General features: G+C 43.5%; 1 protein-coding gene across 3 annotated transcripts; it reads right to left on the bottom strand.

Annotated features, from left to right (window-relative positions):
• Nucleotides 1-3,140: 3,140 nt before the first annotated feature.
• LOC122563481 (sestrin-1-like) lies at nt 3,141-82,201 on the bottom strand. Of its 3 annotated transcripts, none has more exons than XM_043717248.2 (10): nt 81,600-82,201; nt 18,555-18,620; nt 11,192-11,389; nt 10,321-10,503; nt 8,719-8,943; nt 8,185-8,332; nt 7,984-8,102; nt 6,802-6,992; nt 6,571-6,715; nt 3,141-6,006 (listed from the first exon to the last, which is right to left on the bottom strand). In XM_043717248.2, exons 1-10 carry the CDS (start codon nt 81,906-81,908, stop codon nt 5,920-5,922), a joined length of 1,671 nt encoding a protein of 556 aa, XP_043573183.2. In that variant the 5' UTR covers nt 81,909-82,201; the 3' UTR covers nt 3,141-5,919. The 3 variants fall into 3 exon arrangements, with proteins under 3 accessions (XP_043573183.2, XP_043573184.2, XP_043573185.1); XM_043717249.2 differs by having other exon boundaries at nt 7,984-8,099; nt 81,600-82,197; XM_043717250.2 differs by lacking the exon at nt 81,600-82,201 and adding an exon at nt 28,709-28,924.
• Between the last annotated feature and the right edge of the window lie 38,244 nt (nt 82,202-120,445).

Here is a 120,445-nt window from a genome sequence, read left to right as displayed (position 1 = left end):
GGATCTGAGCTACAGGGAGTGGCTGAACAGGCTGGGGCTGTTTTCCCTGGAGCATTGAAGGCTGAGGGGTGACCTAATAGAGGTTTACAAAATTATGAGGGGCATGGATAGGATAAATAGACAGTCTTTTCCCTGGGGTCGGGGATTCCAGAACTAGAGGGCATAGATTTAGGGTGAGAGGGGAAAGATTGAGACCTAAGGGGCAACCTTTTCAAAGCAAAGGGTGGTACGTGTATGGAATGAGCTGCCAGAGAAGTGGTGGAGGCTGGTACAATTGCAACATTTCAGAGGCATTTGATGGGTATATGAATAGGAAGGGTTTGGAGGGATATGGGCTCAGTGCTGGCAGGTGGGACTAGATTGGGTTGGGATATCTGGTCGGCATGGACGGGTTGGACCGAAGGGTCTGTTTCCATGCTGTACATCTCTATGACTCTAACTTCAGTAGTCCAAACATCAACTATCCGAATTTCAGATTATCCAACCAAGTTCAAGGCCTGTAAAGATATTCAGTTATCCGAACAAAATACTCCCTGGCTGTCTTGTTCAAATAATCGAGGTTGTTCTGTACTTGGTAAACTGGGAGATGGTGTCCATTCATCAATGGTGTGGAATGCAGTTTAAATCCAGGCTTTGAAGGACTGTCTTGATTAGAAAGTAGGAATGAGGAAAATAGGAGTCAGGTAGAGTTCAGGTCATGCACAAAATGTCTACTTCTCCACCTCTTGATGCTGCCTGGCTTGCTGTGCTCTTCCAGCCTCCTGCCTGTCTACTTTGGATTCTAGCTTCTGCAGTTTTTTTTTTACCCATACAAACGCAGACAGAGTGCTGAAATATTGATGTGTGTGTTCAGATGACACATCTATAGGTCCCTGACTTGGTCCTTCCCTCTGGGTGCCCGCCGAATGGCAAGAATCCAGCACACCACTTCCGGTTTGCAAACTGGTCACAATCTCCATTTAGAGACACCCACAAATACCCGCAGTAGCTTTGAGTGACACCGATTATCTCATGCATGGAGTGAAATGGCTTTCACAATTTTGAACAGTACAAAGACTAACATCGAAGGCCAAGACCAGGCTGTCACGCACATGTGCAGATAAAGCAGCAGCATCCTGGAATACTGAGACAACAATGAAAAGGAGGGAAATGCCAATATAAACAAACACCCACATCCTGAGCTCATTGACCTACAAAGGTTCCTACTTAGTAAACACCTAGATTTTAAAATTCTCACCTTAGTTTTCAAGTCCTTCGTGACTTTGTCCCTCCCTATCTCATGCAAGGACATGGAAACAGGCCCTTTAGCTCAACTCGTCCATACCAACCCAGTTTCCTAAACTAAACTAGTCCCATTTGCTTGAGTTTGGCCTATATCCCTTTAAACCTTTCCTATCTAGGTATCGGTCCAAATGAGTGTTTAAATGTTGTAACTATACCCTCCTCTATTTCCTCTGGCAGCTCATTCCAAAAATCACACCTGAAAAGAAATCAGAGTATATGAGGAAAAGTTGCGTGTTAGATCCTTTTTAACTCTTTCTCCTCTCACTTTAAAAATATGCCCCCACCCTGGGGAAAATCTCTTAACTATTCACCTTATCCATACCCCTTATGATTTCATAAACCTGCAAGGTCACCCCTCAGTCTCCTATATTCCAGGGCAAAAGGTACCAGCCTATCCAGCCTCTCCTTACGACTCAAACATTCCAGTCTCAGTAACATCCTTGTAAATCTTTTTTGCACCCTTTCCAGTTTAACAACATCCTTCCTACAGCAGAATGAACAGAATGGTAGGCAGCACTCCAAATAGGTCTTGGAGCATTGTGTTATGGCTGGACAACTCCTTTCTCAATGCTCTGACCCATGAAGGCAAACATGCCAAATGCTTTCTTCACCACCTTGTCCACCACCTCAAAAGAACCATGTACCTCTATTTTAGATCTCTCTGCTCGACAACACGCCCCACGGCCCTACCATTAACTGTTTCATATACAAATTCAACTTCACTCCTTTCTCACATGCTCTATGCCTATTTGTTAATAAAGCTGAGGACAATCTTAGAAACTTACAAAATTTCTACAGGCTTGACAGTAAATGCAAGAATGTTTCACTAGACTGTCCAGGAGCAGGGGTATGGTCTCAACATATTGTTCAGCCTGTTTCAGAGTGAGATGAGGGATTTCCTTACACAGGGTAGTGAATCACCAGAATTCTACCCCAGATGGATTGGAGGCTCAGCTTTCAAGTACATTCAAGACAAAGATAGATTTAAAGATTTGAAAACATCAAGGAATCTTTGGACAAATGTGAAAAAATGGCATTTTTGGGAGCATAAGAGAAAATGGCATTGTGGCAAGTCAGTCTTGACCTTACAGAATGGGAAAGAGTGCATGGCTGAGGAGGGGAACACTAACACTTGGAAATGACTAGTAGTAGTAGTAGTTCAAACCAGAGTTCATCTTAAAATAACCAAGACCAGTAAATATTCCTCACACGCCCTTAATCTAACTCTCACACACCAACTCTTGTTATCAGATAATCTGCTACTAAACACCACCCATTGTTAGCCACCAGTGGTCCTCATTAGTAGCCATTCATTATCCTCGGCTGCTTGTAATCCACTCCTTTGTCTATCCAACTGTTCTTCTGTCTCTTTTGGCTCTAACTCCACCCTATCAACTTTTTCATAGCTACCATCAATTCTGAGGAAGAATCACTGGACCTGAAACATTAGCTCTGATTTCTCTCCACAGCTGCTGTCAGACCTGCAGAGCTTTTCCAGTAATTTGTGTTTCTGGTTTCCAGCATCCAGTCCTTTTGGTTTTTATAGATATTTCCAGATTTTACTGGCTTTTCTCTCTTCTACTATGCAATCAGTAGCAAGCCTATATTAAATCAAACCCTCATTGTCCAGTTCAACACACTTCTTGAAACAAAGACAGAGCATTTTGACAGGACACGTGATGCTGAGGGATCGAACTGAGATGTGGGGGTTTTGTAGCAAATGGCTACGCATGTTGGTCAACATAAAAATGACAGCTCTTGGCTACAAAACAATCTGACACATCCTGAAGATGCACAAATATAAATTTCTTTCTATAAATCAATAATCCAAAAACTATTCACAAGTGCAAAGAAAACACATTTTTAAAAAGTATCTTTATTAAGGAATCAAGTCAAAAGTGGTTTACAACTTCTAAAACTCCCACAAAACTCCCAAGATGAAATTAAGTCAGTCAATAAACAGCTTAGTAGGTTCACAGATTTCTGAAGACTCAATTACACTTTCTCTTAAGCCCTGCTTGTATGCTAGATGCATGCAGAAAAATAGAACGCAGGTCAGTCACCTGTGGACAAAATCAAGCTATGTTTAGCTTCCACAAATGCAATATTCTTGTTGACAAAAATCTAAGAGAATCAGCTGTAAAATTTGTTACAAGTTTCCAGCTGTTTGTAAATTGCTCACAAATTTAAATGTTGTACCACAAGGTCAAAACCAGCACAAAACTGAAAGAGGGGAAATGAGAGAGTTAAGTACATTGTCGAGTGTCCAAGGGACAGCAAAGTAATGGAGATCAGCACTGCATCAAGAGTTAACTGTTATGTCCATTATGAAATAAAAATAGTTCAGTGCATCAGTAATGTTACCGGGTAATAAACTTAGAAGGGGTTCTCATATCTGAGGAATACGGGAGTGTATTAAAGCTCAGGGCATTCTCAGACACCATCTACAAATGATATTCAAAGCTAGGTCATAAATAGATGTCAATTTGTGTTGACTTTAAAAAGGATTTTTAAAAAAAAGTAGCATATGACTTTCATGCAACTAGGAGCATCTAAATGGTAAATAGATACTTGCTCATTTGACCTTGTGATTGCAAAAAATGTTTACAGAAATTGTGCAGATGGTTCATTTGACATTGAACATACTGGCTTTACTTTTATCTTTTTGACAGTGCTGTGAATTTTTTTTAAAGCCTAACCCTACAGCTACGGAAATGAGTGCATGACCATTCCATCTCAGAATTCTGGCACATGGTTTGACTAACAGGTCACAACATGTCCCAGCCAGGCATTTATATTCATTCTACCCTCTCCTCTCCTCCCAAAATGCTGAAACTGACCCAGGTTTCACAGGAAATCCACACAACAGCGATGGGTTACTGGGTGAACTAGTAACTTTAGTGTTCAATCACTAGTGTATAAATAAATCAACAAAATATATATTTGAAACATGGCTCAATATTTGAAACCACCCAGTTTGTCGGGCATCATTTTCCCCACTATTTAAACAACTTTCCGCCAACTAAAATAAAGCAGAGTGTCAATGATGCAGAATAGTTCGATGGAAACTAGGTGTCTTCACACTTAATGACATCAGGTGTTAAGTTCACCGCACATGTTGGATGCCTGCATCAATCACTTCCCACTGCACTCTGCAGACTTTTAATGCTATGGATAATGTAAGCATTTAAAAATGATTACTAGTTTCATTTCAAAAGATCAAGAAAAAATTCACTGAGCAAACGAAACAAATTCAGTTGAGTCCTGGATCTTTCTGCTCTGCAAAGAAACCAGCATACTTCAGGGGCAGAACAACAAAAAAAAGAAACTTTGCTCAGATGTGATACTGAATAAAGATTCTCTCCCACTACCGTACAGGCCTTCGTTACTAGAAAAAAATATACATATCTTACATCGGTGTTGGCTCACAAAGGGATAAATCCTACTCATTACAAAAAATGGTAATTCTAGTTTATCAATGTGTAAAAAATATTAACAGTGGAAAAACTGTTTAGTGCAGTAACAAAATGCATCCAGATGCTTAGAAAATGCTATGTGCAAAAATCAGAAACAAAAAAAAAGTTTCACAGAGGAAGGCACGTGCAAATCAAGGCAACAACAATTCTTTACAAGGATGTGTATTTTCCAAAATTTTAACATTTTCTTTAACTTTTTGGACCAATAATAATCATTGATTAAAATGAAATCTATTATACTGACTCCAAAAAATGCATTTCAATACACAGGTTTATCATGGGTGACTGCGTAGATAACATCACATGAACAACATTAAAAAAAGCAATGAGATAAGGTAACAGCATCATATTTATCCACTCTTATTGATGCATTTAACAGCAGCACCACTGGTGACACTTTCTACACTGTCATAACAGTAGCAGGGTAATGAAAAGATTTAAATGCTGCAAGAACTCTACTCTTTTGCAAATTTGTTCTGGTTTAATGCATTTCCTGGGCTATACAACAGCTTAGTTTCAGTAATCCTACAAAACAGTCATCCAATTTAAGTGTTTAGAAAAAAAAGACTTAAAACTGGGCTAGTGGTTCCTAAAAGACAATTTCAAACTTGGCATATTTTTCCAAAAGGAAACTGCCCATTCCAAATGGAGACATGCTGAAAGTGAACATTCTAGTCTAAAGTCACCTTTGGTACTGCAAAACCAGTGTACAGATGATACCATGCCAAAAATAACTCAAGAAAATCGATCTGTGACAACATAAATAGGTACGAGATCAGTGAGAAGTGTCAACACACACACAAAATGGTCTGTGCTGTGACAGCACAGCCAGGTTCACAGCTTAAATTCAAATTCAATACATTCAATCTTTTACTTCTCTAGCATTAACACCCATGAGGTGCAAATAGAACATTTATATGCAACTGGTTTGAACTCAAAGTTTCAAACCTTTTTCTATAATTCACCATGTACTGAACACAGTAAACGGAATACTGAAATTGCTCCCCCAAAAACAAATCTGGAAATGTTACTCTTTTTTAAAAAAAAAGACAAATGTCAAATATTAGAAATCTGCTGAATTGCACACGGCTGCTCACTTCAGGTGAAGCAAGTCAATAGATGCTTTCCAATGGGGCCAGTCCTGAAAGCTTCGACAGGATCATGTCATGTAGCGTGTAATAGCCCTCAACGCATACAGGAGCGCAGCTTGCATTCTGGCTTCGAGAAGGAGAAGGTTTATATGCACCTAAAATTAGGCAAAGAAATGGATTTAAGAAAGTGGCTTCTATTGTGACATTTGCACAGAAATAGTGGAATGAAACACAGGCGAAACATTCCAGATTTTAAAAAAAATCATTTAAGCCTTTTCGTAAAACAGGACTCAATCAAAATCTTGAAATGGCAAGAAGGGGAGTTTTTGGGTGGGGTGGTTTAGAAAGAGGTGAAGAGGAGAGCACAAAAGAGAATGAAAAAACAAAAAGAGAAAAGGGAAGAGGTAGAAATAGAGAGAAAAAAAAGAAAATAAAAATGAGGACGACAATCAAAAGCATCAAGTCCAGCTCTCAATTTTAAAGAGTCCAGTTGCTAGGGTCAGAATAAGGTCTAATCTGATCTCTTTTCTGTAACGCACTGGGGTAGCTTCAAGATGCTTGACAACAGGTTTTGTGAAACCCAAGTCACATTTCATCAGGTCTTTTAAATTTACCATTAGATGATAGGACAGTTTTGCATAACCATTGATGCTCTAACCTTGCAATTAGAGTTCAAGTTAAAAATGAAAAGATAGCGTTGTTTATGGGGAGAAACAAACCTTTTCTGAATGTCGGAAGTGTCTCCAGAAACCTACATACATTCTCTTGGTCGTTTTCTCAGGATAGCAGGCAACAGTTTTTATATAAATCTTCAAGCTGCGCTCCAGAAGCTGGTTGACCTCTCCATAATCATAGTCATCATATCTTACCCAAAAAGAAAACCAAAATGTATGAAAATTGAATGTAGCGTTTGAGTTAGAACATCCCTCTCAAATTGCACAGCAATATACCTTATGCCAAATACACAGTGAATGTAATTCCAAATGGCTCGTCTCAACATGGAGGTGTCGACATCGCAGTGCATGGCCATAGTGTTATAGGTTAAATTGTACACAACTTGAAACTTCTCATCCAAGAGCTGCCCAACTTCAGGGTACAGTCGGTTAATCAGAGAGTAGCCATGATCTTCCCAGGAGTAATCCTGTGAGGACATACATACGTGCGAACACAAATCAGAAACCAAATAAAATAATTAAGAGTCTCAGCGACCCAGAGGTTTTTTTTATATCCAACGTAATATTTTATAACTGACCCCAATCCCACACATCTCCTGAGGATATAGCTTCTGATAGAGGGAGCGTGGACACAAGACAGAACTTCATCTAGACATAGAACAGGAACTAAAACACTGTTCAATTTATTTGGGTCTAGAGGAGGAGAAGTTAATTCTGCTCTTTATTAAAAAAAAAGTAATTTACAGGATGTGGCCAGCCTTTATTGCCCAACCAGAATTTCCCTGGAGGTGGTGGCGATGATATGCTGCAGTCCATGGGGTGTTTGACCAAGCAGTGGTGAAGGAACAGGGATCTGTTTCCAAGTTGAGATTGCTTTCAAGTCTGGATGGTGTATAGCTTGGAGGGGAACTTAGAGGTTGGTGCTCCCATGTAGGGGCTGCCTTGCCCTTCTAGGTAGAAGGCAGCACAGGTTTGGGTAGTGCCATCAAGAGAGCTTTGGCAAGTTACTGCAATGCATTTGGCAGATAATGCAACACTGCTGCTACTGAATGTTGGTGGTGGAGGGAGTGAATGGTGAAGGTAGTGGAAGTGGAGCCAATCAAGTGTCTGCTTTGTCCTAGATGATGTCAAGCTTTAAGCTATGTTGGAGCTGTACCCATCCAGACTGGTGGGAGTGTTCCATTACACTTCTGATTTGTATCTTGTTAATGGTGGACAAGAGTTGCTCTGCGCAGAATTCCTTGTCCAATTAGTATCAAACTGAAATTTGACTTGCACACAAGTCATTTCAGATCCTAGAACCATTTTCTTTACATGGTTTTATCATGCTAGCTTTAGCCAATTCAACAACTGGAGAAAATGCCACCTTTAGTATGCACTAACCAACATTTAGGATCTTTCATCTCTCCAGTTGGAACCCTCTCAGAGTTCATCGTTTCTGAGTAAACATTGAATTACCTGGGCCCGGAATGTTGGAGGAGTCTGCTCCCCACGCCTGCTAAAATCCTTGTACCCAAAATCTGCATCTTCAACAAAGCATGATAAATTGGTTGGTGAGAGTGATTCATTGTCATCTGCTGGGAAAGGAGAAGTATCTTCAGGAAAAAATAAATCAAAGAAAATTCTCTCACGGAATCAGAACAGCAAACCGTCATTAACCTGCAGGTGCAACCAGCAAACTTTCCCTCTTCTCCCTTTCAAATCGTGTTGCCATCTCCTCCTGGCTCGCTTCCTCATCCTGTCTGCCTTCCTGCAGCAGTTTCATTTTCTCTATTAGAACCTCCAGCTCCTGTAAACCATCTCTGCTCTGTAATGTCCAGAAAAGTGTTTGTGTCAGATAGGAGCCAGTTACAAAAATAAGTTCAGGTGCTATTTACTGGAAACTCACTCCCTAATTCCGAAAGAAATGCTAACACAGAAGCAAGATTGCTTCAATTAGCCCACACACAACAGCTCAAAGTAACCATTCCTACATAGATAAATATTGAGAAATAAAACTTCTCAAACAAGATTAATTTTAAAAAATCAAAATTGCTACAGAATGCACCCAACGCTTACATGCAACAGACTGAAGCTCAGTGGAATAATTCACATAGTGCTGAAGAGCCTGCTATTAGGAAATCATTCAGATATGAATAGCTACAGAGCTATTCATGAGCTGCACATTAAAAAGGAGAAGACCTTTGGACTTACTGCATTGCCATTAACAGCCTCCTCTGACCCACTGTTACTAGCACTGTCAGAGTCACAGCTTTGTGGAGAAGGAGGTCCGAAGGTGTAGCCACCATCCTGGTCCAGCTCTGGCCTGATGCCACAGCCTAGAACGAATGATGCCAGGGAATGGTAATGTGAGAGAAGAACGACAGCATGGATGAGTTCAGCGAGTGACCAGCTACTCTCACCAGTCTTCAGCAGATTCTTCAATAAACCAAAAAAAACACCAAAGTAAACAAACCAAACGTCCAGGAATTATCAAGTTGCAAAGTTGCCGTAGTCCCAGAGGACCATAAGGCTGCGCCCTCATTAGAGGCACACAACTGGTGTTAGTTTAACCTGAAGGTTACCATGTCTCGGGCAAAGGGAGAGGTTGAAAAGGAGAATCCTTCATAGTAACCTAGCCAATGTGGGAATTGAATGCTGTTGACATCACTCTGCATCATATACCAGCTGTCCAAGCAACTGAGCTAATTGCCATCCCCAAATGACAAAAACAAATTCCGTAGTATAAATGTAGAGGGAGAATCAAAATGAAAAGTGTACGCTTCAGTGCAGTGAAGCATAAAATAATGCTCACGTAGTTAATGCTGACAAACGTACAAAGGAGAACAAGTAGGTTATTCAGCCCCTTCAAGCCTGCTGCACCATTCTATAACATTCCTCACCAACCCTCTGCAGATTATCCCACCCAAGCCCATTCCCCTACATTTACCCCTGATTAATGCACCTAACATACACATCCCTGAACACTATGGGCAATTTAGTATGGCCAATTCACTGAACCTGCACATCTTTGGATTGTGGGATGAAACTGGAGCACCCGGAGGAAGCACCCGCAGACATGGGGAGCATGTGCAAACTCCACACAGACTGCTATTAAGAGGCTGAGGCTGGAATGAACCTTGGTCCCTGGCACTGTGAGGCAGCAGTGCTAACAACTGAGCCATTGTGCTGCCCTCTCCAGTGGTGTGTTCAAACATTTCTGAATAGGGCAATTAGAAAATATCTAGAATGGAGGAATGAAGGTCCTTGTGGCACAGTCCCCACCTCTGAGCCAGAAGCTTCTGGTTCAAGGCCGATCTGCCCTAAATATATTTCATTGTATGTCAATTGTTGTTTTAAAAATAAACACATCTGGTTCATTAATGCCCTTTAGGGAAGGAAACTGCCATCCTTACCTGGTCAGGTCAATATGGGAACCCAGACCCACAGCGACATGGCTGACTCTTAAATGTCCTCTTCGCAATTAGGGATGAGCAATAAATGCTGGCCTAGCCAGCAATGCCCACCTCCCAAATACATTTTTAAAAGATAACAGGTTGATTAAAATAACTACAATGTTATGGTTGGATTGCAGGCTGAACTTCCTTTCTGTTTGGGCCCTAGCTGTTTAACTAATAATGTCCCCATTTCTGAGCCAGAGGCCCAGGTTCAAGTCCCACTTGCTCCAGAGGTGTGTAATAACATCTGAGCAGTAGGATTAGAAAACCTTTATAAACATTTCCTTTTCATCAAAGAATTTATGACACTTTACTTAGTTTTAAATCAATCATGAGCGAATTCTCTCTCCCAATTTACCTCAATATGTTCTTTGGTGATCAGCCATGGTCGATGTGCGAGGATTTTGTTGATTTCATTGAGAGTCCTCATTTTCTGAGGTACAAAGTTGAGGCCATTTAACCACTCGGGATTTCCACCGACCTGAAGAAACTCATTGATATGGAGGCTGACAAGGTATGAACACTGATGTCGTGCAGCAGCCTGAAAGACAGATATACCATCAAAACAGACTTTATTCTGATTTTACTCATTCACATAAGAGATCAGGAAAATCCTGTTCTACAAACAATTGTGAAATGTTTCTCGAAATCTTGCTTTAAACCGTAGCAAACAGGCAGCCTGAAAGCTCAAAATATCTTTGAAAACAAATGTTAAAATGTTAGTGTTGTGCATGTTGTCTACGTAAACATGAATACTTTCAAACTATGATTCCATGTAATGGACCTTGCAATACACTCAACTTCTGTCATGCTGCTCTTGATAACCCAGATGAATCTTTATTACACCCAAATACTACATACAATTGCTTGAAACAGCTAGCCCGAGTGCTGAAGAGTCTTACTGAATTCAAAATGTTAACTGCTTCTCTCACCACAGATGCTGCCACTTCTGCGGAGTTTCTCCACCATTTTTTTTAAAAATACAGATTTCCAGCATCTGCAGCATTTTGTTGTAAACCTTATTGCTTCATACTTTGAACAGTCAACTGCTGAACCACTGAGTGACAAAGAAACAGGAAACTTTATAAAATCCTCAAGAATTGGATTAGCTTGATCTTCAATACTACCTGAAACTTGCTATTGCGAATCCAGTGCTGTTCCAGCAATTTCATTCAGTTTCCTTTAAGGAATTAGATCAAAGACACCAAAGGACTACGACAGGAACTTACCATCACTGCAATGTAATGTCTATAATGATATGGTAAAGGACCATCCATCTGTAAAAGATAGTATTGTGTTTTCCAAAAACTTTCAAGGTACTGTGAGTGCATGCCCATCACCATGGTAACATTATCTACACGACCAGTGGAGACGAAGGCTTCAATAAAGATCTGTCTTTCGGCATCTTCTAGGTCTTTCTGCAGAATCTGTAACCAGAAAGAAAATTACTTTAGATGAACTGTCAAATACTCATCCTTACCAATCCTGAACACCCATTTTAATTGACAATGTTAAGGCTCCTCAATTTTAAAGGTAGTTGAAATTCTGAGAGATTCAGGTAAAGTCACCATTGTCCCAGAGGACCATAGAGCCATTCTCTCAGGAAACGACTGGTGGTGGTTTAACCAGAGGGTCGACACACCTCAGGCAATGGGACAGGTTGACAGGGAAAGTCCTTCATGTCTTCCTCAGCCAGAGTAGGAATTGAACCCACACTCTTGGACTTACTCTATGTGGAATGCAGAGGACAGGCAAAGGACTATTTATTTGCACTTCCAACTACCTCAGTTTAGGAGAAGCAATTCCATGATAATGGTGGTGGTGGTGGGGGGGGGTGGAGGAACAAGTGTCAAAGCAAAAGCTGTTCCTGAAACTATGAATCCAATTTCAGATTTTTCAGATAGATTTGCTGCAGCTAATTGTAAAACTCATCCACATTCCAGCCAAATAAGGTACCCAGTTAAATGACTGTAGAAATTGTACTGGTTTTAGTGTAGTCAGATATTTTGTTCAACATCAGAGATGCAGCAGCCTCTGACCTTGAGAAGCTGACCTCAATCTCGCTGGCTTGACAATGGAGAGCTTTCAGGATTTTGCGCTTTGAAATTTGATGATGTCAGCAACTGGATATTTGAAACTTATCTTGAAAACACATGTGGGTATTTTTAAAACTATTCATTCACGGGATGAGGGCAACACTGGCGAGGCCAGCATTTGTTGCTCATTCCTAATTGCCTTAAAGGCAGATAAGAGTCAACAACATTGCTGAGAATCTGGAGTCACACATTGACCAGACCAGTTAAGGACGGCAGATACCATTTAAAACATTTAGTGAACCAGATGGGCTTTTCCCTGACAACGGTCATCATTAAAATTCTTAATTGCAGATATTTTCTACTATAGCAGAATTTGAACCCAGGTCCTCTGGTTTCTGGATGAATAGTATAGCGATAATACCAGCCAGCCATTGCCTGGTAAGTGTTGCCGGCAAAGCACACGTTTGTAATTTCTGATTAGAGTTCAAATTGTGCCAGGTTATTTCTGGATGAACCACAAACCTGGTGGCATATTAGTAAAAAGCCAACTGTAAAACTTGGATAATTACAAACAGCTTTTAAATTTCAAACTACAAAATCGTACTACCCCTGTCTTAAGCCATACCACATCCTATCCTTGTGCTCACTGACCTAGAATGCCTCTGGTTTAAGCAAAACCTCAATTTAAAATCTCTTATTCTGGTTTCAAGTTTCTTCACAGCCTTGTCCCTCCCTTTATCTGAACTTTTAAATTGATCTTCACAATTGTGTTCGAGCATCCCTGATTTTAACATCCTCCCACTATAAGTGATGGTGTTCAGACGACTGGATCCTAAGCCCTGGAATTCCCTCCTTAAACCACTCTGGTGACAGTATGAGTGTCGAGCATGCTGCATCAGCAAAATCCCAGCAACAAACCTAAAACATAACACTTCAGAACTGTAAACAGATTTTAAAATTTGTGAGGAAACATGCTGTCAGTCATCCCTTCAGTTCAACTCATGTCCACAGGATTTAAGTGTTAGTGTCAATATCCCAGGCAATTAATTTCTAAGTAACACTATGCTCCAACAGACCTCGTCTTTAAAGACTCCATTGAGGAAAATAAATTAATACAGATAGACTGCACTTCCTGCAGTTCAGAGTTTATACAGCTACTTAAAAAGAGATAGACAAGGTAGATGCAGAAAAGCTGTTCCCTCAGGCTGGGGATTCTAGAGCCAGTGGGCACCATTTAAAAATAAGGGAATGCCATTTCAGATTGGAAGGAGTAAAATTTTTTGTTTTACTCAGAAGGTGGTGAATCTTGTAAGTTATCAATTGTGAGAGGCTGTGGGAGCCCTGCCTTTAAATAGAGGTCAGTAGATTTCAGATTCCCAACGTGTAAAGAGTCATGAGGTAAAAGGCACTGAAGTGTTCAATCAACCATGACCACGCTGAATGACAGGTCAGATTTGATGGGCTGAATGGCCTAATCCTGTTCTAGTGGGAACAGATCCAGGATCATGGGGGGGTGGGGGGGGGGGGGTGGAAACAGTACAGAAATGAAAGCAAATAGCATGGAACTAAAGTTAAGATTTCTGACCATATTTATCTTCTTTAAAACTAGGTACAACTGAACTCCATGTGTCCACATGATATGCAAATATGAAAATAAGGAACCACTAGCTGCCAGTAAACAACTTCTCAGCTGATGTAACGCAAGGTTCTGATTAGATCACTTGTTTACTCAAATTGCTGTACCGCCTTACACAATGTTGGATCAAGGATTTTCTAAATGAGTTAAGAAAAAGGAACAAAATCCCCCCATGTCAGTTCTGATTCTGCACAGCAGGACTCAGAGTTATAACAAGAAACTCAGGAGGCAGAGTACAAAGTACAGTTTAAAACATTTCAGACACAGCTGAGCTGCTTCGGCTCAGCATCCAGCTTTGGCAATTTTTGCAACCTCCAAACAAGAGTTCTCCACCATTGATATCTTAATGTAAAACTGGCAGTTCAATGTTTTGAAATAAGGGGCTGCCCATTTAAGAACAGAGGAGCAGAAATTTTCTCTCTCCAAGGTTGGAGAGCTTTTGGAACTCTCTTCCTCAAAAAAGGTGGCAGAAGCAGGGTCTTTGAATGTTTTTAAGGTGAACATCAATAGAGTCTTGATAAAGATGGGGGGGGGGGGGCGTGAAAGGTTATGGGGAGCAGACAGGAAAATGGAATAAATGACATCAGCCAAGATCTCTCTGAATACTACAGGCTTGAGGGGCTGAGGGACCTACTCCTGCTCCTAATGCAGATTTGAGTATGTTTGCTGTATCCACTTGATTAATAGTCGATCTCATGAAAACGTCAACCCCCAAATTTTTGGCCAATTTTCCATATATCTCATGTAAAAGTCGACCCTAGTTCTTCACAGACAACAGATCAGAGTCTGTCAGTCAGTGTGCTGACTGTCACGTCCCGCTCCAGTTTTCCAGTCTGCTGGTTGCACGCTAGTCTTCCAGTCCACTGGCTGTTGCGTTCCACTCCGGGTTTTCATAATTAGTTTTTTTTTCTTACTTGTTTAGCGATCAATTGGGCTTCTGCTAATATGAAATGAATTCTTACGGGCATCAATTTCAGCCCCTCAAAAGTAGTATCCACGTAATAGACAACCCCATAAATTTAACCTTAAAAAGTAGTTGACAAAAATTCCACAATTACTCGAGTATATGCATGCACCATGGCAATGATTTCACTGGAACCCCTCCATCTGAACCAGCTAGGTTTCAATTCTTAAACCGGTGGTGTCGTGTGGACTTGTTGGGCCGAAGGGCCTGTTTCCACACTGTAGGGAATCTAATCTAATCAAACTGTTCCCTAACCTGCTCACCATTCTCCAACCAAAATTTTGTCACCTTTAAATACATAGCTACGCTCATACACAGCTGTGTAAACGCTGCTGTAATGTGAAAATCAGACTTTTTGATGGATTATTCCTCACTTTGAACAGGTTGTACTGATTTAGGAAAGTGAGGTAGGTGTGAAAGTTCACACTAAGAAGTTAATTAATATCTGCAGCAACAGGTCCAATAACCTAAAATGGGCAGAGGAGATGACCTGGGGGGGCACAGTGAGAGAGGGACTCACTAAGGTCCTTTTGAGAGAACTTCTTCAAGGTAGGCATCCTTGGAAGAGGCTTCGCAGTAGGATTGAAATCAACTTGGAGAAAGTGAGGATTGCAGATGCTGGAGATCAGAGTCGAAAGTGTGAAGCTGGAAAAGCACAGAAGGTCAGGCAGCGTCCGAGGAGCAGGAGAATCGACATTTTGGGCAAAGCCCTTCATCAGGAATGGGCTGATGATTCCTGATGAAGGGTTTATGCCCAAAACATCAATTTTCCTGCTTTTCTGATCTGCTGTGCTTTTCCAGCACCACACTCTTGACATTGCAAAACACTTTAGGTTCAATGAGACTCAGGGATTGGTCTGCAGAACGGACTGTCCTATCATGGGATTAGCCTATATAGCCCACAAGTGGTGGCTCTATTTTGGTGTTCAGTAATAAACAATGTTTCTTTCTAGTCAGGCTTCCTGAGTTATAACATACATCATTTACTTTACCTGCATGTCAATTTGAATTAATGCATTCCTGGGAAAACTGGGAGTTTCTGATATCCAACATGGGCTCAGTCCTGAGACTGCTGGAACTATGCACAGTCATGTGTTTCACAATCCACTCCAAACAGATCCTAATCCATCACCCACCATAGAGACACTATCACACAAAAGCTCTTAAAATGCAGTAGCTTAATATCTTCAATTATAAGGTGTCTCACAGAAGGCTGCCAAAAAACACAGGAGCTCAGTGTTAGTGGCACGCCTCTGGCATTGCTAGAGGATTGGCTGACTGGCAGAAGGCAGAGAGTAGGGATAAAGGGATCTTTTTCAGGATGGCAGCCGTTGTCAACTAGAGTTCCACAGGGGTCTGTATTGGGACTACAACTATTCATGTTGTACATTAACTACCTGAACAAAAGAACGGAGGGCACTGCTTCTATATGATACAAAGAGAGGTGGAGGGACAGATAGTGTTGAGGAAGTGGGGAGGCTGCAGAAACACTTGGACAGGCTAGGAGTGGGCAAGGAAGTGGCAGATGGAATATAATGTGGGAAAATGAAAAGTTATGCGTTTTGGTAGGAAAATAGAGGAGAGTGGACTACATTTTCTAAATGGGAAAAGGTTTCAAAAATCTAAAGTACAAGGGACTGAAGAGAATCCTGAACCAGGACTCCCAAGGTTAACATGCAGGTTCAGTTGGTAGTCAGTAAGGCAAATGCAATGTTGGCATTCATTTCAAGAGGGCAAGAATATAAGAGCCTGCTTGTATGTCTGCTTAGGCTGTATAAGGCTCTGGTCAGACCACATTTGAAATATTGTGAGCAGCTTTGGACTCTGCATCTGAGGAAGGTTGTGCTGGCACTACAGAAACAGCATCAAGAACATCAATGCCAGATACAAGACTCCACTAAGTGAGAGAGACAGCTTAATTCAGGGGACAAAGTTTGGCGCAAGAACCACAGGAATGGCCCTGCATGGGTAAGAGGCATTGGTGACACGAGGTCAGGTCCAGTGACACAAAGTTTGGGTATGACAAACACATGGACAATACAAAAGCTGCAAACACGCAAACAGTACAGGAGCAAAATGTGCCTGGTTCCTCGACAGCCTTTCTGACTGTTTTGGAACATGTGGGTTCTCCCTCTCCGCTAAGTGTTGAAGATACCTCAGCATCTGAGATGGATACATCGAACGTCACTGCCTGGACACCTTTACCACCTGAAGACGGCGATGAATTTCTTATGAGACACTCTAGTGCAAGAGACAAGCTACTGTGCATTATATGCCACCCACAGAGACAGAGTTGGAGGATTCGGTGCTAAAATGCCCCAGGAAGAACTATATAAAAAAAAACCAACCCATATCCTAGGACTGAGAGGGCAGGGATGTAATGATTGTAATGAGGTCAGCCAGATGGACCACAGAATAGGAGTGTCCTGATTGGGGGTGTTAATGTGGTCTAACTTGGGAGTCCTGGCTGACAGATAGGAACAGGGAGTGTTAGAGGCTCTGTTCACTCTAGGAGCTGGCTCTGAGGTAGCTGAGTCAGTGTCTTGTACTACACATGCGTAAATAAAAGGGTTATTTGGTAACAGGATAATGGCCGTCACGGAATTATTTTCTATTAGCAGGAGAGACTAAGACCTGAGGGCACAGTATCAGCGTGAAGGAACAACATTTTAGAACCAAGTTGAGGAGGAATTTCTTCAGCCAGACAGTGGTGAATCTAAGAAACTCACTGCTGCAGAAACCTGTGGAGGCCAAGTCATCGGATGTATTTAAGACAGAGATAGATAAATTCTTAATTGATAAGGGGGCCAAGGGTAATGGGGAGAAGTGAGGAGAATGGAATTGAGAAACATATCAGCCATGATCAAAAGGTGGAGTAGACTCAATGAGCCAAATAGCCTCATTCCGCTCCTATATCTTATGAGGTGAAACAGGCCTGAAAGTGGACAGCACGAAGCAGCTATGTGCTTGCAAACCAGACATTTAGTGAGTGCAGTCAGGACCTTTGCTTGATTCTATGTAGAGTTGGTGAAGGCTCAACACTGTTGGAACCATGTTCCTGGACTAGGTGACAGCCTTACTGTTCAGCCTATCCAACAGTCAGGTTTCAAAACCTGCCAGTGAACTCCAGCACAAAGATGTGCAGGTTAGGATGGACTGGCTATGCTAAATTGCCCATAGTGTCCAGGGATGTGCAGGCTAGGTGGATTACCCATGGGAAATGCAGGGTTACATGAATAGAAAGAGGGAGTTGTTCTGGGTGGAATTACCTTTGGCGGGCTAGTGTGGGGTCAATAGGCTCAGCAGCCTGCTATCACACTGTAGGGGTTCTATGAACTGGCTCGAGATGGCATCACTGCAGTTTTTTTTGGCAGGGATATGTAGTCACATAGGTGACAAGATTGCATCATACAGGAACACCTAAAATGTTGTAAACAATTCAGGGCTGGAACCATTTACACCTGAACACAAGATTTGACAGTGATACGGAATGAGGGAGCACTCAGGCGAAGGGTTATGGGGGTTAAATGATAAAATCAAGGGTCATGTCAACATTTTAAAAAAAAAAATCGATTAGTTAAGTGTCTGTGGGAAAGAGGAATCATACATGGGGAAGATAAAAAACACAAGGGATTAGAGCCAGAGTTCAGAAGAGGTTAAACATCAACATGAAATGGGTTGGACAAACACTTGCATGATGCAATTTCTGTGCAACAGATGAATCTTGATGAACTCAGAATGGAGGTGAAATAAATTTCATTTGGAAACAAAGCTCTAGAGTTAAACCTCACTTAAATCTGGAGTCTTCCTCACTGCTGTGCAACCAATTCCCATAAAACAAGTCTTATTTAGAAAAACAAAAATCAAAGAATTATAGTATTGATACAGAAAAGGAACATTACAGCAGTAAGCACACACAATTAACCTGACAACAACTAAAATTCAAGAGATGGTACCTCTTTGACTGGAATGAAGGCACTTGGACCTTGTCCTAACGGGCGAGGTATTTTTACTCTGCGATCCTAAGAAAAGCACAAGAAAGGCACAGAGTTTGCATGACATCATTCATTTTAAAATTAATCTCAAAAACCTTTACATTTCAATTATTTAAAATGTTCTGTATTTTATCAGAAGCTGGGTTTCAACCACATGCTTTCAATTGGAAAAGAGAGTAAGAGATTAGAGTACAGACTCATTGCAACAACTTATTCACTTATCCTGTGTTGCGTTTACATTGTAAAACATTTGGTCAAACACAACAACTAAGCTCACCATCAGCACGTGCCAGTCATAGCTCAGGAAGACGGGCACAGACTAAAACACACTATATTCAATTAGATCCTGCCAGCCTTTCAGAGATGTGGAATTCTATCGTGCCAAACAGTTTACTGCCTATTCCAAATAAGTCTTCCGGTTTATGAATCACTCAGAATTCCTCACCAATGTCACACCCATGCTAATTGTAAAACTAATTAAAACATGACTGTATGATCTATCAGTTACACATCCCACAGAAATTGAGGAGTTGAATACCATTATAAAATTCAGTGTTTACAGATATTCAAACGGATTTTGCTCCCATTTGGTCAGACTATAAAATAATTTGAACACAATAGTTTCTCAGTTAGGGAAATAGAATATACGATACTAATTAGGAAGGACCTAAACATGTGTGAACTTAACTTCACAATGAGAGAGAGTTGACAAACAGAAGTTGCTGCTCAAGTTGAGAATTCAACAAATCATTGCTCCTTGGGAAAATAGAAGCCCCGATCACTTCTGACGTCACCGTGCGCTGCTGGGAAAGGCAGGTAGAGCTTGACTGGGGAGATCATACAGTTGGTCAGAGCTTCCAGTGGGAAATTAACGCCCACCATAATGAGGACAAACTGTCCAGCTGCAGGGACCAACCTCTATCCTGGTTACCAGTTGTTAAACACTGTTTTATAATCACAGCCACTTGCAACTACGCCAGAATGTTGAAGACTCATCATCTGGTGCTTATGTGGCTCTTCAGAGTGGGTCAGAAAAGGAGAATGCAGAAATGCTTGACAGCCCACTCCAAACCCAAAGTCAATGAGTTGAGATTTGATACTGGAGCTCTCATTCACTTCTCAACATCGCTGACAACATGTCAAAAAGACTTAAGCAGGGCTGAACTAACTACACACAAGGCAACAGAAGAATACAAAATAAGAAAAGGAGAACTTGTAGGAATAAACATTGAGATGGAGAATTTGCCATTCGACAAACAATTACATCCATGAAAGCACAAAACAAGGACAAATCACAACATAAAGAAAGCTCGACAGGAGGGGCTCTCTCTAATTTGACTGGAGTACTCACATTGGCAAAACCATTCCAGAGGCTTCTTTGCTGTAAATACTTCAAGTAGGAGCCCAGAGGGCAGTTGCAGCAGGAATTCTAGAGACTCAAAAGTACTTTTCTAATTCACCAGTCATTCATCCCACTCCCCGAAACAAGGGAACCGCCCTAAGATTTGAATTTTGAGTCTATTCATTCTAAATACTGAGTTATAGTTTTGTTTTAATGTGATTAGAGAATAATGTTTTCCATCAAAGCTGTTGTGAATTAACATTTCTACTTGACAAACCACAGTGGCTTTTCAATTTGGTGTCAGAGTTAGGACACCTCAGAATCATTCATCTTGCACACTGGTGATCTTCCCTTAGTAACAGGCAAATGAAAGCAACTTTTTTTTAAAAAATACAGGAAACATTTCTTCTATCAGGAAGGCAAAAGCGAAGGCACACAAATAGATTTAGATTAAACAAATTAAAAACCAAACCTCACTTTGTTTCCATCTTCCTGGGGTGGCCGGGGCGTGGGGTGGTGGACAGTGCCAGTGAAACAAAGTGTAGATATAAATATAGCTTTTTCGGGAGGTAGAGTCAAGGCAATGTATACAATGGGGACTCTGTTCTCTCTCTCTCTCTCTCTCGGTAATCACAATTGATTTTGCAACTAAAGCAATAACTGACCAAACACAGAGATGATTCTGAATGTGACAGTGAGTAGCAACCATACCGAAGTACATAAGGACCCATTTTAAATGGGAATTGGCCCCATAGGAATGCAGGTGACATCAAAGAAGGGTCAGGCAGTATTCAGCTAGGCCTCAGTAAATTGCCAACTACTTTCACCTGGGAATTAGAGCACAGGAAGAGGCTATTTGGCTTGTCAGGTCTATTCTGGCTCTGGAGGTGCAGTTTAGCCTGGTCTCACTCCACCCCTTTTGACACAGCGCTGCAAGAAGTTTCCTTTCAGATCAGATCCAGTGGTAAGATGCTGCTTTCAGTATCATCAGTACCCAGAGTCAGTCCAACATTACTGCTCCAGTGCCGAGCCTTGATCAAAACAAATTAGTTTTTCTATAACTCATTCACAATAGGAGGGATTTGCTGTCATTTATTGCTCACCCCTAATTGCCCAGATGGCAGTTAAGAGTCAACCACATGACTGTTGATCTGGCGTCACATGTTGGCCAGACCAGGTCAGGATGGCAGATTTACTTCCCTAAAAAGGACATTACTGAGCCAGATGGCTTTTTATGACAATCAACATGGTCGCCTTTAGACTTCCTTTTTATTCCACACTTTTATTAAATTCAAAGTTCACTATCTGCTATAGGGGGATTCAAACCCATGTCCCAAGAACATTAGCCTGGGGTTTTGGACTACAAACCCAGTGACATTACCATCATGTCACAGCCAACTTAGGTTGAAAATCATAAATTTGCGGTGGCTCAGTCGTTAGCACTGCTGCCTCACAGCACAGGGGCCTGGGTTCGATTCCAGCCTTGGGTGAAGGTGTGTGTGAAGTTTGCACATTCTCCCTGTGTCTGCGTAGGTTTCCTCCGGATGCTCCAGTTTCCTCGCACAATCCAAAGATGTGCAGGTGAGGTGAACTGGCCATGCCTAAATTTCCCATAATGTTCAGAGATGTGTATGTTAGGTGCATTAGTCAGAGATAAGTATAGAGTAATAAGCCAGGGCTACCGTTCGGAGGGTTGGTTTGACTTGTTGGGCCGAAGGGCTTGTTTCCACACTGTAGGGATTCTAAAAAAAATTCAAAGACTGGTGACTTTTTTGGGAATATAGTAGACCCACAGAACAGTCATAGCACACAAAGTGGCTCGCTGAGTCAACGGTGTCCATGCTGGCTCTCTACAACAGCAATTCACCTTGAGCTGCTCCACAACCCTGCAAAATCTTCTGTCTTCAGATCCAATTTCCTTTCAAAAGCCTAGACCAAACTTGTTGCAACCATACACTCAGGCTGCACATTCTGGATCCTAACTCCTTGCTGCATGATGTTTTTCATGTCACCATTGCTGCTTTTGTTGCTTAAACCGGCACCTTCTGTTTCTCAATCCTGCCACCAGTTTCTCCTTCTCTACTCTGTCTGGACTCTGCATGAATACTTCTATTCAATCCCATCTCCTGATTATGGGCAGCCATTATTCAGTCTCAATATTGTTGCCAATTTCTTGGGATTTTCATAGATTCATCGAATCCCTACAGTGTGGGAGCAAGGCATTTGGTCCATCCAGTCCTCCAAAAAGTATCCCATACAGACCCACCTACCGCATTCCCCATAATCCTGCATTTCCCACGGCTAACCCACTAAGCCTGCAAATCCCTGGGCACTATGGGCAACTTCACATGACCAGTCCACCTAACCATTATATCCACTCTTACCCTATTGAAGTTTTCTTCCTCTGCATTGATTCTGGTCTTTTATGTCCCACACATTATATTTCTCAGTAAACTTGCAGTGATACAAATAAAGCTCTCACCTGCAGGCTTGTTAAAACATAACTACAATCATCCAATTAAATCAGAGATGAGGCAAAACATTCTCTTTCAGGTGGGTTGTTAAAGCTTTCTTCCTAAATTTTTGTTGGGAGCAGAATCCTTGAATAATTTGAAGGTAGAGATGGATAGTCATGGACTGTTAATCAAGGAGATTAAAGGTTAGCAGGGATAAGCAGGAATGCAGATTTGAGATCACAATCTGGTTAGCTCATGATCTTATTGAATGGCAGGGCAGGTTTGAGGGACTGAATGGCATATTTCCTGCTCTGAATTCCTACATTTGTATGTTCCTGGGCCCCAGGCCCTTGAAACATTTTTGTTCTAAATGGTGGACCTGTGCTATCAGCCCTAAATTGTTTTTAAAATTTTTTTCATGGAACGGAGAAGTCACTGGCTAGGCCAGTATTTATTGCCTCTAATTGTCCAGAGGACGGTAAAGAGTTGAACATATTTCTGTGGATCTGGAGTCACATGTAGGCTAGTCCAACCAAGGACAGATTGTCTAGGACTCTTGTGGTACAATGATAGTGTTCTTAGCTTTGAGCTAGGAGACCTGGGTTCAAGTCCCACCTACTCCTGAGGTGGGTCATAACATGTCTGAACAGGTTAATAAAGCAAGGACAGATTTTCTTCCTTACTATTTCAGCATTTAACAACTGAATTCATATTCTACCACCTGCCAAGGTGGGATTTAAATCCACTTCCCCAGAAGATTACTCTGGGGTTCTGGATTAGTACTCCAGTGACATGGTGGCATTTTCACTACACCACTGTCTTCCCAAGCAGCTGATTCTCTCCCTCCCTGAAACCCAACATAAAGCCACAGTTGCTGGGAGCAGAGCACTGAGTAAGGAACTCAATTACTTCAAAAAGTCCAAGCCACAAGCCAGGGAGCAAACAAAAATCTCGCCTGATATTCTAGTGCAGCACTGAGGGAGTGCTGCAGTGTCTCACGTGCCACATTAAACAGAGGTCCTAGCTGCTCTTTGACAGATGTGAACATTTCCATGCTACCATTTTGATATCCCCAGCATCTTGGTCAATATTTATCTTACAATCATTAAATCACATGACTTAATCAATTGCCATTTATGGATGCTTTCTGTGTACAGATTAGCTGCCATGTTCCTTACATTTTGTAGACTACACTTTGGAAGTACTTCATTAATTTGAAAAAAAACTTTGAGATGTCTGGAGGTTGTGACAGGTGCTATATAAATACAAGTCTCTTCTTTATTCTTCACTAATCTATCAGGGGAGTGAGATCCTGGGAGATAAAGGTAAAGATAGCCCCAAACACACAATAAGACTATTGTATTACATCTGCAATTTAAATGGGTTTGAAAACACCAGAACCCAATCACAGTGGAGCTGTTAAGTCTTTATACCGTGGACAGAGACAAACGAAACCTTTCTGTGCAGCCTCAGGTCTGTTACCTTTCACATTTCAAAGTGGTCTTAACAGGATATTCATTCGAAAAATGTTTGGTATTATTTTACAGTCACTGGTGGTTACAGGAAGAAGGTTTAAGACTAATGCTGAGGCTCTAGAAACATTATATTGCAGACATTGTATCTGGCAAGTAATCTTATACAGAAACAGACTAGGGCAAACTGGAGGCTAGAGTTAATGCTCCCGCTGCATGTGTGCTGATTCAGCAAAAGCTACAAAGAGGATTCACAAGGAGCTTGACAGGGTAAATACTGAGGATGCTTCCCCTCATGGGACAGTCTAAGACCCTCAGGACGACTGTCTATATGGAGTTAGCATATTCTCCCCATGTATCTGCGTGGATTTCCTCCAGGTACCTCAGTTTCCTCCCACAATCCAAAGATGTGCAAGTTAGAGCAAATTGGCCATGCTAAATTGGCCCATAGTGTTCAGGGATGTGTAGGAGTGGTACATTCATCAGAGGTAAACATAGAGTAATAGAGTTGGAGAATTGGTCTGGGTGGGCCGGTGTGGACTTGTTGGGCCGAAGGGCCTGTTTCCACACTGTAGGGATTCTATGATTCTACGACCCAAGAATATAGTCTCAGAATAAAAGGGGCGTCATTTTAAGACTGAGATGAGGAGGAATTTCTGAGGTTGAGTGTCTTTGGAACCCCTCGTCACAGAGATGAGTGGGGGCAGAGTCCTTGTGTATATTTAAGGCTGAGACAGATAGATTTTTGATCAGCCTGGGAATCAAGGATTATGAGAAAGAGCAGGAAAGTGGATGAGAGGAATGTCGGATCAGTCATGATCCTATTAAATGGTAGAACAAGCTTGAGGGGCCGAATAGTTACTCCTGATCCTATTTCTTATGCTCCTGTAACTAAGATGCTGTTTTAAAATGCATTAACATGCCAATGGCCAGCACAGGTGCTTCAGATACAGTTAGCAAACAATCTGAATGACAGATTGTTGAAATGGACTTCAGAAAGCAGCTTGGATGACTTCAATACTATTTTCAACAGCCCATTCCCCAAGTGAAACTTATTTGGAATGGAACATTTATATTCCCATTTCTGTTCCTACTCTCACCCTGATCCACTTCCAAAAAATATCTAATTCAAACAAAAGTTCAAAATGTGTTTTTTTTAAATTGCCCCATTTATTTCTATGTGCACACAGTGATTAAAGCGTACGCATCTTTTTAACAGCACAACTTCTCACACAGCCGCACACTCAAATATCCACCTAAGATCGGAGCAGGAGTTATACCGATGCCTGTACTCAGCTTGAAAAGGGTGACAGCCAGTTCTGAGTTCTGAAGACCATGATCAGGTTGCTTCATCACTTTTAGTGCTGATATCTGTCTGAAGCTCCCTGACTGATGCTAAAATAGTCTTTGAATATGCTTGCTTCAGTTTTTATTTTAGTTAAAAGTTGAAATGTGACAATCAGTGTGGCTCTGTTCAAACTGTGGCATATGACTCAGGAGATTAAACAAAAGCGTACTGCAGGACTACATCAAATAATCTAGACCAACAAAGTCAGTCCATTTCCAAGAGAACATTGCTTGAGTATAGGTTGCTATGCTGCAGATGTTAATAGGCAGCAGTTCTGATAAGTTTAGTGCAGGCTAATGATACCAAGCCACAAATCAAAGTGCAAGGAGCTCTCTCAGCCTATCCAATCCTACCTTCGATACTGACTCACGTCATTTTTTTCTTATTTGCATCAAGATACCACAAAGTCCACCCCCACACTTAGCTAAACGAGTGCCAGCATCTCCTTCAAAGCAAAGACTTCCATTGACATAGCACCTTTCACAGCCACAGCAAGATCCCACAAACAGACATGAGATAACAATCAGATCATTTGATTTTTCAGATGTCGCTGAGCAAATAAATACCTACCAAGGTTAACTCCTGGTTTGTCTTGGTCATGGGATCTTTTAGATTCACCCGAGATGCAGATAGAGACTGTTTAGCACATCACCTGAAAGCTGGAGAGTGCTGCACTCCATCAGTGTAGCACAGTGAGTGCCCGCTTTGATTTTTGTTCAAGTTTTGAAGTGCAGCGTACTTCAGCCTCTGATTTGAGGGATAAGAAACACCCACTGAACTATGGCACTAACAGTACATAATGTCATCTTCAGGTCTCTCCAAAGCCTGACATTTACAATGAGTTTTTTTCTTATCTCGAGCAATCTTTCATCAAAATAGAAAAATAAGCAAATTTACAATACAATCTGTTTCCCATTGCATACTTATAACCAGGTCAGGCTGTAAATAATTGCTATATTAGCTTTGAAAGCACAACCAAACAACAAAACAGAATCCTGCCACCAGGAAGATGGCAGTTGCAGCTGCACGCCTGATTTGGACACATATCCAGATAGATCCTCATCAATGCGGGGTTATGCAACATGCAAACATCTGAAGTTGTTTCCCTTAATTTAAAAAAAAAAGCAAGTAAAACAGTGCTTCTGATCTAGAAAGCAGCATTTTCATGATTTCAACTCTACTTCAGAGGCAAAGCAGAGTGTACAAGGTGCTCCCGGGTTTGATCACTGGCTTGTGTTGGAGGCAACTGTTTTCAGGTGGAAAGGGGAAGAAGACTGCAGTTAGCATTTTAAAATCATCTTAGTCTCTCAATTCTATTAATTGGGAAGACAATACTGTTGGTCCTAACCAAGTGAGAAGCAGCACAAACATTCAGCTAACTAACTTCTCAAGGCCCTTAAACAAACACAAACATCTTGGAGTTACTGGTGAAAAATCAAGACACACAACCAAAAACTTACTCAAAGGTGTAGATTTGAAGAAAACTGCCATTCTGAAATATTAGATGATGATAGAGATTACAAATTCAATACATTTAGCATAGTTGGAAGCTGGGTGTCACTGAGAATGATGCACATGTTCCCTGTGTCATTATATCTCACAATTATGGACTCAGCCTTAACATTCCCCCAAACTCAACCACAGACTCAGAATGGATAATGGAAAAATATTTAAATCAACACCCTCAAGCAACGAAAACATACAGTTTGCCAAGAAAGGGTTAACAGCAGGAGAGAGATTGGCTTGCAGATTTCAATAAGTACTTTAACAATTCTTCAGATTCTATTGCGCACTGAACAAGTCATGCAGGCTCCTTACAGTAGTTAAAAATTTACTCCCCACATTAAAAACAATCCTTGCTTTATTAACCTCCAAAGTTAGGAGTTGCAAATGTAATTGCTGAGTTGACAAATTCAATACAGGGCCTAAAGCTCAAAGTTACAATTTTTAATTTTAAAAAAAAGGAGTATTGCAGCTTCCAGTGTTTGGAACAACAGATTCAACTGTAGTGCAGCTGCAAAACAAGCTCCACCTCTGCTCAGAAGGGATGACTTTGGAATCTAAAAGAAAAACGAAGTACAGTAGTTTCTTCTCAAACACAGAAGCCCAAGAAATTGTGGGTAGGTTTAAGATTTGAAGAACACATTTCTAACTAACAAAACAGCATGAAGTAATGGATCTGGCTTTTGATGGTGGTCAAAGTTATTGTTTTACTGAGCTCGCCATGACCCAGTATCATCTTGGGTACATTAAAATGACGAACAGTTTCCAAAATAAGAAAATTGTGACAATTGTGGGGGTAGGTTGTTGACTTGTAATTAAGACCACACGGTAATGATATTTCATAACCTTAGCATTCATTTACATGCATTTCTCTCACACGGGCATGCACATCACACACATATACAAAGTTAAGAATCCAGAAAAAAACTCTCGCTTGAGCCAACGTTGAAGGACAGGGTTGTGAGGGGAGGTGGTTGATGGTGACTTTTTCAGTTGCACAGTATGATGCAGGGACTCACTAATAAACCCAAACAATGAAAAACCACATGCAAAAAGGAAAACTTTTCCTGTAGTGCATCATGTTCTAAAGGGAATGGATGACAATTGACATGCAGACTACAAAATAATGACTTCTAAACGAACGGAGAACGTAGATGAATTGAGCGCAGCATTAAAAGCAGAGCACCAGCCACTAAAATAAGTCCACACATTTCAAAATGTCAGGGATTATCCTCTCACTAAGAAAGCTTATGGCGGTAAGCACCCCCTTTTCAGTCCTTTAAGCAAAATCCAGCTGATAAGGCATTCTCACAAAACACTCTCTCCAACTGACTTGATAGATTCACCATTACAGGACCCAACAAAATAAAAGAGAGAAATAACAGCAATCTGCAGACTTACTGAATTGGCCAGGAATGGGCAGGAGGTGGCTAGAGTGACAGAAACAATACTGTTTGAAACTAAGACCACGAGAGAAATGGAACTAGGATGATGCAGGACAAAAAAAACCCAGCTAAGTTATAAACAGTATTTAATGAAGATGTAAAGAAAAAGTATATAATAGAGACTTAGGGAGATGGCATATAATAGAAATGTATAGATAATATATAATGGTTAAAAATACAGACAGATGGTATATGATACATATGGCCAGTTTCTGGGAGATATCACAGATGGTGTAAGTTAGAGACAGTATATAATAGATACAGGCAAACAGTATATAATAGAAATATAGATAACATAACACGTATAGATGATATACAATAGCTATAGGCTAACAGTATATATGTCACAGACGGACAGTATACGAGAGACGCAGACAAATGGTACACAATACTTATGGACTATATAGAGAACCTATAGAGACGGTATATAGGAGTCCCGGCCGGTGTCAGTGTGACTGTGAGGATGGTTCTCTCTCACACACACACACGGAGTGAGGGTCAGGCCCTCTCTGTGATGAGGTGATTACCCCCTCCCTGTCCCCCCTGTACCTTGCTGCGGAGCCTGTCGCATTGCTGGCAGCTCGGACAGTCCGTCACCACAGGCTCCAGGCGGCCGGAGGGAGCGGGAGCGGGAGCGGGGGCAGCGGCGGACACTCGCATCCCGCACGGAGCCGGGGAAGGGGGTGGGGTCCGAGGGTGGACGGAGTGGGGGAGAGAAGAGCCGGAGACCGGGAGTTCGGGGGGAAAGGGCTGCTCCGTTGGCGGTTGGAGACACAGCAACAGCGCGAGGCCCCCGCCCCCCCCAGAGGCTTATATAGACAGGGACCCGCCCACTGCCCTCAGCCCCGCCCACTGCCCTCAGCCCCGCCCACTGAGCCTTACGTAGATAGAGGCCCGCCCATTGCACCAAGACCCACCCCTCCACGATACCCAGCGCACTGGGCAAAGCCCCACCCCCAGCCTAATGCCCCCGCCCATTAACCCTGAGCGTCCTAATGTCCCCGCCCACCGATCATTGTGTGGACGGGGACCCCGCCTATAGCCTCCAGTCCCGCCCCTTCACGCCCGAGGCTCCGCCCATAGCTCCCAGAGTCCCACCCCCGCCAATCGCCCCACCATGATGCCCCGCCCACTCCACTGGGGCCCCGCCTCCTGTGCCTAATATAGTCAGAGGCCCGCCCATTGCACTGTGCCCCGCCCCCTCCTTTTGTATCATTTACTGTGCAGCCTCTCTCTGTGAGAAACAGTTACCTCCGTTTCAGGTTCATTCCCCTCTCACCTGAAATACCCTTCCCCCAGGTTTGGACTCCCCTACCCTGGAGAACAGCACAACATTGGTGAAGAATATAGAATTCAATTCCACTTTGCATTTATTCCCCTTTCCAGAAATTGTTGCAAAATTAACAAAATGAACCTAAACCTCGCACAAAAGTTTGCAGAAATCCGGGTCACGTTCAAACCGATAAAAACTCTAGAGATGAATCATTTGGAGATGCCGGTGTTGGACTGGGTGTACAAAGTTAAAAATCACACAACACCAGGTTATAGTCCAACAGGTTTAATTGGAAGCACTAGCTTTCGGAGGAGCGTCGCTCCTGTTGGACTATAACCTGGTGTTGTGTGATTTTTTAAACTTTCTAGAGATGAAGAGTGTCCCAGCCCTTTCAGTTCATCATTGCTTCCTGAAGGAAACCTTTTCCCCCCAGCTTCATGGGAAACTGCCTCAGCTGAAGCCAAGTTTTCGTTTTAAATCCTGTTTTCAAGTTGTTTATGGACGCAGTTCCCACAGCCCACTTTTTTAAAAATCCCTTTGTGTCAGCTTCAGTCTGCAAACTACCCGCACACCTCCACCGTGCTGCTGTGCAGCACCACCAACTTTAAATACAACTCTATTTCAGCCCAGAAACACATTAAGTAAAATTGTAAAAGCAAACTTTTGTTCCAATCCTAGTTACACAATATTTGAAACACAATGTGCTTTCACATCAACAATTTGAGGAAGAAGAAATTATTAACGTTTGCAAAATGAGGACAAAAAAGGGGAGGAAAGTGTTAAACTTTCATCTAAGCAACAGCCGAGCTCTTGGAACGAATTGGATCCGAGCATTTCTCGTTATACCAATCGGAGTTTGCTGCACATTCAGCCAGAGCTGCATTGATGTAGCAACAAGCTAGATGTAGATACAAGATATCAGATCAAAGATGCTGTACTTTGTATCCAACCATGACCAATCAAGATCCCCAGGGCCAACCTGAGGCTTTCTATTGGTGGTAAAACTAGCCAATAAGGTCCTGCTAGCAACAACTAGTTCTTTAAATAATGACGTATTGTGTAAACAGGAAAAGGAACTGCTCTTACTTCCATCGGCTTAAAGCTCTCTTGTTCAACAAGCATAGAAACGAGCAGAAATTGGCCAATCTGCCCCTCAATAAGGAGAAAGTGAGGACTGCAAATCCTGATGAAGGGCTTATGCCTGAAACCTCTATTTTCCTGCTCCTCGGATGCTGCCTGACCTGCTGTGCTTTTCCAGCACCACACTCTCCACTCTGCCCTTCAAGCCTTCTCCACTTTTCAATATGATCATGGCTGATCATTTCAGTCCCCGTTTCCCACTTTCTCCCTTTACCCTTTGATCCCTTTAGCTTGAAGGGCTGAATGGCCTACATCAGATTTTACTTTCTACGTTTCTATTGACCAGGTTAATTAAAACAAAATCAAATAAATAAACTTCTTCATTACCTTCCACAAACACACTTTAAACATATTCGTTGAATGATTATCACATTACACTTTGCCAGAACTTTCTGTGTACAAATTGGCTGCTGTATTTAGAGTCAGGGAGATGTACAGCATGGAAACAGACCCGTCAGTCCAACCCCGTCCATGCCGACCAGATATCCCAACCCAATCTAGTCCCACCTGCCAGCACCCGGCCCATATCCCTCCAAACCCTTCCTATTCATATACCCCCAAACCCTTCCTATTCATATACCCATCCAAATGCATCTTAAATATTGCCATTGTACCAGCCTTCACCACTTCCTCTGGCAGTTCATTCCATACACATACCACCCTCTGCGTGAAAAGGTTGCCCCTTAGGTCTCTTTTATATCTTTCCCCTCTCACCCCAAACCTACGCTCTGTAGTTCTGAATTCCCCGAGCCCAGGGAAAAGACTTTGTCTATTTAACCTATCCATGCCCCTCATAATTTTGTAAACCTCTATAAGGTCACCCCTCAGCCTCTGAGACTCCATGGAAAACAGCCCCACCCTGTTCAGTCTCTCCCTATAGCTCAAATCCCCCAACCCTGGCAACATCCTTGTAAATCATTTCTGAGCCCTTTCAAGTTTCACAACACCTTTCAAATAGGAAGGAGACCAGAATTGCACGCAATATTCCAACAGTGGGCTAATCAATGTTCTGTACAGTCGCAACATGACCTCCCAACTCCTATACTCAATGCTCTGACCAATAAAGGAATGCATACCAAATGCCTTCTTCACTATCCTATCTACCTATTACTCCAGGATTACACTTCAAAAGTGCTTTGGAAAGTTCTGGTTGTGAAAGGGGCAATTAAAATGAAGTTTCCTTTACCATCATTCAGTTATAGAGTCAGAATTATACAGCATAGGAACAGACCTTTCAGTCCAACTCATTTATACAAACCAGGCATGATAAATAAATCTAATCCCGTTTGTCAGCACTTGGCCCATATTCCTCTAAAGATAAACCCATCCAAGCCCTTTTAAATGTTGTAATTGTACCGACCTCCACTTCTTCCTGTGGTAGCTCATTCCACACACACACCACCCTCTGCGTGAAAAAGTCAACCCTCAGGTCTTTTTTAAAATCTTTCCCCTCTCATCTTAAACCAATGCCCTCTAGTTTTGGACTCCTCTCCAACAGGGAAAAGACCTTAGCTACTCACCCTACCCATGCCCCTAATGATTTTATAAACCTCTATAAGTTCACTCCTCAGCCTCTGACACTCCAGGGATAAAATCCCCACTTTAATCCCAGCAACCTCCTTTGTTTTTGTGCAATTTTAACCCTGAAAATTAACATGGCTTCCATGTAAGACTCTGTTAACTCAGTTTTTAGATTAGAATCAGTCTAAACAGTTTGGCACAGACAACAGCACACGGGGGGCTAACACCTTCAACACATTATCTGGGCTGACACCAATTGTTAACCTGAGAATGTAACTTTTAAAAACAGTTTTGTGATTTACATATGAAAGAAGTGAAACTAATACGAATACTCTAATAGATGAGAGACTTAACAAACAATCCAGGTCTTTTTCAATGTATAATTTCAGTTACATCACACGAAAAACCTTTGCTATAAATTCTGTATCTTACAATTGTGTACACCACAACCACCTGATGAAGGAGCAGCGCTCCGAAAGCTAGTGCTTCCAATTAAACCTGTTGGACTATAACCTGGTGTTGTGTGATTTTTAACTCCACTTAATTGGTAATTGTCTGAATAGCATTTGAATCCATAAGGCCATAATACGTTGAAGAAGAAATAGACGACTTAGCCCATTGAATCTGCTTCACCATTCAATGAGATCACAGCTAATCTGATAATTCTCAACTCCACTTTCCTGCCTTTTTTCCTTAACCCTGGATTCCCGCGTGGAATTTTTAAAAAGTCTCGCTCACCCTTGAATATACTTAATGGCCCATCCTCAACAACCATCTGCGATTAAGAATTCTGCAAGGCGATCAGGGTGTATGGTCACTCAGAGGGAGCACTGTGTGACAGTGATACCCACATTCCGTGAAAGAATATAGATACAAAACCTTCCTGAAGTGTGTTTGTTTCATTGAAATCCTCCTCATCTTGGTCTTAAATGTGTGGCCCCAATTTGGAGATTATGCTCTCTGGTCCAACTTTCCCACAATGGGAAACAACGTGTCTCCATTTAACCTGCTAAACACCCTCAGAATCTTGTATGTTTCAATAAGGTCACCTCCCATTCCTTTACATTTCAGTGGGTACAGATCCAGCCTATTCAGCTTCCCTCACAGAATAATCCCTCCGTATCTGCTTGCCAATATTTCTCTCAAATCCAAAACATTGATTTAGGAGGCGTGATTTTAGTGATCAAGTTAAATTTCATATTTCTCCTTCTTTGGATCTACATTTGAGTTTTTTTAAAAACAAATATTACCAAGAAAAGAATTGGTGCTGCACAGTGGCTCAGTGGTTAGCACTGCCGCTTCAGCACGGAGGGATCCAAGTTCGAATCCACTCTCGGGTGACTGAGCAGCGTTTGCACATTCTCCCCATGACTGCATGGGTTTCCTCCGGGTGCTCTGGTTTCCTCCTACAGTCCAAACATATGCAGGTTAGGTGGGTTGGCCATGCTAAACTACCCCATAGTGTCCAGGGATGTGCAGGCTAGGTGGGTTAGCCATGAGAAATGTGGGGTTATGGGGAAAGGAGAGGGTGCTGTGTCTGGATGGAATGCGCTTTGGAGGGTCAATGCAGACTCAGTAGGCTGAATGGTCTCTACAGAATCATGAAATCCCTGCAAGGCCTATGAAAATTACTTCCCACCCAGCCCCCAGTGGTATATGGTAGCTTAGCTCAGTCATCAGGCTGCCAGTACCTTTGTTACATCAACACAAAGAGCATAGGGCTCACCCCTGGTTACTGGCTGGATAGGCCTGAAGCCTGTTTCCTTCGCCACTCTGTTGGTAAAAGTTGACAGCACTTGGCCATAAACATTCACTAAGGACATGCTATCAGACAAATAACTGAAGATAAATTTCTATTCAGCAGGCCGTGATGGAAAGGAAGAGAGAATGCAGGATTGGGCCCATGTGGAAAACGTAACTATTACTGACTCTGCTACAATCATCCAGATGATGAGGAGGCCATTCAGCCCATTGCTTTGTGTGGTTTAATTGAAGAAAATATCCAAACGGCCTCTTTTCCCACAGTTCTGGAAGGAGATAATATTGTCTAATTCCATCTAAAAAGTCACCACTGATTCCAATGTCAGGATACAGGCCAATTCATAAGTCAGTGTTTAAAAAGAAAATCTCCTAAACTCACTTGTATAAGTGGACTTGCCTGCTGGACAAACTTTCCTCATTCCTGAAGAAGGGCTTATGCCCGAAACGTCGATTCTCCTGTTCCCTGGATGCTGCCTGACCTGCTGCGCTTTTCCAGCAACACATTTTCAGCTCACTTGTATAAGACTTTGGCTGATATTTTTCCATAATGGCCAGTGACCACAGCACATGGGTGAAAACATGAAGCGTTTACTATAGTGGTATCCTTTAAGTATGAAATAATTAAAATATGTTAAAAGTTTTATTTTAAAATGTATATGCTTTAAGACACACTGTGTGAAAAGAGAGAAAGCCCCATTGTTGAATAGCTGATTACAGCTGAGCAAGATAATGCAAGTGCACTTAATATTGTGGAAAAGAACAATGTGTACTTTAATATAACACATCCGGTGAGACAAAGATACGGATGTCTCACATACAGGGGCTGAGCAGCTGCCGAATGTTGCAGCAAAAACAAGGGTATGCAGGAAAGTGGGAGTTGTGAATCTGCAGAGACAGAAGATGATATGCAAGGAAGGAGCAATAGACAGCAGCTGCAAATGTTGCAAGCAGAAAGATAGGCAGCAAAAGCAAACCACAATGCCGAATTCCAGAGAAAGAAAAACAGGAATAACAGAGTGGCAGATTCAGTGAAATAAATAGGGAGATTTAAGGAAAGATTCAATTTTGCATCCAGTATTTCTCATCTATTTTGTTCACTCCAACTTCTAGCTGGTGAAGGAGGGCAATGGGGCCTTCACAGAGAGAGGGTTTGAGTACAGAAGCAGAGATGCCTTGCTGCGAGTGCACAGGACTTTAATGAGACCATAGATTCAGACAGTGCAGAGAAGGCTTTTCAGCCAACTGAGTCTGTACCAATATAACTACCACTAAAAGTGTGGACAAAGTTAAAAATCACATGACACCAGGTTATAATCCAACAGTTTATTTGGTAGCACCTGACAAAGCAGCAGCGCTCTGAAAGCTTGCATTTCCAAATAAACCTGGTGTTGTGTGATTTTTAACTTTGCCCACCCTGGTCCAACACCAGCCCCTCCACATCATGGCTAAAAGTGTGGTGCTTCCAATTTCCTGCACTTATCCCATTTCTGTAAATGTTATTCCACACCTGGAATATTGTGTGCAGTTTTGGAACTCCTCATGTGAGGAAAGATGTTCCAGCTATAAAGGGGGTGCAGCTATTGTTTACCAGACTGAATCCTGGGCTGGTAGGACTGACACATCAAGTGAGCCTGGATGGATTACCTCTATATTCACTGCAATTAAGAAGAATGGGGCAGGGGTAGGAATCTCGAGAACAATAAAATTTTAACTGGACAAGACAGGGTAAATGCAGGGTTAATGTTTCCAATGACCAGGAAGTCCAGAGTTAGGTCTCACAATCAAAGGGGCATAGGTTTAGGGTGAGAAAGGAAAGATATAAAAGGGACCTAAGAGGCAACTTTTTCACGCAGAGGGCGTTGCGTGTAAGGAATGAGCTGCCAGAAGTAGTAGAGGAGACTGGTACAATTGCAAGATTTAAAAGACATCTGGATGGATATATGGATAGAAAGGGTTTGGAGGGATATGGGCCAAGTGCTGGCAAATGGGGCTAGATTAGGTTGAATATCTGGTTGGCATGGACGAGTTGGACCAAAGGGTCTGTTTCTGAAGGGCTGTACATCTCTGACTCTATGATACTGAGTGGGTGATTTAGGAATGAGATTAGGAGAGAGAGCTCTTCACCTAGAGAGTAGTGAGTCTGTGAAATTCTCTGCCACAGAAACTAGTTGAGGCCAAAACACAATGTTTTTTAAAGAGTTAGATACAGTTCTTAGAGCTAAAGGGATCAAATTGTATGCAGAGAAAATAAGAACTAGGAACAGAGTTGGATGATCAGCCATAATCAGACTTAATGGTAGAGCTGGCTTGAAGGGCCTGCTCCTATCTAATTTTCTGTGTTTCCTCCTCTCCTGGATTTGTTTATCCTGCCACAATATGGCTGCACTCCAATAGCATACCCAAGAAGGGGTTACCTTGTTGTCCCCATCCCAGTGCAGGATACATCTGAGGCTCAATGGCAAAGGCTAGTATCCTGTCCAGAGGCGAAGCTCAATTCCAAAAGGCACAAAGAGAGGGCCCCATCAGAGCAGACAGCAGTGTCAAACCCGGACTGAATATGAAATTCAATTGTGTGGATTTAACTAGACTGGGTCCTGGGATTGTCTTAAGAAAGAGTAAGCAGGCCAGTCCTACGTACCCTGGGCTTTACAAAAACCAAAGAGGATTTCAGTGAAACAAACACACTTCAGGAAGGTTTTGTATCTATATTCTTTCACGGAATGTGGGTATCACTGGCACACAGTGCTCCCTCTGAGTGACCATACACGCTGATCACCTTGCCAACGCTTTCACTTTTGGTTTCTGTAGGTGCTGTCAAGCACATACCCTAGAGATCCACACAGCAGCTGGAGAAATTAGAATGTAGCTGGTGAGGCTAGAATTTGTGTCATTGATTACTCAGTGCATAAGGGGTTGACCAGGCAGATGAGTGTGTCCCCTGGTGCATTGACATTCGAGTCTAACTAAAATTAATGGCTGCAATGTCCAGGATGCAGGGTAGCCCTATGATGGATCCATCCCCAATGTTATTGGAGACTTGTGCCCACCCAACTGATGTGGAATTGTAGACCGATATGTTTAAAACCAGCCTCGCTGGGTACACTGGATGGAAATGGATGAGAGTGACTTGCTCAGCTATTTCAAAGGAGCAGTCAAAAATCAATGGTGCTGCAGTGGGTGGGCCTGGAGTCACATGTAGACCAGACTGAGTTACAGTGACAGATTTCCTTCCTTACCGAGCACCCAGGGTGGATGTTGAGAGATGTACTGCCCCAGCTGGGGAATCAGGAGCATGGCTATCACAGTCTTAAACTAAGGGGTCAGCCACTGTGGACTGAAGGGCAAAAGTTCGGCCCATTGTATCTGTGTTGAATCTTTAAAAGAACCATATCCAATTGGGAGACTTAAAAAAAATGCTTTTGTGTGACAGGGGCATTGTTGGCCAGGCCAGCAATTGTGAACTATCCTTAACTGCCCCTTCAACTGACGGCTTGGCTGGGCCATTTTGTAGAATCATAGAACACCTACAGTTTGAGAAGAGGCCATTCGGCCCATCAAATCTACGTTGACTCACAAAGAGCATCCCACCTTTATAACCCCACATTTCCCATAGCCAATCCACCTGGCCTGCACATCTCTGGACTGTGAGGTGAAACTGGAGCACCTGGAGGAAAGTCACACAGACCCAGGAAGAATGTGTAAACTCCACACAGACAGTCCCCAGAGGGTGGAATCGAACTGGAGTTTCCTGTCACTACGAGGCTAACTACTGATTTATTAACTGCCTTGAAATTCCAACAGCTGTGGTGGATTTTGAAACAAAAGTGCATTCGGCAGGGCCTTTGGATTGCTGGTCTAGTGGTATATGCAATACATCACTCCCTCATCCCCTCTTCCCACTCTCAAATAATTAGGAATTTTGGAATTCTCTATACCAGAGAGCTGTCGACATTGAGTGTGTTCAACATTGAAGTTAATAGTTTGTTAGAAACTAAACAAAAAGGAGCAAGTAAATGGAGGTGGGTGAAGTAACCTGCTGTGATCAATGATGGGCCAAGTGGCCTCCACCTGCTCCTTTTCTTAAATTCTCATATTCTCATCCATTTCCATCCAGTGTACCCAGCATGGCTGGTTTCAAACATATCAGTCTACAATTCCACATCAGTTAGGTGGGCACAAGTTTCCAACAACATTGGGGATGGATTCACCATAGGGCTACCCTGCATCCTGCACATTGCAGCCGTTAATTTTAGTTAGACACGAATGTCAATGCACCAGGGGACACACTCATCTGCCTGGTCAACCCCTTATGCACTGAGTAATCAATGACACTATATTTGACTAAACAGCAACCACTGACTCTAGACACACAGTTGGAGTTTATGCCAAACAATGAAGTACAAAAAACCCCTCAGAACAGTCTCCCCAGTTTCATGCAACATCTGTAAAATTTAAACAGGTGCCTTCTGGTCTTAAAGTTTAGCCCTATGCAAAATTTGGAAACAACATTAATCTTGAAGATGACGACACTGAGCTTTTATTCTCACTCGTCACATTTCACTGGATTGAATGATTTAACTTCCCAAGTTTCTCTTATTCATTCACAGGCTGTGGGCATCTCCGGCTAGGCCATTATTGCCCATCCCTAATGGGTGGCACACTGGCTCAGTGGTTAGCACTGCTGCCTCACAGTGCCAGGAACCCAGGTTCAATTCCAATCTCGGGCAACAGTCGGTGTGTAGTTTGCACATTCTCCCCATTTCCTCATCAGCCATGCTAAATTGTTAGGTACATTAGTCAGAGGGAAATGGGCCTGGGCGGGTTACTCTTCGGAGGGTCGACGTGGACTTGTTGGGCTGAAAGGCCTGTTTCCACACTGTAGGCAATCTAATCTAATTGCCCAGAGGGCAATTAAGAGTCCCCCACATTGCTGTGGGTCTGAAGTCACATGTAGGCCAGACCAATTAAGGATCACACCTCCTTTTCCTGAAGGACATTAGATGTGCAGCTGTTGCAGATTGCATTCAGAAATGGATCTTTTTGTAAAAGCAAACAAATGATTATTTTCTCAAAAAAAAAAGTCATTTTGTTTATGATGATTAGACTGCACCTTAGATTTGTCCTGCAGCTCCACTCATTTGAGGGAGACAACTCTGATGCCTGGGCAATGACACCCGGTTTCCTGCCCCTCACTCTGTATTTCACTGTGCCTCGGTGCACATGACAATAAATTCACCTCAATGTAGTAGGATCCGACACAGCATGAACTGGTACCAACTTGTCAGGAGAAATCGCCAACTGGTCAGCAGACGCTGAAGCGACTTGAGAACATTGGCCATGGAGAGCAGAGAGTGCTTTGTCTGTCTCGTGTACCTATAGATGTGGGAGCTACTGAGTCTCAGTCACCTACTGTGTTTTTAAAGTACATTACATGGAAATCTCTTTAAATGTTTGCAGTACAGTAAGACAAGTTATTCATACAGGTCCTTCAGCTATAATGCCCAATTCATCAGCGCAAAGTGACTGTAACATGATTGACAAATTGTGGATGCTGTTTGGATAACGCAAACTTTCTACTGAATAGGCAAAGCGATTCTCTATTAACGATCTTCGACAGCGCAATTTTCTATAGCACAGGGTTGCAGAGGAACACAACCGTCACGTTAAAGCAGGATGACCTTAAACCAAACTATCACTTGCTCTTCAGATTGTGAAATTATCTCATGGTGGCTCAGTGGTTAGCACTGCAGCCTCACGGCACCAGGGACCTGGGTTCAATTCCAACACTGGGCGACTGTCTGTGTGAAGTTTGCACATTCTCCTTGTGTCTGATGTGGGTTTCCTCCGGGTGCTCTGGTTTGCACAGGATGTAGGGCATCCTGTGGTTAAATGACATCACCAACTCAAAGAAACCCAAATATATAAACAGAAAGCAGGACTTATCAGCAGTGCTTCACCTGAGACCCACTGAAGATGTTATCTAGTAGAATGACAAAACATTTGGAAATGAACCTTCCAGCTCAGCGAGCAAACCTACATCCATGGGATTAAGGGATATGGGGAGGGGACTGAGTTGGATGATCAGCCATGACCATATTGAAGGGCCGAATGGCCTATTCATGCCCCTATTTTCTATGTCTCAGTTGTACCTGGAAAAAGCATACATGATGTGTTGATCTAAACATTCAATGGATCTAACGAAAGAAATGAAGCATTTCTCTGGACAGGGGAGAGAGCAAGTTGCAGATGAAATACTTGATTAATTTCGTCCTGATGTACATGGAAGAGGCAGCTGGGAATCAGATTATTTGAAACTAACACATGCACACAGGCTCTGCAGGAGCCTGGTCGACCAATTTTGGTTTACCCGACCCCGAGAGTTGCTGTTCTTGGCTACAAGTGCTCTGCAGGGCTTGGGAAAAGAAACTGCTGGGGTTTGCTAATCTCACTGAGAAGAAAATTACAATTCTTCAAAAGATTAACATTTAGAAACAAACATTTTATCAGCATTGAAACCAAAGCACACAGAATTAATGCTGATTCATCATGCTGTGGGTGATGTAACGTTTCGGTGATGGAGTTATTGTAAATGAGGAGAGTGTCAGTTCAGGTCAATAACTGGGAGTCAGCTGCTCAGAACACAATCACAGGGAACCACTTCTTACTACTCAGCCTGATCCTCTGGTACATTTCAGTTTGGAGTTACAGGTCAGCTTATTATACCAAGCTCAGAATTGGTTCTGTGCGAAAGACCAGCAATTGCAGTCTTGAAGCTTGGCTGTTTCACAGCTCAGTTATAGATTTGGTATTTAAACATCAAGCTGAGATTAGCCTCAGAGTAATTACTGCATCATCTTCATGTGCCCTGGTCTAGTCAAACAAACATCATAAATTTACAGATGGGAGGGACATCACAGTTGCCCTATTACCCTCACCCCTCTGACAACAAAGATTGCAGGGAGTTCAGAAGATAACGGACGTCCGGATACAGCTGTACTGTCACCTGAAGTATCTCAGTCTTTATTCATATTGTGTGGCACCCAATTCTGAACCTCAGGCACGTAGAAATTGGACTGGGATTACTGCTCCTGATAATTACCTCATATCTGGCTTCCCCAAAGCAGGCGCACAGACCCCGGGTGAGGTTGCTCGATAGAATTTTGAGGTGGACAGCTCTGAAGCAGCAAAGGCCACTGGAGAACTTCTGCCAAAGTACTGAGAGATACCTGTTCCAGCCCCAAACCTCTCAGCCCTACCTGCACTTCCAGTTCTCACTGAAGGCTCGCAACAATTTTCAAATCTCAATTGGTGGTTATATTGGGAACATCGGTGTCTCGTGACAGAATCTCATCTGGATTAACACTGCAATAGTGAGTATTCAACAGTTGGATCAACACTACTACACACAGAAAGAATAGGACTGAATAAAAACTGAAGGAACGGTGGATGCTGTAAATCAGAAATAAAAATGATCCAGCTTACAGATTTCTCCCTTAGCGTACTGTGCAAGTCCTATTCTTTCACAAAATAAAACAGAAATTGCTGGAAAAGCTCAGCAGGTCTGGTAGCACCTGTGCTACGAAGCTAGAGTTAACATTTCAGGTTGGGTTCAGTGACCCTTTCTCAGAACATTCTGAGGAAGAGTCACTCAACCCAAAAATGTTAACTCTAATTTCTCTGGAAGCTGCCAGACCTGCTGTGCTTTTCCACCACCACACTCTTGGTCTGGAACAAACTGCGTTATTCCAGTGGTACATCCTGATGGATGTGTGGGGGGGTAGGATCACGTTAGGTCTTTCAGAATAGTCCTTGTGCAATGTCACTTTTCTGGTTTAGGTGTATGTAAAAGCTCTATGGAAGAGGAATTGACTACATGGTTTATTAGTCAGTGTATCCCCAACATTCACATTTCTTATCTTGAAGTACTTTGAGAGGTGGTAATCGGATGGTAGCCAAAACACAATACCCTCACAGCTGTATGCACCAACTTCACAAATAGAAACTCCTGTTTGTTGGTACCCAACATTTTGTGATACAAGAATGTTTATTGAAAGGCTGAACACTGGCACACTGCCCTCTGCTCAGCTCAAACACTGAAAGGACCAATACTTGGAATACGCCTTATGCAAGTTGAAATCTGTTCACTCAGCACAGATCAAAGACCAAGGATGTAACCTGGCTACAATGGTGCACTGAGTGTTGTAATTGATGCTGGTTCTCTGCAGTCCTTGCTTATCTATTCACTTTAACTTGTGATATTTTTTTAAAAAAAGTCTGGAATGAATGCAATACAATGATGAAAGTGAATAGAAAACAGGGTCTTTCCTGAGATAATTTTGAAGTCTGCAGCACTCATATTTCCAATGGACCAAGCCGTCCAGAATTACATCAGCTAAAGACTCTAAGTTAAACACAGATTTGGCAGTCAAACAAAAATGATATCAATTTTTGACTTAGCAAATATTAATCTTTACATTGTGAACTTAGTCCTGAACAAAATTTATAAAGATACAAAGAAAAACTCCAGAAACATGCAATACAATTTAAAAAGAGAAGATAATAGCTGGCTTGTCAGCAATACTGAATATATCACATTGTAAATGTTACCGTCCTTGACTCACTAAGTAGCTTCTCATTGAAGTTACTCAACAAATCCATTTAAAAGGAACAGGATTAAACTTTCAACTTTTTTTCTAGTTCATTAGGGAAAAACACTCATTTTACAACGTCAAACAGATTAGTTAAAAGCCATTGCTTATTCCTTGGCTGAAATTATACACACAAGTGTGGGCGGCACGGTGGCACAGTGGTTTGCACTGCTGCCTCACAGCGCCAGAGACCGGGTTCAATTCCTGACTCAGGCGACTGACCGTGTGGAGTTTGCACATTCTCCCTGTGTCTGCGTGGGTTTCCTCCGGGTGCTCCGGTTTCCTCCCACAGTCACAAAGATGTGCGGGTCAGGTGAATTGGCCATGCTAAATTGCCCGTTGTGTTAGGTTAAAGGGGTAAATGCAGGGGTATGGGTGGGTTGCGCTTCGGCGGGTCGGTGTGGACTTGTTGGGCCGAAGGGCCTGTTTCCACACTGTAAATAATCTAATCTAAAAGTCACTAAGTTACTACATATGGAGGCTGTTTTTGTTTGTTAAATTCACTCATGGGACATGGGTGTCACTGGCTGGTCCAAAATTTATTGCCCGTCCCCAGTTGCCCTTGACAAGGTGGTGGTGAGCTGCTTTCTTGAACAACTGCAGCCCATGTTCTGTAAACATAGCCACAATGCTGGAAGGGAATGAGATCCAGGATTTTGATCCAGTGACACTGAAGGAATGGCGATACATTTCCAAGTCAGGATGGTGGCGTCCCTGTGTAAGCGCTGCCCTTGAATTTCGAGATGGAAGTGATCAAGTGTTTGGAAGGTGCTGTCTAAGCAGCACTGGCGAAGGATAGGTGCATGGGATTGGGGGGGGGGGGAGGTTGTGTTAGTTCCTCTGTCAACCAGAGCTAGCTAGAGAGAAGCTGTACCTATTTGTAAAGGAACGAGAATGAGAGGGCATAGATTTAAACTGATGTGCAGAAGCAACTGTGATATAGGGAGTTTGGTGGAAGCAGCTTCAACTGAGGCACTCAAAAGGACATGGGATGTGTATTTGGATAGAAATGGTGTGCAGGGAAATGGGGAAAAGGCAGGAGACTGGCACTGGTGATATAGCCAGACTAGGTAACAGGAGCTGGGAGAAAGTGAGGACTGCATATGCAGGAGACCAGAGTTGAAAAATGTGGTGCTGGAAAAGCACAGCAGGCCAGGCAGCATCCGAGGAGCAGGAGAATCGACGTTTTGGGCATAAGCCCTTCTTCAGGAATAGGTAACAAGAGCTGGTTCAGGCAAGATGAGCCAAATGGCCTCCTACATCATGGTAATAATTCTGTGATTATTTTGCCTGTCAACGGTGATTGCTTTTTCCATCTGCTATCTAATAAAGTTTCACAATTGCTTCTCATCTTTGAAATAATTGGTGGAATAAAGTAAGAATCATATATTCTTCAGCAACTTTTCTAGTTTCTTGGCTATCTTCCTCTGGTTTCTATTTTTGAGAAACATTAAACTCACGTGACTGTAATCATGTCTTCCCAGCAAACACTACACCTTGCAAACTCATTATTCTTTCTCGAAGGCCTCTTGATGGTACATCAAAATTTGGGGGGTATTTATACAATTGGCTGAATACATCTGGTCATAACGAGTAATTAAATCTGTGATTTTAATGTTGCTAACAATTCCTGTCATTTTCAGGATTGTACTTTGGTTCTCAAATTTTAGCGCATTGGATCCTGAGAGAATACGGTCACCTTTTTAATGAGTTATATGAAAAATTAACCCATCCAGATGCCTTTTAAATGTTGTAATTGTACTAGCCTCCATCACTTCCTCCAGCAGCTCATTTCATACATGCACCAGCCTCTGCATGAAAAAGTTGCCCCTTAGGTCCCTTTTATATCTTTCCCTTCTCACCCTAAATCTATGGCCTCTAGTTCTGGACTCCCCCACCCCAGGGAAAAAGACCTTGTCTATTTATTCTATCCATGCCCCTCATGATTTATAAACTTCTACAAAGGTCAACCTCAGGGTATTCTGAGCAAACTCCACCAGCGAACGTCCTCTGAATCAAAGATGGGCTTACCGAGACCAGAATGGTCTTTGCCAAACAGGTTCAGGGCAGGATAAGGCCTCTGGGCAGAATGCCCTCAGTACAAACTCTTTACAAAAAAATGCATATGACAGGGAAGTCTTGGTATGGAGATAAAACAGGAATATGGCATTGAGATAGAGAATCAGCCATTATCATATTGAATGGTGGAGCAGACTGGAGTAGGCCACTTAGCCCTTTCACCTCAGTTTCTATGCTTCACTTGCTGAGTGGTGGACTGATCACCTAAAATGAAGAGGCTATCATTTGACTCTGGGAATTTGTATTTGATAAACAAACAAATAAAAGTGATTCTGAAGTTCAACCAAGACAGCTGGAAAGTTTGGATCAAAAACAGAAATTGCTGGAAAAGTTCAACAGGTCTGGCAGCATCTGTGAAAGGAAATCAGAGTTAACATTTTGGATATGGTGACCCTTCCAGTTCTGAGAAAGGGTCACCAGACCCAAAACATTAACTTTGATTTCTCTTCACAGATGTGCCAGACCAGCTGAGCTTTTCCAGCAACTTCTGTTTTTGTTTCCGATTTACAGTATTTTTTTAGAAAGTATGGATACCATTTCGTCTACTGTTCCTTGAAAGTGGAGTTGCAGATAGGCTAATGAAGAAGGCATTTGGTATCCTTTCATTTATTGGTCAGAGTATTGAGTACTGGAGTTGGGAGGTCATGTTGCAGCTGTACAGACCACTGGTTAGGCCACTTTTGGAATACTGTGTTCTATTCTGGTCTCCCTGCTGTAGGAAAGATGTTGTGAAACTTGAAAGGGTTCAGAAAAGATTTACAAGGATGGATGTAGGTTTGCTCGCTGAGTTGGAAGGTTCATTTCCAGATATTTTGTCACCTCTTTTTCTCAGAGGGTGGTAGATGGGATCCAAGTCAATGCATTTGTTGATAGAGTTCTGGTTGGAATGCCATGCTACTAGGAATTCTCTTGCGTCTCTCTGTTTGACTTGTCCTAGGATGGATGTGTTGTCTCAGTTGAAGTGATGTCCTTTCTTATCTGTATGTAAGGATACTAGTGAGAAATCGGCGGACTGTGTTCATTGGGTACCCATTCTTTTTGAATACACAGTATAGGTGATTTTCCTCTGCTCCGCATAGTTCCTCTGTGCTGCAGTGTTCTGGTGCAGCTTCTTTTGTGGATGTTGGGATGATTGCTACTGTAGTTCAATATTTGGTCTGTATGTGTTGTTTTCCTGTAGACGCTGGTTTAACATTGGCTGTTCGCTCTACTGTGACATCTAGGAATGGCAGTTTGTTGTTGTTTTCCTCCTCTTTAGTGAATTTAGTAACAAAACACTACATTGGACAAACAGGCAGAAAACTAGCCACCAGGATACATGAACATCAACTTGCCACAAAATGACATGACCCTCTCTTACATACGGACAACACATCCATCCTCAGACAAGCCAAACAGAGACACCACAGGAAATGACATCACCAACCCAAAGAAACCCAAACATATAAATAGAAAGCAGGAATCAACAGAGCTTCGCCCAGAGGCCCACTGAAGATGTTACCTAGTATGGTGATGAAATGTCTGGAAATGAACCTTCCAGCTCAGTGAGCAAACCTACATCCAGAACCTCAAGCTGAGCTACAAATCTTCTCAAAGCTCGCTATTTACAAGGATGTTGCCAGGGTTGGAGAGTTTGAGCTACAGGGAGGGGCTGAATAGGCTGGAGCTATTTTCCCTGGAGTGTCAGAGGCTGAGGGGTGACATTATAGAGGTTTATAAAATCATGAGGGGCATGGATTATGATAAATAGGCAAGGTCTTTTCCCTGGGGTGGGGGAGTCCAGAACTAGAGGGCATAGGTTTAGGGTGAGAGGGAAAAGATTTAAAAGTTACCTGATGGGCAACTTTTCACAGAGTGTGGTGCATGTGTGGAATGAGCTGCTAGACAAAGTGGTGGAGGCTGGTACAATTACAACATTTAAAAGGCATCTGGATGGAGACATGATTAGAAAAGGTTTAGAGGGATATGGGCCAAATGCTGGCAAATGGGACTAGGTAAATTTAGAAAATCTGGTCGGCATAGATGAGTTGGACCGAAGGTTTCCAAACATTACATGTCTATGACTCCCTGAATCTAAGTCCCGCAATCACAATGAAATAAATGATGGTTAATTAATGTTTCAAGTTAACCTGGGAAAAATACTGTTGACACCAAGAGAATTAGGGAACGTTCAGTAATTAGATCGGAATTCGTGGCAGAGATTGATTAAAATGCACCTTCAGTCTTTAAATACAAGATTTCCAGCATTGTTCACCAACAATAATGAGAAAAATCAACATATGAGCATTGACCAAAACAAATCAAACCAAAAGATTCTTATTTATGAACCACTTCTTCAGAGAGCATGGTGGGAGTTTGGAAGCACTGCCACACATGATTGGTCAACTGTCAATCTTTTTTTGTGTTAACCAAATTTATCAAGGGAAATGCAGCAAAAGGGCAGATACGTGGAATTAGATCACAGATCAACCATGACCTCACTGAAATGGGGAATAGGTTCAATGACCTCTTGTTGTTCTTGCACTCAATTCGCCAAGGGTGTTATTGCTGGAGGAGTCACCAGTTATTACACACTTCAGGAGCAGCTGGGCCTTGAACCCAGGACCTCTGGCCTACTGCAGGGACACAAGAGCTCCCCAGGTTGGTATTAATCAGTTTCAATTGGGGCAGTAATCAGGGTCTCCCAAATGATCTCAGGAAGCAAGGATCATGGGTAACAATTCTCTATTCATCCCAAGAATATAGAATTGCCAATACCTTCAGTCCTGTCAATGGAGAGTTGGGAATAAGCAATGTTATTGTAACCAAATATCCATCCCAATTTGGGTCAAAAATTTGACTTGAAAGTAAATCTTGAAGCTAACAAAAATCAACCAGATTTTCCCCTTGATGGAGAGATCAACGAACAAGAGGCATCGATTTAATGTCAAGGGCAGGATATTTTGAGGAGATGTGAAGCAAAGATTGTTCCAGCTGGAGGGTGGTGTGAATCTGGAACTCACTGCCTGTGAGGGTGGGAGAGGCAGAAACTCTCATCATATTGAAGTAGTATTGAGATGTGCACTTACATTGCCAAAAAAGGTATACAAAGGTATGGGCTACATGCTGGGAAATAGGATTAGGATAGTAAAGTGTTTTGATTTTCACCAGTGGAGCCTTGATGGACTGAAAGGCCTTTTTCTGAGCTGCAGACCTCTCATACTGTTCAACTCACAAACTAAGAAATGAGTATAATATTTCACATTCTCTGGTTATCCCAGTGAGTGTTACAGCATGTATAGTTACTATTATTAAGGCAAATTGAATAGTGTGCATACACAATAAGGTCCTGCAAACAGTCATGATATCAGTGACCAATTAAATCTACGTCAGTATTTGCTGATGGATAAATATTGGCCAGGGCACACAGAGTTCCCCAAGACTTAATCAAATGGGGTCATTGGATTGTTTACAGGCACCTGAGCGTGCACATGGGAGTCTTTACTTAACACCTCATCTGAAATCTGAAAGCTCAAACAATGCAATGTTCACTTTGTACCTGTACTGGACTGAAAACATCAGCTTCGATTACATGCTCAGGTGCCTGTAGTAGGATATGAACATGATCTTCTGACTAGAGGGGTTTGGACTCACATAAACCACGTTAGGACTTCAGTAAAACATAGACACACCCAAATGTAAACAGCCAACAGAAATTCCAAAGCAATGCATAGGTCCTGCTCATATGTCTCATAATTGCTGAGAACAGTGTCAGTCACTCACTAATATCCTCACTGGGATTCATGGCTTTCAACTAAAGAGCTTTATAGAAGGACAGTATAACGTCAAGATTTACCCATCTCCCAGTGAATCCACCTCACATTACTGAGGTAATTGTTTTGAATACTAAACTTATCATCAACGTGGTAAGTGATTTCCTGAAAGTTTTTCAGGTTGTATTTTTATATCCTAAAGTGTTACATAGAACATAGAACAGTACAGCACAGAACAGACCCTTCAGCCCACGATGTTGTGCCAACCACTGATCCTCATGTATGCACCCTCAAATTTCTGTGACCATATGAATGTCCAGGAGTCTCTTAAATATCCCCAATGACCCTGCCTCCACAACTGCTGCTGGCAATACATTCCATGTTCTCACAACTCTCGGTGTAAAGAACCTGCCTCTGACATCCCCTCTATACTTTCCTCCAACCAGCTTAAAACTATGACCCCTCGTGTTAGTCATTTCTGCCCTGGGAAATAGAGGCGATAGCCAGAGACTATCTATGCCTCTCATTATCTTGTATATCTCAGGTAGGTCCCCTCTTCTCCTCCTTTTCTCCAATGATAAAAGTCTGAGCTCAGTCAACCTCTCCTCATAAAATAAGCCCTCCAGTCCAGGCAGCATTCTGGTAAACCTCCTCTGAACCCTCTCCAAAGCATCCACATTTTTTCTATAATAGGGCGACCAGAACTGGACGCAGTATTCCAAGTGCGGTCTAACCAAAGTTTTATAGAGCTGCAACAAGATCTCACGACTCTTAAACTCAATCCCCTGTTAATGAAAGCCAAAACACCATATGCTTTCTTAACAACCCTGTCCACTTGGGTGGCCATTTTAAGGGATCTATGTACCTGCACCCCAAGATCCCTCTGTTCCTCCACACTGCCAAGAATCCTATCCTTAATCTTGTACTCAGCTTTCAAATTCGACCTTCCAAAATGCATCACCTCGCATTTATCCAGGTTGAACTCCATCTGCCACCTCTCAGCCCATCTTTGCATCCTGTCAATGTCCCGCTGCAGCCTACAACAGCCCTCTATACTGTCAACGGCACCTCCAACCTTTATGTGGTTGCAAACTTGCTGACCCATCCTTCAATCCCCTCATCCAAGTCATTAATAAAAATTACAAACAATAGGAGGTCCAAGGACAGAGCCCTGTGGAACACCACTCACCACAGACTTCCAGGCAGAATATTTTCCTTCTACTACCACTCGCTGTCTTCTGTTGGCCAGCCAATTCTGTATCCAGACAGCTATGTTCCCCTGAATCCCATTCCTCCTGACTTTATGAATGAGCCTACCATGGGGAACCTTATCAAATGCCTTGCTGAAGTCCATATACACCACATCCACAGCTCGACCCTCATCAACTTTTCTAGTCACATCCTCAAAGAACCCGATAAGATTTGTGAGGCATGACCTGCCCCTCACAAAGCCGTGTTGACTGCATTTAATCAAGCCATGATCTTCCAGATGGTCATAAATCCTAACTTGAAACTTTATTGCTGGAACAGCACAGCAGGTCAGGCAGCATCCAGGGAACAGGAGATTCGACGTTTCGGGCACAGGCCCTTCTTCAGGAATGAGCCTGTGCCCGAAACGTCGAATCTCCTGTTCCCTGGATGCTGCCTGACCTGCTGTGCTGTTCCAGCAATAAAGTTTCAACTTTGATCTCCAGCATCTGCAGACCTCACTTTCTCCTCATAAATCCTAACACCTTGCAGACGACAGACGTGAGACTTACTGGTCTGTAATTGCCGGGGATTTCCCTATTTCCTTCCTTGGAGGAATTACATTTGCCTCTCTCCAGTCCTCAGGTACGACTCCAGTGGAGAGCGAGGATGAAAAGATCTTCGCAAGTGGTGAAGCAATTACATTTCTCATTTCCCAAAGCAGCCGAGGACAAATCTGGTCCGGGCCTGACGACTTGTCAATTTTAATGTTTGACAAAATGTTCAGCACATCAGCCTCTTCTATCTCTATCCATTTCAGCATGCACACCTGCTCTTCAAAGGTTTCATTCACTACAAAAGTTCATTTCTTTCATAAAGACAGAAGCAAAAAACTCATTTAGGGCTTCCCCTACCACCTCAGACTCCACACACAAATTCCCTATGCTATCCCTGATCGGCCCTACTCTTTCTTTGATCATTCTCTTATTCCTCACATAAGTGTTCTTACATACAACTGAGCCTTCTTCTCCCCCCACCCACCATCACCAAATCACCCATGGTATGTATTTTTTTCATTCATTAACCACCACCAGTAAGTCAGTGTTTCTAGTTTGTATCAAAGGTGAGGCGGGGGCGGGGGCGGGGGGGGGGGGGGGGGGGAAGAAATAAGGAAAGGGGATGAGGAAGGTAGCTTGATCAAAATGGAGTTGGAAGGGATCTGCAAGGTTTAAATACAGTTAATTTTTATATCTGGAAATGCTCTTAGACATATCTGAACATTTTCTTTTCCCCAGCACCCATGGTCATTTTTTCATCTATGTCCAGTAAACGATCCGTGTTTCCAACTGAATAATTCATGTACAAAGTCTGTCAAGGTCAAAGCAAACCATAAAAGTTGGGGGAGAAGTAGGGAGCTGGGGAAGGGGACTAAATCAGATTGGAGTTGGAAGGGGCCTACAAATGTTTCAAACTGTTTGAAGCAACCCATTCAGATATGTAATGATGCCCCTCTGAGCTAAGTAGGAAATGAACCCTGACCTCTGGCCTAGAGGTAAGCATACTACCAGTGCACCACGAAAGATCTTTCCTGAAAAGTTTTAATTTTTTTTAAACCTGTTTTTGTAATCAACCTGTTCAGAGATGTTATTACACATCTCTGGAGCAGGTGGGACTTGAAATTGGTCCTCGCAGCCCAGAGTAGGGACACTACCTCTACATCACTAGGAGGCCCAAGTTTAGTTTCACTTTACTTTCCTTTTTTTAATATCATCGACCTGCTCAAAACAGACACTACCACTGCACCACAAGAGATGTATCCGGTAAAGTTTTAATTTGTTTTTAAACTAGTTTGTCTAACCAACTTGTTCAGAGGTGTCAAGACACCTCTAAAGCAGCTGGGACTTGAACATGGATGCCTTGGGCCAGGGATGGGGACACTATCACGTTAGCGCAAGGACCCTCTCTTTTTTCTCCTTTTATAAGGACCACTTTCCTCAATCGTCCCGTGGTTATAGAGTCAGAGATGTACAGCATGGAAACAGACCCTTTGGTCCAACCCGTCCATGCCGACCAGATATCCCAACCCAATCTAGTCCCACCTGCCAGCACCCGGCCCATATCCCTCCAAACCCTTCCTATTCATATACCCATCTAAATGCATCTTAAATATTGCAATTGTACCAGCCTCCACCACTTCCTCTGGTAGCTCATTCCATACACGTACCACCTTTTGCTTGAAAAGGTTGCCCCTTCGGTCTCTTTTATATCTTTCCCCTCTCACCCTAAACCTATGCCCTCTAGTTCTGGACTCCCCGACCCCAGGGAAAAGACTTTGTCTATTTATCCTATCCATGCCCCTCATAATTTTGTAAACCTCTATAAGGTCACCCCTCAGCCTCCGACGCTCCAGGGAAAAAGGCCCCAGCCTGTTCAGCCTCTCCCTGTAGCTCAGATCCTCCAACACTGGCAACATCCTTGTAAATCTTTTCTGAACCCTTTCAAATTTCACAACATCTTTCCGATAGGAAAGAAACCAGAATTGCAAGCAATATTCCAACAGTGGCCTAACCAATGTTCTGTACAGCCGCAACATGACCTCCCAACTCCTGTATTCAATAATCTGACCAATAAAGGAAAGCATACCAAACGCTGCCTTCACTATCCTATCTACCTGTGACTCCACTTTCAAGGAGCTATGAACCTGCACTCCAAGGTCTCTTTGTTCAGCAACACTCCCTAGGACCTTACTATTAAGTGTATAAGTCCTGCTAAGATTTGCTTTCCCAAAATGCAGCACCTCGCATTTATATGAATTAAACTCCATCTGTCACTTCTCAGCCCATTGGCCCATCTGGTCCAGATCCTCTTGTAATCGGAGGTAACTTTCTTCGCTGTCCACTACACCTCCAATTTGGTGTCATCTGCAAACTTACTAACTGCACCTCTTATGCTCGCATCCAAATCATTTATGTAAACGACAAAAAGTAGAGGGCCCAGCACCGATCCTTGTGGCACTCCACTGGTCACAGGCCTCCAGTCTGAGAAACAACCCTCCACCACCACCCTCTGTCTTCTACCTTTGAGCCAGTTCTGTATCCAAATGGCTAGTTCTTCCTGTATTCCATGAGATCTAACCTTGCTAATCAGTCTCCTACGGGGAACCTTGTCGAACGCCTTAATGAAGTCCATATAGATCCATATATTTAATTTATTTTATTATATAGAGTGAGACAGGAAGAAAAGACACTATGGTGAATATCCTTTATTAAATTTTTCCACCACCAGCAAAAATGAGAACCCTCTTTGGACTCTCATTGATCAATTTCTACTGGATCAATTAATAGTTTAACTACATGCTCAATTCAGCATCTTCTGGACCACTGCAGTCTCTGGTTTTATTGTGGTTTGCCAAGTAAATATTGTACAAGCATATGTAAGGGATAATGAGTGTAATTTTGGGGTAGAAATGCAGTGTTGCAAGTCTTGAAGTATTCTCTAAGTATTTCACCGTCTCGCCATTTGACATGTACTGTGTCTATATACGCACAAGCTGGGTATGTGAATTCAACATCATGTGAGCTACCAAATTAGCAAAGGCGAGAAATTTTAATTCCTACTCTGCTAAATTAACGGATTCCAGTGGTCAAAAGGAGGAAGTGCTGACATGTCACTGGCATTTTTGTTTTGGGAAACAAAAACATTTAGCTTTGGGACATACTGGAAACTACATTGGCTAAGGATGGTTCAAAGATGTGTTCATGTGGACCCTGAAAAAACAAGGAAGTGATATCGGATTGCCCTGTAAATACACCTTCACATTACAACAATAATCAAAAACAGATTCAGGAAAGAGTACGATAGGGAGAGGTCTGGGTCCCATATCTAAGGAAGGGTGCGCTGATGTTGGAGGGGGCTCAAAGGAGGTTTATAAGAACAATGCTGGGAATGAAGGGCTTGTCATATGAGGAGCTGTTGAGGACTCTGGGTCTGTACTCGATGGAGTTCAGAAGGATGGGGTGGTGGTGGTGGGGGAAGAGGGGTTCTTACTGAATCTTGCAGAATACTGAGAGGCCTGGATAGAGTGTACCACAAAGTACCACAAATTTCCAGCAGTAGGAGAGACCAAGACCTGAGGAGGAATTTCTTCAGGCAGAGGGTGGTTAAATCGGTGGAACTAACAGTTGGAAAAAGCTATGGAGGTCACCTCACTGAGTGTGTGTGAGATAGATAGTTTCTTCATTAGTAAAAAGGATCAAGCGTTACTGGGAGAAAGCAGGAGAATGGGATTGAGAAACATATCAGCCAAGATCAAATAGCAGAGAAGACTCAATGGCCAAATGGTCCTACATCTCATGGGATACACACCAGAAATTCAAATTCTGAACATTTACTGAAAACAGCCAGTCTCACCTCGGTATATTTTTTCATAGAATTTTCATAGAATCCATACATCATGGTAGCAGGCCACTTAGCCCATCAAGTCCACATGTCCCTCCGAAGAGCTCCCACCCAAATCCACTCCCTTAACCTTTCCTTGTATCCCTGCATTTCTCATGGCTAATTATCTAGCCTGCACATCCCTGAACACTAAGGGCAATTTAACATCTAACCTGCACATCTTTGGACTGTTGGCGGAACCTGGAACATTGGAAGAAACCCACGCAGACACGGGGAGAATGTGCAAACTCCACACAGCCAGTTGCCCGAGGCTGGAATTGAACGTGAGTCCCTGGTGCTGTGAGGCAGCAGTGCTAATCACCAAGCCACCGTGCTGTCCCTGGTTTAGTCATACACACTCATTCCATAAGCAAAAGGCAGATTAGAATGGCTCAGAAGTAGATTAAAAATGATCCTGAAAAAAAAAAAGGAGGATTGAATAATTGTCTCCCCAGCTGGAAATCTATGTACTCATTGCCCTTGTTCACTCGGTGACAATGCCCAGCTACTTCACTCCTTGCTAGTGGATAAGCTGCCTGCAAGAATAAACAAGTTCACCAACTTATCTAATGATTGACTTAAAAAAAAAAAAATTTAAACATGGCCAATTTGCTTGTCATAAGTATTTATGATTTAATCTGCTAGATCAGTCCAGGCATTAGGTAATAGCTGGCTTATGAAGTGGTTAATGAAGCAACTCCAGTATTTTGAAATGAGAAGGCACAGTAAATGTTCAGCTCTTATACTTTTATGTCCCCTGACCTTTCCCTCCCCAGAAGGTACATGGAGGGTAATGGATGGCAGGAGTTTACTTTGGGAGTTAAATGGGACAGAAATGCAAGACTCTACATATAAAAATGATTCAGCCAAATGGGTCCTGCTTCCATGATGTAGGGATTCTTTGAAAATTCTATATAAAAAAAAAAGAATCAAGGTGAGACTGGCTGTTTTCAGGAAATGTTCAAAATTTGAATTTCTGGTGTGTATCCCGTTTATAATCCCATAAGATGTGGAACTAGAATCTTGTAGCAAAACATAAGGATGGAAAGGAGGATAGAAACATGTTTGAATTTAGATGGTATCTTTCACAACCTCTGGCCATCATAAAACAAACCAAATAATAATTTAGTTTAAAGTCAGAGCAATATCGTTAGGTAGTTACATGATTAATTTACATCGATTAAATTCCTGTGAACGGCAAAGTCAGTCAAATTGGCAGCTCATGTGGATTTTGCAGGAGTGCTTAAGCCAAGTCAGCACACAACACTCCATTTATATGAAATGTTTTCATCCTAAACAGAGAAATGAAGTTTCCTGAAGAAGGGCCTGTGCCCGAAACGTCGAATCTCCTGTTCCCTGGATGCTGCCTGACCTGCTGCGCTGTTCCAGCAATAAAGTTTCAACTTTGATCTCCAGCATCTGCAGACCTCACTTTCTCCTTTAAATCCATCCAAACAATTACACTCCCCACTGCTGAAATGGCAGATGAGACTATGTCCTTTACATTCCAGATTGAGGCCTGAATTCCGGAGTTTACTGCTTTATTGAGTTTTAGAATTTGTTCTTGGAATTTGGGTGCCACTGACAAGATTACCATCCTATCCCATCCCAAACTGCACTGGTGCTCAGTCACCTTCTGGAATTGCTGCACTCCATGAGTCGTAGGTACATTGCAATCCAGGCCACACCAACAGCTAAACAGCAACATCAGGATTGTACTTTGTAAAAATAAAATTAAACCTGAATGGATCTTGCAAATTAAGTACAATCACTTCACTTCTTCTTGCTTTCAATTTTCCTTTGTTGACCTAATCCTACGTCTACACTTAAAAATACACAATATTCCGATCAAACCCAACATCCTGTAAACATCAACAGTGTCTCAGTGGTTAGCACTGCTGCCTCACAGTACCAGAGACCCAGGTTTGATTCCACCCTTGGGTGACTGTGTGTGGAGTCTGCACATTCTCAGTGTGTGTGGTTTTCCTCCGGGTGCTTTAGTTTTCTCCCACAGTCCAAAGATGTGCATTTTAGGCGGATACTAACACCATGTTAAATTGCCTATTGTGCCCAGGGATGTGTAGGTTTGGTGGGTTAACTATGAGAAATGCAGGGTTACGGGAAGTGGTGGTTGGGAGCGGTTGGGGGGCTCGGTTTGGGTGAATGTTCTTTGGAGTGTCGATGTGGACTCAATGGGCTGAATGGCCTGCCTTTCAACAAGCTTGGCAATTAAGTATCAGTCATCATTAGCCTGGTGCATTCCCCATGGCGATGCCAGTTCGAGTCTGATAAAGACAACCAATCAGCACTTTTTTTGCAAACAATATAAAATGCTGTTTTTCCTTACATTGCTTTTCTTGTGAATGTCTTGAGGTCTCTACGATACAAATTTTTTGAGAAAATGGGTCTTTGTCCAGCAGCACGAGTTCAGTAATACCAAAAACTATTCATATGGAACCTCTCTGACTGATTATGACTTTCTAACCGGGTTGTGCACCTTTCAACCAATACCTGCTCCTTAGCACAATGTGGCTGTTTGAAAGCAGTAAATTGATGCCCAATACCTTAGTGGTTCACAACAATGGCCTAAAGTTTCCAGAAAAAGGAATGATTGGTGATGTTTCCTAAGTTTAATCATCCATAAACTTCTCCATAATTTCCCGCAGCAAGTTCACTGGTGAGACAGCAGCACCACAACCTATCACAATATTATTAACTCTTAAGCATGAAAGGGCCCAGTCTACAAGCAGACTTCTCACTTCCATTTTCCTAATAAACTATCAGCAAGTGGCAATAAATGCTGGCATTACCAAAGATGCCTGTATCCTGTAGATGGATTGAGGGAAAAGAAATTGTCACATCCTCTGACAACATACCTTCCTGGTTAACGTGTTAGAAGCTTCACTTTTGGAGCTTTCCCAAATATCATGTCAAAAATTCTAATCACAGAATCCCTAGAGAGTGTGGAAGCAGGCCTCATGGTCCATCAAATCCACATCAACCCTCTGAACAGCTTCCCACCCAGACCCACCACCCTACCCTATCCCTGTAACCTGGCATTTCCCATGGCCAATTCACCCTAACCTGCACATCTTTGGACTGTGGGAGGAAACCAGAGCACCCGCAGGAAGCCCACACAGACGTGGGGAGAATGTGCAAACTCCACACAGACAGTCACCCAAGGCTGGAATCAAACCCAGGTCCCTAGCGCTGAGGAAGCAGTGCTAACCACTGAGCTACCATACCACTCCGTAAAGGCAAATTACGGATGAAGTATGAACTGCTCCAAAAACGACTCAAACTGGTCTTGAAACGTTAACTCTGATTTCTCTCTCCACAGATGCTGCCAGACCTGTTGAGTTTCTGCAGGATTTCCTGGTTTGTACCATCTCAAACATGCAACGCATGTCACTCAAGCTCTGCAGGAGCAGACAAGATGTCAGAAATTTGCGGAGATCATTGAGCGAGAAAGCTTTGGCCTGTGTCAGCAAATGTGTCGTCAGGAAGTGGTCAGGCAGAGTGTCTATAGACGCAAACCCACTAAACAATCCATCTCGGTCTATAGTGCATGTTCAAGCTCTTCAAAAGGGGTGAATGCAGTTTTGAAAAAAATACAAAGCGAGCTTTGCAATGGATTTAGTTACTAACATCTTACAAAATTCTGCAGTATCATGTCCAGCTTCAAAAGCAAGATTATTAACACATAAGGAAATTCAGGCAACAGTAAATATATATAATACAGTAAAGAGGACCTTCAGCCCATCAAGTGTAAACCACCAAAACTAGCCCCACTTGCATTAAAGTCCACAGCCTTGAAGGTTATGACATTTCAAGTTCTCATACAAGTACTTTCTAAAGTTTGTGAGGTTTCCCACCTCATCTCCTCTCCCAGGCAGTGCATTCCAGACCCCTACCAGCCCCTGGGTGAACAATATTTTTCTCAAATTCCCTCTAACCCTTCTGCCTTTCACTTTAAAACAATGCCTCCTTATTACTGACCTTTCAGCTCAGGGGAACAGCTATTTTCTATCCACCCTGTCCAGCCCCACAATCTTACACATCTCAAAATGCAAGAAATGAAAGTCAAAAGTGATATCATTTTACACAGCATGAGGAGGGGGTGCCAATTGCCTGGACCATGGTTGACAAGGAGATCTAGAAGGAACTCTTAAAGTCTCAATCTTAGCTGATTAATCTCAAGCCAGGCAGGTAGACAATCGCTGCCTACACTGTCAATCGCTGCTGCATTCCTAATGGCAATCTCCCTAACTCCAATGGGAAAGATGCAACACATGGACACATTTCTTTTGCCTACAGAGGACACGATTCTGTGTGACAATATCTAGAAAGCACAGCCTAGAATCCCATTGCAAACCCAAATAATGACCTTAGCAGAATCTGGGCTATTCAGTGAAAGTTGTGCAATTGCAGAACATCAAAATGTTGCACGGTGTTCCAAAGTTGGTAAGTGCAGGATGTACCCACAAATGGCATGCTGCCAACAGTCAAAGGAGTCATGTTGTTTGATGGCCCCTCTGTTGATAGGACCTATATATAAACCTGGCAATCACATACCACTTTTCCAAACCAAAAGTTCCCTCTCTCTCTTTCACAGCTATAATGTATTGCTGAAATAGTTCCTGCTGGCAGTCAAAATACAGATTCCTTCACAGAAAGATGGGGAAGAGAGTGCCACAACAGCACAGCTTGTTAATTCAACATAAAAGCATCGTTCTGAGAATCATTCGTGGCTAATGCTTCAAAGTACAACTGTTTTGTCGGTGAGGGCAGCAAGTCTTTTTACTTCCTGTTCTTTCTTCCCAGCAAAATGACCTGGAGTCAAAGGGATTAGTCTTTACATTTGACTGTACTCATTAAGAAAATAACCAGGCCAAAGGTTCAGAACAGAAAAGATTTTAGTCAGCTCAGCATGACCTTCCAATAGGATAATATCAGCTCACTGGAAATTCTAGGAATTGCATCAAATGCTTTTCTCCTCCCGCTCCCCCCACATTTTAATTCATTTCTCTACAATATCCTGGTATCCAGCTGTTACCCATAACATGAACAACAGCATTTCATGAAATACTGTTGCATCTCTCGAGTTATACTACTAAATCAATCCATACAGGACTTTTCACAATGTCCTGGTTTAGATCAAATGTCATCGCAAGATTAGACCTGGGTTCCCCGACCTTACCGCTGTACTCAACTATAGCAAAAGCCAACATGTTGGAAGAAACTATTTATTTCTTGTATTGACCTTGCAACAGTAAGTTAAAGAATATCACGTTCCTTTAACTGTTTCCTCCTCCAAACATGCTATCCTTTGGTAGTGTTCGGGGAGGTTATCTCTGACATACAGTAAGCTTTTATTTAGTTACACAATGTAACAAATATTGACATTCTAGCCTTTTTCATTCTTTACTGTTTGGTGTAAGTTAAAATTGTTCAACTATCTTGAAAATTTTGTTTTAAGTTAAGACACTCACGCTAACAGTATTGCTCTTTCTGTTCCGTTCTAGCCATCAGGATGTTCTTGCAATGGGTCCATCACTTTGGGAATTAAAATCAGACTGAGTCACTGTTCCTCAGCAGCCAGAGATTCCCATTGGACATCTGTGTCAATATCAGTTAGCTGGGTGGCTAGTTCACAATGCAGAGTGACACCAACAAGTGGGGGTTCAATTGTCGCACCAACTGGGGCCACTATGAAGGGCTTTCTTTCTCAAATGCCTCCCTCTCCTTAGGCATGGTGATTCTGAGGTGAAACCACCACCAGTTAGGCCTCTCGGATGAGATCACATTATGGACCTCTGGGACTGCAGTGACTTTCCCTTTCCAATGGAACATGGTTCAATTCTGATGCTCTTGGACAAATAGTCCAGTTAGTTCAAAACATGCAAAAAAAGTTCCAGCTGCAGCAGAGTTATTAAATACCAGGGTCAGTTAGGAGGTTAAGGTAACTTTACCAGAGGCTAACTAAATAGGTTACAATAGCGTACTCTCTTGGAATGAGCAGAGTTTACAGAAAACAACAATCATTGTTTTGAGAACTCTGCTTCCCTTTCATTCCTATCTAGCATTCAGCGGAGTTTGAACAATGACCTGCTGAGGCACATCGCCATGCCCTAGTTACACTCAACAGGAATGGACTGGTTCCAATCAGCTGTAACCCAACCTTTGCTCCTCGGTATTTGCAAATGCATAAAAGACAGTAACAAAAGGCACCAATAAACTAAGTCAGTCACATGTTACTGAAACATTCAAATTGCTTGATCAAACACAACACACTTAAAGTTCTAATTATAAAAATTCAGTTTCCAGCTCAATCCTCCTGCATTCTGCTTAATGAGCAGTAAATTAATTCAATTGAGTCAGAGTCATACAGTACAGAAACAGACCCTCTGGTCCAACTCATCCATGCCAACCAGATATCCTAAATTGATCCAGGCCTGTTTGCCAGCATTTGGCCCATATCCCTTCAAACCTTTCCTATTCATATACCCATCCAGACGTCTTTTAAATGTAATTTTTTCAGCCTCCACCACATCTTCTGGCAGCTCATTCCATACACACACCACCCTCTGGTGAAAAAGGTTGTCCCTCAGGTCCCTTGGAAAAAGACCTTGGCTATTCACCCTAGCTTAAACCTGCAATCCCGACAAACACCTTGTTAGTCTTTTCTGAACCCCTTCAAGCTTAACAACACCTTTCCTAAAGCAGAATTGCACGTAATATTCCAAGAGTGGCCCGAACCAATGTCCTGTACAGCCACAACGTGACCTCCCAACTCCTATACTCCATGCACTGACCAACAAACACCTCCTTCACTACCCAGTCTACCTGCAACTCTTTCAGAAACCATGAAGCTGCACCCAGAGGTCTCGTGGCTCGGCATCACTCCCCAGGGGCCTACCACTAAGCGTATAACTCCTGCCCTGATTTTCCTTTCCAAAATACAACACCTCACACTTATCTAAATTATACTCTATCTGCCACTCCTTGGCCCATTGGCTCAGTTGGTAAAGGTCCCACTGTACTTGGAGATAACCTTCACTGTTCACTACACTACTAACTTTGATGTCATCTGCAAACTAACTAACTAAACCTCCTATATTCAGATCCAAATGACAAAAAGCAACTGACCCACCACCAATCTTAGCAACACACCACTGGTCACAGGCCTCCAGTCTGAAAAACAACCCCTCACCACCACCACCCTCTATGTCCTACCCTCAAACCAATTTTGTATCCAATTGGCTAGTTCCCCCATATTCCATGTGATCTAACCTCTGAGCTCTGGCATCCAGATCACAATATTTTTACATTGAATTATTTTCTCAACCTGTTCAGAGATGTTATGACACATCTCTGGAGCAGGTAGGACTTGTACCTGGACCTCCGGGTCCAGAGGTAAGGACATTATCACCGCGCCACAAAGAGTCCTTACTGTAACATTTATGAGGTCGGATTAATTCACACCTATCAAAGTGCCATCAGTAGAGTGACACAAAGCTGCACTGGACAGTCACATTTTGCAATGGAACTACATTTGTGCAGCATTGCTGCAGACCTAGGCACAGACGACATCAGAGAGTCTTATATGCAATTCTCCACTTGCATCAACTGTCCTTCCTGCAGGTTCAAATCTCAACATGGCAGATTGAATTCAATAAAATGAATCTGGAATGCAGACTCTAATAATTTATTCTGAATCCATTTCAGATTGTCTGGAAAACCAATCTGTTTCATTAGCGTCCTTTACAGAAGGAAGCTGCCATCATTACATGGTCTGGACTATGTGACTCCAGGAGATTAAAATGCATTTCGTTTCTGTTGCTGGTGTTCTGATTCTAATTCACAGTGAGCAGGTCATTCCTTTTCAGCATGCAGGTACTCTCATTTTAAAAGCTTAAATGCCCAGAGTTCAAGAAAGAAAGAAAAAACATTCCTTTACGTAGAAACTTTCAGGAATTTTGGACATCCCAAAAGTGAAGACACTGCTTTCACGTAGGAAACACATCAGTCAGCAGTACAGAGCAAGATCCAAATAACAAGGGGGTAAACAACCAGATAATGATTCAAAACATCTCCATGAATGTGAATTTGGGCTTTCCCAGGTCAGGATTATCAGATATTCCAAGTCTTGTCAATAGACACTAGCAACTATTTAATGTATTGGGGATAACTAGAATCATTTGTTTTGCAAACAGTGTACACTGATTGAAAGGATTATCCTCGCTTCGTGATAAAAATTTGCCTTTGGAAAATTATAGTCTGAGATGATGATATTATTCCACTTATCAGCTTTGCTAATTAATAAAACACTTATCCCAGTCAGTCAGAACATCTGGCTTTTAAACCCCACTGAAGAAATAATAACTTTGGCTTGGCCTTGTTATTCAGGCGAGAAAGTGAGAGCCCATCTCATTCTCCATACTGGGTCCTTGTGGTGCAGTGGTAGTGTCCCACATTCAGAGCCAGAAGGTTTGAATTCAAGTGCCTGCCACTTCAACACACCACCACGTTCCCTGGCAATGGAGGCCCAGTCTCTGGATTCATTTAAGAAAGAGTTGGATAGAGCTCTCAAGGATAGTGGAATCAAGGTTATGGAGATAAGGCAGGAACAGGATACTAATTAAGGATGATCAGCCATGATCATATTGAATGGTGGTGCAGGCTCGAAGGGCAGAATGGCCTACTCCTGCACCTATTGTCTATTGTCTCAGGCTTGCTGCAGTGCTCCAACAAAGCTCAGTGTAACCTGGAAGGACAGCACTTCATTTTCCTCTCGGGAACCCTGCAGCCTTCTGGAGTCAATATTAACTTCAATAATTTTAGGGCTGGAACATCTTCCATGTCCTTTACGTATTCCAGGCCCATCATGACATGGACTGCTTTCAGCACAACCAACTCTTTTTCATCTACTTATCGTCTCTGTGATCAGTTTTTCTTCCTCTCTGGCTTACTATCAAAAATTCCTTTGTCTGGCAGTCGTTCTCTCTCTTTCTCTCCCCATCTATCCGCTCATTCCTTTTCCTCACCACTTCCCTTTCTTTAGTACATATACAATCTTTTCCAAACTACTATCAGTTTTGAAAACTTTGCTTTCTCTCCAGACCTGCTAAACGTCTCCACCAATTTCTGCTTCAAGTCCCACATGCCTTCAAAGTGTGTAATTTTGATTTATGAGTCATTGGAATTCTGTACTGTTATGCACCTATGTTTTAGCTGTAATGTTAACCAAGAATCTGCTTCTTTAGGTGAAGACGACATAAAAACTAGGATCAGGAGCAGGCCATTCAGCCCCTTGACCCTGCTCTGCCATTCAATACGATCATAGCCGATCTCATCTTGGCCCCACTTTCCTACCTGGTCTCGTAATGCTTTAACCAATTCATTAAAAATCTGTCTGGCTCCTCCTAAAATTTATTCTGTGTCCTGGTGTCCACCGCACTCCCAGATTCACAACCCTTTGGGAGAAGTAATTACTCCTCATTTCTGCCTCCCCTTATCCTAAAACCGTGAGCTCTCGTTCTACACTGTCCCACAAGGTGAAGCATCTGCTTTTTGTCTTCTTATCCCGATACCAGCCCGTGGCCCACTTTAAAGAACTTTTTGCTAATATCCAGGTCAGAGGTTACCCTCAACAAATCAAAACAGATTATTGATCTCACCACTTTTCACAGGGACTAGTAAGAAAGTTAGCAGCAGCACCACTCCAGATAATAGTGACTATATTGTTAAAAAAGAAACAAACAATTAGGAGTGTTCTCTTTGGAGAGAAGAAAACGAAAGAAAGAGAAATCTGATGGAGGTTTGCAAAACGACGAATAGGTTGAAGAGAGAGAGATCCTGCTTGTAAAAGGAACAAGAGCACAGATTTAAAACCACACGCAAAAGGTGCATAACTATAATAAGAAAAAACATTTTTACTCAGTAAGTGGTTACGGTATGGAATGTACTGTCTGGAAGTGTGGTGAAGGCAGGTTCAATTGGGCCATTATTTTTATTTAAATGATTACAGTGGGAAAAGCAGGACCGCCTAGTGCCAATGAAGATTGTTTGAAGAGACACTGCAGACACAAAGGGCCAAATGGCCTCTGTGACTCTATGAATAACTGTGAAGTGGCTTGGGGCAGAGAACTCAATAAAACATCCCAAATGCTACACAAAAGTGAAATTATCCTAATCAAATCCTTGTTAATAGCATGCAGGTAGTAGGTGTATAAAATTACCTGAAGACAATAATCCATCTTTATTCTTCATCACCAGGCTTCATACTGAAGGACTTTTCCCTATTGATTAACTTATGTCACATGCTATTGTCATAGCAATGTACAACATGGAAACAGTCCCATTTGTCAGCACTTGGCCCACATCCTTCTAAACCCTTCCTATTCATATATGCATCCAGATGCCTTTTAAATGCTGTCATTGTATCATAGGAGAAGATCATCAACATGGTGACAGCTCATTAATACTTTTAAACTTCATCTTTGCCACTAACATTTTCAGTTTCCTGGTCATCTTCCTCGTTGTGTTAAAATGATCAGGGGTCAAGAAACCGGTGCAGTTTGTTAGTGCTGCTCAGACATGGTGCTCCAGCTGGTGGTGCTGTTGGAATCACCAACTCCAGCCAGCTCAACACCGCCACCTGCAGATACCAGGGAATAAACCAACGACAGGCAAGACAGATTGACAACAAGAATGATCCTCAACATTGAAAACTAAAGCTTGTGGAACTCAGCCAAGGTGAAAGATGATTTCAAATCAGTGCAAGATAGAAAAGGAGAAGCAGAAAGCCACCAGTCCGGACTCCAATCTGTTGGAACATGTGCACATCTAGCATGGACAGGGTCTAGCTCCCTTACAAACAACTCATCAACATGTCACCTTTAGTAGAAAAGGGAACAAAAGTGGAGGGATACAACAGGGAAAATGTGTTAGTTAAGCAATATGAATTCTGCAGAGTGTCACTTTTCAATGTGTTATTCTATTCATGATTGGGTAAGAAACTTGCACAATGTTTGTCTTTAAAAAATATGGTTGAGAACCCTGGGAGATTTAAATATGGTATTGTACAATGCATCTAATTCAATTGTACAAATCATAATACTGGGATTATGCCTCCCTCACTTGAAAAACCTGTTTGTGCTAATCCAGCACCTCAACATTCTATACAGCTGCAACTATTCAACAATAATGTCCTTCTCAGCCCAAGAGAGACATTTGTGGCAATAATCAAGATTATATCAAACCTGCTGGGAGGATTGGTGCTGGAATGGGCCGAGTGGTCTCCTACTGCACTGTAGGGATTCTGTGATTCTATTGTGTCAGACTAGGAGAAAATATTTCTGTTTTTACACCACTGTGGTGAAGCTCACATACGGAGTTAAATATTTAAGTCCTAAAAATGGATCATTGCTGAAGGGAATATTAAGCTGTAGGCCTGGGTGAGAAAAAGCACGACATTGACACCAACTGAGCTCTTAGAGAGCCGGCACAGGTACTTTGGGCTGAATGCCCTACTCCTGTGCTGTAATTGGTCATGGAGCCTCTGTTGCTGTGGCAGTACAATGACCCTGTTATTATTAATACTCTTTATTCTGTCGTGGGTCATTGGCATTGCTAATTATTGCCCATCCATAGTTGCCCTTAAGAAGATGGTGGTGAGCTGCCTTCTTCAACCACCTGCAGTCCATGTGCTGTAGCTAGACCCACAATGCTGTCAGGGAGGGAATTCCAAGATTTTGACCTAGCAACACTGAATGAACAGCGATATATTTCCAAGGCAGGATGGTGAGTGACTTGGAGGGAACTTGTAGGGGGTAGTGTTCCCAAGTATCTGAGGCCCTTGTCTTGGGTTTAGAAGGTGTTGCCTAAGGAGCCTCAGTGAATTTCTACAGTGCATCTTATGGATGGGTACACACTGCTGTGACTGAACGTTGGTGGAGGGTGTGGACATTGTGCTTGTGCTGGTCGCTTTATCCTGGACATGCAGAAGCCTACATGGCATGAAGTGGTTCGAGAAGGCACCAGCATTTTCTCAAGAGAAACTGGGAATAGGCAATAAATTTGCAATTTTAGTGAAGATTTGGAGCTCTTGATGAGAGTTTGCTCGCTGAGCTAGTAGATTTGTTCTCAGACATTTCATCATCATGCTAGGTAACATCAGTGAGCCTCCAGTATTCTGGCCCACTTTCCATTTAAGTGTCTTGGTTTGTTGTGGTGGACGATATCACTTCCGGTTCTTTTTCCGAGAGGTTGGTAAATGGGGTCCAAATCGATACGTTTGTTAAGGGAGCTCCGGTTTGAATGCTAGGCCTCTAGGAATTCCCGTGCATGTCTTTGTTTAGCCTGTCCCAGGATGGATGTATTATCCCAATCAAACTGGTGTCCCTCTTCGTCTGTGCGTCTGGATTCTAGTGATGGTTGCTCACGTCTTTTGGTGGCTAGTTGGTGCTCATATGTCCTGGTGGATAGTTTCCTGCCCGTCTGTCCAAGGTAATGTTTGTTGCAGTCCTTGCATTGTATTTTGTATATGATGGTCATTCTGCTGGTGGTTGATATGGAGTCCTTTAAATTCATCAGGAGCTATTTCAGTGTGGTGGTAAGTTTGTGGACTACCGTGATGCCTAGGAGCTGGAGTAGTCTGGATGTAATCTTCGAGATGTCTTTGATGTATGGCAGGGTGACTACAGTCTCTGGGCATGTTGTGCCTTCTTATTTAGGTCTGTTGTGTAGGAACCAGCAGACTGCGCTTATTGGGTACCTGTTGTTGCTGAATATATTGTACAGGTGTTTTCCTCGGCTTCTCATAGTTCCTGGGTGCTGCTGCAGTGTGTTGTGGCTCGTTTAAATAATGTCCTGATGCAGCTCAGTTTGTGGGTGTTAGGATCACTGCTACTGTAGTTGAGTAGCTGGTCAGTGTATGTGACTTTCCTATAGACGCTGATCTGCAGCTGTCCGCTGGCTCTTCGTTCTACTGTGATGTCTAGAGGTGTAAAACCTGCACCCACACCCCCTCCCACCCTCCATCCAAGGTCCCAAAGGATCCTTCCACATCCAGAGATTTTCCTGCACCTCCAAACACCTCATCTACTGTGTCCGTTGCTCTCGATGTGATCTCCTCTACATTGGGGAGGCAGGACAGCAAGTTGCAGAGAACATCCCCAGGACACATGCACTAAACAACCCCCCGTTGCTGACCAGTTCAACTCCCCCTCCCACTCCCATTCCACCAAAGACATGCAAGTCCTGGGCCACCTCCACCGCCAAATCCTAGTCACCTGATGACTGGAGGCAGAATGCCTCATCTTCCGCTTTGGGACCCTCTAACCACATGGAATCAATGTCAATTTCACCAGTTTTCTCATCCCACTCCTCCCACTGTATCCCAGATCCAACTCTCCAACTCGGCACCACCTTCTTGAACTGTTTTACCTGTCCATCTTCCTTCCCACCTATCCGCAACATCCTCCTCTCTGACCTATCACCTTCACCCCCACTTTCATCCACCTATTGCATTCCGAGCTACCTTCCCTCCAGCCCCACTCCCTCCCATTTATCTCTCAGCCCCATTGCCCCCCCCCCCTCCCACATTCCTGAAGAAGGACTGATGCCAAAATGTCAACTCTCCTGCTCCTCAGATGCTGCCTGACCGGCTGTGCTTTTCCAACACCACACTTTTTGACTCCGATCTTCAGCATCTGCAGTCCTCACTTTCTCCATGTTTTAATTACTATTAAACTAACTCTCTGGTGCTCAGACCTAAATGCCTACAAGTGCGGACCGTTATTCCTTCAGTTTGAGTTACTGTTAGAAATAATTATTTTCAGTGTTTCAATTGCTGGGCATGATTTGGAATTGGTTCATTTCCTCATTCGGATGCTGGGTGTTCTGTTTGCAGGTTCCAGATCCCCTCTCAAGGGCACTTTACTGTCTGGGCAGAAAGCAGACAGTAGAAAGCTCATAAGTGTCCAGGCAACTGCCATGAGTAGTTGCTGCCGGGTGTTTACTGCTGACTACCAGATCCAGCCCATTGCTTGCAGTTTGTCAGCCAGGTAAGTTGGCAGACTCACCAACAAATCTCCTCCTCACCCCAAAGACAAGTCTCAGCATGTCCCAATTCTTTACTGACTTATACTTTGTTCAGCTTTGCCTGTAAAAAGAATTCAATTCACCAGTGCCTTCACAAAGCTTAACACCTGGCTTGGTATGGAACCACCCAGAATAGGAGATCATTTCCACACTTAAGATAGTCATTTTGAAGAAATCTACCCAAGTGACCCACCTAGCTCAGGCAGACTGACGGCCATCTCAAAGTGCCTGGATGAGGAACGACATAGGAGAAGTAGACCATTCAGCCCATCAAATCTATTCCACCATGGCGGATATGATAATCGTCATTTCCTACCTTTTCCCCATAACCTTGATTCCCCTACTCTGTGTTGTGGTTCTGTTCGCCGAGCTGGAAGTTTTTGTTGCAAACGTTTTGTCCCCTGGCTAGGCGACATCATCAGTGCTTGGGAGCCTCCTGCAAAGCGCTTCTTTGACATTTCCTCCGGTGTTTATAGTGGTCTGTCCCTGCCGCTTCCGGTTGTCAGTTTCATCTGTCCGCTGTAGTGGTTGGTATATTGGGTCCAGGTCAACGTGTTTGTTGATGGAGTTTGTGGATGAATGCCATGCCTCGAGGAATTCCCTGGCTGTTCTCTGTCTGGCTTGCCCTATGATAGTAGTGTTGTCCCAGTCGAATTCATGTTGCTTGTTGTCTGCGTGTGTGGCTACTAAGGATAGCTGGTCGTGTCGTTTCGTGGCTAGTTGATGTTCATGTATGCGGATTGTTAGCTGTCTTCCTGTTTGTCCTATATAGTGTTTAGTGCAGTCCTTGCATGGTATTTTGTACACTACATTAGTTTTGATCATGTTGGGTATCGGGTCCTTCGTTCTGGTGAGTTGTTGTCTGAGCGTGGCTGTTGGTTTGTGTGCCGTTATGAGTCCTAGGGGTCGCAGTAGTCTGGCTGTCAGTTCCGAGATGTTCCTGATGTATGGTAGTGTGGCTAGTCCTTTTGGTTGTGGTATGTCCTCGTTCTGTGGTCTTTCTCTTAGGCATCTGTTGATGAAGTTGCACGGGTATCCGTTTTTGGCGAATACCTTGTGTAGGTGTTCCTCTTCCTCTTTTTGCAGTTCTGGTGTACTGCAGTGTGTTGTGGCCCTTTTGAATAGTGTCCTGATGCAGCTTCGTTTGTGTGTATTGGGGTGGTTACTTTCATAGTTTAGGACTTGGTCTGTGTGTGTGGCTTTCCTGTATACCTTTGTAGTGAATTCTCCGTTCGGTGTTTTCTGTACCATCACGTCTAGGAATGGGAGTTGGTTATCCTTTTCTTCTACTCTCGTGAATCGGATTCCTGTGAGTGTGGTGTTGATGATCCGGTGTGTTTTTTCTATTTCTGTGTTTTTAATGATTACAAACATGTCATCGACATATCTGACCCAGAGTTTGGGTTGAATTTGTGGTAGGACGGTTTGTTCTAACTTTTGCATAACTGCCTCTGCTATGAGTCCCGAGATTGGTGATCCCATGGGTGTTCCGTTGATTTGTTCGTATATCTGGTTGTTGAATGTGAAGTGTGTTGTGAGGCACAAGTCCAGTAGTTTAAGTATGCCGTCTTTGTTGATAGGTTCAGCGTCCTGTTTTCTGTTCTGTATGTCCAGTAGGTTGGCTATTGTTTCTCTGACTAGGGTTTTGTCAATCGAAGTGAACAGTGCCGTCACGTCGAATGATATCATGGTTTCTTCTTTGTCTATGTGTATATTTCTGATGATGTCCAAGAATTCCTTTGTTGATTGTATAGAGTGTTTGGATCCGCTGACCAGGTGTTTCAGTTTCTGTTGTAGTTCTTTGGCCAGTTTGTATGATGGTGTCCCTGGCAGTGATACTATGGGTCTGAGTGGGATGCCTGGTTTGTGTACTTTAGGTACTAAACTATGAAAGTAACCACCCCAACACAGACAAACGAAGCTGCATCAGGACACTATTCAAAAGGGCCACAACACACTGCAGTACACCAGAACTGCAAAAAGAGGAAGAGGAACACCTACACAAGATATTCGCCAAAAACGGATACCCGCGCAACTTCATCAATTGATGCCTAAGAGAAAGACCACGGAACGAAGACATACCACAACCAAAAGGACTAGCCACATTACCATCCATCAGGAGCATCTCGGAACTGACAGCCAGACTACTGCGACCCCTAGGACTCATAACGGCACACAAACCAACAGGCACACTCAGACAACAACTCACCAGAACGAAGGACCCGATACCCAACATGAGCAAAACTAATGTAGTGTACAAAATACCATGCAAGGACTGCACTAAACACTATATAGGACAAACAGGAAGACAGCTAACAATCCGCATACATGAACATCAACTAGCCACGAAACGACACGACCAGCTATCCTTAGTAGCCACACACGCAGACAACAAGCAACATGAATTCGACTGGGACAACACTACTATCATAGGGCAAGCCAGACAGGGAACAGCCAGGGAATCCCTAGAGGCATGGCATTCATCCACAAACTCCATCAACAAACACATCGACCTGGACCCAATATACCAACCACTACAGCGGACAGCTGGAACTGACAACCGGAAGCGGCAGGGACAGACCACTATAAACACCGGAGGAAACGTCAAAGAAGCGCTTTGCAGGAGGCTCCCAAGCACTGATGATGTCGCCTAGCCAGGGGACAAAACGTTTGCAACAAAAGCTTCCAGCTCGGTGAACAGAACCACAACAACGAGCACCCGAGCTACAAATCTTCGCACAAACTTTGATCCCCTACTCTTTAAAATCTGTCCATCTCAACCTTGAATCTCCTTGATGACCCAGTCTCTACAGCTCTTTGCAGAAAAGAATTCCACAGCTTTACTACCTTCAGTGAAGAAATTCTTCTTCATCTCGGTCTTTAATATTCAGCCCATTATTCTGAGGTAATGCCCTCAGGCGCTAGGCTCTCCCACAAGGGAAAACTGGGATTTAGATGTTTCAGGTGGGATAGAGAGGGATGTAAAAGAGGTGGGGGAGTTGTGTTACTGATTAGGGAGAATATCACAGCTTTACTGAGGTAGGACACCCTGGAGGGCTCACCCAGCAAGGCCACATGGTTAGAGCTCAGGAATGGGAAAGGTATAATCGCTTTGATGGAATTGTGGTAGAGGCCAGTCAGTGAGAGAGGAACAGATATGTGGACAGATTAGAGAAAAAAAAGTGTGAAAACTTCAACGTTGTTGTGGTTGGTGATCGTAACTCCTCCAGTATTGGCTGGGAATAGCTTAGTGTCGAGAGCGTGGTGCTGGAAAAGCACAGCGGGTCAAGCAGCATCTGAGGAGCAGGCAAGAGCCCTTCATCAGGAAATAGCTTAGTGCCAGGGGTTTCTTGAGGGGAGGAACGGTTTAGGGAGAAGGTGTGTGAAGGATGGTTTTTTTTTAAAACAATATATAAACGAGGAAGGGAGCCATACTAGACCTGGTACTGCAGAATGGGCCCGGTCAGGTGATCAAAGTTTCAGTGGGAGAGCATTTCAGGAACAAAAACAAAAATTGCTGTAAAATCTCAGGAGATCTGGCAGCATCTGTGGAGAAAACTCACGAGTTAACGTTTCTGGTCCAGTGACCCCTCCTCAGAACTAAAGGTGGTTAGGAAAATGTTTTTTTTCATACAGAGGATGTGGGTGTGGGGTGAGGGTGTTAAGGAGTAAAGAACAGGTGGAGATAGAGCCCAAAGAAAGAGAACAGTTGCACAGACAAAAGAGTGGATAACAATTTACCAAGGAGGGAGAATAGCTGTCAATGAGGACTGTTAGTGGCTAACATTGGATTGTGTCTCATAGCAGACTATGTGAACACAAGGCCTGGTGTGTGGGGGTTGGGGTAAGGACATAGGAAGGATCAAGCCCAAATGTTTTTGAACTCAATATTGAATCCAGAAGGCTGTAGAGTTCCCAAGCGAAAAATGAGGTGCTATTCTTCCAGCTTACACTGAGCTTCACTGGAGCACTGCAGCAAGCCTGAGACAGAGATGTTTTGTCAGGGAACAGGGTGGGGTGTTAAAGTGTCAGGCAACTAGAAGCTCAGAGACTCACTTTTGTGAAGCGATCACCCAGTCTACACTTCGTTTCCCCAGTGTAGAGGAGACCACGCTGTGAGCAGTGAATGCAGTGGACTGGATTGTGTGGAATGAGGGTAAAATGCTGCTTCCCCGGAAAGTGTGTCTGAGCCATTGGATAGTGAGGAGGTGGCAAGTCATTGGACAGGTGTTACACCTTTGGTGGTTACAGGGGAAGGCCTCAAGGGGAGGGAGTGGGAGTGAAGGAGGAGTGAACCAGGATATCCCAGAGGGAATGATCCTTGGGGAAGTCTGATAAGGAAGGGGAGGGGACTTTGTGTCTAGGGTGGCATCCTGCTGGAAATGGCAGAAATGGCAGCTGATGATCTTCTGGATGTGGATGCTGGTGGGATGGTAGGTAAGGACAGCTGTGGGGGGGCTATCACTGTTGTGGGTGGGAAGAGAGGGACAGCGACCATAATTCCATGAGTTACATATGGACAAGAACAAGAATAGGAGAATCGACGTTTCGGGCATAAGCCCTTCTTCAGGAATGAGGAAGGTGTGCCAAGCAGGCTAAGATAAAAGATAGGTTGGAGGGACTTCGGAGAGGGGCTTTGGGAATGCGATAGGTGGAAGGAGGTTAAGGTGAGGGTGATAGGCTGGAGAGGGGGTGGGGGCGGAGAGGTCGGGAAGAAGATTGCAGGTCAAGAAGGCGGTGCGGAGTCCGAGGGTTGGGACTGAGGAGGCCAAGGACCTGCATGTCCTTGGTGGAGTGGGAGGGGGAGTTAAAGTGTTCAGCCACGGGGTGGTTGGGTTGGTTGGTGCGGGTGTCCCAGAGGTGTTCTCTGAAACGTTCCGCAAGTAGGCGGCCTGTCTCCCCAATGTAGAGGAGGCCACATCCGGAACGCTGATAGGGGAGGGAAATATATCCTTGGTGGTGGGGTCTGTTTGGAGGTGGCGGAAATGGCGAAGGATGATACGATGTATCTGGAGGTTGGTGCGGTGGTAGGTGAGGACCAGTGGGGTTCTGTCCTGGTGGCGATTGGAGGGGAGGGGGTTCAAGGGCGGAGGAGCCCTCCCCTCCCCTATCAGTGTTCCGGAAAGACGACTCCCTCCGCGACTCCCTTGTCAGGTCCTCACCCCCCACCAACTCAACCTCCACTCCCGGCACCTTCCCCTGCAACCGCAAGAAATGCAAAACTTGCGCCCACTCCTCCCCCCTTACTTCCCTCCAAGGCTCCAAGAGATCCTTCCATATCTTCACAAATTCACCTGCACCTCCACACACATCATTTACTGCATCCGCTGCACCCGATGTGGCCTCCTCTACATTGGGGAGACAGGCCGCCTACTTGCGGAACGTTTCAGAGAACACCTCTGGGACTACCGCACCAACCAACCCAACCACCCTGTGGCTGAACACTTTAACTCCCCCTCCCACTCCACCAAGGACATGCAGGTCCTTGGCCTCCTCCATCGCCAGACCATGGCAACACGATGCCTGGAGGAAGAGCGCCTCATCTTCCGCCTAGGAACCCTCCAACCACAAGGGATGAATGCAGATTTCTCCAGCTTTCTCATTTCCCCTCCCCCCACCTTATCTTCGTCCCAACTCTCAGACTCAGCACCGCCTTCTTGACCAGCAATCTTCTTCTCGACCTCTCCGCCCCCACCCCCTCTCCGGCCTATCACCCTCACCTTAACCTCCTTCCACCTATCGTGTTCCCAGTGCCCATCCCCCAAGTCCCTCCTCCCTACCTTTTATCTTAGCCTGCTTGGCACACTTTCCTCATTCCTGAAGAAGGGCTTATGCCCGAAACGTCGATTCTCCTGCTCCTTTGATGCTGCCTGACCTGTTGCGCTTTTCCAGCAACACATTTTCAGCTCTGATCTCCAGCATCTGCAGTCCTCACTTTCTCCAAGAACAAGAATAGTCCGAGGTGAAATTATTAAATTGAGAGAAGGCTAACTCGGACAATATTAAGCAGGAACAGGGAATATAGACAGGGCGTGGCTGTTTGAGGGTAAATCCACATCTGGCATATGGGTCTCTTTTAAAGATGAATTGATTCGAGTCCAGGACAATGACAGATAACCATGACAAGATTTAGGAACCATGAATGACAAGAGAAATTGAGAGTTGGGAGTGTGGTGCTGGAAAAACACAGCAGCTCAGGCAGCATCTGAGGAGTAGGAGAATCGAAATCGAAATTTCGTGCATAAGCCCTTCCAAAACGTCGATTCTCCTGCTCCTCAGATGCTGCCTGATCTGTGTTTTTCTAGCAGTACACTCTCGACCCTGATCTCTAGCATCTGCAGTCCTCACTTTCTCCCAAGAGAAATTGAGAGCCGATTCAAAAAGAAAAAGGAGGCAAATGTAAGGTTTAGGAAAAAGAACACAGATAGATCCCTCAAAAGAATACAAAAGGGAGGAGGAAAGAATTCAAGCAAGGAATTCACAAGGTTAAAAAGGGGCCACGAAATAAGTTTGGCAAACAGGATTAAGGAAAATCCCAAGGCATTATATACACATACATATATGTAGCTAGACAAAGGTTAGATTCACTCAAGGACAAAGGAGGGAATTTATGCCTGGAACCAGAGGAAATGGGTGAGGTCCTTAATGAATATTTTGCATCTATATTCATAAAGTAGAAGGACATGATGGATAGTGAGTCTCAGGAAGGGTATGTTGATATTCTAGGGCAATATCTCTTAAAAATAAGGAGATGAGAGAGGCAGACCTTTTTAAAAAACACAGAAGGTGGTAAGTGCCTGGAATGTGCTTCCAAAGGAGGTGGATGCAGCAGCAACATTTAAATGGCATTTGGACAGATACAGGGATAAGCAGAGAATGTTTAATTTAGAAAGGCATCGTGTATTGGCACAGTCTTGATGGGCTGAAGGGCCTGTTCATGGAAATCTCTTTGTTCTAACCACTGCCATTTGACTGAACTTCAATCTCCATACATTGATCTTACGACAAAAGTCGTTATATTTAAAAGTACCCCATTGGCTACCATATACATCAGGATGTCCCGAGGTCACAAAAGGCACTATGCAAATCAAACTCTTCTGTATTGTCCAGCAGCCATACCAAGCCAGATGCACATGTGAACAAGAACCTAGGTTAATTTTGTTACCTTCCAAGACAAGAAGATAGAGTGTGTTTTACTCTAATCCAGGATAAAATCAACAATATGCATTCAGATACAGATCATTCTGCTATAATGCGCATTTCGTCAGCACAAATCAGCTATAATGCAATGGACAAATTGTGGACACTCTTAGTATAACACGAACTTTCTACTGAACAGGTATAGCTATCTTCTGCAGCGCGACTTTCTATTGCACAAGATTGCAGAGGAACACAACTCTCACGGTATAGTAGTACGACCCATACCCTGAGAATGGGAGCAGCGCTATGTGACAGCCCTGCACTGGCTAATCAAGTGCTTTAATTAAACTCACTATTGCAATGTTTAAAAGCATGCCAACCAATTTGTATTTCGCAAGATCCTGTCAACAAATGTGGTTCATGCCAGACAGCCTGACACTAACAATTGTTGGTTGAAGGATAAATATTTCCCAGCACAGAGGAAATACCAACATCCTTCTTTGAATGATGCCTCAGGTTCTTTCATTCCATCAGAGGGAGTAAACAGGTCCTTGCACTAACATTTCACTCCATCCTAACCAATGGCATCTCAGGCAGTGCAGTACTGAAACATCAGCTTGGTTTACATGTAGAGTTCTAGAGCAGGGCTTCAACTCCTACATTGAGACAAGGCAGATACTTGAATATCTAACATGTCACGATAACCCAGATCCAGCCAGACTGGATAATTCCCTATTTCTGCCTTTGCCTGACCCAGTGGTATCATTGCTAGTCTACTAATCTAGAGACCCGGGTAATATTCTGGGAACTGAGTCCAAAGTCCCACTATGGCAGGTCCTGGAATTCGAATTCAACAAAAATTTTGAATTAAGAGTCTAATAATGACCAAATTGTCATTGTTGGGTAAAACCCATCTGGTTCACTAATGTCACTTTAGGGAAGAAAACTGGCATTCTTACTTGGTCTGACTACAAAACCACAAAAATAAGGTTGACTCTTAACTGCCCTTGGGGAGATTAGGTACAGGTAATAAACCAAGATCACGTACGTCACACAAATACAATGTTAAAAAGCAGATGTGAAACATACAATCATCAGTCATTGGCCCAGTGCTCCTTCAATGACTATGAACTGGCAAATAATTTAGAAACAGTTCTCTTCTTCAAGCAGTAGTGTTCAATCACTTAATAAAAAGCTGCAGATGCTGGAAATCGGAAATAAAAACAGACAAAGCTGGAGAAACGCAACAGGTCTGGCAACATCTGTGGAGACAGAAACAGAGTTAATGTTTCAAGTTTAAAGAAGCCAGACAGCACAGTGGTTAGCACAACTGCTTCACAGCGCCAGGGACTCGGGTTTAATTCCAGCCGCGGGCAACTGTCTGTGCGGAGTTTGCACATTCTCCCCGTGTCTGCGTGGGTTTCCTGTGGGTGCTCCGGTTTCCTCCCACAATTCAAAAGATGTGCAGGTTAGGTGAATTGGCCACGCTAAATTGCCCGTAGTGATAAGGGATGTGTAGGTTAGGTGCATTAGTCAGGGCTGAAAAATGTGTTGCTGGAAAAGTGCAGCATCCAAGGAGCAGGAGAATCGACGTTTCGGGCATAAGCCCTTCTTCAGGAATGAGGAAGGTGTGCCAAGCAGGCTAAGATAAAAGATAGGGAGTAGGGACTTGGGGGAGGGGGGTGTTGGGAATGCGATAGGTGGAAGGAGGTTAAGGCGAGGGTGATAGGCCGGAGAGGGGTTGGGGGCGGGGAGGTCGAGAAGAAGATTGCAGGTCAAGAAGGCGATGCTGAGGCTGAGAGTTGGGACTGAGAAAAGGTGGGGGAGGGGAAATGAGGAAGCTGGAGAAATCTGAGTTCATCCCTTGTGGTTGGAGGGTTCCTAGGCAGAAGATGAGGCGCTCTTCCTCCAGGCGTCGTGTTGCCATGGTCTGGCGATGGAGGAGGCCAAGGACCTGCATGTCCTTGGCGGAGTGGGAGGGGGAGTTAAAGTGTTCCACCACGGGGCGGTTGGGTTGGTTGGTGCGGGTGTCCCAGAAACGTTCCGCAAGTAGACGGCCTGTCTCTCCAATGTAGAGAGGGCCACATCGGGTGCAGCGGATGCAGTAAATGATGTGTGTGGAGGTGCAGGTGAATTTGTGACGGATATGGAAGGATCCCTTGGGGCCTTGGAGGGAAGTGAGGGGGAAGGTGTAAACGCAAGTTTTGCATTTCTTGCGGTTGCAGGGGAAGGTGCCGGGAGTGGAGGTTGGGTTGGTACGGGGTGTGGACCTGACGAGGGAGTCGTCTTTCCGGAACGCTGATAGGGGAGGGGAGGGAAATATACCCTTGGTGGTGGGGTCTGTTTGGAGGTGGCGGAAATGACGAAGGATGATACGATGTATCTGGAGGTTGGTGGAGTGGTAGGTGAGGACTAGTGGGGTTCTGTCCTGGTGGTGATTGGAGGGGCGGGGTTCAAGGGCGGAGGAGCGGGAAGTGGAGGAGATGCGGTGGAGAGCATCATCAACCACGTCTGGGGGGAAATTGCGGTCTTTGAAGAAGGAGGACATCTGGGTTGTTCGGTATTGGAATTGGTCCTCCTGGGAGCAGATGCAACAGAGGCGAAGGAATTGGGAATATGGGATGGCGTTTTTACAGGGGGCAGGGTGGGAGGAGGTGTAATCTAGGTAGCAGTGAGAGTCAGTCGGTTTGTAGTAAATGTCCGTGTTGAGTCGGTCGCCCGAGATAGAAATGGAGAGGTCTAGGAAGGGGAGGGAGGAGTCTGAGACGGTCCAGGTAAATTTGAGGTCGGGGTGGAAGGGGTTAGTAAAGTGGATGAACTGCTCAACCTCCTCGTGGGAGCACGAGGTAGCGCCGTTACAGTCATCGATGTAGCGGAGGAAAAGGTGGGCGGTGGTGCCAGAGTAGCTGCGGAAGATGGACTGTTCCACATATCCGACGAAGTCCTCACTTTCTCCACATTAGTCAGGGGTAAATGTACATTAATAGGGCAGGAGAATGGGTCTGGGTGGGTTACTCTCCAGAGGACTGGTGTAGAGTTGTTGGGCCGAAGAACCTGTTTCCACACTGTAGGGATTCTATGGGTTCTGTGTTGGATTTCTCCAGCATGGTCTGTCCTTATTAATGGCCACTCACTGTCACATGTAAAACTAACTCCATCTCCAATCAAATGACCAGGATTCAGTGTTTCAAAATTCTAAACAATCCTGTTACAGCATTTACTAATTCAAATTAAACAAAACTTTTCTTTAAAATAGCTCAAATCCTATAAGAGCGCCTGCTGTGGGAAGGAGTTAAATCAAAATTGAAAACCCAAACAACCTAATGGCCACTTTACAACTCCTACTTCCTACACATCCTGGGGCTATTCATTCAATAAGTGCACGTTTGATTGTCAACAGATAAGCAGGACTACTATCAATCATCATTCCACAGTCATCCAATCCCAATTCAGACATGCACTACCATAAACTCCAGTTTTTTAACAGGTCCAGGCAGCGGGCCGTGGAGGGGGTCGTTAGGGCCGACTGCCTGCCCCTCTTCCGCGGTTACGTTAGAGCCCGGGTGTCCTTGGAGAAGGAGCACGCGGTGTCCACCAACACCCTGGAGTTGTTCAGGGAGAGGTGGGCGCCGCAGGGAGTGGAGTGCATTATTTCTCCCTCCAACTCTATTTTGATTTAGTCCCTGCCCTCCCCTTCACTGTTTGATCACACAGCACTGTCCTTTGATGTGAAGGGCAGTGTTTGTCACTGGCCACCCGGGTGTTTTCCTGTCTTCCTGGTGGTGGAAATTGAATAAAGATTTGTGCACTTTGTGTCTTTCACTGTGTCTCACACGTATACACACACCATGGGTGCTGGGGAAAAAAATAAGCACTACCACACCTAGGTGGTAGTGTGGAAAAAAAAACAAAAAACAAACAACAACAACAAAAAAACTCCAGTTTTTTCTGGGCTATGATGGTGGATGGGAGGAGTGGAGGTAATAGGATAATATTTTATTTTGTGATTTTAATTTAACTGGAGACAAGACTGAGCATACGGAGTTGTATTCTGTTACTGTTTACTCTGTCAACATTTAATCATGCCTACATAAGAGATCAGTTAATTCAGTTGGCTGAATGACTGGTTTGCCACGCAGAGTGACACCAACAGTGTGGGTTCAAGTCCTGCACCAGCTGAGGTCACCATGCAGGAATGTCCTTCTCAATCTCTAACCTGTTTGAGCTATGGGGAGAGGCTGAATGTGCTGGGGCTTTATTCCCTGGAGTATTGGAGGCTGAGGGTTACCTTATAGAGGTTTGTAAGATCATGAGGGGCATGGATAGGATGAATAGCCAAGGTCTTTTTCTAAAGAGGAGATAGGTTAAAGGTGAGAGCGGAAAGATTTAAAAGGGACCGGAGAGGCAACTTTTTCACGCAGAGGGTGGTATGTGTCTGGAATGAGCTGCCAGAGGAAGTGGTGGAGGCTGGTACAATTGCAGCATTTAAAAGGCATCTGTTTGGGTATGTGAATAGGAAGGGTTTAGAGGGATATGGGCCAAATGCTGGCAAATGGGACAAGATTAGGTTAGGATATCTGGTCGGCAAGGACTGGTTGCATTGAACAGTCTGTTTCCCTGCTGTACACCCCAATGACTCAATCAGGTCCATTGCTGCAACAGCTGTTCATAGGGAGAATATTGTATTATTAAACATTTCATTCTGTTGAAGGCCAGCATCGGCTGTACAAGACAGATCTATTAAAAATGTCTGATCCAAATAAAATGCACTAATTCTAGCCAAGTTATATGTGCAAATTCAATCGCATTGGTTACAAGAAGGGAGGTGTGTCTATCTAGGTTTGTCTTTGCATACCTTTATCAGAATGTTCTAGAAGACCTGAACTCACCAAGGGACAAACCTTTTGTAATTTGAGGGGAGATGTTGCACCCCATAGACATCAGTATTCTGCACTGATAATTGTGCAGTTGAATTTGATAACACAGGAAGACTGCACAGTGCCTGTTGCCAGCTACAGTTATCCAGCTGTCCATAAAGTGGGTAGGCAAGGGATCTCTGCGCTCCCAAACCCCTAGATGGTAGCTTTTTAATTAGGAGCTTACAATACAACTCCTTGCCAGCCTCTTATTGTCGTATCCTCCAACAGCTTGAAGCCACAAAAAATCAAATTCTTCCTCATACCAAGTCCCATTCACCCATCAGCCCTGCGTGCTAACTCTCAGTAAAGAAAAATGTTGATTTTAAAATTCTCAGTCTTGTTCTCAAATTCCACCATGGCCTTGTCCCTCCAGCCAACAATCCTCACGATATCAGAACTCCTCATGTCTCAGAGTCATGGAGGTCTACAGCACAGATAAAAGGAGCTTTGGCCTATTGGGTCTGTGCTGACACCCACCAATTTTATTGTTCTGTCACTGGGACCCATGCCTTCAGCTGCCAAGTCCTGAAATTCTGGAATTCTGATCACAAAGCTCTCTCTCTCTCTTTGAAATGCTATTATTAGCTCCAGAAGGCTTTTGGCCACTTGCCCTAATGATTTTTATGGTGCGGTATGTAATTTTGCTTTCTAGTGCTCTTGTAATGGCCTTAAAGTTGCATCACAAAAGCACTAAATAGTTGTCCTGATGCAAGTCAAGAGGCCTCTTATGAAAACTCAAGGAAATGCAATCGATACCTTTCCTTCAATAGCTCCAAGGATACCCAAAATCACAAAGCTGCGATGCCACACCACGCATGCACAGTACTTCTGGAACACTTTCATTGCCACAATTGTAATTAGCTTCAGGTTTCATTTCCATTTGCCTTTTTGCAAACTTGTTTTAATTAGCACAGGGATCAATCTCACTATCCCAGCATGACTGCATTGAACAATGACTCCCTAATGTGAGGAGAAACAGGCCAGTAATACAAGAGGTGGTAGATTTCTGTAAATCCACTCTCCCTCGTGCCTTCATTGTACAGAAACAGGATCACCGACATCCGATCAGCCCCACTGGAAACAAGGTCAAACTCAAATGTCGTGTTACAATCAATTTCCCCCGCCTCCCAACTCCCCGCAGTTACATGTAAATGTTGGACCTTCTGTCCAACACTTTAACTGAGAAATCGCCCTTATAATACCCAACATTCAGCAGCAAACGTTGTAAACAGAGGTGGGCGTGACCCAATTAATGTGGAAATATACTCGCCTCTTGAAACAGCACATTGCAGCAGCAAAATGAATCGTTTTCATATTGTAAAGAGCAGACTTAGAGAATGTCTGTGGAGAGAGATACACACGCATCTGGAGAGGTGGAGAGAAAGAGATGGACACGAGAGAGAGAGCTGGATAAAGAGGGGATGAGAGGTATTGGAGGGGTAGTGTAGCCCCTCTGTAGGTAGGGGCTGTATTTACCAGCACGGTCTGCAGGATGTGCTCACTCCTCTCTCGGACATCGGGGAAGGGGCAGCTCCGTGAGAGCCGGAGCAGGAGCAGGAGGAGCTGCTGGAGCTGGAGCTGGAGCTGGAGCTGGTCCCTCGCCTCTCGCCCGGGCGGCTGCTGCTGCTGCTGGTCAAGGCAGGCGTGCACGGTGCGGGCTGCTCGCTCCATCGCCGCTGCCCGGTGGCCCTCCTCCCGGCTGCCGACCAATTCTCTCCACTTGCGGAGGTCTCCGGGCGGCCCCGGCTCCAAGGCGGCAGCAGGATCGCCTCTGTCCAGGGACATCGCGGTGACAGGAGCCGCCGATGCTGTAGGGCGAGCCGCTCATTCACACTCCGTCATTGATCGGGGGAGGAAACTCTGGAACAAACTTCAGAAAAGTTTCAAAAACTTTTTCTCCCCGCTCCACAGCCACCTTCTCCAAGTTTCCAACAAATATAACACACGCCTGCTGAATTGTGGCACTCTTTAAATAGCTCCACTGCTTCAAAATCGAAACTATATATTTTAAAAAAATATTTTCGCTAGAATTCTGTCCCGCAGTTGACGCAACTTTCACAACTGGTTACGGGAGAACGGGTCCACGCATACCCAGCCGGCGCGATGGCCTTCGGGAGTTGTAGTTAGGACCGGGCTCCCGCCTATATCCGTTGCGGTTGCGAGGACTACAACTCCCGGCGTGCGCCGCGCCGCCGGCCCACCTGGAAAACACGCCTTGCAGAGGTTAAAAAAAATCACCCAACACCAGGTTATAGTCCAACAGGTTTAATTGGAAGCACTAGCTTTCGGAGCGACGCTCCTTCATCAGGTGGTTGTGGAGGACACAATTGTAAGGAACAGAATTTATAGCAAAAGTTTACAGTGTGATGTAACTGAAATTATACATTGAAAAATGCCTGATAGTTTGTTGAGTCTTTCATCTGTTCGAATACCATGATAGTTTCACTTCTTTCATGTGTAAATCACAAAACCTTTTTAAAAGTTGTTAACTGTAACAATTGGTGTTAGCTAGACAATATGTTGAAGGTGTTAGCCCCCTGTGTTCTCTGTCTGTGCCATGATGTTTAGATTGTTATCTCACTTTTTAATTAGAATCAGAGTTTTAGATGAATTCATGCAGTTTTTGAGCAAAGTACAATGTAACTCTGCAAGTACAAATTCACCCCACAAACGTATATGTATGTGTGCATGTGGGTCTTTGTGTCTGTGTCTGTGTCTGTCTGGGTTGGAGGGTTATGAGTATGAGAGAGAATGCATATGTGTGTGTATGTGAGTGTAGCGTGTCTTAAGACTGTGAGGGGGTGCGTGTGGGAGTGTGTGTGTGTCTGGGGTAGGGGGTTGTGAGTGTCTGTGAGAGAGAGTGTATATGTGTGTGCATGAGTGCAGAGTAGTCTAAGTCTCGGAGAGGATGCCTGTGTGAGTGTGGGGGTGTGTGTGTGTGTCTGTGTATATGTTTGTCTGTGTGTATGTGTGTTTATTGGTGTCCCTGTGTTTGTATGTGTGAATAGGAGTGTCCGCGTGTGTGTATAGTGCAATGGTGGTCACCTGTAGTGTGACACGAACCCAAGGTCCTGGTTGAGGCCCTCCCTATGCGTATGGAACTTAGCTATCAGTCTCTGCTCGGCCACCTTTCGCTGCTGCCTATTCTGAAATCCGCCTTGGAGGATCGTCACCCGAAGGTCCCTCGCCAAGACCTTTCCCACACCTCCACTACTTGCCTTTAAACAACCGTCAAACCTCAAACAGATAATTGTTCGTAGCAAGCTGCCCGGCTTTCGGGACAATTCCATACAACCATGTCACAGTAGGTGCTGCAAGACGTGTCAGAGTGTGGACATAGGTACCACCATTACACGTGGGGACACCTCCCACCATGTACGTGGCAGGTACTCATGTGACTCAGACAACATCGTCTATCTTATACGTTGCAGGCAAGGATGCCCGGAGGTATGGTACATTGGGGAAACTGAGCAAAGGCTACAACGGATGAATGGACACCGCACAACAATCAACAGACAGGAGGGTTCCCTCCCAGCTGGGGAACATTCAACCTTGGACTTTCGGGTGACCATCCTTCAAGGCGGACTTCGGGACAGGCAGCAGCGAAAAGTGGCCGAACAGAGGCTGATGGCTAAGTTCTGTACCCATAGGGAGGGCCTCAACCGGGACCTTGGGTTCATGTCACATTACAGGTGACCACCATTGCACTATACACATACACACACACATACACACGGACACACATACACAGACATGCACACAGACCCTTACAGACATACACACTCATACATGCACCCTCTCAGAGACATAGACCACTCTACACTCATGCACACACATATACACTCTCTCTCACAGACACTTACAACCCCCCACCCCAGACACACACTCCCACACGACCCCCTCACAGACTTAAGACACTCTACACTCACGTGTATACACTCTCTCTCACACTCACAATCCCCCAACCCAGACAGACAGACATACACACAGACAGACAAAGACCCACATGCACACATATACATATGTGTTTGTGGGGTGAATTTGTACTTGCAGAATTACATTGTATTTTGCTCAAAAACTGCATGAATTCATGTAAAACTCTGTTATCTCACTTTTTAGATTAAATCAATCTAAACATCATGGCACAGACAGAGAACACAGGGGGCTAACACCTTCAACATATTGTCCAGCTAACACCAATTGTAACAGTTAATCTAAGAATGCAACTTTAAAAAAAAAGTTTGTGATTCACACATGAAAGAAGTGAAACTATCATGGTATTCGAACAGATGAAAGACTCAACAGACAATCAAGGTATTTTTCAATGTATAATTTCAGTTACATCACACTGTAAACTTTTGCTATAAATTCTGTTCCTTACAATTGTGTCCTCCACAACCACCTGATGAAGGAGCGGCGCTCCGAAAGCTAGTGCTTCCAATTAAACCTGTTGGACTATAACCTGGTGTTGTGTGATTTTTAACTTTGTACACACCAGTCCAACACCGGCATCTCCAAATCATGCCTTCCAGAGGTGCTGTGACTCAAGGTGCTGAGATCAGTCTCAGCTCCTGAGTAGTTTGTACCTCCCACACACAGAATGTCTGAAAAATTGAGGTGTCGCAATAAAATGAGCGGCGAGGACACATAAGACATGAGCATGGCATGTTCTGAAGAAGCTTTTTCTCTCCCACTCACTCCACAGGTGCTGCCAGATCTGCTAAATTTCTCCAGCAATTCCTGTGTCGAATGCCTCCTGGCATTGTTCTGTCCACCGAAACTTTGTGTTCTTCTTCAGCAAATTGGTTAACGATGCCAATACACTGCTGAAGTTTGGAACAAACTTCAGATAGAATCCACTCAGTCCTAAGAATCGAAGCACCTCTTTCTTCGACGCTGGTCGTGGAAATTCCTCAATGGCCTTCGTCTTTGTATTCTGTGGGGTCAACCTTCCATGACCAATGTTATGTCCCAAGAACGTAACCTCTGCTATCGCGACTTCAGTTTATTTATCAGCAGTTGTTTCTCATAGTCATTGAAAAAGCTCTGCCAACTGTATGATGTGATCTTTCCAGGGATTACTGAAGATCCCTACATCATCCAAATAGGCTGCACAGTTTGTTAAACAAGCCACAGCTCTGTTCATGAGTCTCTGGAATGTGGTGAGTGTGTTCTTTATTCCAAAGGCCATCACTTTAAATTGATACAGCCCATTTGGGGTTACAAACGTAGAAATTTCTTTCGCTGTCTCTGATAAAGGTACCTGCCAGTAACCACACATTAATTCCAACTTGGGATGTAATTGGCTTGTCCGACTTTCTCGATACTGTCCTCCAATTTAGGAATTGGATATGAGTCCGATTTTGTAATGGCATTGACCTTCCCGTAATCCATGCAGAATCATTGAGTCCTATCTGGTTTGGGAACTAAAACGATCGGTGAACTACACTCGCTCTGGCTTGGTTCGATGATGTCCTCATCGAGCATTGCCTCCACCTCCATTTGGACCTGTCTGGCTTTGAAAGGATTAAGCTGATAGGGGTGTTGTTTCATCAAAGCAGTATTCCCCACATCTACTTCATGTACAATAGCATGAGTCCTCTCCATCTGATTCTTACACGTCCTTATAGTGCAATAACAAATCTTTCGACTGCGTTCTATGCTTTTGAGACAGGTAGCTTACTAACCTATCCCACTCCTTGAAGACTTTTTCATTTTTTAATCTATTTTGAGCACATCAAAATCCACATCATCTGGATTTGATTCCTCATTCTGCTGGGCAGTAACTAACACCTGTTTCTCCAGTTCTTTCTCTCTAGTATAATACGGTTTCAACTTGTTCACATGAGATACCCAATACCTTTTTTCTCTATCTGGCATCTTTCCTAAATAGTTCACCAGACTCAATTTTTTCTCAAATTAATAGGGACCACTAAATCTGGCTTTGAAGAGATCTTCTAACACTGGTAACAGTACTAACATGTCATCCCCTCAAAAAAAGGTCCGGGTCTCAGAGTTTTTATCTGCCACCTGCTTCATTGTATACTGAGCCCTCTTTAGGTGCTGTTTAATCTCACCTATGCTATTTAATCTCTCCCTCACCTCCAATGCATTATCTAAGTGTGAGATCTCTGACTTTGGTCCTGTCACTTTTTGGTTAATTAATTTCAAAGGGCCTCTCACTTCATGCCCAAATATTAACTTGAAGGGAATGAACTGAGTAGATTCATTTGGGGCATCTCTAATGGCAAACAATATTAATAAGATACCTTTATTCCAATCATTTGGGTAGTCCTGACAGCACATGGTGTTCAAGGTCTGATGCCACCTTTCTAAAGCCTCCCTGGGATTCAGGATGATATGCACTGGACTTAAAGCGCTGTATACCTAAACTATCCATAACCTCCTTAAACAGCCTAGCAGTAAAATTTGACCCTTGGTCCAACTGAATCTTTCATACCGTGTGAAGAAAGCTACTAACTCCTCTACCACCTTTTTTGCCTTGATGTTCCATAATGCAATTGCCTCTGGAAATCTGGTAGACACATCCATTATGGTTAGCAAGTACTGGTTTCCACTTTTAGTTCTCATGAAGGGACCTACACAATCAATTATAACCCACGTGAAAGATTCTTCAAGTGTGGGAATTGGCAACAAAGTTGCTGGTTTTATTACCGCCTGTGGCTTACCTATCAATTGACATGTATGACACATATGGCAAAAGTTAGCCACATCCTTGTGCATTCCAGGCCAATAAAAATGTTTTTATACCTTGGCTTAAGTCTTTCCTACCTCCCATAGATAGTTCAGGTGCTACCTGGAACATGTTACATATAACACCTCCTGTCTGTATGCTACCGGGAGAAAGTGAGGACTGCAGATGCTGGAGATCAGAGCTGAAAATGTGTTGCTGGAAAAGCGCAGCAGATCAGGCAGCATCCAAGGAGCAGGAGAATCGATGTTTCGAAATGAGCCCTTCTTCAGGAATGAGGAGAGTGTGCCAAGCAGGCTAAGATAAAAGGTAGGGAGGAGGGACTTGGGGGAGGGGCATTGGAAATGCGATAGGTGGAAGGAGGTTAAGGTGAGGGTGAAAGGCCAGAGTGGGAGTGGGGGTGGAGAGGTCGAGAAGAAGATTGCAGGTTAGGAAGGTGGTGCTGAGTTCGAGGGTTGGGACTGAGACTAGGTGGGGGGAGAGGAAATGAGGAAACTGGAGAAATCTGAGTTCATCCCTTGTGGTTGGAGGGTTCCTAGGTGGAAGATGAGGCACTCTTCCTCCAGCCGTCATGTTGCTATGGTCTGGCGATGGAGGAGTCCAAGGACCTGCATGTCCTTGGTGGAGTGGGAGGGGGAGTTGAAGTGTTGAGCCACGGGGTGGTTGGGTTGGTTGGTCCGGGTATCCCAGAAGTGTCTCTGAAACGTTCCGCAAGTAAGCGGCCTGTCTCCCCAATATAGAGGAGGCCACATCGGGTGCAGCGGATGCAGTAAATGATGTGTGTGGAGGTGCAGGTGAATTTGTGGCGGATATGGAAGGATCCATTGGGGCCTTGGAGGTAAGTAAGGGGGGAGGTGTGGGCGCAAGTTTTGCATTTCTTGCGGTTGCAGGGGAAGGTGCCGGTAGTGGAGGTTGGGTTGGTGGGCGGTGTGGACCTGACAAGGGAGTCACGGAGGGAGTGGTCTTTTCAGAACGCTGATAGGGGAGGGGAGGGAAATATATTCTTGGTGGTGGGGTTCATTTGGAGGTGGTGGAAATGACGACAGATGATATGATGTATATGGAGGTTGGTGGGGTGGTAGGTGAGGACTAAGGGTGTTCTGTCCTGGTGGCGATTGGAGGGGCGGGGCTCAAGGGTGGAGGAGCGGGAAGTGGAGGAGATGTGGTGGAGAGCATTGTCGATCACATCTGGGGGGAAATTGCGGTCTTTGAAGAAGCAGGCCATATGGGTTGTTTGGTATTGGAACTGGTCCTCCTGGGAGCAGCATAATCTGCTACCGGCAACATAATCTGGTGTACTTCAGCCCATTTCTCCTCTGCACAAACCTACTGTGGTCTCCATTTCCACCTTAGGATTCTATCTTTTAGATTATAACCCTCCGGAATATTCTCTGCCCCCTTTTCAGAGTACGCATCCACATATATATCTTTTATTGTCTTGTTTTGCTGTTGCAAGTCTCTTTGCCTTTCCAGATTAAACACTTTTGCCTGTTCAGGTTTTTCTTGCACCATTATGTCAAACAGAGTATCCGCTAACTGAACCTCAACTCCTTCATCTTTCTCTTTACTTTTCACTTTGTGCTGTGACTTATGATAGGACGATCTGGTTACCACATAGTCTGGGAAAATTCCAGGATATTTCTGTTTTAACCCCTCAGTTTCCTGGTCTTCCTTAGGCCTCTCCACAACAAGGGGCGTCATTCCACTTTGGATCCTGCCTAATCATTCCCAAGAACAAACTGAATTCCTGGAACTGAACTCTGTCAATCAATCCCACTGTAACCTCCCCAGTCTTGAGTTGGCACTCCAACCTGATCTTACGTAGGGGAATGCTAAATTTCTATCCATATATCTCACAAATTACCGCACTCTCAGGAACAGATCAGAAAGAATACATATTCGCTCATCCCTTACTATCACCAACTGGTTAGATCTTGTATCTCTCAAAACTATAAATTCTTGTCCTTCACCCCCTGTTCTTTCTGAGTAAACTTTACCTACAGAGGCAAATTCTTTGTAGAGATCAGGTACTAACTCCATACCCAGCCCCCGCATAGCCTATGAACTCTCCTGCAGCTCCTCAGACTCTTCTTGGAGTCTCCTTTACTACCTTCCCTAATGCCACTAGCTTAGCTTCTTTTACCACATCTTTTCCCAGTGCCTTTCTTTAATGTCCAACACTGTGACTTTACGTGTCCCACTTTACCACAGTGGAAACACCTTTTTCCCAGTGCCCTTCTGAAACCACCGGCACTGTAATTTTCTGTGTCCCACTCCATTACAGTGAAAACACCTGAGGCCTTTCATCTCTTTTCCACCCTCTTGGGCCTTTTTTTTATCCTGTGGTAAATTCTTGCCAGTGCTCTCTACTCTTGGTTCTCTCATGTAGGATCTCCCCTTCTCCCAACTTCGATCCCTCACAGGACAAAATTCTGACCAGAAACTTGTCTTATGCACTAACATGTACTCATCTGCTAATTCTGCTGCCCTTCTCACTTCCAGAACTTTTTGTTCCTCTATGTGAATTCTTACCATCTCTGGAAATTAGTTTTTAAATCCTCCAGCAGAATAATCTCTCTTAGGGCCTCAAAGGTCTTATCTATCTTCAAATCACGCACCCATTGACCAAAATGACTAATGTTTAATTCTTTCAAACTCAACATGCATCTGACCTGGTTCCTTCTTTGTGTTTCTGAACCACTGTCTGTATGCTTCTGGTACCAATTCATAAGCACTTAAAATAGCCTGTTTAACCTCTTCATAATCTATTGACCCCTCATCTGACAGTGAGGGAAATACCTCACTAGCCCTGCCGACCAGTTTAGTCTGAACTAGCATTACCCATAAATCCTCGAACCACTCCATCTGCCTAGTCACATTTTCAAATGAAATAAAGGAGGCTTCAACATCTTTCTCATCAAAATGTGGCAGGGTTTTGACCTATTTATATATATCACTACCTTCTCTTTCAATCTCTATCCTGTTATCTTGACTTTGTTGACTAAGTCACAACTCTCAAGTTCAAACGCTCTTTTTGCTCAGGTAAAAACTTTTTCTTTTTCCTCTCTCTCTTCTCTCTTTCTCTCTCCCTCTTTGCTAAGCTAAAAACTTTCTCTCTTCTTTTCCTTACTCTCTCGTTCTGTCTTTATCTTCTAATTCAATTTTCCTCAATTGTAATTTAATTTTTTCTACCTCAAATGCACTTGTCTGCTTCTTTGATACACCGAAGTGTTTGAGTAATTCCCTTACAATTTCAGCTTTACTTTAGTCCTTGATTAAACCCAAATCTAACTTATTTGCTAATTCTAGAAGTTTGGCCTTTTTCTTTCCTTCTAAACTTTCTTGGCAAATTTGAGAATCTTCAAATCCCAGAACCTCTTTAGCAATTTTAAGAGCCACTTCTCTCACTTTTACTTTAATCAACCACAAGTCACCGAAATTAAATAAATCATCTCACCTATGTTTTATTTAAAGATATAGGCTACTTACCTGCAAGTATTTAAATCTGCTAGGATTTTTTGTACCCCCAAATCTATTCAAATCTGTCTAAACCAGTTAAAATCATGGATGCAAGCCCCCAAATTGTTACGACATGGGGTAAACTCTCCTGCTTAATTTAAACTAGCAACACAGAAAAGATTTATCCCTTGCAGTAATCAGTGAAAATTCAAAAGGCCAAGAACTATTTAAAGTAAATTTAACAACTTTATTTCTTGAAGTATAACAAAGCATAATTAACTAACCACTATTTACAACTCCCCCTTCTACAATACTAGTCCGATAAAGTCACTGATTAAGATTTATGAAATTTCTTATCTCAAAGCCAGGCAGCTTTCCGTTCTTCTCTGTATTCCGGTCTTCTTTCCTTCTTCTTGGGAATCTGCTTCACAGATTACTGATCAATAAAGGTACCTTTAAGAGATCTATTTTTCAGGCGGTCTTTACATACTGGTAGCTTGGCTGTTCTCCTCCCAACTGTTCGATTTTCCTCAGTCTTATGCCCCCAAAGCATTAGATTGTGTCATTGGCTTATACGATTGTCAATATACTAAATTCAAACTTGATTGGAATTTGGTATTTTTCGGGGTATAAACTGATAGGCCGAATTCAAATTTTTTTTGTCTCACAGCAACTCAGCCAGTGCTATCTGTTCTGAACCAAACATTACATTGTAAAGTCTCCAGCACTTGGTGTGCTTGCCAAGTCCTTCACTCTCTTAAAGGTACAGAACACTTCTACACCTTCATAATATCTTTACCACCTTTCTTAAATAGTGGCACCACGTTATCCAACCTCCAGTCTTCGAGCACCACCTGTGATTATCGACGATACAAATATCTCAGCAAGGGGTCCAGCAATCACTTCCCTAGCTTCCCACAGAATTCTAGGATACACCTGATCAAGGCCTGGGCATTTATCCACCTTTAACCATCCAGCACCACCTCCTCTGTAATGTGGACATTTTTCAAGATGTCATCATTTATTTCCCCACATTCTATATCTTCCATGTCTTTCTCCACAGTAAAGACTGATGCAAAATACTCTCCTTTAATATCTCCCACACCTTCTGTGGCTCCACAGATGGGATGCCTTGCTGATCTTTGAGGGGCCCTATTGTCTCCCTTTTGTTCTTAATGTATTTATAGAATCCCATTGGATTCTCCTTAACCCTATTTGCCAAAGCTATCTCATGTCCCCTTTTTGCCCTCCTGATTTCCCTCTTAAGTGTATTCCTACTGCATTTGTACTCTAAAGATTCTTTTGATCTCTCCTGTCTATACCTGACAGATGCTTCCTTCTTTTTCTTAACCAAACCCTCAATTTCTTTAGTCATTCAGCTTTCCCTACACCTACCAGCCTTTCCTTTCACCCTAACAGGAATATACTTTATCTGGATTCTCATTATCTCATTTCTGAAGGCTTCCCATTTTTCAGCCATCTCTTTACCTGTGAACATCTGCCCCCCAATCAGCTTTTGAAAGTTCTTGCTTAATACCATTAAAATTGGCTTTCCTCCAATTTAGAACTTTATCTTTTAGATCTGGTCTATCCTTTTCCATTAGTATTTTAAAACTAGAGTATAGAATTATGGCCGCTGGCTCCATAGTGCTCCCCCACTGACACCTTAGTCACCTGCCTTATTTTCCAAGAGTAGGTCAAGTTTTGCACCTTCTCTAGTAGGTACATCCACAAACTGAATCAGAAAATTTAACAAATTCCTATCCATCTAAACCTTTAACACTATGGCAGTCACAGCCCATACAAACTGCCATACCTGTGGAGTTTCTCCAGATATTTCTGTTTTTGTTTGGGGCAAATAGTATGGAGTTGTTAAGACATTTCTTCACAAAGAGAGTAATGAGTTAATGGAATACTTTGCTACATAAAGCACTTGAGGCCAAAACATTTAATGTCTTCAAGGTGGTGGTAAATATGGTTCTAAGGACTAAAGGAGTTAAAGGATATGGAGAGTATTCAGAAACAGGAGAGTGAGGTGGATGATCAGCAAGGATTATATTGAATGGTGGAACAGGCTTGAAGGGCTGAATGGCCTATTTCTGTTTTCTATCTTTCTATGCATAATATAAATGGTGTAGTGTTAATGACACTAATAATCCAGAGGCCCAGATTAATGCTCTGGGGCATGGGTTCAAATTCCACCGTGGCTGCTGGTTAAATTTTTAAAAATTCAAATAACAAAGCTTGAATTAAAAGTTAGAACTAGTAATGATTAACATGAAACCATCATCATTTGCTGTTAACAAAAATCTGCTTTAGTAAATTCTTATAGGTAAGGAAATTTGCTATCCTTGGCTGAAGGATGGAAAAATGAAAGTGACAGCAAATGGATATTTTACAAACTGCAGGGAAGTTTGTACCAAAGTTCCCCTCTGTCAAGAGCGCAAGAATTGTTCAAATGTGACTGATAGGTTAAATTTTTAAAAACCTAACATTATTTCTCTAATCAATCTGTTCAGAGATGTTATTACATACCTCTGGAGCAGCTGGCAATTGAACCTGGTTGTCCTGGTTCATGGGTTTAGACACTACACCACAAGATGACCCCATAATGTTACATTAATGCTTACAATGTGTATAGAATCCACTCCCCTAACAAAACTGGCACTTATGGTGGCTAGTGGTGAGGTGTACAACCAGCAGTTATAGACTGTACTTAATTGAAGCATTCTTGTTTATACTAATTTCAATTGTGTGGAGAATTTCCAAATTAAACACAGATAAAGAAACAGCACAAAATGTGTTTGAAGGTAATGTTGAGGAGACATCATGGTTATCTAAGTGATCATATAGCCCCTAACAACTGCCTCCTTGCTCTGCCAAGAAAATGGCTCAGGAATGCAATGAAGCTCTATACAATATTATTATATTTCAGAGAGCTTGGTTCTAAAGTAGAGGAATGATGTATCACTTTAAGCTTTAATGGTGTTTCTATATTGTGACATTAAGGGGGTAAACATGCCTTTTAGTTTCACTTTGGATGTGTTGAAAATGTGGTAACGGGATGTCCTATTTTTTACAAATAGAAAGGAAATGTACATGCTCTGTGTTTGTTTCAACTCAATGGAATAGATGATAGTCATTTAAAGGCACATTTCTATGAGTAATGCCCGAACCAGAGTCAACCTGCCTAGCTTAAAATTTAAACAAAACCTGGCTGTTAACTACCATTCATCATTACTGGTGCATTCTCTATGACACCATCTTTACCAATTGCAGTCCACTTGCCATCTAATCAGTACTCTCATGTAGTCCAAATGTTGGTTTCCCCTTGGACTGGTATTCGTGAATTGTCCTGATTAGGGGAAAATGAAAAGTTTTGACAAATATGTCCATTTTCATCAGTTCTCAAGTTCTTTACCACCAAACTATTTGAAAGAGTTTTCCCAGATTTTCATATAAATATCACTTTCAGCCACAGGTTTAGCTTCACACATGACGGTAAGAAATCTGGATACAGATCGGTACTGTTCTAAACTATTTTGATGTGTCTTTTGAAAGTTATGGGATTTCAAAGTTCAGCATGGTCAGCAGGATGGTGTTTCAGGTAACAATATATTAAAAGACAAACTAGTAACAAGAAGACAACTGCATCTCTACAATGACACAGTGACACAGAATAGGAGGTCTCACAAAATATAGACTAGTATCTACAGTTCAACAAAAACTAATACCTTTCCTTAAAAAGTAGTTAAAATTAAACAAGATCAGAAACTGAATATAAATGCTTCTTAACCAAAAAGTTACACTGTCAAGAAAACATTAAATTGTATTTATTGATGTGTTGTGCTAATAATGTAGCTCTATAACAAAGAAAGAGATCGAGACATTCTAAAACAAAATTAGGACCAGTACTTACATTAAGGAAAAAGGTACATTCACACACAATAATAACCAAAACAGGCTTTATTTTTTAAAAATAGCAATAGTACAAAGCTTATTTTATTATGATTTTTATCTTTGAATTTCATTGCTGAAAATCAGAAACAGAAGTAAACTTTCAAATCATGCCTGCTGAATCAATCACCATGAGCTGGTACAAATACTTTTGTTACGGCAGCAAAGAGAGGCATGAGTGTGGTTTACTAAATAACACGTATTTTGTGAACAGTTTATAAACAATATTCGAACTTGCTGGGTAAATTCATTACATGAGGCACACATTTGAGGAAACTGCCAAATTCACTGGAACATCAGTGCCAGATTAGCCAATTAGCTTTGGACAAATTAGCTTTACCTCCCTGAGCTGGACAGAACTGATCAGTGTTCTGCAAATGTACAATCTACAGATGCTGCAAATCTGCAAATGAAAATACCAGCAGCATTGCTTGTGGACAGAGAAACAATGTTAGTATTTCAGTTTGATGACTGCTCATCAAAACTGCAAAAGTTAGGGATGTAAAATAAACACACAGAAAGCGCTGGAGACACTCAACAGATCTAGCAACATCTGTGGAGACAGAAACAGAATTTACACTTCAAATCCAGGAAATATTAAGAAGCGCTTTGAAGAAGACGACTTCCATTCTAAAAAATCACACTGTGAGTTTAGACCCCGAGGGCATAGATTCAGAATAAAGAGGCACCAATTTAAGAGTGAGCTAAGAAAGAATTTCTTCTCAGAGTGCTGACTGTCTTTGGAAATCCTTGGCACAGAGAGCCGTGGAGACAAAGTCCTTGCGTACATTTAAGGCTGAGATAGATAACTTAATTAATAGGGGAATCAATTAATATGGGGAAAGGACAGGAAAGAGGGCATGAAGAATGTTGGATCAGCCATGATCCTATTAAATAGCTGAGCAGGCTTGAAGAGCTGAATGCCTACTCCTGTTCCTATGGACTTGAAGTATAACAGGTTTTTCTCTCCACAGATCCTGCCAGATCTGCTGAGTTTCTTCAGCACTTTGTGTTTGTTTTAGATTTCCATCATTTGCAACATTTTGCTTTTATTCTAAAACTAGAGATGTGAGGGGTTTTAACAAGTACAAATAAGGAGTGGGGGGGTCAGGGTCAAAAGGTCAATAGGTGGAAGGCAGAATAGATCAAGTAACAATGTTGGTGGTGCTGCAAGGCAAAAGATGATGGATAAAGGGGCAAGAAACAAAAGCAACAAACAGAAATGAGAATGACAGATTTGTCATCAAAAGTTGTTGTGTGAATAAAAATACGGACTGAGGTTAAGATCTTATATTGTTAATTCAAATGATGAGTGCATTCTGTTGTCAAATGTCTAATGAAAGATGAGATGCTGTCATTGAGCTTCTTTAGAACAATATAGGAGGCAGGTAACAAACAGGTCAGTGTAGGAGTGGGCAAACAATTAAAATAATAAGAGTAGAAACTTTACTTGCTAAATGGAAGTGATTCCTGAAGCTCTATTTTTAGCTCTGTATCTTCAGGAAGTTAGACAGGCATTTATTTTTTGTTAGTTCAGATCATTATTTATTAATTACTCCAAAACGTATGTAGCTATTTTTAGAAATATTAAAAATAAATTAAGAACATAAGCTGATGAAATAAGAATTTAGAAATGGGTGATTATATATAGAAAGCAGCTCTGGCAATTTAATTTTGTCTCAAATTATTCATTAACCAAAGTAAACAACCATTATTTAAAAGCAACATTTTAAAAAGCAAGCTGTGCATATTTTACCATTTTATGTCATTCTACATGAAATCTTATCTCGTCAAAGATTGGAAAATTCAAGTTCAAATTTAATACTGCTGTGTTTACACCTGACACATTGGTCTTGTGCAACTATTAACATTGATGAAACAACTTGCCTCGGGTAGCTAGCAGGAGTTAACTCAGTTTCTTCTCTTGCTGGTTTACTGCCACTTGTGAGTTCCATGTTCATAATGTCACCAACAATACAGAGTTACTAAAACAGCTTCGAACTGGCCTTCATAAAAGGATTGTTGTACCAACATCTATATAGACCAAAAATATAATTTTGGCTGAGGTCATTGCCAGTTAAAAATGCAGAACTATGAAGTTTATACACTCCAGTAGCTTTCAACAACAGCTAGAACATAAATTCTGGATCCATTGAAGGGCACTGGTGATTTTATTTACAGATTTCAGTCAGGCACGCATCACTGAACGCAAACATCCACAGTTGATTCTGTGAAACCCTGAAACTGTAACTCGCTTTGAAAAAACTAATTGTACTCTGAACAAATTCCAACTTTTTTTTTAATTCACCTGAAAAATAGGCTGTTCTTAAATTGTGCAAAGTGTCGGCCTGGGTAAAGATGACAGTTTCCTTCCCTAAAGGATATTATTGAACCAGGTGGGGCATTCCTGACAATTGACAACAGTTTCATGGTCATCATTAGACTCTTAATTCCAGGCTTTTATTTGATTCACATTCCACCATCAAATTCCAGAAACAAGGGGCATTTTTTTATACAGAGAGTGGTTAGTGTGTGGAATGAAGTGGAGAATGGGTGTACAGTTGTTATAACATTTAAAAGACATTTGCTTAAGTACATGAATAAGAAATGTTTGGAGGGATATGGTTGATTTGGGATTATGGTCTACATGGACTAGTTAGACCAAAAGGTTTATTTCCATATATGACTCTAACTGCTGTGGCAGAATTCAAACTCAGGTCCCTGAAACTTTAACTTAGGTCTCTGGATTAAGAGTCTTCTGATAATACACTAGACCATCACCTCCCTAATGCTATAGATGTTGGATGTCAGTGTATTGCATTAATGTATTACAATTTCTGCATGTCATTCAGGCATGCAACTCAGGTAAAGAACAACTGTTAACCTGGTGATGTGCTAACCCATCGTCTTTGCGAATACTGCATAAAATTCATTTCATTGTTGCTGCAGGGTTGTCTGCAGTACACAGGCATGAGGCTGGAAGAACCCAGCAAGCCAGGCAACATCAGGAGATGGAGGCGTCGACGTTTCAGGTGTAACCCTTCTTCAGGACGCTTGGGTCCTATTGTTGACCTGCAAGACTGTCTGCACAGCCAGCTTGCTACAGAAAATGTAAGTACGGCCAGGAGCTGCACAGCATTGTAATCCCATCTGTGTTTAATGTTGGATTCAGATTTTAGTTCAACAAAAATTTGAAAAGTAAAAATGTTTGCCTCAGCCAGGGGACATAACTGAGGTATACAAGATTATGAGGGGCATGAAAAGGATAATGCAAAGAAACATTTCCCCATAGGACAGCAGTCAATAATAAGGTATGCAGTCAGAGTGTTACAGAGATTTATAGTACAGAAAAAGGCCCTTAGGCTCATCCAATCTGTACCAGTCAACATCAACCACCTCACTTTTCTAATCTCATTTTCCAGCACTTGGCCCATGGCCTTGGCATCACAGATACACATCTAATTCCGTCTTTAATGTGCTGAGGGTTTCTGCCTCTCCCAGACTCACAGGCAGTGAGTTCCAGATTCCCACCATCCTCTGGGTGAAAAAGCTTTTCCTCACATCTCGTCTAAACCTTCTGCCCCTTACCTTAAAATTGTGAGCCCTGATCATTGAGTTTTAAGATAAGGAGCAGGAGGTTTTGGCCGGATTTGGGGAATTCTTTTTTTACCCTGATGCTGGTCGCTATCTGGAATCCTCTGCCTAAAAAGATGGTAAACCAGGGAGCTATTAAGACATTTAAGAATTATTTAGATGAGCCCCTGATACTCTATAGTATACAAGGCTACAGGCCATGTGCTAGAAAATGGAATTAACATTGATAGATTCTTGATGACCAACACAGACACAACGAGCTCTATATTTACTTTATTGAGAAACAGCAATTGTTCTAACGCAATTTTTTAAAACTGTTATTTCTTCCTTGAGTTAAATAAAACAGCGTCAAGCTACACAAGAGTAAGGTCTGGAAGTGAACACTATAAGAGACAGAAAAGAGACAATTGCACCGTTGTAAAATCAAGATAATCTGTTTATACTTATCATCTGATAATCATCAATGTGAAGGGCAAATGAGCACAAAATAACTCAACATACCATATACAGGACACATTGGTTGAATTATTATAAGTCAAAATGTTGACAGGTTACACACAACAGATCATACTGAATGGTGGAGCAAACGTGAAGGGCTGGGTACTGGATTAGTGGTGCTGGAAGAGCACAGCAGTTCAGGCAGCATCCAAGGAGCTTCGAAATCGACGTTTCGGGCAAAATTTAATACACGCTGTGACGTCGAATAATTCTTCCGTCGCCTCCGCCTCCGAGCTTACTTTCACAATCAGGATTCCCGCTCACCTTCCGAGGACCCCTTTGCCCACCTCCAACACACTGCATCCACCTGGACACCCCGCGCTGGCCTATTACTTGCCCTTGACCTCTTCATTTCCAACTGCCGCCGGGACATTAACCGCCTCAATCTGTCTACCCCCCTCCCCCACTCCAACCTCTCACCCTCTCAACGCGCAGCCCTCCAATCCCTCTGCTCCAATCCCAACCTCACCATCAAGCCAGTGGATAAAGGGGGCGCAGTGATAGTCTGGCGCACTGACCTCTACACCGCTGAAGCCAAACGCCAACTCGAGGACACCTCTTCCTACTGCCCCCTCGACCATGACCCCACCCCCCATGACCAAACCATCATCTCCCAGACCATGCGGAACCTCATCACCTCAGGAGATCTCCCACCCACAGCTTCCAACCTCATAGTCCGGGAACCCCGCACTGCCCGGTTCTACCTCCTTCCCAAGATCCACAAGCCTGACCACTCTGGCCGACCCATTGTCTCAGCATGCTCCTGCCCCACTGAACTCATCTCTACCTACCTCGACACTGTCCTATCCCCCCCCAGTCCAGGAGCTCCCCACATACATTCGAGATACCACCCACGCCCTCCATCTCCTCTAAGACTTCCGTTTCCCCGGCCCCCAACGCCTCATCTTCACCATGGATATCCAATCCCTCTACACCTCCATTCGCCATGACCAGGGCCTCCAAGCCCTCCGTTTTTTCCTCTCCAGACGTCCCCAACAGTACCCTTCCACCGACACACTCATTCGTTTGGCCGAACTGGTCCTCACCCTTAATTTCTCCTTTGAATCCTCCCACTTCCTCCAGACCAAAGGGGTAGCCATGGGTACCCGTATGGGCCCCAGCTATGCCTGTCTCTTTGTTGGCTACGTAGAGCAGTTGATCTTCCGTAATTACACCGGCACCACTCCCCACCCTCCGCTGCATTGATGACTGCATTGGCGCCACCTCGTGCTCCCGCGAGGAGGTTGAGCAATTCATCAACTTCACCAACACATTCCACCCTGACCTTAAATTTACCTGGACCATCTCTGACACCTCCCTCCCCTTCCTGGACCTCTCCATCTCCATTAATGATGACCGACTTGACACTGACATTTTTTACAAACCCACCGACTCTCACAGCTACCTGGATTACACCTCTTCCCACCCTATCGCTTGCAAAAATGCCATCCCGTATTCCCAATTCCTCCGCCTCCGCCGTATCTGCTCCCAGGAGGACCAGTTCCACCACAGAACACACCAGATGGCCTCCTTCTTTAGAGACCGCAATTTCCCTTCCCACGTGGTTAAAGATGCCCTCCAACGCATCTCGTCCACATCCTGCACTTCCGCCCTCAGACCCCACCCCTCCAACCGTAACAAGGACAGAATGCCCCTGGTGCTCACCTTCCACCCTACCAACCTCTGCATAAACCAAATAATCCACCGACATTTCCGCCACCTCCAAACAGACCCCACCACCAGGAATATATTTCCCTCCCCACCCCTTTCCGCCTTCCTCAAAGACCGTTCCCTCCATGACTACCTGGTCAGGTCCATGCCCCCCTACAACCCACCCTCCCATTCTGGCAATTTCCCCTACCATCGCAGGAACTGTAAAACCTGCGCCCACACCTCCTCCCTCACCTCTATTCAAGGCCCTAAAGAAGCCTTCCACATCCATCAAAGTTTTACTTGCACATCCACTAATATCATTTATTGTATCCGTTGCTCCCGATGCGGTCTCCTCTACATTGGGGAGACTGGATGCCTCCTAGCAGAGCGCTTTAGGGAACATCTCCAGGACACCCGCACCAATCAACCACACCGCCCCGTGTCCCAACAATTCAACTCCCCCTCCCACACTGCCGAGGACATGGAGGTCCTGGGCCTCCTTCACTGCCGCTCCCTCACCACCAGACGCCTGGAGGAAGAACGCCTCATCTTCCGCCTCGGAACACTTCAACCCCAGGGCATCAATGTGGACTTCAACAGTTTCCTCATTTCCCCTTCCCCCACCTCACCCTAGTTCCAAACTTCCAGCTCAGCACTGTCCCCATGACTTGTCCTACCTGCCTATCTCCTTTTCCACATATCCACTCCACCCTCTCCTCCCTGACCTATCACCTTCATCCCCTCCCCCACTGACCCATTGTACTCTATGCCAGTTTCTCTCCACCCACAGCCTCCTCTAGCTTATCTCTCCACGCTTCAGGCTCACTGCCTTTATTCCTGAGGAAGAGCTTTTGCCCAAAACGTCGATTTCGAAGCTCCTTGGATGCTGCCTGAACTGCTGTGCTCTCCCAGCACCACTAATCCAGAATCTGGTTTCCAGCATCTGCAGTCATTGTTTTTACCTCATGAAGGGCTGGGTAGCCTACGCCTGCTCCGAGTTTGTGTATATTACTAATGAACTTGCCATCACTAATCCCAAACCGCGCTGAAGGGATATGAACCGTCCAGGATAAACTTTCACTAAAGTGAACAATTTTTTAGGCCGCTCACGTGCTAAGACAATCTCCTGCCCAAGATCCACAAACCTGACTACCCTGGCTGACCTACCATCTCACCCTGCTCCTGCCCCACCAAATTCATCTCCACCTACCTCGATACTGTACTATCCTCCCAGTCCAGGAAATGCCCACAAACATTCTGGACTCCATCCACGCCCTCCACCTCTTCAAGTTCCCTGGCCCCAACGCCTTATCTTCACCATGGGCATCCAGTCCCTTTACACGTCAATCCGCCAAGACCAGGGCCTCCAAGCCCTCCACTTCTTCCCCTCCTGACGTCCCCACCAGTTACCCTTCCACTGATACTCTTATTCATTTGGCTGAACTAGTCCTCACCCTCAACAATTTCACCTTCGAATCTTCCCACTTTCTCCAGACGAAAAGGGTAGCCATGGGCACCCACATGGGCCCCAGTTATGCCTGTCACTTCGTAAGCCACGTGGAACAGTCTATCCTCTGCAGTTACACCGGTACCACTCCCCACCTTTACCTCCGCTACATTGATGACTGCATCAGCGCCACCTCGTGCTCCCATGAGGAGGTTGAACAAACTTCACCAACACATTCCATCCCAACCTTAAATTCATGTGGACCATCTCTGACACCCCTCTCCTTCCTGGACCTCTCCATCTCAGATCAATGGTGACCAACTCAACACTGACATTTTCTACAAACTCACCGGCTCCCACAGCTACCTGGACTACAGTTCCTCCCACCCTACCTCCTGCAAAAATGCTATCCCTTATTCCCAATTCCTCCGCCTCTACCATATCTGCTCCCAGGAGGACCAGTTCCACCACAGAACACACCAGATGGCCTCTTTCTTTAAAAACCACAATTTCCCCTCCCACGTAATTGATGATGCCCTCCAGTGCATCTCATCCACATCCCACACCTCCGCCCTCAAACTCCACCCCTGCAATCGCAACAAGGACAGAACATCCCCAGTTCTCACCTTCAACTCCACCAACCTCTGTATGCATCGCATCATCCAGGGGTCTATTTCCCTCCCACTCCTATCTGCTTTCCGTAAAGACCGTTCCCTCTGTGACCACCTCGTCAGGTCCACACCCCCAACAACCAACCCTCCCCTCCCAGCGCCTTCCCCTGCCACCGCAGGAATTGCAAAACCTGCGCCCACACCTCCCCCCTCACCTCCATCCAAGGCTCCAAAGGATCTTCCACATTCTTCAGAGTTTCACCTGCGCTTCCACACCTCACTTACTGTATCCATTGCTTCCAATGCAGTCTCCTCTACATTGGGGAGACAGGACGGCTACTCGCAGAATGCTTCAGAGAACATCTCTGGGACACTCACATCAACCAACCCCACTGACCCGTGGCCGAATACTTTAACCTCCCCTCCCACTCTGCCAAGAACATGCAAGTGCTGGGCCTCCTCCATCGCCACTCCCTTACCACCCAAAACCTGGAGGAAGAATGCCTCACCTTCCACCTCAGGACCCTTCAACCACAGGGCATCAATGTGGATTTCACCAGTTTCCTCATTTCCCCTCCCGCCACCTTATCCAAGTTCCTACCTTCCAGCTCAGCACCGTCCTCATAACCTGTCCCGTCAGTCCATCCTCCTTCCCACTTATCTGCTCCACCCTCCCCTCCAACCTATCACCTTTACCCCCACCTCCATCCACCTATTGCACTCTCAACTAGCTTCCCCCCATCCCCACCCCCTCCCATTTATCTCTCCACCCCGGGGCTCCCAGCCTCATTCCTGATGAAGGGCTTTTGCCCAAAACACCGATTCTCCTGTTCCTCAGATGCTGCCTGACCTGCTGTGCTTTTCCAGCATCACACTCTTGACTCTAATCTCCAGCATCTGCAGATCTCACTTTTGCCCTGCTAAGACAATCTGCCCGCACATGCCTCGTATTGAAAGATGGAAGTTTTTTTTTCAAATAAGCATTCAATATGGGCTCATTGGTTAAATTTACCATTAAACATATAGTCAGTTCTGCTATAATGTGTGTTTCTTTAATGCAAATTGACTATAAAGCAATTGAAGAACTTAGACCGTTATTTGTAGAATGCGAACTTTCCTTACCTGTATTGGCTTTATCACAATTCTGGTCCCATTGCTTTAAATGGTCCTGCTATTACGCAATTTTCTTATAATGCTGGATCGCACGGGAATGGAACTATCGCGTTATATCAGAACAGACTGTACAGCTAAAGGTCTTAATTCTAATCAATCGAATGTAGCATTGTTTCTTTAAAGACTGTGTAAGAGACCACATATTTTCCATTTTTGGGACTATAAACTAAAACGGATTTTGGACTGCTTTGATTTTAATACCAGGAAGGTTTTGCAACTTGAAAGGCAAGTGTTGCATCTTGTCCAGATGTACAGTACAATGCTGCTTTTTAGAAGCAGTAAGAGGGGAAATTTGAGACCGAACAGCACTGCAAATCATCCGGCATAAGGAAATTCCGCCTTACGACAGCTCTCTATAGATATTTCCAAATCAATCTGTTCAGAGATGTTATTACACACCCCTGGAGCAGGTGGGACTTGAACCCAGGCCTCCTAGCTCAGAGTTAGGAACTCTACCACTGTACCATGAGATAGCAACTCTTGGGTTGAGTTGTTGAATTATAAAGAGCTATAAGTTAAAAGAGGAACAGAGTGGAAGAAACATCCAAAGCATGCAGACAGAAAGCTTCCATTTCCCTCCTCTCTCCTTCCTTCTGTGTGGGAATTAAAAACCAAGAAAGTTTAAAAGAAGACCTGTTTACCTCAACAGCCATCGAACTGAAGAATGGGCACCACGTTATAAATGACAGCACAGAGAACAGTCCAGCACAGGAACATGCCCTTCCACCACTATGTCTGCTCTGACCATGATGCCATTCTAAACTAATCCCATCTGCCTGCATATGGTCTGTATTCCTCTATTTGCTGCCTGTTCCTGTATTTGTATGAATGACTCTTAAAAATTGCTACTGTATCTGCTTCTACTACCACACCCGGCAACACATTCGGGCACCTACCACCTTGTATGTAAAAAAAATTGGCCTTGTACATCTCCTTTAAACTTGCTCTCTCACCTTCAATGTTTCATGATTGCAAAAAAAAAGTACTGCAGGAAAATAAATTTCCATCTTGTGATTGGGACTTTTGATCTTTGGAATTTTGTTTAATGTTCTATATTCTTTTCCACCTATGGTATATGTTAAACTATTTGTCTTTTGTCTGTCTAAATTATAGCACTGTGTTTACACATGGGGTTTGACAGGTTTAGTTTAAGTTGTATAAATTAATGACATTTTCTTTTCACTGCTCATTAAAATTGTGTTGGAATACAATTTATCTTTACTCTTACTGAAATTACCTGGTGTTACTTGCTTTTGTCGAGTAGCAGTCAGACAAATTGGTCATTTTAGTGTTCTCATTCTGATTTTGTACATTTTATCACTGCTTGTTGAATGGTGGGGAACGATTAAGGGGACAGTCTTCAATCCCTTCCCAGTTAAATTGTGACAGTTGATAAACTGTATGTGTTTTTATCATTTGCCAGCCTATCAAAATACTTGTCTACAATTTCAAAAAAGACACTTTATATTTCCAAAATGCTTCCATCAAATGGAGGATTCATTATAATGTATGCTGCTAAACTTAGTACACTCTTTTTCCTTTAAAGAGTAGTGTGACGATGATGTTGGGCTTTTCTCCATTGCTGTTTGGTCTTCTGGAGTACCTTTGTGACAACATCCAGAGTCAGCAAGGTAACTTTCCATCAACTTCACTTGAAGGAAACAGTCATGTATGTTAAAAATAAAAGAATTTGAAATATGTGGTACTGCATTAGGTAATAATAAACAGAGGCATATGTATAATGGGGTCAGTGTCAGTTTGACACTAAGTCTGGTGAAAGAAAAATGTCAGAGAGTTTGGAATTTCTTTTACTGTTAATGAATTACGAGAGTTTTTTTTATAGTTCAACAGAAAAAAAAGGATAAAATGAGCCACACCAGCATTGGAAATGTGAGGTGAGGAAGGAGACCAACAATTTTAACACTTTCTCGAACTAATTAGAAATACTGTTGAGTACACGGCAGCTACTCACCAAATAACTCCTGGGAAAAATGCATAATATAGTGCAGTTCTAGTTGTAAAGATAAAGGTGTCTCCTTGTCAGATCCCTGTTTCATGCTAAATGAGCAAAGATCAAACAACAATGCGTTTCTTGAACTTTGTCCGCTGAGGCATGTTACGTGAAAGACATCCAATTCCTACTGTTGATGATTACCAAGTCATCCATGCTGGAAACGGCACTTTTCTGAAAGTCAGTTGAGGACAAGACCAGATACTTCTTCAATAGTTCAGGTTAACTAGTCATCACTCATCAATAGATTTCCACAGAAAGAATGGTCCTTTGTATCAAGTGTAGGGGGAGCTCCAGCTGTACAAAAGACCTCAACACACTCTTACCTGCCACAGCAGGATCAACATGATTCAAAACTTTGTTAAGTATCAGACTTAGATTTCATAAAGATTTCCTGGTCTTCAATGCGCTGACATTATCCCATTTTCATACATTCAGATTGTAATAATGAAAAAGGGTCGCTCAGTCATCCAAACTTACAAAAATAAAAGCTATATAAACACAATTTGGAAGGATCTTATTATAAATGGCAAAATTAAAGATTCATCCTTTTTTTAACCCAGAATTTTCCTTCATAGACACTCAGTCCCCAGTGAATTATCACTCTATCTTCACATGAATCGTTCCTATTCAACCAGTGAGGTCATACATATTTCCTTTTGGTGGATTTCTGCACATTCACAGTTGTGATTCACCCACTAACTATCTCTCCCTGAGACAGATGCTAATTGACTGTTTTCACTGACTCTTAAAATAATCATCGAGCTTTGTCAAGCTATTTTGACCATTTTTAGGTTGCTAAACAGCACATCTACTGCTATGGATAGTTTCTTCTAAACCGAACCTGCTCTGGCCATTTATTGGTCTCTCTCTGGGTCGCAAATCTGAGTATATTAAACTTTTCAACTATTATCTCACTAGGTTGCCAGTTTTGTCGTTATTTGTTGAAACCGCTGTTTTGACTCAATTCTAAATATGTTTCTGACCCTTTCAAGACAGATTTTGATTTCACAGAAATCAAAATCAAAAATAGATGTACCACTACTTTAGAATCTGAGCCCACAACAATTATTATTAACCTTCATCATGAGTATTTCCAAAGAGAGGAAACAAGCATTACTCTTAGACTGAAGTATGTCAGAATACGTCCTTAAGAGATAAGGCTTAAAAACTGGGCCGTGAAGAGGTAGATCTGAGATTGCTAATGACACTTGGGATAGATGTTGTGGAGACTTGTCGAAAAACACCTATACTACATTGTTGTGGTTCTGTTCGCCGAGCTGGAAGTTTTTGTTGCAAACGTTTCGTCCCCTGGCTAGGCGACATCATCAGTGCTTGGGAGCCTCCTGCGAAGCGCTTCTTTGATGTTTCCTCCGGTGTTTATAGTGGTCTGTCCCTGCCGCTTCCGGTTGTCAGTTTCAGCTGTCCGCTGCAGTGGTTGGTATATTGGGTCCAGGTCGATGTGTTTGTTGATGGAGTTTGTGGATGAATGCCATGCCTCTAGGGATTCCCTGGCTGTTCTCTGTCTGGCTTGCCCTATGATAGTAGTGTTGTCCCAGTCGAATTCATGTTGCTTGTTGTCTGCGTGTGTGGCTACTAAGGATAGCTGGTCGTGTCGTTTCGTCGCCTAGCCAGGGGACGAAACGTTTGCAACAAAAACTTCCAGCTCGGCAAACAGAACCACAACAACGAGCACCCGAGCTACAAATCTTCGCACAAACTTTGAATCTATACAACATATTCAAAAACAACGGGTACCTGATAAGCACAGTCTGCTGATTCTTACACAACAATCGTAAACAAGAAGACCAGAGACTCTAGCCATACTACCATACATTAAAGATATCTCAGTAATAGCGAGTTCTGAGAAGATTTGTAGCTCAGGTTGAGGTTCTGGATGTAGGTTTGCTCACTGAGCTGGACGGTTCATTTCCAGACGTTTCGTCACCATACTAGGTAAATCTTCAGTGGGCCTCCGGGCGAAGCACTGTTGATAATTCATGCTTTCTATTTAGTGTAACAAACACTACATTGGACAAACAGGCAGAAAACTAGCCACCAGGATACATGAACATCAACTAGCCACAAAACGACATGACCCTCTCTCACATACAGATAAGGAAGAACACCACTTCAACTGGGACAACATACCCATCCTAGAACAAGCCAAACAGAGACACACACGAGAATTCCTAGAAGCATGGCATTCCAACCGGAACTCTATCAACAACCACACCGAGTTAGACCCCATCTACCACCCCCTGAGAAAAAGAACCGGAAATGACATATTCACAGGAAATGATGTCATCATCGGAAATGATATTACCACAGGAAATTACATCATCAACCCAAAGAAAACCCGAACATATAAATAGAAAGCAGGAATTGTCAACAATGCTTCGCCTGGAGGCCCACTGAAGTTGTTACCTAATAGGTTGATAAAACGTCTGGAAATGAACCGTCCAGCTCAGCGAGCAAACCTACTTCCATATCTCAGTGATGTTGACCAGGCTACTCCAGCCCCTTGGCATCATGGTAAACTTCAGTCTCTACTATATAATCCTCAACTTTCTTCTTAATCGTCTATATTTCTATAAATCACATCTATAGCAATCTCCTCAGCTACTTCTTATTCTATTGAGTTCCACATTTCCAGCACACAATGGAAATAGTTTTTTTTGTAAAACAAATCTAGATAAATGTGAGATGCTGCATTTTGGAAAGGCAATTCAAAGCAGAACTTGTACACTTAATGGTAAGGTCATGGGGCGAGCTGCTAAACAAAGACACCTTGGAGTGCAGGTTCATAGTTCCTTGAAAGAGGAACCGCTGGTAGAGAGGATAGTGAAGGCAGTGTTTGGAAATGCTTGCCTTTATTGATCAGTGCACTGAGTATGAGAGTTGGGATGTTATGTTACAACAGTACAGGGCATTGGTTAGGCCACTTTTGGAATACTGCATGCAATTCCAGTCTTTCTGTTATAGCAAGGAATGTTATGGAACTTGAAAGGGTTTAGAAAAGATTTACAAGGGTGTTACCAGGGTTGGAGGGTTTGACCTATAGGGAGAGGCTGAATAGGCCAGGGCTGTTTTCCTTGTAATGTCAGAGGCTGAGGGTGACGTTGTAGAGGTCTATAAAATCATGAGAGGCAAGGATAGGGTAAATAGCCAAGGTCTTTTCCTTGAGACATGGGAGTCCTACACTAGAGGGCACAGGTTTAAGGTGAGAGAGGAGATATTTAAAAGGGGCCTAAGGACAACTTTCTCACACAGAGCGTGGTATGTGTATGAAATGAGCTGCCGTAGGAGGTGGTGGAGGCTGGTACAATTACAACATTCCTGACAAAGGGCTCATGCTCGAAATGTCAACTCTCCTGCTCCTCAGATGCCGTCTGACCTGCTGAGCGTTTCCAGTCCTCACTTTCTCACAATTACAACATCTGGATGGGTATGTGAATAGGAAGGTTCGAGGGGGATATGGGCCAAATGGGATTACGTTATGTTAGGATATCTGGTCGGGATGGACCGAAGGGTCTGTTTCGGTGCTGTACATCTCTGTGGCTCTACGTTTCTAGAAGCACCTTTCATAAATTACAGGACTTCACACTTCATCATGTACAGTCCTTAATTCTTCAAAATCTGAACTGTGCCAAACCTGCTGGGTTTCTCCAGTATTTCCTGGGTTTGGTTAGATTCCAGCATTCTCAACATTTCACTTTTATTGATGCATTTCATGCAGGTCAGTCCCCAAAGGGCAGGAAATCTACGCACAGCAAGATCCCACTGTCAGCCATGACGTCATTTCGTGTCAAAGTACTGCAGTATTTTCTTCACACGGCTCTGTGATAATGATGGGACCCGACTGGTTTCCTGAAGCGGGCTGAAGTATAAGTATTGGCCAATGTGCCCTCCATTCCCCCAACTCCCTTCAGCCTGACCCTCTCTCTCTCCCACTCACCCGCCATTATCTTTAACACACGCTCCCGCCCGGCCCCCAGTCACCGCCCACTCTTCCCCACCGATTGGTCAATACCGTCCGTCTGCCCAAGCTCCATTGGTCGGTCCCAGTGCCAGTCAGGGCCTGTTTTTTTTCCCACCTCTCCGTTAATTGGTCAACACACTGCAAATAGACTTATCCGAGCTCCAGTCAATCACACAGCAGACACGCCCACCAGACGCCGCCTCTCCAAGTCTATTGGACAGAATCCATGTCAGTCACAAAACAGGCCTAACCTTACACGCCTCCCTGCGTTGCTTGGGCAAAAATGCATGTCAATCACACATCGAATCACGCCTGTCATCGCTTCCCTGCGCCGATTGGGCACAAACCATGTCAATTACACAATGGACCCCGCCTGATTGGCTTGGATGGTCCACGCCCCCACCGACACAGATGAATCTATTTCTGGGTTAGTGGTGCTGGAAGAGCACAGCAGTTCAGGCAGCATCCGAGGACAGGCAAAATCGACGTTTCGGGCAAAAGCCCTTCATCATGAATAAAGGCAGTGAGCCTGAAGCGTGGAGAGATAACCTAGAGGAGGGTGGGGGTGGGGAGAGAGTAGCATAGAGTACAATAGGTCAGTGGGGAAGGAGATGAAGGTGATAGGTCAGGGAGGAGAGGGTGGAGTGGATAGGTGGAAAAGGAGCTGGGCAGGTCGGACAAGTCCGGACAGGTCAAGGGGACAGTGCTGAGCTGGAGGTTAGAAACTAGGATGAGGTGGGGGAAGGGGAAATGAGGAAGCTGTTGAAGTCCACATTGATGCCCTGGGGTTGAAGTGTTCCGAGGCGGAAGATGAGGCGCTCTTCCTCCAGGCGTCTGGTGGTGAGGGAGCGGCAGTGGAGGAGGCCCAGGACCTCCATGTCCTCGGCAGAGTGGGAGGGGGAGTTGAAATGTTGGGCCACGGAGTGGTTTGGTTGATTGGTGCAGGTGTCTCGGAGATGTTCCCTAAAGCGCTCCCTCCCCTTCCTGGACCTATCCATCTCCATCAGTGACGACCGACTTGACACTGACATTTTCTACAAACCCACCGACTCCCACAGCTACCTGGATTACACCTCTTCCCACCCTACCTCTTGCAAAAATGCCATCCCGTATTCCCAATTCCTCCGCCTCCGCCGTATCTGCTCCCAAGAGGAGCAGTTCCACCACAGAACACACCAGATGGCCTCCTTCTTTAGAGACCGCAATTTCCCTTCCCACGTGGTTAAAGATGCCCTCCAACGCATCTCATCCACATCCCGCACCTCCGCCCTCAGACCCAACCCCTCCAACCGCAACAAGGACAGAACGCCCCTGGTGCTCACCTTCCACCCTACCAACCTTCGCATAAACCAAATCATCCGCCGACATTTCCGCCACCTCCAAACAGACCCCACCACCAGGGATATATTTCCCTCCCCACCCCTCTCCGCCTTCCACAAAGACCGTTCCCTCCGTGACTACCTGGTCAGGTCCACGCCCCCCTACGACCCACCCTCCCATCCTGGCACTTTCCCCTGCCACCACCGGAACTGTAAAACCTGTGCCCACACCTCCTCCCTCACCTCCATCCAAGGCCCTAAAGGAGCCTTCCACATCCATCAAAGTTTTACCTGCACATCCACTAATATCATCTATTGTATCCGTTGCTCCCGATGCGGTCTCCTCTACATTGGGGAGACTGGGCACCTCCTAGCAGAGTGCTTTAGGGAACATCTCTGGGACACCCGCACCAATCAACCAAACCGCCCCGTGGCCCAACATTTCAACTCCCCCTCCCACTCTGCCGAGGATATGGAGGTGCTGGGCTCCTCCACCGCCGCTCCCTCACCACCAGATGCCTGGAGGAAGAACGCCTCATCTTCTGCCTCGGAACACTTCAACCCCAGGGCATCAATGTGGACTTCAACAGTTTTCTCATTTCCCCTTCCCCCACCTCATCCTAGTTTCTAACCTCCAGCTCAACACTGTCCCCTTGACTTGTCCGGACTTGTCCGACCTGCCCAGCTCCTTTTCCACTTATCCACTCCACCCTCTCCTCCCTGACCTATCACCTTCATCTCCTTCCCCACTGACCTATTGTACTCTATGCTACTCTCTCCCCACCCCCACCCTCCTCTAGCTTATCTCTCCACGCTTCAGGCTCTCTGCCTTTATTCCTGATGAAGGGCTTTTGCCCGAAACGTCGATTTTGCCTGTCCTCAGATGCTGCCTGAATTGCTGTGTTCTTCCAGCACCACTGATCCAGAATCTGGTTTCCAGCATCTGCAGTCATTGTTTTTACCACAGATGAATCTATTGGTGATCCCGGACCTCCATGATAACTGGATGCTGTGGCCCGCCCCAAAACAATGTTCACTCTTCATTGGGCTATCAATCTGTCCGTCAACGGTAGGGCCCGACTCACCAGCTATAATTGGTTGATACGGAGCAGTGCCCTGTTACTATAGGTCAGTAGATCTGTCAATCAAAAGCTGTCAAAGCACACCTTTTATTGCAGGCATCAATTTTAAAATAGCAGGGTCACCGAAGCTCAAACGACAAGGAATATATCTGATATACTAGGTTTATATGGACATAATCTTCACCATAACTTTGTCATCGAAAACTTGATAGTACACAGGAACACAAAGTTGACCATTCAGCCCATTCAATGTGATCATGGCTGATCTAAAGTCTAACTCCACATTCCTGTCTTTGGCCCATATCCCTTAATACTTCTCATTAACAAAAAAAAATCTTAGATTTAAAATTGACAACAATTCTAGTTGAGTACATTGAGTACACACTGACATTTCAAATAGCATCCCTCCAAGACCCATCCCCTCTACCCCCATAACCCTACACTTCCCATGGCTAAACCATCTATCTTGCACATTCTGGACATTATGGGCAATTTAGCATTGCCAATCCACCCTAATCACATCTTTGGACTGTGGGAGGAAACTGGAGCACCCGGAATAAACCCACACAGACCCAGGAAGAATGTGCAAACTCCACCGTGACAGTCGCCCGAGGCTGGATTCAAACCTGAGCCCCTGGCGTTGTGAGACGGCAGTGCTAAACACCCTTCATATGTCAAAGTACTTTCTAACATCTCTCTTGAACAGTCTGGCCCTAATTTTTATACTATGCTCCCAGTTCTAGAATCCCCAGCCATAGGAAATAGTTTAGGAGAAAGTGAGGACTGCAGATGCTGGAGATCAGAGCTGAAAATGTGTTGCTGGAAAAGCGCAGGAGGTCAGGCAGCATCCAAGGAGCAGGAGAATCGTCATTTTGGGCATGAGCCCTTCTTCAGGAATAAGGAGAGTGTGCCAAGCAGGCTAAGATAAAAGGTAGGGAGAAGGGACTTGGGGGAGGGGCGTTGGAAATGCGATAGGTGAAAGGAGGTTAAGGTGAGGGTGATAGGTCGGAGTGGGGGTGGGGGCAGAGAGGTCAGGAAGAAGATTGCAGGTAAGGGAGGTGGTGCTGAGTTTGAGTGTTGGGACTGAGACAAGGTGGGAGAGGAAATGAGGAAATTGGAGAAATCTGAGTTCATCCCTTGTGGTTGGAGGGTTCCCAGGCAGAAGATGAGGCGCTCTTCCTCCAGCCATCGTGTTGCTATGATCTGGCGATGGAGGTGTCCAAGGACCTGCATGTCCTTGGTGGAGTGGGGGGGGAAGTTACAAGTGTTGAGCCACAGGGTGATTGGGTTGGTTGGTCCAGGTGTCCCAGAGGTGTTCTCTGAAACATTCCGCAAGTAGGCGACCTGTCTCCCCAATATAGAGGCCACATCGGTTGCAGCGGATGCAGTAAATGATGTGTGTGGAGGTGCAGGTGAATTTGTGACGGATATGGAAGGATCCCTTGGAGCATTGGAGGGAAGTGAGGGGGGAGGTGTGGGCGCAAGTTTTGCATTTCTTGCAGTTGCAGGGGAAGGTGCCGGGAGCGGTGGGGGGTGTGGACCTGACGAGGGAGTCACGGAGGGAGTGGTCTTTTCGGAACGCATATAGGGGAGGGGAGGGAAATATATCCCTGGTGGTGGTGTCCGTTTGGAGGTAGCAGAAATGACGACAGATGATACGATGTATATGGAGGTTGGTGGGGTCAATGTGCTTATGACACACGCAGATGACAAGCGACATGAATTCGACTGGGACAACACTACTATTATAGGACAAGCCAAACAGAGAACAGCCAGGGAATTCCTAGAGGCATGGCACTCATCCTCAGATTCAATCAATCAATAAGACCTGGACCCAATATACCGACCACTGCAACGGACAGCTGGAACTGACAACCAGAAGCGGCAGATTCAAACCACTACAAATGCCGGAGGAAACATCACAGGAGGCTCCCAAGCACTGAGGATGTCACCTAGACAGGGGATGAAACGTCTGCAACACAAATTCCCAACTCGGCGAACAGAACCACAACTATTTTTGGAATATTGCATGCAGTCCTGGTCTCCCTCCTGAAGGAAGGATGTTGTGAAACTTGGAAGGGTTCAAAAAAGATTTAAGGATGTAAACTTTAGATTAGATTACTTACAGTGTGGAAACAGGCCCTTCGGCCCAACAAGTCCACACCGACCCGCCGAAGCGTAACCCACCCATTCCCCTACATTTACCCCTTTACCTAACACTACAGGCAATTTAGCATGGCCAATTCACCTGACCTGCACATCTTTGGACTGTGGGAGGAAACCGGAGCACCCGGAGGAAACCCACGCAGACACGGGGAGAATGTGCAAACTCCACACAGTCAGTCGCCTGAGTCGGGAATTGAACCCAGGTCTCTGGTGCTGTGAGGCAGCAGTGCTAACCACTGTGCCACCGTGCCACCCCAAATGGCCAAGGTTACAGGATTTGAGATATCGGGAGACGCTGAATAAGCTGGGACTGTTTTCCCTGGAGCGTCAGAGGCTGAGGGGTGATCTTATAGAGGTTTATAAAATCAGGAGAGGCATGGATAGGAAAAAATAGACAGTCTTTTCCCTGGGTTGGGGGAGTCCAGAACTGGAGGGTATAAGTTCAGGGTGAGAGGGGAAAGATATAAAGGGGGCCTAAGGGACAACATTTTGATGCACAGGGTAGTGTATGTATGAAATGAGCTGCCAAAGGAAGTGGTGGAGGCTGGTACAATCACAGCATTTAAAAAGGCATCTGGACAGGTATATGAATAGGAAGGGTTTAAGAGGCATATGTGCCGGGTGCTGGCAAATGGGATTAGATTAGGTTATCTAGTCAGTATGGATGAGTTGGACTGAAGGGTCTGTTTCCATGCTGTACATCTCTATGACTCTAAGAGAGGTGATCTTGGGGAGACAGTGGAATTGTGGTGATGTCACTGGAATAGTAATAGAGAACCTCAGGCAAATGTTCTGGGGACGTGGGTTCAAATGCCACTGTGTGGGATGGTACAGAGTCAATAAACCCACAAATTAAAATCTTAGGGTGGCTCAGTGGTTAGCACTGCTGCCTCTCAGTGCCAGAGGCCTGGATTTGATTCCAGCCTCTGTGCAAACTCCACCCGGGCAGTTGCCTTTCTCCCGGAGTCTACCTGGGTTCCCTTCCAAAGATGTCTAGGTTTAAATGGATTAGCTGTGGGGTTATGTGATATGGTAGGGGCAGGTGTCTGGATGTTCTTCAGAGGATTGGCATGGACTTGATGGGCCAAATGACCTGCTTGCACACTTTTCAGATTCTATTATGTATTTTCGGAGAACTAACAAGGCAAGGGAGTACAATTGATCCTGGGTCAAATAAAATGGGCATGCCAGGAGCAGCACCAAGATTTAAAAATGAGGTATCAACATGGTGAAGCTACAAAAAAAAAATCACTTGAGAAACAAACAGCATTATCAGCAAGTGGCAGAGATGACGAAGAAATTACATAACCAACAGATTGGATCGTAGCTCCATAATCCTGTCATAAACAGTGGTGAGTAACTCACTAAAAGGAGACAACCCCACAATACTTTCATCCTCAAAGATGGGAAAGCCAGGGTTGGAGGGTTTGAGCTACAGGGAGAGGCTGAATAGGCTGGGGCTGTTTTCCCTGGAGTGTCGGAGGTTGAGGGGTGACCTTACAGAGGTTTATATCATGAGGGGCATGGATAGGATAAATAGACAATGTATTTTTTCTGGGGTGGGGTGGGGAGTCCAGAACTAGAGGGCATAGGTTTAGGGTGAGAGGGTAAAGATATAAAAAGGACCTAAAGGGGCAACTTTTTCACGCAGAGGGTGGTGCATGTAAGGAATGAGCTGCCAGAGGAAGTGGTGGAAGCTGGTACAATTATAACATTTAAAAAGGCATCTGGATGGGTATATGAATAGGAAAGGTTTAAGAGGGATATGGACCAAGTGCTGGCAAATGGGACTAGATTAGGATATCTGGTCTGTAGAGATGAGTTGGACCGAAGGGTCTGTTTCCGTGCTGTATATCTCTATGCCTCTATGAGTTAATGCTGAAGCATTTGCAACAATATACAGCTAGAAGTACCCAGAGGATGATCTGTCTCAGCCTCCTCCAGGAGGTCCCCAGCATCACAGATACCAGTCTTCAGTCAATTTGATTCTTTTCACTGTCGCTGGGTCAAAATTCTGGACTGTCCTCCCTATCGGCATTTACAGGACCCCACAGCACAAGGACTCCACAAGAAAGCAGCTCACCACCACCCTCAAGGGCAACTGGGAAGGTGTAATAAAATGACGGTCTAGCTAGCGATGCCCACATCCCAGGAGTGAATTTTTTTAGAAAATAATAAAAGTTTATGCATGCAATTCATCAATTTTATAAAACTTGTCCTTTCATTCTTTTTCAAGAGGTGACAAAGGATGAAATGACTTGACCGCTGCACCGTTACTGCATCTTCAAACTCAGAGTCATAGAGATGTACAGCATGGAAACAGACCCTTCGGTCCAACCCGTCCATGCCGACCAGATATCCCAATCCAATCTAGTCCCACCTGCCTGCACCCGGTTCATATCCTTCCAAACCCTTCCTATTCATATACCCAGCTCATATTTCAAACAAAAAGTGCAAACAGACCACTATTTATTTTAACAAGTCAAAACTTTATTTCACACAATCACAGCAATATTATGGTATGTTATTACATACCAATAAGTGAAAAAATACAGAGCACTGTATAATACACAAATGATCAAAATATAGTGCAATCACAATCCAAGCAGTTTTCTAAAGTACTTTGTACAAAAACCCGTAAAACAGAAATAAATGTATCTAAACAAACAATTCATCCATGTGAATAAGTTTAAGCTACCTGACTGATGACACTTTATGGCAGTTCTCTTCACAAGTGTGAAAATCAAGAATGCTTTAGGCATGAGGTACAAATCAAGTTGACATGACCCCAACCTAACTGACAGAACAAAAGAAATTAAAAGTAAGGATCTCCAAAAATGCCATCTGCAGCCAGAACAGAAATTCTAAAAGAACCTAACAAGTCCTTTACTATGTCAATAAAGCTAATAGCTCTATAATAACCAAACTTCTATAACAAACAAACAGTAATAAGATGTTGTTGATGTTAGCATTATAACCAACTTAGTAGCAATATTTAAAGTCTGTATAAAGGAAAATTATCATTGGCTGATTAGTAGGTGTTTCACCAGTATTGACCAATGAAAAGGGAACTAAAACCAAGTAGACTTACTTTAAAAACTTCACGTGGTTAATGTAATTTCTGCATTAATTTACAAAATATTGATTTTTTGCCATTTAAGGCCCCAAAGAAATCTGTACTCCATACTGGAAGATGGCAATGCAAAGTCATACCCATAAAACATTGATGCTTTTCTATCAGATATGATCCTAGTCATCTAAATGTATGCCTTAAACCAATGGAACAATGGATATGGGACATTTTCTGTTTTCTTGAAACATCAAATATCCAAAAGATGCTCAGAAGGCGTCAGGCCAAAGCCCCAAGGACTTGCTACATCACCAAGTGATGTCTCCCCTCTCACCTCTAACATTGCTCTTCTTCCTCACTGTGTCTCTTTCTGAAGGCCAGCTTTATTGTAGCTTGCAGTATTAGTAAGGATTGGGCGATACACTGTCTTTGCATATAGGGTTCAAGTCAGACACAGACTCCTTTAGTGAAATGTCATTCCAGGTTGTTGACTGCACAGCTCCATGGCAAAAACCTATCACCAGTTTCGCAATAGACTGTTAGAATTTTAACTAAGTAACTGAAAATTTTTAGATAGCAATCTGATAACACAAGTTTAGATATATCTGAAACTATTAGGAAACCTCCTTTTGATCAGTAGTTGAACAATACATTTCTGGATCAGACTAGCATCAAGCCTTACTCTAACCTAAGCTGATGTAGTTAGAGAAGTTTGTTATTACTTTTTCTTTGCAGCTATGGATTGATCTCTCCAAAAGCAACAGGAATATTTCTGATTTTTGTTAATGGTTTAAATGATGGCATTTTGTGAAGTCTATTGTCTTTTAAGTCCTATTTATTGCAAAAAGAGAAAAGTACATTTCAGGTAGTTCAGCTATCTGGGAGGAGGTTTCATGATTTGCAGCAGTTTGCACGTACCTTGGTTAGGTCACACTTTAAGCTGGGATGCATTAACATGCAGAGTGTAGATTTTGCTTTGCAATCCAGAGAGATCTGATTGGATCTCTAGCCACAGCAATTTCATTCTGGAATCTCTATAACTCAACTGTTTGTGGGTAAATACACTGATAATTGCAGAGCACAAACTTGATGATTCTAGCAAGAAGAGAGGCTTAATTTGAGCATGCCTTCCACCAGAGGTGAAATAATATTAGTTTGTCCACCAAATTGTACTCCCCTCAACATTAGTATTTGGATTGTTCTTGCAAATGCAGCAAGACCAGGAATTGAAAACACAATTGGATTAATGTCCTTGCACGAAGGGCAGGAATTTTAAGCTTAGTGTTTAAACTGCAAACACTAGTCAGTCATTTTAATTATCTTCCTTGAACTTCAGTACACCATAAAAATAACTGACATTTCTACAGTTAATGCCGCTTAGACATGAAGACAATGAAGGTGTTTAATGGGCAAGAGTACTATTAACATCAGACACATCTAAATGCCAGCTGCCAGGAAAAAAAAAACAATTAACCTTCTGGTTTTTAAAAGAAACATGCTCCTGAAATTTCTAAAACTGCTCAAAGTACAAGATTGAACTCATATGTCTTGAGATTTTGTGAAAGAGTATTAACTGCCCCAGTTGTTAGAAACTCAAATAACAAATCTTCTCCAAGTAACAAATGCCACCATAATACATCGTTAGCCCCTTTCTCAAACTTAAAAAGAGAAAATATTCTGTAAAATTGAGATTTAGCTTGATGTCTTCAAATTGCTGTTTTCCATCCATAAAAATACAACAAAAGCCAAAACTAAAATTCCAACTTTTAAATTGGTCAATGTCAAAAGTACTGCACAGCATAAATCTGGTAGATATGTTTTTCCTATCTGGAATAGTTTGAAATGAGATTTAAGTGGCAATTCTACAATCCTCCTCCCATTTCAGAAAAAAATAAAGTCACTCAAACCTTATACAACCAAAAGTCTGTTTCAAAATATTCTGGTCAATCGGCACAACAGCAAAGGCCCAAAGCTTCCAGTCTCTGCGTCATTGAAGACTGGACATACGAGTAAGATGTGGACTGGACACTGGATCTCCTGACTTATTGACCCACGTGGAAATTGACTGGAATCCTGTCTTTGGCGATGATGCAAACTTTAACACTCCATAAGAATGTCTCCAACCTTAAACTGGAGTCAGAGCCTTTGGGCTATTACATCTCTTGGGTAACCTTTTGGGTGAATTCACTAGAAGACTGATTAGAACTTTAAACTAAATTTCTGGGTTAGTCCTGAATGGACACCCACAACATGGCTTCTGACATTAATGCTTCCTCCCACTAACCTGACTGCCACCTCAGTCACTTATTCACCCAACGCTCTATCCACCGAAGCAAGTGTTTTTGCTGTTGAGTACTTTGAGCTGCTAATGTCTTACAGTACCAACTTAAAATTATTTTAAATATAAATCACAGAAAATAGGCCAAAAATCATTCAGCCCTTCAAGCTTGCTCTACCATTCAAAAAGATCATGGTTGACCATCTAACTCAGTCCTGTTTCTGTTCTCTCCCCATATCCTTACTCCTGAGGTGCAGAGGGATCAATCTACAACACCGACTCTACTCTGCTTCAGAGCACTTAGGGATACTGCACTCCACACTTCTGGAGAAGGTGGGCTCAGATGGTGGCATCAAGACTGGACAAAAACTGAACGCAGCAGCAATCCAATCATGACTGAACATCCCTGAAACTTCTGAGCCAGAGAAAAAAAACGAAACAAACATTTTATGTAGCATAAACAAGAATTACAGCAAGTTTTAATCGGTGGAGCAAAACCATCTCCAGGTGACAGGATCGATCTATACAGATTAACACGCAGTGAGGAAACAAAGGAGTCATCGATAGAATTTTTAAAAATCAGCAATGGGTTGAAGGGTTACAGGGAGTGGGCAGGAAAGCAGAGGAATTCAGCAATGACCATACTGAATGGTGGAGTAGGCTCAAGGGGCTAAATGCTCTATTTCTTATTAACATTTCAACTCCAATAGCATGGGTTAGTTTCCCTGCAAATACGAACTTGCACTACGATGGCAAAAGCTTCAAAAATAGGACCAAGTGTGCAGCAAATTGTTAATTTTCAAGTCAAGCAAGATCAAATCCCAGTCTTTGTATGTGCATACAAAGGTGAATCTAATCCTGTCCAGACAGCATTGACAATCAGCCTAACTGATGCTATACGCTCCCCTCCAAAAAGCCAAATGGAACATTTTTCAGCCATTTTGCGAAAAAACAAGTTACGACATTTAGTCGGAGTGAAGGAAAACATTGTGTTGTGTTATAACCTTATTGCACTTCTCATTCGCACAAGAGATCATGGAAATAAGGCTAGTACAGGAGAAGACAAACTTTCCCCAGGGTCATCAGGACAGCTGAACGCAAACAGTCAAAACTATTTGTATGCAACAAAATTAAAAAAAAATGGAGTTGCATGCAAGGTTGGAGAAAAGATTGTGAATAATTTCAACAACATTTATATCACACTTAAGGTAATTGAGCGTTCCCAGGTGTTTCACAGTATTATCAAACAGAATGAGACACAGAGCCACAACCCAAACGTTTGGAGCAATTTTACTGTCTAGAAATTTAGA

The sequence above is a fragment of the Chiloscyllium plagiosum genome, unplaced genomic scaffold (genome assembly GCF_037043375.1).
Source record: "Chiloscyllium plagiosum isolate Xiang-an unplaced genomic scaffold, Cpla_swu_hap1 HiC_scaffold_30, whole genome shotgun sequence".
NCBI lineage: Eukaryota > Metazoa > Chordata > Chondrichthyes > Orectolobiformes > Hemiscylliidae > Chiloscyllium > Chiloscyllium plagiosum.
This window is presented reverse-complemented; position numbering and strand designations above follow the sequence as displayed.

Bases quoted from the DNA above. Each gene is read 5' to 3' on its own strand.
- LOC122563481 (XM_043717248.2), bottom strand. From the start codon at position 81,908: ATGTCCCTGGACAGAGGCGATCCTGCTGCCGCCTTGGAGCCGGGGCCG. The intron at 8,103-8,184 runs GTTAATGACGGT...CTCCTTTCCCAG, and splicing joins TTTGCTGGTTGCACCTGCAG to CAGATGACAATGAATCACTC. The intron at 6,716-6,801 runs GTATATTGCTGT...TTTTTGGGTAAG, and splicing joins CACTGTGTATTTGGCATAAG to ATATGATGACTATGATTATG.